General features: G+C 42.5%; 5 protein-coding genes across 5 annotated transcripts in view; 3 read left to right on the top strand and 2 right to left on the bottom strand.

Annotated features, from left to right (window-relative positions):
* Positions 1 to 31,867: 31,867 nt before the first annotated feature.
* On the top strand, positions 31,868 to 33,628 carry LOC123481377 (NLR family CARD domain-containing protein 3-like; the record flags this gene model as incomplete). The annotated part of the gene is made up of 1 exon (XM_045205114.1): positions 31,868 to 33,628. A coding segment is annotated over one exon (1,761 nt), but the record flags the coding sequence as incomplete, so codon positions are not given.
* Positions 33,629 to 36,734: 3,106 nt separating this feature from the next.
* LOC123481370 (stonustoxin subunit beta-like) lies at positions 36,735 to 39,460 on the top strand (the record flags this gene model as incomplete). Its single annotated transcript, XM_045205057.1, has 4 exons — positions 36,735 to 36,886; positions 37,713 to 37,886; positions 38,168 to 38,214; positions 38,671 to 39,460. Coding segments are annotated over 4 exons (927 nt in total), but the record flags the coding sequence as incomplete, so codon positions are not given.
* Positions 39,461 to 65,608: 26,148 nt separating this feature from the next.
* Positions 65,609 to 81,305, top strand: LOC121551623 (NLR family CARD domain-containing protein 3). The gene is made up of 6 exons (XM_041864328.2): positions 65,609 to 65,796; positions 65,962 to 67,783; positions 68,005 to 68,178; positions 78,592 to 78,765; positions 79,465 to 79,511; positions 80,283 to 81,305. Coding segments are annotated over exons 1-6 (2,796 nt in total). The 5' UTR covers positions 65,609 to 65,795; the 3' UTR covers positions 80,861 to 81,305.
* Positions 81,306 to 95,060: 13,755 nt separating this feature from the next.
* LOC121551579 (NLR family CARD domain-containing protein 3-like) lies at positions 95,061 to 112,510 on the bottom strand. Its single transcript, XM_045205054.1, has 5 exons — positions 110,523 to 112,510; positions 97,966 to 98,139; positions 96,373 to 96,546; positions 96,158 to 96,204; positions 95,061 to 95,687 (listed from the first exon to the last, which is right to left on the bottom strand). Exons 1-5 carry the CDS (start codon positions 112,337 to 112,339, stop codon positions 95,134 to 95,136), a joined length of 2,766 nt encoding a protein of 921 aa, XP_045060989.1. The 5' UTR covers positions 112,340 to 112,510; the 3' UTR covers positions 95,061 to 95,133.
* Positions 112,511 to 124,593: 12,083 nt separating this feature from the next.
* eps8l1a (eps8 like 1a) overlaps positions 124,594 to 144,179 on the bottom strand; it is a 28,626-nt gene continuing 9,040 nt past the window's right edge. The window contains exons 6-15 of the mRNA XM_041864281.2: positions 143,964 to 144,038; positions 142,570 to 142,718; positions 140,943 to 141,081; positions 140,769 to 140,824; positions 139,177 to 139,285; positions 138,674 to 138,814; positions 137,427 to 137,559; positions 128,350 to 128,515; positions 127,057 to 127,189; positions 124,594 to 124,861 (exon numbers count right to left, since the gene is read on the bottom strand). Of these exons, the coding sequence (XP_041720215.2) occupies positions 124,775 to 124,861; positions 127,057 to 127,189; positions 128,350 to 128,515; positions 137,427 to 137,559; positions 138,674 to 138,814; positions 139,177 to 139,285; positions 140,769 to 140,824; positions 140,943 to 141,081; positions 142,570 to 142,718; positions 143,964 to 144,038 (1,188 nt within the window). The 3' untranslated portion in view covers positions 124,594 to 124,774. The remainder of the gene's footprint in view (positions 124,862 to 127,056; positions 127,190 to 128,349; positions 128,516 to 137,426; positions 137,560 to 138,673; positions 138,815 to 139,176; positions 139,286 to 140,768; positions 140,825 to 140,942; positions 141,082 to 142,569; positions 142,719 to 143,963; positions 144,039 to 144,179) is intronic.

Below are 144,179 nucleotides of genomic sequence, written 5' to 3' on the forward strand. Positions count from 1 at the left end.
TCTTGTAGCCCATTCCAGCCTTGTGTAGGTCTACAATATTGTCCCTGACATCCTTGGAGAGAGTTTGGAATCTGATTGATTGCTTCTGTGGACAGGTGTCTTTTATACAGGTAACAAGCTGAGATTAGGAGCACTCCCTTTAAGAGTGTGCTCCTAATCTCAGCTCGTTACCTGTATAAAAGACACCTGGGAGCCAGAAATCTTTCTGATTGAGAGGGGGTCAAATACTTATTTTCCTCATTAAAATGCAAATCAATTTATAACATTTTTGACATGCGTTTTTCTGGATTTCTTTTGTTGTTATTCTGTCTCTCACTGTTCAAATAGACCTACCATTAAAATTATAGACTGATCATTTCTTTGTCAGTGGGCAAACGTACAAAATCAGCAGGGGATCAAATGCTTTTTTCCCTCACTGTACATAGTGGCAGTAGTAGTGGCTAGTACTGATAGAGAGATAAGACCTGGGTTCTATCAGATGGGATCTATATAGTGGTAGTAGTAGTGTCTAGTCCTGATAGAGAGATAAGACCTGGGTTCTATCAGATGGGATCTATATAGTGGTAGTAGTAGTGTCTAGTCCTGATAGAGAGATAAGACCTGGGTTCTATCAGATGGGATCTATATAGTGGTAGTAGTAGTGTCTAGTCCTGATAGAGAGATAAGACCTGGGTTCTATCAGGTGGTCTATATATAGTGTGTCAGTAGTAGTAGTGTCTAGTCCTGATAGAGAGATAAGACCTGGGTTCTATCAGGTGGTCTATATATATAGTGTCAGTAGTAGTAGTGTCTAGTCCTGATAGAGAGATAAGACCTGGGTTCTATCAGGTGGTCTATATACAGTTAGCTCCATAATTCATTGGACAGTGACAATTTTTTTGTTATTTTGGTTCTGTACTCTAGCACTTTGAGTTTGAAAGGATACAATGAAAATGAGGGTGAAGTGCAGACTGTCAGCTTTAATTATTTGAGGGTATTTTCATACATATCGGATGAACCGTTTAGAAATTATAGAAGCTTATGTACATGGTCCCCCCCATTTTCAGGCATAAAAAAACATTGGACAGCTTAACATAATGTAGAATATTTGGTTGCATATCCTTTGCATGCAATGACTGCTTGAAGTCTGCGATGCATCGACATCACCAGACGATGGGTATCTTCCCTGGTGATGCTCTGCCAGGCCTGTACTGCAGCCATCTTCAGTTCCTGCTTGTTTCTGGGACTTATTTCCTTCAGTCTCCTCTTCAGCATGTTAAATTGGATTCAGATCCGGTGATTGACTTGGCCAGTCAAGGATTTTCCACTTTTTGGCCATCAAAAACCCCTTCATTGCTCTAGCAATATGTTTAGGGTCATTGTCTTATTGCATGATGAAGTGCCGTCCAATGAGTTTGGAGGCATTTGGTTTTATCTGAGCAGATAAAATATTTCTGTAGACTTCAGAATTCATTGTTCTACTTCTGTCTGCAGTCACATCATCGATGAAGACAAGTGAGCCTGTTCCATTGGCAGCCATACAGGCCCAAGCCATAACACCCCCTCCACCATGTTTCACGGATGAGGTGGTATGCTTTGGATCAGCTGGTAGAGCACAGTGCTTGTAATGCCAAGGTAGTGGGTTCGATCCCCGGGACCACCCATACCCCCCAAAAAAATGTATGCACGCATGACTGTGAGTCGCTTTGGATAAAAGCGTCTGCTAAATGGCATATTATATTATATTATCATAGGCATTTCTTTTTTTTCTCCACACTCCTCTTTCCATCACTCTGGTACATGTTAATCTTTGTCTCATCTGTCCACAATACTTTTTTCCAGAACTCTTGGGGCTCTTTTAGGTGCTTTTTAGCAAACTGTAATCTCGCCTTTCTGTTCTTCAGGCTTATTAGTGGTTTGCATCTTGTAGTGTACCCTCTGTAGTCCTGCTGGTGTAGTCTTCTATGTATGGTAGACTTTGACACATCTACACCTGCATCCAGGAGAGTGTTTTTGATCTGTTGGGCTGTTGTCAGGGGGGTTTTCTTCACCATAGAGAGTATTCTCCGGTCATCCACTACATTGGTCTTGTAACGATCCCGGCAGTCTGAGTCGGGTCCTGTCAGTGGACTAGTTTTTCTGCTCGTGATCTCCAGTTTCCCGAGGGTTCTGGAACGCTCCGGGGAGCTCTCTTGATTTCCGCACCTGCATCCCATCAGCAATCTGCACACCTGGTCCTGATCATCACCCTTCTTAGGCTCTGGCCTAACATCCATTCCCTGCCGGATCGTTAGCCATGAACAGTAGGTTTACCAGAGTATCAGTCTTAGAGCTTCTAGCGTTAGTTTTGTTGTTTTGCACCTTGTTGGTTTGTTGTTTACTTACCTCCGTTTTGTTCCATCTGCAGTCACTCATCCGGGACCTTCATCCAACCTCTGCCTGGTGGTCGGCGGCTGCCGAGCCATGATTGGATCAACCACTGCACCCCCAACAACTAATCAACGCCGCCCGCTCTGTTCCCTGGATTATTTCAGCATCACTCTTGAATTTGTAAATAAACACTCACCTTCGTTTCAACTTACCTTGTCCTGGTCTGCTTCTGGGTTCTGGCTTTGTAACTCGTGACAGAACGATCCGGCCAGTAATGAACCCAGCGGACCTGGACTCTGTTCGCCATGCCATTTCCCATCAGGAGAAGATGTTGGGACAACATAGCACGGCACTACAGGAGATAGCGTTGTCAGTTCGGAACCTTTCTACCGGTCTGACGGAGGTCCAGAACCAGCGCAAGTTTCCGGTGGAGGATCCACTACCGGTTTCACCCATCTCGCCTGCCGCGTCTGGAGCTGTGTCCTTCCGTGAGCCCAAGGTTCCGACGCCGGATAAATATGAGGGGGAGCTGGGAAGATGCCGTTCTTTCCTTATGCAGTGTGGGTTAGTGTTCGATCTACAGCCCTACTCTTATGCCACAGACAAGGCTAGGATAGCCTTTGTGATTGAGTTGCTGCGTGGTCGAGCGCTGGAGTGGGCTTCAGCCGTTTGAGAACGACAAGACCCCTGCATGGCTTCATACCAGGGGTTCACGGCCGAGATGAGGAAGCTCTTCGACCATTCCGTCTGAGGGAGGGACGCAGCTAGGCGCCTGTTTTCGCTTCACCAAGGAACTCGCAGCGTGGCCGACTTCGTGATCGAGTTCAAGACGTTGGCTGTGGAGAGTGGGTGGAATGAGGAGTCTCTGCAAGCGGCCTTTTACCAGGGTCTGTCGGAGCAGCTCAAGGATGAGTTGATCTCCTATCCGGAGCCTAGTGACCTGGACAGCTTGGTAGCCTTGTCTATTCGGGTGGATAATCGAGTCCGAGAGCGAAGGAGGGAGAAGCAATGGGGTCCGTCCAATCGATCAGCTTCTCAGTTCCCAGTCGGGTCGGGTGGTGGACCAGAACACGTCGATCATTCTCCACCACAAAGGATTAGTGGAGAGGTCCTCTCTCCCGATTCTGAACCCATGCAAGTGGGGCGGCACGGGTTAACCAAGGAGGAGCGTCAACATAGACGTAAGACCAACTGCTGCCTCTACTGTGGTAGCTCGGGACATTACATCTCCACTTGTTCCCGGCGGTCGTCAAACTGCCCGGCTCGCTAAAGTTGGGAGGACTTTTAGCGAGCCAGTTTCAACCTCTCAGTACCTCTGTCAGACCCCGTTTCCCGGCTACCCTTGTGAACAGGAATCAGAGCTTAGCGATTAACGCTTTTATCGATTCAGGTGCCGATGGAAGCTTTCTTGATGCCGAGTTGGTGGAACAGCTGGGGCTTTCCAAGGAGCAATTGCCGGAAGCCATTAAGCGACCACTCTGAACGGCAGTAGTCTGGCACGTATCACGATGAGGACTGAACCGGTTAAGATGCTGTTGTCGGGGAATCATTCGGAGATGATTTCATTCTTCATTCTGCCGTCTTCCCATGTTCCTCTGGTCCTTGGATACCCCTGGCTGAAGGAACACAATCCCACGTTCGATTGGGTGACGGGCAAGGTAACGAGTTGGAGCCTTGATTGTCATGCTAACTGTCTCAAGACTGCCTGTCCCCATTCGGTTCCCAGTCAGGTGATTGAGGCTAAACCCCCAGATTTGTCCCTGGTTCCCGAGACATATCACGATTTGGGGGAAGTGTTCAGTAAGCAGAAGGCTCTGTCACTCCCTCCCCACCGACCATATGATTGTGCCATCAACCTGTTCCCTGGAGCTGTCTACCCCAAGGGAAGGTTATACAGTATCTCCGCCCTGAACGTGAGGCTTTGGAGACCTACATCAAGGAGTCCCTAGCTGCTGGTCTCGTTCGTCCCTCGTCATCACCCCTGGGGGCAGGATTCTTCTTTGTGGGTAAGAAGGATGGCTCTCTTCGACCGTGTATTGATTATCGGGGGTTTGAATGACATCACGGTCAAGAACAAGTATCCCCTGCCCTTGATGAGTGCTGCCTTCGACTCCTTACAGGGTGCTACGGTGTTCACCAAGCTAGACCTACGCAATGCGTATCACATGGTCCGGATCAGAGAGGGAGACGAGTGGTTGACGGGTTTCAATACACCCGATGGGTCACTCGAGTATCAGGTGATGCCGTTTGGACTGACCAATGCTCCAGCGGTATTCCAGAGTATGGTGAACGACGTCCTGAGAGATATGATCGGTCTCTTTGTGTTTGTTTACCTGGATGACATTCTGATCTTCTCGAAGGAACCTTCCGACCACGTCCAGCATGTCCGGCAGGTTCTGCAGCGATTGTTGGAGAATCGCCTGTTCGTGAAGGCCGAGAAGTGCGAGTTCCACGCCCACACGACATCCTTTCTCGGGTACATCATCTCCAGGGGAGAGATTAGGATGGACCAGGAGAAGGTTAGAGCGGTTCTGGAATGGGCCCAGCCCGGTACGAGATTGCAGCTCCAGAGATTTTTGGGGTTTGCGAATTTCTACCGCAGATTCATCCGGGATTACAGCCGTGTGGCCGCTCCGTTAACGGCCTTGACTTCCAGTATCAGGAGCTTCAAGTGGAATCCGGAGGCGGATCGAGCGTTTCTGGATTTGAAGAGGCGATTCACCAACGCACCGATTCTCTCTCAACCGGACACGGCCCGTCAGTTCGTCGTTGAAGTGGGACGCGTCTGATGTGGGAGTTGGCGCCATCCTGTCGCAGCGATGCTCCACGGACAGTAAACTCCATCCCTGCGCCTACTACTCTCGTCGCCTTTCGCCTGCGGAGAGGAATTACGATGTGGGTAACCGGGAGCTTCTCGCGGTGAAACTTGCCTTGGAGGAGTGGCGCCACTGGTTGGAGGGGGCGGAGCAGCCGTTTATTGTCTGGACTGACCACAAGAACCTTGCTTACGTGCAATCGGCTAGACGTCTCAACTCCCGTCAGGCCAGGTGGTCGTTGTTTTTCGGACGTTGTTTTTCGGACGATTCAATTTTTCCCTGACGTTCCGACCTGGATCTAAGAACGGCAAGGCGGACGCCTTGTCTCGGATGTTCTCCAAGACGGAGGAGAGTGGGTCCAAGACCGAGACAATTCTCCCCCGGAACTGCGTTGTGGGAGCTGTTAGGTGGAAGATTGAGGAGGAGGTGATGGCGGCTCTTCGGACGCAGCCCGGTCCCGGTAACGGTCCACCCGGTCGGTTGTTTGTGCCTGAGTCGGTTCGTCCTGCGGTCCTCAAATGGTCCCACGCCAGCAAGATGGCTTGTCACCCTGGCGTGGCTCGGACGATGGCGTTTCTTCGCAGACGTTTTTGGTGGCCTGCCATGGCCGAGGATACTCGGGGTTATGTTGCTGCCTGTCCAGTGTGTGCGCAGAATAAGAGTACCAATCGGCCCAGCTCTGGACTACTTCACCCCCTTCCTATTCCCCGGCGACCATGGTCGCATCTGGCCCTGGACTTTGTCACTGGGTTGCCCGCTTCTGAGGGGAACACGGTCGTTCTGACTATCGTGGACAGATTCAGCAAGTTCGCCCACTTTGTGCCAATTGCCAAGCTTCCCTCTGCCTCGGAGACGTCCGAGATCCTGGTTAGGGAGGTTTTCAGGGTCCACGGGTTGCCCAGTGATATCGTTTCCGACCGTGGCCCTCAGTTTACCTCTGCTGTCTGGAAGTCCTTCTGTTTGGCCATTGGAGCTACAGTCAGTCTCACATCTGGTTTTCACCCCCAATCTAATGGTCAGGCGGAGAGAGCCAACCAGAAGATGGAATCCACGCTACGCTGCCTGGCCTCTTCCAACCCCACCTCCTGGGTCTCTCAGTTGCCTTGGGTTGAGTATGCCCACAATACTCTCCCTACATCTGCCACTGGGATGTCTCCCTTCCAGTGCCTGTATGGCTACCAACCTCCCTTGTTCCCTTCTCAGGAGAAGGAGCTCTCAGTGCCTTCTGTTCAGGCCCATATTCGTCGTTGCCACCGGACCTGGCATCGGGCCAGAAAGGCACTCCTTAGAGTTTCGGACCGGTATCAGCTCCAGGCGAATCGTCGTCGGATCCCCGCTCCCACCTACACCATCGGAGATAGGGTCTGGTTGGCTACACGGGATCTTCCTTTACGGACTGAGTCTAGGAAGTTGTTACCGAAGTTCATTGGTCCGTTTGTGGTGGAGAAGGTGATCAATCCGGTGGCAGTTCGACTCAAACTCCCGAGGACGCTCAGAGTCCATCCCACCTTTCATGTCTCCTGCCTCAAGCCTGTTTTCCTCAGTCCTCTGTTGCCTCCTCCGCCTCCTCCTCCTCCTCCTCGGATGATCGGAGGTGGTCCTGCCTACACGGTGCGACGCATCATGGATTCCAGACGGCGGGGCCGGGGTTTCCAGTATCTCGTGGACTGGGAGGGGTATGGTCCTGAAGAGAGGAGTTGGATTCCGCGGCGACAGATCCTAGATGCTGACCTCATCCGTGACTTCTACCGCCTCCATCCTGGCGCTCCGGGAGTCCGCCCGGTGGCGTTCGTCGGAGGGGGTACTGTAACGATCCCGGCAGTCTGAGTCGGGTCCTGTCAGTGGACTAGTTTTTCTGCTCGTGATCTCCAGTTTCCCGAGGGTTCTGGAACGCTCCGGGGAGCTCTCTTGATTTCCGCACCTGCATCCCATCAGCAATCTGCACACCTGGTCCTGATCATCACCCTTCTTAGGCTCTGGCCTAACATCCATTCCCTGCCGGATCGTTAGCCATGAACAGTAGGTTTACCAGAGTATCAGTCTTAGAGCTTCTAGCGTTAGTTTTGTTGTTTTGCACCTTGTTGGTTTGTTGTTTACTTACCTCCGTTTTGTTCCATCTGCAGTCACTCATCCGGGACCTTCATCCAACCTCTGCCTGGTGGTCGGCGGCTGCCGAGCCATGATTGGATCAACCACTGCACCCCCAACAACTAATCAACGCCGCCCGCTCTGTTCCCTGGATTATTTCAGCATCACTCTTGAATTTGTAAATAAACACTCACCTTCGTTTCAACTTACCTTGTCCTGGTCTGCTTCTGGGTTCTGGCTTTGTAACTCGTGACAGGTCTTCCTCGGTCTACCTGGTCTTTTGACATAATTGAGTTCACCTGTTGTTTTTTTCTTGTTAATGATGAACCAAACTGTTGACTTGGGCATGGCCAGGGTTTTTGCAATGTTCCTGATTGATTGATTTTCCTTTCTGAGCCTTATGACGGCCAGCTTCATTTGCATCGACACTGCTGTCTTCCTCATGTTGTCACACCCCAACAACAACCTCCAAAGGCAATAGCAAAGTCTAGAATCAATACTATTCATCAACAGCTCTCCTGCATTCACTAATGACACAAATTAATACACCTGCCTAACGACACACATCTGTGAAGCCAATTTAACAAATACTTGTAGTACCTTAAAATGGGGGGACCATGTACAAAAGGTGCTGTCATTTCTAAACGGTTCATCCAATATGTATGAAAATACCCACAAATGAAAGCTGACAGTCTGCACTTCACCCTCATTGTCATTGTATCCTTTCAAACTCAAAGTGCTAGAGTACAGAACCAAAATAACAAAAACAAAATCACTGTCCAATGAATTATGGAGCTCACTGTATATAGTGGCAGTAGTAGTGGCTAGTACTGATAGAGAGATAAGACCTGGGTTCTATCAGGTGGTCTATATACAGTGGGGGAAAAAAGTATTTAGTCAGCCACCAATTGTGCAAGTTCTCCCACTTAAAAAGATGAGAGAGGCCTGTAATTTTCATCATAGGTACACGTCAACTATGACAGACAAAAGGAGGAAAAAAAATCCAGAAAATCACATTGTAGGATTTTTAATGAATTTATTTGCAAATTATGGTGGAAAATAAGTATTTGGTCAATAACAAAAGTTTCTCAATACTTTGTTATATACCCTTTGTTGGCAATGACACAGGTCAAACGTTTTCTGTAAGTCTTCACAAGGTTTTCACACACTGTTGCTGGTATTTTGGCCCATTCCTCCATGCAGATCTCCTCTAGAGCAGTGATGTTTTGGGGCTGTCGCTGGGCAACATGGACTTTCAACTCCCTCCAAAGATTTTCTATGGGGTTGAGATCTGGAGACTGGCTAGGCCACTACAGGACCTTGAAATGCTTCTTACGAAGCCACTCCTTCGTTGCCCGGGCGGTGTGTTTGGGATCATTGTCATGCTGAAAGACCCAGCCACGTTTCATCTTCAATGCCCTTGCTGATGGAAGGAGGTTTTCACTCAAAATCTCACGATACATGGCCCCATTCATTCTTTCCCTTTACACGGATCAGTCGTCCTGGTCCCTTTGCAGAAAAACAGCCCCAAAGCATGATGTTTCCACCCCCATGCTTCACAGTAGGTATGGTGTTCTTTGGATGCAACTCAGCATTCTTTGTCCTCCAAACACGACGAGTTGAGTTTTTACCAAAAAGTTCTATTTTGGTTTCATCTGACCATATGACATTCTCCCAATCCTCTTCTGCATTATCCAAATGCACTCTAGCGAACTTCAGACGGGCCTGGACATGTACTGGCTTAAGCAGGGGGACACGTCTGGCACTGCAGGATTTGAGTCCCTGGCGGCGTAGTGTGTTACTGATGGTAGGCTTTGTTACTTTGGTCCCAGCTCTCTGCAGGTCATTCACTAGGTGGTGTGGTTCTGGGATTTTTGCTCACCATTCTTGTGATCATTTTGACCCCACGGGGTGAGATCTTGCGTGGAGCCCCAGATCGAGGGAGATTATCAGTGGTCTTGTATGTCTTCCATTTCCTAATAATTGCTCCCACAGTTGATTTCTTCAAACCAAGCTGCTTACCTATTGCAGATTCAGTCTTCCCAGCCTGGTGCAGGTCTACAATTTTGTTTCTGGTGTCCTTTGACAGCTCTTTAGTCTTGGCCATAGTGGAGTTTGGAGTGTGACTGTTTGAGGTTGTGGACAGGTGTCTTTTATACTGATAACAAGTTCAAACAGGTGCCATTAATACAGGTAACGAGTGGAGGACAGAGGAGCCTCTTAAAGAAGAAGTTACAGGTCTGTGAGAGCCAGAAATCTTGCTTGTTTGTAGTTGACCAAATACTTATTTTCCACCATAATTTGCAAATAAATTCATTAAAAATCCTACAATGTGATTTTCTGGATAAAAATATTCTCAATTTTTCTGTCATAGTTGACGTGTACCTATGATGAAAATTACAGGCCTCTCTCATCTTTTTAAGTGGGAGAACTTGCACAATTGGTGGCTGACTAAATACTTTTTTTCCCCACTGTAAGTATTTGATCACCTACCAACCAGTAAGAATTCCGGCTCTCACAGACCTGTTAGTTTTTCTTTAAGAAGCCCTCCTGTTCTCCACTCCTTACCTGTATTAACTGCACCTGTTTGAACTCATTACCTGTATAAAAGACACCTGTTCACACACTCAATCAAACAGACTCCAACCTCTCCACAATGGCCAAGACCAGAGAGCTGTGTAAGGACATCAGGGATAAAATTGTAGACCTGCACAAGGCTGGGATGGGCTACAGGACAATAGGCAAGCAGCTTGGTGAGAAGGCAACAACTGTTGGCGCAATTATTAGAAAATTGAAGAAGTTCAAGATGACGGTCAATCACCCTCGGTCTGGGGCTCCATGCAAGATCTCACCTCGTGGGGCATCAATGATCATGAGGAAGGTGAGAGATCTGCCCAGAACTACACGGCAGGACCTGGTCAATGACCTAAAGAGAGCTGGGACCACAGTCTCAAAGAAAACCATTAGTAACACACTACGCCATCATGGATTAAAATCCTGCAGCGCACGCAAGGTCCCCCTGCTCAAGCCAGCGCATGTCCAGGCCCGTCTGAAGTTTGCCAATGACCATCTGGATGATCCAGAGGAGGAATGGGAGAAGGTCATGTGGTCTGATGAGACAAAAATAGAGCTTTTTGGTCTAAACTCCACTCGCCGTGTTTGGAGGAAGACGAAGGATGAGTACAACCCCAAGAAGGATGGATGGGGCCATGTATCGTGAGATCTTGGCCAACAACGTCCTTCCCTCAGTAAGAGCATTGAAGATGGGTCGTGGCTGGGTCTTCCAGCATGACAACGACCCGAAACACACAGCCAGGGCAACTAAGGAGTGGCTCCGTAAGAAGCATCTCAAGGTCCTGGAGTGGCCTAGCCAGTCTCCAGACCTGAACCCAATAGAACATCTTTGGAGGGAGCTGAAAGTCTGTATTGCCCAGCGACAGCCGCGAAACCTGAAGGATCTGGAGAAGGTCTGTATGGAGGAGTGGGCCAAAATCCCTGCTGCAGTGTGTGCAAACCTGGTCAAGACCTACAGGAAACGTATGATCTCTGTAATTGCAAACAAAGGTTTCTGTACCAAATATTAAGTTTTGCTTTTCTGATGTATCAAATACTTATGTCATGCAATAAAATGCAAATTAATTACTTAAAAATCTTACAATGTGATTTTCTGGATTTTTGTTTTAGATTCCGTGTCTCACAGTTGAAGTGTACCTATGATAAAAAATTACAGACCTCTACATGCTTTGTAAGTAGGAAAACCTGCAAAATCGGCAGTGTATCAAATACTTGTTCTCCCCACTGTATCTGGTATACAGTGCCTTGCAAAAGTATTCATCCCCCTTGGCATTTTTTCTATTTTGTTCCATTACAACCTGTAATTTAATTGGATTTGTATTTGTATTTCATTTAATGGACATACACAAAAAATAAATAACGGAAAAGTGGTTTCGTGCATATGTATTCAAGCCCCTAAATAAGATCTGGTGCAACTAATTACCTTCAGAAGTCACATAATTAGTTAACCCTCCCGTTGTCCTAGGGTCAAAATGACCTGCCACTGTGTTGAACCAACTTTATTTAATTTTTATATTTTTTGGATCATTTGTGAGAAGGAGGCAGTGATACTTTGTTTAAAGTCTCACTGCCTCCTTCTCACAAATGATCCCAAAAATATAAAAATGTAATAAAGTTGGTTCAACACAGTGGCGGGTCATTTTTACCCTAGGACAACGGGAGGGTTAAATAAAGTCCACCTGTGTGCAATCTAAGTGTCACATGATCTCAGTATATATACACCTGTTCTGAAAGGCCCCAGAGTCTGCAACACCACTAACCAAGGGGCACCACCAAACAAGCGGAACCGTGAAGACCAAGGAGCTCTCCAAACAGGTCAGGGACAAAGTTGTGGAGAAGTACAGATCAGGGTTGGATTATAAAAAAATATCAGAAACTTTGAACATCCCACGGGGCACCATTAAATCCATTATTTAAAAAATTGAAAGAATATGGCACCACAACAAACCTGCCAAGAGAGGGCCACCCACCAAAACTCACGGACCAGGCAAGGAGGGCATTAATCAGCGAGGCAACAAAGAGACCAAAGATAACCCTGAAGGAGCTGCAAAGCTCCACAGCGGAGATTGGAGTATCTGTCCATAGGACCACTTTAAGCCGTACACTCCACAGAGCTGGGCTTTACGGACGGGTAACCAGAAAAAAAATAAGCAAACACGTTTGGTGTTTGCCAACAGGCATGTGGGAGACTCCCCAAACATATGGAAGAAGGTACTCTGGTCAGATGAGACAAAAATTGAGCTTTTGTCTGGCGCAAACCCAACACCTCTCATCACCCCGAGAACACCATCCAAGCACGGTGGTGGCAGCATCATTCTGTTGGGATGTTTTTCATCGGCAGGGACTGGGAAACTGGTCAGAATTGAAGGAATAATGGATGGCGTTAAATACAGGGAAATTCTTGAGGGAAACCTGTTTCAGTCTTCCAGAGATTTGAGACTGGGACGGAGGTTCACCTTCCAGCAGGACAATGACCCTAAGCATACTGCTAAAGCAACACTTGAGTGGTTTAAGGGGAAACATTTAAATGTTTTGAGAATCTGTGGTATGACTTAAAGATTGCTGTACACCAGCGGAACCCAACCAACCTGAAGGAGCTGGAGCAGTTTTGCATTGAAGAATGGGCAGAAATCCCAGTGGCTAGATGTGCCAAGCTTGTAGAGACATACCCCAAGAGACTTGCAGCTGTAATTGCTGCAAAAGGTGGCTATGCAACGTATTGACTTTGGGGGGGGTGAATAGTTATGCACGCTCAAGTTTTCTGTTTTTTTTTTGTCTTATTTCTTGTTTGATTCACAAGGAAAAATACTTTGCATCTTCAAAGTGGTAGGCATGTTGTGTAAATCAAGTGATACAAACCCCCAAATAATCCATATTAATTCCAGGTTGTAAGGCAACAAAATAGGAAAAATGCAAAGGGGAATGGACTAATGTCATTCCTTTTAACTCACCAGATCAGAGATGATGAAATCCTTTGGGACCATCTGGTGTTGTTTTACAAGATGGACAAAAGGCACCCAATCAGGATGGCACCAAAGCTGACGGACAAACACATTAATCTGACACCCTTCACAAACATGCCAGTGAAGCTGGCAACACAGGTGTTTAGCCACACTGTCTCCACAGGTAAAGAAGCACATCAACATAAATATCGACAATAATTTACACATACACTTTATACGTTCAAGACACTACACTAACCTGTTATTGATTGAAAAACCTGTACTACCACATAACTATACAAATATTAATAAATGTTGGCATGAAAAGATGGAACATCATAAAACATGATGTAGTAGTACTAATGAATGATTTACTTACTCAAGGAGGACAAACTATGATGCAGCTAGGCTAACTGCCTAAGGAGGTGGACTGAACAGCCCAGTTCCTGGAAAAAATGAACAAGTTGTTTGGCGTTCTGAACTCAAGGTATGTTAAATCAAATGGAAATGCAATCAGTACAGGGTGTATTACACAGTTGAAAACCTGGCACATAGAAATCATTATCAAAACCAACACAAGCTTTTTCCTTCTAGATCTTGCTGGGATAGAAATCCATGGAGGAGGGCTCTCAGACAAGAGAACAGCTTCAAGCTGGATTTCCTTTGGGAAGCAATACGATGGATTGACACATGGACATTTAAGTACGTTTATTTAAAACGAATACATTAAATATGCCATGCTTCTTCCACCTCCAACTAGACTAGGACCCACTCACTGACACGCTTTGCAGAAACCAATAATATATTACTCCTGTAATGCAGGACTATCTGGACTCCCATTCTGACCACTAGACACTATCTGGACTCCCATTTTGACCACTAGACACTATCTGGACTCCCATTCTGACCACTAGACACTATCTGGACTCCCATTCTGACCACTAGACACTATCTGGACTCCCATTCTGACCACTAGACACTATCTGGACTCCCATTCTGACCACTAGACACTATCTGGACTCCCATTCTGACCACTAGACACTATCTGGACTCCCATTCTGACCACTAGACACTATCTGGACTCCCATTCTAACCACTAGACAAACTATTTGACCAGTGGAGGCTGCTGAGGGGAGGACAGCTCAAAATAATGGCTGGAACGGAGCATATGGAATGGCATCGAACACATGGAAACCACGTGTTTAATGTATTTGATACCATTTCACTTATTTTTCTCCAACCATTACCACGAGCCCGGCCTCCCCAATTAAGGTGCCCCAACCTCCTATGTATTTGACCCAGTATAATACATCCAAAACAGGATGGTGGCGAATCGCATCTCTGCATGTCTGGCAGACATATCAGTGTGGATGTCGGATCACCACCTCAAGCTGAACCTCGGCAAGACGGAGCTGCTCTTCCTCCCGGGGAAGGACTGCCCGCTCCATGATCTCGCCATCACGGTTGACAACTCTGTTGTGTCCTCCTCCCAGAGTGCAAAGAACCTTGGCGTGACCCTGGACAACACCCTGTCGTTCTCCGCTAACATCAAAACGGTGACCCGATCCTGTAGGTTCATGCTCTACAACATTCGCAGAGTACGACCCTACCTTACACAGGAAGCGGCACAGGTCCTAATCCAGGCACTTGTCATCTCCTTCTGGATTACTGCAACTTGCTGTTGGCTGGGCTCCCTGCCTGTGCCATTAAACCCCTAACAATCATCCAGAACGCTGCAGCCCGTCTGGTGTTCAACCTTCCCAAGTTCTCTCACGTCACCCCGCTCATCCGCACACTCCACTGGCTTCCAGTTGAAGCTCGCATCTGCTACAAGACCATGGTGCTTGCCTACGGAGCTGTGAGGGGAACGGCACCTCCTTACCTTCAGGCTCTGATCAGTCCCTACACCCAAACGAAGGCATTGCGTTCTTCCACCTCTGGCCTGCTGGTCCCCCTACCTCTGCGGAAGCACAGTTCCCGCTCAGCCCAGTCAAAACTGTTCGCTACTCTGGCACCCCAATGGTGGAACAAGCTCCCTCAAGACGCCAGGACAGCGGAGTCACTGACCACCTTCCGGAGACACTTGAAACCCTATCTCTTTAAGGAATACCTGGGATAGAATAAAGGTAATCTTTCTACCCCCCCACAAATAATTAAATATATATATAAAAATAAATAAATAAATAAAATATATTTAACAAAAAAAAAAATAGGTGTGTATATATATATATAAAACAAATTAAAATTAAAAATATACTCACAAACATCTTTTGGAAAAAGAGTTATAAAAAAATAAATAATAAAAATTGTAAAGTGGTCGTCCCACTGGCTATCATAAGGTGAATGCACCAATTTGTAAGTCGCTAAATGACATAAATGTAAATGTAAATGTAATACCAAGGATTCCATTATGTCAAGGGAGCTACTGAGGTTTATCTTAGAATGATTGATGGACATGATTTACTGACTTGGGGTATAAGGTAATAACATCAAAGAAGGGAGTGCCCACTGATGGTTAACAGATGTTGTAGAAGAAACGTGTAACATAAGGTATGTAAACTGAGATATTTTCTTTGTTCAGTAGTTCGAATGGCAGGAGGTGAAGCACGTGCCTTTTGTTAGACAAACCCGGTACCGTGTCTATTAAACATTTGTATTAACTTTCCACATAGTTGTTTAAGTATATTCATGCATCTTTAATTACTTGATACCCGAGAAACTCATCATAACAGTCAGGAACTACTCCACCATGCCAGAGAGGCTTCAAACTAACCCTACGGAGTGCCCTAAAAATTATGAATGAAGCAGAGGAAAATGCTTTAAAATGTCTGTGCACAACCAAACTTAATCAGGACAGCTTAGAGGTAAATTCTGAGTTGTAATGTAATATCATGTTTGTTTATGTAGGGTAATCATGAGTCTTACATTGAATTAGAGGTCCCAAACCCACCCGCAGTCCAATACATGTAGTCCTAGGCTAACGCATACAAAGCAGAAAGACGACCGTTTCCAAATAATACATGGGACAAAAAATTTAATCATCCCAAAGTAGCCTGTCCCACCCGCTCACTCCCTGAAAGATGCTGACCAAGCCGCAATGATCTCTGTCGGGACCCGCAGCCCTCTACATTGAATCACTCACCCATTGTGCTAGTTGTTGTTGGTGGTCAGTATCCAATGTTCTCTGTTGGGACCAGCAGCCCTCTACATTGAATCACTCACCCACTGTGCTAGTTGTTGTTGGTGGTCAGTCTCCAATGTTCTCTGCCATGTTTTCTTGGGCCTTCCTCTTCTGCCTTCATCTCCTGCATTCACCTTCAGATGACATCATAATAGGAGATAAGGAGATGAAAGATCAGAGGGTATTTCAAATGTTTATCCTTATGTTTCAGCTGTATTTTTTTATAGAATCTGTTCTCAGTTATTAGGGGGAAAGGTGGGCACAGATTCAACCCCTCTGCCAAAGAGATTTCTGCTGCACTTAAAAGTGCTTCAATTGCGAACATCCTCACCTGTGCAAGTAACACAAACTGCCAGACCGATCTAGATGATGACCTACTACTCCACGGCAAAGACACCACTTCTCCTCCCCTCTTGCTTCCGGCTCTAGTCCCGATGATGCGGGCCAACTCAGAGAATCCTCCACCGGTCATCGCCAGTTGCATCTTCCCACTGCTTCAGACAGTGACCCTACAGCAATTACAACAGTAAACAACTTCAATATGACACAAACAACTTTAAAAAGAGGTGTTTGTTTTACTCGCAAATATTATTTCCCCAATTTACAGATCAACACTGCCGAAGGGGATGCAGATGGTGATTGTCTGAAGGATGAGATCCTGAGCTATATAAGTGGATGGCTTGTACATGAGGTGCAGAAAGAGACAATCCTCCATGACTGCAAGGCAAGCGAGAGGCTGCTGGTCCACATCGGTTCTGAGCATAACTATGCTAAAGGATCTTCTGATGCAACAACCTTTATCAAAAGGAAGCGCTACACTGAGGAGGTTAGACTGGTGGAGCCATCTCAACTGCTGAGGGCAAAAACTGGCATTGTGTCAGGACTAAGAGTCGTCTTACTTAGATCTAGTGCCTTTGACTGCATCCTGGAAGGCCATGTCCAGCATGCCTACTCCCTGGAAGGCCATGTCCAGCATGCCTACTCCCTGGAAGGCCATGTCCAGCATGCCTACTCCCTGGAAGGCCATGTCCAGCATGCCTACTCCCTGGAAGGCCATGTCCAGCATGCCTACTCCCTGGAAGGCCATGTCCAGCATGCCTACTCCCTCACAGAAATAAATGATAAATAAATACACCATGTGTAGAATGAGACCACAGCTTAGAACAATACATGGTGAAGTTAATGAACCAAAAACCACAGCACAGTAAACTGAATTGTTTCACCGGAGAATACTTTTTTGGGGTGCTTGGACTATTATTGTGTGTTCTGTGTAATTCCTTCATCTTTTCCAAAACTAACTGAAAGGTGAATGAATGTATTTACAGTCAATCAATCAATCAATACAGTGTGATTATTGTGTGTTCTGTGTAATTCCTTCATCTTTTCCAATACTAACTGAATGGTGAATGAATGTATTTACAGTGAATCAATCAATACAGTGTGATTATAGTGTGTTCTGTGTAATTCCTTCATCTTTTCCAATACTAACTGAATGGTGAATGAATGTATTTACAGTCAATCAATCAATACAGTGTGATTATAGTGTGTTCTGTGTAATTCCTTCATCTTTTCCAATACTAACTGAATGGTGAATGAATGTATTTACAGTCAATCAATCAATCAATACAGTGTGATTATTGTGTGTTCTGTGTAATTCCTTCATCTTTTCCAATACTAACTGAATGGTGAATGAATGTATTCATAGTGAATCAATCAATCAATACAGTGTGATTATAGTGTGTTCTGTGTAATTCCTTCATCTTTTCCAATACTAACTGAATGGTGAATGAATGTATTTACAGTGAATCAATCAATACAGTGTGATTATAGTGTGTTCTGTGTAATTCCTTCATCTTTTCCAATACTAACTTAATGGTGAATGAATGTATTTACAGTCAATCAATCAATCAATACAGTGTGATTTATTGTGTGTTCTGTGTAATTCCTTTGTCTTTTCCAATACTAACTGAATGGTGAATGAATGTATTTACAGTGAATCAATCAATCAATACAGTGTGATTATAGTGTGTTCTGTGTAATTCCTTCATCTTTTCCAATACTAACTGAATGGTGAATGAATGTATTTACAGTCAATCAATCAATCAATACAGTGTGATTATAGTGTGTTCTGTGTAATTCCTTCATCTTTTCCAATACTAACTGAATGGTGAATCAATGTATTTACAGTGAATCAATCAATCAGTACAGTGTGATTATTGTGTGTTCTGTGTAATTCCTTTGTCTTTTCCAATATTAACTGAATGGTGAATGAATGTATTTACAGTCAATCAATCAATCAATCAATACAGTGTGATTATTGTGTGTTCTGTGTAATTCCTTCATCTTTTCCAATACTAACTGAATGGTGAATGAATGTATTTACAGTGAATCAATTAATACAGTGTGATTATAGTGTGTTCTGTGTAATTCCTTCATCTTTTCCAATACTAACTGAATGGTGAATGAATGTATTCATAGTGAATCAATCAATCAATACAGTGTGATTATAGTGTGTTCTGTGTAATTCCTTCATCTTTTCAAATACTAACTGAATGGTGAATGAATGTATTTACAGTCAATCAATCAATACAGTGTGATTATTGTGTGTTCTGTGTAATTCCTTCATCTTTTCCAATACTAACTGAAAGGTGAATGAATGTATTTACAGTCAATCAATCAATCAATACAGTGTGATTATTGTGTGTTCTGTGTAATTCCTTCATCTTTTCCAATACTAACTGAATGGTGAATGAATGTATTTACAGTGAATCAATCAATACAGTGTGATTATAGTGTGTTCTGTGTAATTCCTTCATCTTTTCCAATACTAACTGAATGGTGAATGAATGTATTTACAGTCAATCAATCAATCAATACAGTGTGATTATTGTGTGTTCTGTGTAATTCCTTCATCTTTTCCAATACTAACTGAATGGTGAATGAATGTATTCATAGTGAATCAATCAATCAATACAGTGTGATTATAGTGTGTTCTGTGTAATTCCTTCATCTTTTCCAATACTAACTGAATGGTGAATGAATGTATTTACAGTGAATCAGTCAATACAGTGTGATTATAGTGTGTTCTGTGTAATTCCTTCATCTTTTCCAATACTAACTTAATGGTGAATGAATGTATTTAGAGTCAATCAATCAATCAATACAGTGTGATTTATTGTGTGTTCTGTGTAATTCCTTTGTCTTTTCCAATACTAACTGAATGGTGAATGAATGTATTTACAGTCAATCAATCAATCAATACAGTGTGATTATTGTGTGTTCTGTGTAATTCCTTCATCTTTTCCAATACTCACTGAATGGTGAATGTCTGTCATTTTGTCATCTTGTTGTATGTGAGAATATAAGTTGTTTCTTCGGGGAAGGGAAATGTTTATTTTCCATTCTGTATATTTGAACAAAATTCAACTCCAGATGAAGAACTGGGATAAGCTACTAATCTCATTGTGGGGTTGGCCACATGTTATAAAGATGGTTAAAGCTCCTAAACTGAATTACGTCATCAGCATGTTTCCACTGTCCAGACCTGTCTACACCTTTAACACCATAGACAAAATGATTAATTTGGACTTTTAAAAGGGCCAGGATGAACCAAGCTAGATTACAGGCAAATACTTAGAAGGGAGAATTAAAGCTTCCTAACATGTAATTATAGCAAGAAGCCTTTATAACTGCCCAAATAGGCTCTCTTTATTGAGAACTCTAATAGGCCAATTTGGGTTGACATAGAAGAAGAACTTAATGCCCCATAGAATTCGTGACATGGGGTTGCTTCTCAGCCAAGGGAGTGGGCTCACTCACAATTTTGCCTAAGAACACAGCCATGAATAAATAATGGTACCAACACATCCTCCGAGAGCAACTTCTCCCAACCATCCAAGAACAGATTGATGACGAACAATGCTTTTTCAAGCATGATGGAGCACCTTGCCATAAGGCAAAAGTGATAACTAAGTGGCTCGGGGAACAAAACATCGAAATTGCCAGGAAACTCCCCAAGACCTTAATCCCATTGAGAACTTGTGGTCAATCCTCAAGAGGCGGGTGGACAAACAAAAACCCACAAATTCTGACAAACTCCAATCATTGATTATGCAAGAATGGGCTGCCATCAGTCAGGATGTGGCCCAGAAGTTAATTGACAGCATGCCAGAGCGGATTGCAGAGGTCTTGAAAAAGAAGGGTCAACACTGCAAATATTGACTCTTTGCATAAACTTAATGTAATTGTCAATTAAAGTCTTTGACACTTATGGAATGCTTGTAATTATACTTCAGTATACCATAGTAACATCTGACAAAAATATCTAAAAACACTGAAGCAGCAAACTTTGTGAAGACCAATACTTGTGTCATTCTCAAAACTTTTGACCACGACTGTACATTATCAATGGCAATACTACTTTCTATGCTTGATTTTACTTAATATTTTCGGGTATTATTGCGCTCATTGCAGTCATTGTTGTCCGACGAAAACCTGTGGTGTTGCCCATATAGTAACTTATCTAGGATCAGCTTTCTCTCCCCAAGCCATACCAGAAAATACAGTGGCGTTCACGAAAGTATTCATCCCCTTTGCATTTTACCTATTTTGTTGCCTTACAACCTGGAATTAAAATGGATTTTTGGGGGGTTTGTATCATTTGATTTACACAACATGCCTACCACTTTGAAGATGCAAAATATTTTTTGGGGTGAAACAAACAAGAAATAAGACAAAAAAATGAAAACTTGAGCGTGCATAGCTAACTAGCAACCTTTTGCAGCAATTACAGCTGCAAGTCTCTTGGGGTATGTCACTATAAGCTCGGCACATCTAGCCACTGGGATTTTTGCCCACTCTTCAAGGCAAAACTGCTCCAGCTCCTTCAAGTTGGATGGGTTCCGCTGGTGTACAGCAATCTTTAAGTCATACCACAGATTCTCAATTGGATTGAGGTCTGGGCTTTGATTAGGCCATTCCAAGACATTTAAATGCTTCCCATTAAACCACTCAAGTGTTGCTTTAGCAGTATGCTTTGGGTCATTGTCCTGCTGGAAGGTGAACCTCCGTCCTGGTCTCAAATCTCTGGAAGACTGAAACAAGTTTCCCTCAAGAATTTCCCTGTATTTAGCGCCATCTATCATTCCTTCAATTCTGACCAGTTTCCCTGTCCCTGCCAATGAAAAACATCCCCACAGAATGATGCTGCCACCACCATGCTTCACTGTGGGGATGGTGTTCTCAGGGTGATGAGAGGTGTTGGGTTTGCGCCAGACATAGCGTTTTCCTTGATGGCCAAAACACTCAATTTTAGTCTCATCTGACCAGAGTACCTTCTTCCATATGTTTGGGGAGTCTCCCACATGCCTTTTGGCGAACACCAAACATGTTTGCTTATTTTTTTCTTCAAGCATTGGCTTTTTTCTAGCCACTCTTCCGTAAAGCCCAACCCTGATGTGTACTTCTCCACAACTTTGTCCCTGACCTGTTTCGAGAGCTCCTTGGTCTTCATGGTGCCGCTTGCTTGGTGGTGCCCCTTGCTTAGTGGTGTTGCAGACTCTGGGGCCTTTCAGAACTGAGATCATGTGACTTCTGAAGGTAATTGGTTGCACCAGATCTTATTTAGGGGCTTCATAGCAAAGGGGGTGAATACATATCCACGCACCACTTTTCTGTTATTTATTGTTTTGAATTCTTTGAAACAAGTTATTTTTTTCATTTCACTTCACCAATTTGGACTATTTTGTGTATGTCCACTACATGAAATCCAAATAAAAATCCATTTAAATTACAGGTTGTAATGCAACAAAATAGGAAAAACGCCAAGGGGGATGAATACTTTTGCAAGGCACTGTAAGGGAAACTGACCCAAGATCAGTACTGTACATAGGCAACTTCAACCCAATATAATGCGGTGCGCGTTCCAGCTCGTCAACACAATCGGCTGCAGGGGAGGTTATTTTATGCATTGTTCTGCGCATAAAAGAATATCAAAGTAAATGAATCGAAAAAATGCTTTTCCAGGCAGTCTGAATGTATATTCTTCTTCTGTGCAGAATCTGTGTATGATGACCTACCACTCAGATGCGTACCCGCTCTACCCATGCGATCATCCTCTTTCCGGGGAAGTGAAGTAAGCATCAGAACAATGTGGATGTAATCGCTGGTAAGTAATGTTATGGAGATTGATTTATAGCTTTTTACGACATTTCTCAATAAATCACTATGCATTTTAATTGATCTGTCAAGGTTTTCAATGAAAATCTTAGCTATAGCTAGCTAGGCTACAGTCTATGGAGGCTCACTGTGGGCACAAGGTTTTTTTCTGGCCAACATCTACACACCTGATTCAACTAGTTTGAGTGGTTAATTACTTTAGTCCACGTGTCAAACTCATTCCACGGAAGGTCCAAGTGTCTGCAGGTTTTCGCTCCACACTTGTAGGTCACAATCAATTTTAGATACTTTTGCATGATTTGGACATGCTGCACGAAATTTTTTTATATCCGTCCCATGACTTGAATGGGATTTGTGCCACAAATGAAACAAATTGTGTTATGTACACGAAAAAGTGGAGCCTTGTATTAAATGCATTATGAAGAAAATCATGTACTGCTGCCTGCAGCAAAGCACCCCCACAGCATGATGCTGCCACCCCCGTCCTTCACGGTTGGGATGGTGTTCTTCGGCTTGCAAGATCCCCCTTTGTCCTCCAAACATAACAATGGTCGTTATGGCCAAACAGTTCTATTTTTGTTTCGTCAGACCAGAGGACATTTCTCAAAAAAGTACAATCTTTGTCCCCATGTGCAGTTGCAAACCGTAGTCTGCCTTTTTTATAGCGGTTTTGGAGCAGTGGCTTCTTCCTTGCTGAGCGGCCTTTCAGGTTATATCGATATAGGACTCGTTTTACTGTGATATAGATACTTTTGTACCTGTTTCCTCCAGCATCTTCACAGGGTCCTTTGCTGTTGTTCTGGGATTGATTTGCACTTTTCGCACCAAAGTACGTTCATCTCTAGGAGACAGAACACGTCTCCTTCCTGAGCGGTATGACAGCTGCGTGGTCCCATGGTGTTTATACTTGCATACTATTGTTTGTACAGATGAACGTGGTACCTTCAGGCATTTGGAAATTGCTCCCAAGGATGAACCAGACTTGTGGAGGTCTACAATTATTCTTCTGAGGTCTTGGCTGATTTCTTTTGATTTTCCCATGATGTCAAGTAAAAGAGGCACTGAGTTTGAAGGTAGGCCTTGAAATTCATCCACAGGTACACCTCCAATTGACTCAAATTATGTCAATTAGCCTATCAGAAGCTTCTAAAGCCATGACATCATTTTCTGGAATTTTCCAAGCTGTTTAAAGGCACAGTCAACTTAGTGTATGTAAACTTCTGACCCACTGGAATTGTGAAACAGTGAATTATAAGAGAAATAATCTGTCTGTAAAGTATTGTTGGAAAAATTACTTGTGTCATGCACAAAGTAGATGTCCTAACCGACTTGCCAGAACGATAGTTTGTTAAAATGAAATTTGTGGAGTGTTTGAAAAACGAGTTTTAATGACTCCAACCTATTTGTATGTAAACTTCCGACTTCAACTGTTATATATATATATATATATATATATATATATATATATATATATATATATACATACATATATATATATATATATATATATATATATATATACACATACATACATATATATATATACATACATACATATCCTTTAAAAATATATATATTTCCCTTTATTACTTTCCAACCCCACCACCCCCTCCCTAATTGGAGTAAACTAGTGAACAACAATGCTTAGGCCTCTACTTCATGCTTAGACATACTATATACATTTTATGGACACAGTCAATAATTATATTTTGTTTGTTTTTACTCCTGAACTTCCTCCGATCATTTTCATGATGTCCATCTGGTATGCTTCTATATGCCATATCTTTCTAACTGTGCTCTTTCACAAAAGCTCACAATATATAACCTATATACTTATTATGGACACAGCATGTCTTACACTAGTTATCTTGTTGTTATTAGTTATTGTTATTAGTCCCATCCTTCAGCTCCATTCAACACCTCCCATCTATCTCTTAACACCATCCATATTGGATTTCTATTTGCCATATATTTTTCAACTGTACTGTGATGTTTTACAAAGGTTCTGAAGCTTTCTATTCTCATTGTTTCTACAGTTTGTGAATTGAAAATAAAAATCTTTGCTAAAAGTATTATTATATTATTGATCGATTGACTATGACTTTTCAAATCACCCAGTAGTGCTATCTGCAGGGTCAGCTCCATGCAAATATTGCAATCCTTCAGCCATTCCTGGACCTGTGTCCAGAAACAAGCTACAAATGGACAGTACCAAAACAAATGATCTAATGATTCTGTCTATTGTTTAGTGTTGTGTTGTGTAGTGGCTTTGCTGGCATGCATCTAAAAAATATATTGAGTTTGCCCCACCAAGATTTACATTTACATTACATTTTCATCATTTAGCAGAAGCTCTTATCCAGAGCGACTTACAAATTGGTGCATTCACCTTATGATAGCCAGTGGGACAACCACTTTACAATAGTTTTTTTGGGGTAAGGGGGGATAGAAGGATTACTTTATCCTACCCCAGGTATTCCTTAAAGAGGTGGGGTTTCAAGTGTCTCCGGAAGGTGGTGAGTGACTCCGCTGTCCTGGCGTCGTGAGGGAGCTTGTTCCACCATTGGGGTGCCAGAGCAGTGAACAGTTTTGACTGGGCTGAGCAGGAACTGTGCTTCCGCAGAGGTAGGGGGGCCAGCAGGCCAGAGGTGGATGAACGTAGTGCCCTCGTTTGGGTGTAGGGACGGATCAGAGCCTGAAGGTACGGAGGTGCCGTTCCCCTCACAGCTCCGTAGGCAAGCACCATGGTCTTGTAGCAGATGCGATCTTCAACTGGAAGCCAGTGGAGTGTGCTATAATCGCCACGGATGTTGTCCTCTACCCAGACAAAGTGCTGAACCCCTGCTTTTAGTTAAGAATTAATTTGTATTAATACATTTTAGCTGAAACCCTATACCTGGGACTTAGCGAGTGCATTGTCAGTTGTCTTGAAAGCACCATCAATCCAGAGAATGCCAGATTGCCCGCAAGAAGAACCGCTGCGCCACCTTCCTGTTCAAGTGAGCACAGCACAACAAAGGTGAGTCCAAAAATATGTCTTGTATGTTGCTTCATAAATATGTAATATGCCAGGATATGTATACTATAGCTAAGTAATACAAAGTGTATGTTGTGTAGTAAGCTGTTAGTAGCCCATGTGCCTCAACCTAATAATTTGGTCCCTTCCCCCTCATAAATTAGCCTACTGTTCTGACTTGGTGGTGTACATGGTACAATGATTCTCTACACTGGACTTGCTTGTTTTGTAACATAAACTGAAATTGGGATAACTATTAACATTTTAGCAACCAGGAAATGGCAGAATGATTTCTGAATAGTGCATCTTTAACTGAAGCTGTGTGGTCTTTCCTTGAGTGTGTTTCAGCAGGGTGAGGTCAGAGAGATCTTTCAAGTCAGTATTTTTCTGAACTCATAAAATCCTTTACACAATCTGATGGGATGGATGTTCAACCCCATTAAAATGACAATAAGGTCTATATAGTACCTTTAAGTTAAGACCTCACAGATATGTTGATGGAAAAGCAGTTCATTTAATGATATTAATTGATTCTTAAAGAATATAACTTATAAATCATGAGCCTCATCTTGAGGAGTCACCTGTGACAGTATTCATAAAGAGTAGGAGTACTGATCTGGGATCAGTTTAGCCTTTTAGATCATAATGAAACAGATTAAATGGACAGGGGGGACCTGATCCTAGATCAGCACTCCTCCTCTGAGACACTGCCTTTATGAATAAGGGCCCAGGAGTCACCAGGACCAAGAAACCGAAAACGTACTGTTGTGAAGTCTAGTTACAGCAGGTGTTTACTGCCATCTAGTGGAAGATACCAATAAAACACCATTATCAGTGTGGGGAGACGGCTGAGCTGAAACAGAAAGTAAATTTGTTATTTTGTACAGGATCCATTTTGAGACGACAGAGCAGAAAGCACTATATGGAGAGAAGTATAAAATAAAGTAAGTATTTCTGAACAATAATCTATTCTAAAGGACAGAGTAAGAGAATGAATACCTGTAATGACATATTACTAGTTAGTAGAACTGCTACTTGAGCTTAGTTGCTGACAGACAGCAGTTTTCAAAGTGGAAACTAATCAGTAGGCCTACATGTTATCAGTCAAACGTCTGGTAAAGATGGTGGAGGAGCTTTTAAATGATATGGTTTGATGTTTATCTTAGGGTTTCTCAATCCTTTTGTTCTTGCCCAGCATTTACACACCTGATTCAACTAATCATCAAATATTTTTAGACAGTTTAATATCTGAGGCATACAGATGAAAATTTTCAAATTAAAACATTTTGGGTTTGTAGGCCTGTTTACAATTATTATAGGCCTACAGAAATTCACATTTGAGAAAAAAACACAACTAAACCTGGTTTCAAGTAAATGATTGGTTTAGCTAAAATAATGTAAGAGAAAAAAAATGAAGCAAGATTCGGTACAATGTCATGAGTTACTGCTGTTGCAGACAACTGACTGTTAGCGCCACCCTCTGGTTACTGTTACTGAGACGACAAAGGAGAAGACTATATTGAGAGAAGTAAAAAATAAAGTATTTCTGAACAATAATATATTATAAAGGACAGAGTAAGAGAATAAATACCTTGAATGACATTATTACTACTTATTAGAAGGATCACAAACTCACAGGGTTCTGTCATATTATTATCCCGTACACCAGTGATGCCAGAAGTTATGTGATTTCCTCATATTAAAGTGAAAGTAAGTGTGTAGCTTACGCAGTTACAATATGCCTATTGAAACTGGCGCACATTTCTCGTCCACATTAGAAGTCAGATAAATGTGTTGATTTGAAGGAAAGATGGGCAGACTCTGGTAAATCTAGGCTACATAGAACTATTATAAAGTTAGGTCGTCAGTCAGACATTCAATAGACAGAGTAGGCTTGAGATATGATTTTGTATCATGCTGACCAACCTGGGCCTGGTTTCCGCGATGGAAGTTAGGTTTAACACTGGGAACGAGTAATAAGTGGGTTAACGATCATTAACAAAATACAGAGTTGAGTAAACGCTATTTTACAAATAAAAAGGTGTATAAGTGCGTTTACGTGGGTTAACCTTCCACTACATCCCTGTTGATGCGGTGTGCAGCATAGAGCGCATAGTCCTTTAGTCTCTATGGGCCAGATGGCCAGTTGGTGAGGTCCACAGCATGGGGAAAGAAACTGTTCAGATGGGGGTCTATAACATCCAATCACATAGGTTTACAGCAGCTGACAGTTGCAATTTCATTGCTAGTAACTCAAACTGCCTTGGTTTAGATAAAGACAATATCAGTAAAGATTAAAAAGGATATCACTTATAAATCATGAGCCTCACCTTGAGGTGTCACCTGTGACAGCATTCATAGAGTGCTGATCTAGGATCAGTTTTTCCTTTTAGATCATAATGAAACAGATTAGATGGACAGGGGGGACCTGATCCCAGATCAGCACTCCTCCTCTGGGACACTGCCTTTATGAATAAGGGCCCAGGAGTCACCAGGACCAAGAACCTGAACACATACTGTTGTGAAGTCTATTCTAAAGGACAGAGTACGTGAATGAATACCTGGAATTAGATATTACTAGTTAATAGAACTTCTACTTGAGCTTAGTTGCTGACAGACAGCAGTTTTCAAAGTGTTATAAGGTAGGCTATTTAGATTGTCGTTATGGAGACACCTATATTACAAACCTTTTTCCATAAAACATATGAACGCTCTAGAACTGATGCGCATCAAGAAATAAGCTCAGGAAAACTACTTGAGGCGCTCCAGAGCACGTTAGATAAATTCACTCGGGGGTGGTTTAAACTGCATTCTAATGTCGACTTTTCTTATGGAAAAACATATCATGCGAAGGTTTTTTTTGCATGCTGAGTTCTTGGTTCTCGCGAGTGGAAATTTGAAATGAAAGTTATGGAACTCCCTCATGTGCTTCTGTTATGAGAAAAACTCCATAATGAAACTGATGTTAAATGTGGAGAATGATACATCTGTTGGCCATTAAATAGCCTATTAATTTGTATGCCTGTGTAGGCTACTGTAGCCTACCATTTTATACTATAAATATGTTGAAATGACTGGAGTCATTGCAAATCATTTTGAGCCACTTGTGTAGCCTACCTGGAGCTGGCAAACATATTTAATAAATAGCCTATAACTTCAATTTATTGTTAATGTAGCCTTGTGTTATTATATAATTTTTAATGTTTAGTTAATTCAATTGGAAGTTATGAAGTGTGATCATGGTCACAGTTCTATCGCAATTGCTGATCAGCATTTAGAATGCATTAGATTGAAGGTAACAGTCAGTCAGATTAGGCTACAGGTTTAAAAACAACCTGGCTGTTGTTGACAAGCATGGGCCTATTCAGTTCATATCCATATTATTCATATTTGATTCAGTGATTGAAATTACGACCCCATCCTCAGTAGCCTATTCCAGCAGGCTACTGAGCAACAGAAGCACTTCTTACCTCAAAATCGCCTTGCTGTTCATGTTAAATAAATGAATCTGTAAATTTGAACTCATCAAACTGCTAAATATTTCAGCTTACATCTTGCCAGGTTACTGTAGGCTATCTGAAATAAGATGTAGGCCTATCAGGGGCTATGTTTTTGTGATAGTTTTCAGGCCTTGTGGGCGGGTTTTGAGTAATCATTGGGCTAGAAAAATGTATTGCATTAAATCACCTGACTGTTTGGATGTGTATGTTAGTAAATGTTTTATTTCTAAGAGATAATGACTAAAAGATAACAATTGACATTCAATAATTAGTTGTCACTGTGTTAACCACAACCAACATGCTGGATCTCTGTTTAAGGGTCATTGCTCAAATGAGTCTCTCTGGGGAGAGAGAGGAGGGGGGCCCTGCCTCTAAGATGAGTCTCTCTGGGGAGAGAGAGGAGGGGGGCCCTGCCTCTAAGATGAGTCTCTCTGGGGAGAGAGAGGAGGGGGGCCCTGCCTCTAAAATGAGTCTCTCTGGGGAGAGAGAGGAGGGGGGCCCTGCCTCTAAAATGAGTCTCTCTGGGGAGAGAGAGGAGGGGGGCCCTGCCTCTAAGATGAGTCTCTCTGGGGAGAGAGAGGAGGGGGGCCCTGCCTCTAAGATGAGTCTCTCTGGGGAGAGAGAGGAGGGGGGCCCTGCCTCTAAAATGAGTCTCTCTGGGGAACATGACACCAAAGCTAAGAGGTGAGATGACAATATTGTTTAAGAATATACTGTTTACTGACATCTAGTGGAAGATACCAATAAAACGTTTGAGTTTTTTCATCAGAAATGATTGCTTATGGGTACATTCAATATAACTGTTCTAGATTTTAGATGAGTACGAAAATGTGTTTTTATGCAAAACGCTATATCCATTGTTTAGCTGGATTGGAATGTTTGTATCCTGTATATTTGACTGTGATATGTGGTTGTCTCATCTAGCTACCATAAAATTAATGCATTTACAGATTACATTTGAATTTGACCTAGTTTCTCACAGTTGGAAAATAATACTGCAGCAACAGCAAATGTGCATTATTATGTGGGTAATGGGGATATTTTTTGTAGGTGTTGATCCATTTCTCATTAGGGCAAATCAAGTCTGACATTTTTAAGTGGAAATTACACACTTTAGAAGCATTTATAAGGTATTGTAGTGGTTTAATAATTTCATTAAACAATAAAAGCTAATTTACCAACATTTCTGAAAATGAATATATAGTGTTTTGGAATGAAACTCTTCTTATGTTTCCCCATCTGAGCTCAAAGTAGATGAGAGATGTAATGTTTGTCTCTGTTGTGTTGAAGTCCAATCAAGCAGGAGAGACCAGCCTCCCCTGTACCCAGCTGTGTGTCCATGAAGAGTGACTGGTCTATGAAACAACCTGAACAGTTTAGAGCGGGAGACTTTTCTACTGAACAAAGGTAAGAAAAACTCATGGGTCATGTGGTCAGTGAGTTAAACAACACTGTCTCTAGTCATTTCTCCTCCCATTTTCCCATTTATTTTTGTTGTTTTCATAATCCATAGGTTAACCCTTTTTTCCATTTAATATAGTCCTAAAACAATATTAAACAAACACAACATTCCCTCCCTGTGTGTGTGTGTGTGTGTGTGTGCACTCCCTGGATGAGGAGATGTAATCTCTATCCTGATTGCCTAGTCACTTTTACCCCTACCTACACCTCAGTTACCTCAACTACCTGGTACCCCTGCACATTGACTCAGTACTGGTACTCCTTGTAGCCACATTATTACCTCAACTACATAGGCAAATCCTTTTTTCAATTTTCATAGTCCTAAAACAATATTAAACAAACACAACATTCCCTCTGTGTGTGTGTGTGTGTGTGTGTGTGTGTGTGTGTGTGTGTGTGTGTGTGTGTGTGTGTGTGTGTGTGTGTGTGTGTGTGTGTGTGTGTGTGTGTGTGTGTGTGTGTGTGTGTGTGTGTGTGTGTGCGTGCGTGTGCGTGCGTGTGTGTGCGTGTGTGTGCGTGTGTGTGTGTGTGTGTGTGTGTGCGAATGTGTGCGTGTATGTGTGTGTGAAGGTCTGGTACTCATGCCAGGGAGTGCTGCCCAGTCAGATTCCTGCACAGTGATAAAAGGGATCAGGTTATTTCTACAGCATGTTGCTGCATGGAATGGGTTCTATCTGGCTTCTACATCTCTGGTCTCTCAGTAGAGGAATATTCTGCCAGTAGAATAACCTTAGTGCAGTCAAACGGGCTATATTGTGCTTGCAAATTACCTTAAAAGCTTTGACCAAAATGTTTTGTTATTGTTGTAATCACTGGACATTCAATTACAGTAAACACTTTTCTGTGATAAATCATCATAAGATAGTTTGTAATCCTTTGGTCTTAATACATGATGGAGGCTGACAACATGTTTCCCCTCCACCTGCTATTAGAACTCCCTGGATGAGGAAATGTAATCTCATGTTTTGTCCACAGACACCAACAGGAGAGATCGGAGTCAGAGATTCTCAGTGGTCAGTCTTCCCAGAGTCATCAAACAGACCTGGCCTCCATATTCAGTGTATGTGGTCCTGTTATGTACATTTGTTTTTGTTTACCTCAAGTAAAGTTGATCTGTCAATCATTCATTAATGTGTTAATGAGAAAGCATTTAGTCTCTTGCTTAACTTATTTACTTTATTTATTTCAGTTACTTGAAGAGAATATTATGACATTTGTGAAGAACGAGCTGAAAAGGTTCAAGAGGATTCTTAGTCCAGATCTCCCACAAGGCTTTGAGTGTCAGAAGCAGGATAAGGAAGTGGTGGATGCTGAAGATGAGAAGCAGGAGAGCAGTGCCAGAGAGGGGGCTCTGAAGATCACACTGCACGTCCTGAGGAAAATGAACCAGAAGGAGCTTGCTGACACACTGGAGAAAAGTAAGAGCTGTTTGCCTCATGTTGAATGGTGTTTTATAACAAACATTTAAACGCTGTAGCTAAAGTACATGTTGATTAATTTAGACAGATAAAAGAGAGAGAGAGAGATAGGAGAGACAGGGAGACAACATTAATAATACAAATAATAATATAATCAGTCAAACCAGTGTGTAATGCATTATGAAAACATTTAAACATTTATACAGTCAGTTAAGAGAATACATTATTAATATGTACAACATTATAACACAGTCCTACAATACTGTAGGCATTAAAACAGACGTAATATTAATATCCTCTGTGTTATGTCTAGATTCAGATGAGCTTGATGTCATTTGCCAACGTGAACTCAAATCTCATCTAAAGAAGAAATTTCAATGTGTATTTGAGGGGATCGCTAAACAAGGAAACCCAACACTTCTCAATAAGATCTACACAGAGCTCTACATCACAGAGGGTGGAAATGGAGAGGTCAATAATGAACATGAGCTGAGACAGATTGAGACGACAGCCAGGAAACAAGCAAGACCAGAGATGGCAATCAAATGTAACGACATCTTCAAACCCTTAACTGGACAAGACAAACTTATCAGATCTGTGCTGACAAAGGGAGTCGCTGGCATTGGAAAAACAGTCTCTGTGCAGAAGTTCATTCTGGACTGGGCTGAAGGGAAAGCAAATCAGGATGTCCAATTTGTATTTTCATTCCCTTTTCGGGAGCTGAATTTGATGAAAGGGGAAAAACACACTTTGATTGAACTTCTCAATCACTTCTCAATGGAAACCAAAGAATCAAGAATCTCCAACTACGACAAGTACAAAGTTCTGTTCATCTTTGATGGTCTGGATGAGTGCCAACTGCCCCTAGACTTCCAGAAGAACAAGATCTGTTATGACGTCACAAAGTCAACCTCAGTGGATGTTCTGCTGACAAATCTCATCAAAGGAAATCTGCTTCCCTCTGCTCTCCTCTGGATAACTACCCGACCTGCAGCAGCCAATAAGATCCCTTCAGGGTGTGTTGACCAGGTGACAGAGGTACGAGGGTTCAATGACCCACAGAAGGAGGAGTACTTCAGGAAGAGATTCAGTGATCAGGACCTGGCCAGCAGAATCATCTCACACATAAAGACATCAAGGAGCCTCCACATCATGTGCCACATTCCAGTCTTCTGTTGGATTTCTGCAATAGTCCTTGAACACATGCTGAAACATAAGAGAGAAGAGATGCCCAAGACTCTGACTGGGATGTACACACACCTTGTGGTGTTTCATACCATAAAGAAGAATGACAAGTATCTTGGGAAAGAAGAGACAGGTCCACACTGGAATAAAGAGAGCATTCTGTCACTGGGAAAACTGGCTTTTCAACAGCTTGTGAAAGGCAATCTGATTTTCTATGAAGAAGACCTGAAAGAGGTTGGCATTGATGTCAATGAAGCCCTGGTGTACTCAGGATTGTGCACACAGCTCTTTAAAGAGGAATCTGGGCTGTACCAGGACAAGGTGTACTGCTTCGTGCATCTGAGCATTCAGGAGTTTCTGGCTGCTGTATATGTGTTCCTCTCATTCATCAACAACAATGAGAATCTAATGGCCGAACCGCAATTAACGTCCAGTAACTATTTTGCGCTGAAGCCTGAAGTTACTGTCTACAAGAGTGCTGTGGATAAAGCTTTACAAACTGAGACAGGAAACCTGGACCTTTTCCTCCGCTTCCTTCTGGGCCTCTCAATGGAGTCCAATCAGAAGCACTTACGAGGTCTACTGACAAAGACAAGAAGCAGCTCACAGAGCCATGAAGAAACAGTCAAGTACATCAAGGAGAAGATCAGGGAGAATCCCTCTCCAGAGAGGTGCATCAATCTGTTCCACTGTCTGAATGAACTGAATGACCATTCTCTAGTGGAAGAGATCCAAAGCTACCTGAGCTCAGGAAGTCTCTCAGAAGCCAAACTGTCACCTGCACAGTGGTCAGCTCTGGTCTTTGTGTTGCTGACTTCAGAAAAGGAGCTGGATGTGTTTGACCTGAAGAAATACTCCAGATCAGAGGAAGGTCTTCTGAGGCTGCTGCCAGTGGTCAAAGCCTCCAGAGCTGCTCTGTGAGTACATAAAATGACATTTAAGTACTAATCATCAGGAAGAAATATTCAGTTTAGAGAAAAATATGTGTTATTGAATTATGTATTGAATCAATGTATTGATATTCACATTAGTATAAAGATTAGACCCTACAATTCTAGGAGACAGAAGATGAATCTAAATGTTGTTTGACAGAATAAACCAAATGCCTCTGCCATTGTCCTTCTAAACTATTGCTGTTAAATTAACAGTTTGTTTGTGAAATCATGATGATCTCTCTGTCAGGCTGTCAGGCTGTGGAGTCACAAAGAAAGGCTGTGCTTCTCTGGTCTCAGCTCTGAAGTCAAACCCCTCACATCTGAGAGTTCTGGATCTGTGTAACAATGACCTGAAGGATTCAGGAGTGAAGCTTCTCTCTGCTGGACTTGGGAATCCCCACTGTAAACTGGAGACTCTGAGGTCAGTATTTCTGTAGTTGGTCAACAAGTGATAACTGTTCACTAGATCCACATGTGTTTACCAGGCACACATAGTCCACACCATATGTGATTAGACAGTGAGGCTTAAAGTTTTAAATTTGGTGCTAAGCTCCAGCATTTTGGATTTTAGATATGTTTCATATTAGGTGACAGTACATAATGTCACCTTTAATTTGAAGTTAATGGTGAGAGGTTAGCATGTTTTGTTGTAGCCTCTGTAACTAGCTCACTCATTATTATTCATGATTCATTCATGATTTTTCTTAATCATGGCTTGATGTAGTCATTGCGGTCAAAGAATATGGGACCAAATACTATACTTTTGACTACTTTAATACACTATAAGTGAATTGGTCAGAATACTTATGACTTCTTCAAATAGGGGTCTAGATACATTAAGTGCTTTTATTTTTCTAAACAGTGAAAGAGATATGTATAAAAATACCCTCAAATAAAAGGTGACATAATATACTATCAGCTCATATGAAACATTTGATCTGAAATCACAAATACTGGAGTATAGAGCAACATTTAAAATGTTAGCTTCACTGTCAAAATAGATATGGTGTGGACTGTATACACAATACAATCTAAATCTGAAACCTCACTGTCTGTCTTTTGACTGATTCTACTTTTTAAACTGGTCTGGTCAGTCTACTCAAATATTTGTGCTATATACGTTTCTATCTACAAAAAATACTTCAATAATTTGTCATTTCTAATAATGATGCATTCATTAGTTTATGAATATATATGGTAGGTTTCAGGACACTGATATACAGTGGGGGAAAAACGTATTTAGTCAGCCACCAATTGTGCAAGTTCTCCCACTTAAAAAGATGAGAGAGGCCTGTAAATTTCGTCATAGGTACACGTCAACTATGACAGACAAAATGAGAAAAAAAAATCCAGAAAATCACATTGTAGGATTTTTTATTTATTTATTTGCAAATTATGGTGGAAAATAAGTATTTGGTCAATAACAAAAGTTTCTCCATACTTTGTTATATACCCTTTGTTGGCAATGACACAGGTCAAACGTTTTCTGTAAGTCTTCACAAGGTTTTCACACACTGTTGCTGGTATTTTGGCCCATTCCTCCATGCAGATCTCCTCTAGAGCAGTGATGTTTTGGGGCTGTCGCTGGGCAACACAGACTTTCAACTCCCTCCAAAGATTTTCTATGGGGTTGAGATCTGGAGACTGGCTAGGCCACTCCAGGACCTTGAAATACTTCTTACGAAGCCACTCCTTCGTTGCCCGGGCGGTGTGTTTGGGATCATTGTCATGCTGAAAGACCCAGCCACGTTTCATCTTCAATGCCCTTGCTGATGGAAGGAGGTTTTCACTCAAAATCTCACGATACATGGCCCCATTCATTCTTTCCTTTACACGGATCAGTCGTCCTGGTCCCTTTGCAGAAAAACAGCCCCAAAGCATGATGTTTCCACCCCCATGCTTCACAGTAGGTATGGTGTTCTTTGGATGCAACTCAGCATTCTTTGTCCTCCAAACACAACGAGTTGAGTTTTTACCAAAAAGTTCTATTTTGGTTTCATCTGACCATATGACATTCTCCCAATCCTCTTCTGGATCATCCAAATGCACTCTAGCAAACTTCAGACGGGCCTGGACATGTACTGGCTTAAGCAGGAGGACACATCTGGTACTGCAGGATTTGAGTCCCTGGCGGCGTAGTGTGTTACTGATGGTAGGCTTTGTTACTTTGGTCCCAGCTCTCTGCAGGTCATTCACTAGGTCCCCCCGTGTGGTTCTGGGATTTTTGCTCACCGTTCTTGTGATCATTTTGACCCCATGGGGTGAGATCTTGCGTGGAGCCCCAGATCGAGGGAGATTATCAGTGGTCTTGTATGTCTTCCATTCCCTAATAATTGCTCCCACAGTTGATTTCTTCAAACCAAGCTGCTTACCTATTGCAGATTCAGTCTTCCCAGCCTGGTGCAGGTCTACAATTTTGTTTCTGGTGTCCTTTGACAGCTCTTTGGTCTTGGCCATAGTGGAGTTTGGAGTGTGACTGTTTGAGGTTGTAGACAGGTGTCTTTTATACTGATAACAAGTTCAAACAGGTGCCATTAATACAGATAACGAGTGGAGGACAGAGGAGCCTCTTAAAGAAGAAGTTACAGGTCTGTGAGAGCCAGAAATCTTGCTTGTTTGTAGGTGACCAAATACTTATTTTCCACCATAATTTGCAAATAAATTCATTAAAAATCCTACAATGTGATTTTCTGGAAAAAATGTTCTCAATTTGTCTGTGGGGCGGCAGGTAGCTTAGTGGTTAAGAGCGTTGTGCCAGTAACCGAAAGGTCGCTGGTTCTAATCCCCAAGCCGACTAGGTGAAAAATCTGTCGATGTGCCCTTGAGCAAGGCACTTAACCCTAATTGCTCCTGTAAGTCGCTCTGGATAAGAGCGTCTGCTAAAATGTAAATGTCTGTCATACTTGACATGTACCTATGATGAAAATTACAGGCCTCTCTCATCTTTTTAAGTGGGAGAACTTGCACAATTGGTGGCTGACTAAATACTTTTTTTTCCCAATGTATACTGCCACTATTTTCACCACCAAAGAATAGCAGTGTGGTTTTAATTTCATTTTAATCTTTGCAGGCTGTCACGCTGTCAAGTCACAGAGGAAGGCTGTGCTTCTCTGGTCTCAGCTCTGAGGTCAAACCCCTCACACCTGAGAGAGCTGGATCTGAGTAACAATGACCTGAAGGATTCAGGAGTGAAGCTTCTCTCTGCTGGACTGGGGAATCCCCACTGTAAACTGGAGACTCTGAGGTCAGTATTCCTGTAGTTGGTCAACAAGTGATAAAAAAACAAACAAAAAAAACAAGTGATAACTGTTCACCAGATCCACATGTGTTTACCAGGCACAGATAATCTACACCATATATGTTTGGACAGTGAACCTTTTACATTTGGTGCTACGCTCCAGCATTTTGGATTTGAGATAAAAAGTTTCATATTAGGTGACAGTACAGAATGTCACCTTTTATTTGAGGTTAATGGTATTAGCATGTTTTTTGTAGCCTCTGTAACTCTCTCACTCATTATTATTAGTGATTCATTCATGATCTTTCTCAGTCATGGCAGTCACAGGCTTGATGTAGTCATTGCGTTCAATGAATATGGGACCAAATACTATACTTTTGACTACTTTAATACACTATAAGTGAATTGGTCAGAATACTTATGACTTCTTCAAATCGGGGGACAAGATACATACATTCCTTTTATTTTTCTAAATGGTGAAAAATAATTGTATTAAAATACCCTCAAATAAAAGGTGACATTATATAATCTCACCTCATATGAAACAGTTGTGGACTGTATACTCAATACAATCTAAATCTGATACCTCACTGTCTGTCTTTTGACTGATACTGCTTTTTAAACTGGTCTGGTCAGTCTACTCAAATATTTGTACTTTATATTTTTCTCTCTACAAGCAATACTTTGATCATTTGTTATTTCTAATCATACCTTAATTTATGAATATATTCAGGACAGTGATATATCTGAAAATGTTGGAAAAAATATACTGTCACTATTTTCACCACCGAAAAATAGCATTATGATTTAAAAATGATTTTACTCTTTGCAGGCTGTCACGCTGTCTAGTCACAGAGGAAGGCTGTGCGTTTCTGGTCTCAGCTCTGAGGTCCTTCCCCTGTCACCTGAGAGAGCTGGATCTGAGCTACAATCACCCAGGAGACTCAGGAGTCAGACTGCTCTCTGCTGGACTGGGGGATCCACACTGCAGACTGGAGAAACTCAAGTATGTAGAGGGTTTATATCAATGTTCATATCAGACATGTTGGAGTTATCAGGCTAGTTAAGACAACCATTCTTACCAACACTTGGACAAATATATATGGTTATTGTGTGTGTGTGTGTGTGTGTGTGTGTGTTTGTGTGTTTGTGTGTGTGTGTGTGTGTGTGTGTGTGTGTGTGTGTGTGTGTGTGTGTGTGTGTGTGTGTGTGTGTGTGTGTGTGTGTGAGAGAGAGAGTTCACGTGCATCACTCAATGACTGTCTGTTCTTCTGCTTACCGCTACAGTGTGGAACATGGTGGAGAGTACACAATGAAACCTGGGCATAGAAAATGTGAGTGTTGACTGCTGTGAAGAATATGACTAAGAATAAGTCTTAATTCAAGTGAAGTCAAAGTCAAAGACCACCATCATTACTTACTTGGTCATATTAAATAGAAGCTGTAGTTCTACAGAAGTAGAAATCAGGAACACCAAAGTTTAGAAAGTGTTGCTTTGACAATTTGTTATTCTGTGTATGTGTGTGGCGTGTTCATGTTACATAAGAAATGTGTGTGTGTGTTCATGCATGCATACAGGTGTGTGTGTGTGTATGTGTAATTCATGGGAATAAGTGTGTTTTATATTACCATATAGTATAACATATGATCATTCAACAAGTCTCAAGTTACCTTAACTTCTCCTTTTGATACCTAGAAACATCTACATTAAATGAATTAGTGAAAAGTGAGTTAACATTCTAATGTGAATGATGATGATTTCTAATATTGAGTCTGGTTTTATCCATCAGATGCCTGTGATCTCACACTGGACCTAAACACAGCACACAGACACCTCTCTCTGTCTGAGGAGAACAGAAAGGTGATATGTAGGAGAGTGGAGCAGCCGTATCCTGATCATCCAGAGAGATTTGAGGTCTGGTATCAGGTGCTGTGTAGAGAGGGTCTGACTGGGCGCTGTTACTGGGAGGTAGAGTGGAGTGGGAATGGGGCTGATATAGGAGTGACATATAAAGGAATCAGCAGGAGAGGAGGGGGTAATGACTGTGGGATTGGATACAATGAGAATTCCTGGGGTCTGTTCTGTTCTGACAACAGTTACAGAGCCTTTCACAATAATAAGTTCACTACCATAGACGTCCCCTCCTCCAGCTCCCACAGAGTAGGAGTGTATCTGGACTGGCCAGCCGGCACTCTGTCCTTCTACAGAGTCTCCTTTGACGCACTGACCCACCTGTACACATTCTACACCACATTCACTGAGCCCCTCTATCCAGGGTTTTATGTTTGGTTTGACTCCTCAGTGTCCCTGTGTCAGGTGGTCCCTGTGTCAAACACAACATGATGTTTCACACTAATCATGTGTTTTATGTTTGATCAGAATATGACATTTAAATACATGGAGTAACACACACACACCAGTTTGGGCCAGTTTATTCCTGTAAATAATAACCATGGTAACTCTGTGTCTGTCTCTTTCCGTGATCCTGCGCCCTGTGAGAACGGTTCAGATGCACCACACACACACTGGACACACACACACACACACACATACACACACACACACACACTGGACACACACACACACACACACACACACACACACATGGACACACACACACACACACTAGAAACACACACACACTGGACACACACACACACACACACTGGACACACATACACTGGACACACACTGGACACACACACACTGGACACACACACACACACACACACTGGACACACACACACACTGGACACAAACATACACACACTGGACACACACACACTGGACACATACACACACACTGGACACACACACAATAGACACACACACTGGACACACACACACACACACTGGACACACACACACACACACACAAACACACACACACTGGACACATACACACACACTGGACACACACACAATAGACACACACACTGGACACACACACACACACACTGGACACACACACACACACACACAAACACACACACACTGGACACATACACACACACACACACACACACACACACACACTGGTCACACACACACTGGACACACACACACTGGACACACACACACTGGACACACACACACACTGGACACACACATTGAACACACCAGTTTGGGCCAGTTTATTCCTGTAAATACATTGAACAAAAATATAAAGGCAACATGTAAAATTTTGGTCCCATGTTTCATGAGCTGAAATAAAAGTTCCCAGAAATGTGCCATACGCACAAAATGCTTATACGTTTTACATCCCTGTTAGAGAGCATTTCCCCTTTGCCAAGATAATCCATCCACCTGACAGGAGTGGCATTTCAAGAAGCTGATTAAACAGCATGATCATTACAAAAGGTACACCTTGTGCTGGGGACAATAAAAGGCCAATCTAAAATGTGCAGTTTTGTCACATAACACATTGCCAGAGATGTCTCAAGTTTTGAGGGAGCGTGCAATTGGCATGCTGACTGCAGGAACGTCCAACAGAGCTGTTGCTAGAGAATTTAATGTTAACTTCTCTAAGCCGCCTTGAACGTTGTTTTCGAAAATTTGGCAGTACGTCCAACCGGCCTAAAAACCGCAGACCACAAGAATGGCGTCTGTGGGCAAGCGGTTAACTGATATCAACGTTGTGAACAGAGTGCTCAATGGTGGCGGTGTGGTTATGGTATTGGCAGGCATAAGCTACGAACAACGAACACAAGTGCACTTTATCGATGGCAATTTGAATGCACAGAGATACTGTGATGAGATCCCATTGTCGTGCCATTCATCCACCCCCATCACCTCATGTTTCAGCATGATAATGCAAAGCCCGATGTCTCAAGGATCTGTACACAATTCCTGGAAGCTGGGGAAAAAAACGGTTATTCCATGGCCTGAGTACTCACCAGACATGTCAACCATTGAGCATGTTTGGGATGCTCTGGATAGACGTGTACGACAGCGTGTTCCAGCTCCCGCCAATATCCTGCAACTTTGCACAGCCATTGAAGAGGAGTGGGACAACATTCCACAGGCCACAATCAACAGCCTGATCAACTCTATATGAAGGAGACGTGTCGCGCTGCATGAGGCAAATGGTGGTCACTCCAGATACTGACTGGTTTTCTGATCCACAGTCCTACTTTTTTATTAAGGTATCTGTGACCAACAGATGCATATCTGTATTCCCAGTCATGTGAAATCCGTAGATTAGGGCCTAATGAATTTATTTCAATTGACTGATTTCCTTATATGAACTGTAACTCAGTAAAATCTTTGAAATTGTTGCATGTTGCATTTATATTTTTGTTCAGTATAATAAAGAAGAGCAGTTCTAAATGTTTGATATGATGTTAGTCACACTAAGTCATTTCATCCTTTCACTAAAGCTCTAATGTAACTTTTTATTAAAAGATGCCTCATTTCCATGTTTTGGATTCTGATTAAAGGAAATCCCATATAGCCTACTGGACAGGACTTTGCTATGACATCTTCTGTTTGGGTGTCTCATGTCAGGTCTGAGCCATGATCAGAATGTGTCTCTGTGTCTATTTCCAGCCCTGCCATTTCTACCTGTCCTGATGTAGTGTTTCACCCCTGACCTCTTCACACCATCTCACTGTCCATGTCTGCTTTTAGCTCCCACCTCTACCTCACTGTGTTATATTGGACCGTATGCTTGTTATGTCACCTCTGTAACCAGTTATCAAACATACTGACCTTTCTGACCCTATCCCATGGCCCTACTTTCTAGAACTGAACATTTAAATTCCGTATTAGTTTTGTTTAGTGTCCATTTACTTATTTATTTATGTATTTGTTGTATATTGGGGTTGTGCCACAGAGCATCATGGGGGTTTGTATGTGTTAAGATGATCACGTTCCAGATAAATGGTTGAACTGATTCCTGTCTCCTGTCTCATCATTATTGAATTGTTATACAGAAGTGGTTATGAAACCCACGAGACATAACAACAGATTGGTGATGAGTAAGTCTGAATCTACAGGAACTATTCTGTCTGGAAGAAGTGGGTTTTTACAACTGTTTAAAACTGTTATTTTCTGTGGTACAGTATAGGCTAATGTTAGCACAGTGTTTTGCTAGCAGAAGCAAGTGCATAGTCGAGCTAGCTAAGAAAGAGAGTTAACATCGTCATGGACGGCAGAAAAGGACTCGAGACGGACGTCGGAGCAGGAAAACAGCGTGATTAAAGGAAAGGACATTTATTAATTTATGAAGATGAACTTAGGAATTACAACTGCTAAATGAGCGAACTTAGGAGGAAACGTCAATGAGTGAAGTGAATGAAGATCACGTGACTGGAAAATATTGCTGTTGTTGAGGACAATATTGAAGTGAGTGACAATCAGGAGCTTATTGAGAAATGAACAATTATTGGAATTGATGGAAAAATTTGACAGTTTCATGAAAGTATACAACAAAAGGCAACGAACCATGACATCGAAAGGCTATACACAAACAAGCCAAACACACCGAAACACAAACAAGATCCCACAACCCAGGCAGGAAAACTGGCTGCCTAAGTATGATCCCCAATCAGAGACAACGAGCGACAGCTGCCTCTGATTGGGAACCACACCCGGCCAACATAGAACTACAAACATAGACTTTCACACCCTGACCAAACTACCCAAATAATAACAGTCTCTCCAGGTTAGGGCGTGACAAGATGTCAAATACTTATTTCCCTCATTAAAATGCAAATCAATTTATAACATTTTTGACATGTGTTTTTCTTGATTTTTTTGTTGTTATTCTGTCTCTCACTGTTCAAATAAACCTACCATTAAAATTATAGACTGATCATTTCTTTGTCAGTGGGCAAACGTACAAAATCAGCAGCGGATCAAATACTTTTTTCCCTCACTGTACATAATGTCTGCTGTTTAATGTTGTTGAGCTCAGTTTATTGTTAGAGTGCTTGTTTTTTTAAATATATTTTCTCCTCCGTACCATAGAGCTAAAGCTGTCATATCAGCTTTTAGGGAAAAAGCCAACATTTTAAAAACGTTTTAAATGTTTATTTTGTTTTATTATAGTGTAGTGTCAACTCCTAGCATGTCATTGTCAAGCCAAATATGACAATTCCATAAAGAGTTGGCAAGAAAGCAAGAACAGACTGGCAATCAGGCTAGTCAACTCCTTCAGACAAAGTTAATTCATAAACAACAACAGTTTTCTTGAAGGAAAAACAAATTTTCTTAGGAACCAACAAATTATAATTGTGTTAATGAACCAATAAGCAATACCTGTTTAAATCTGTGTGATATGCCAAATAGCAACTACTGTATTGTCTACTAGGATTCTGAAATGAAAATGGTGTTTTGTCTCTGCCATTATTCTACTGTATAGCCTGGTTGTTAGTGTTGTGTTATTAAATGATTTTAACAATGCTAGTGACTTGGGTCTTGTACGTGTGCCCTTTCTGTACAAAGACGATTTTGCAGCTTTTTGGTCAAAATTCATATAAATAAAACCCTTGAAAGAATATTTCATTCATCCACTCCAAACTGGCCTGATTGACAGAGCTGCAATACTGATGTTAACCACATGGTGGGGCTTTAATGCAGAGGAACTGTTGTGAGACAGTTGTGGTATCACAAACTGTGTGTGTAGACTTGATATTGTTTACAATGCTGACAGATGGGTCTATAAAAAGGTACAGAATACATATCTAGCTGAACCAACCACAGATGGGTCTATAATGAGGTACAGAATACATATCTAGCTGAACCAACCACAGATGGGTCTATAATGAGGTACAGAATACATATCTAGCTGAACCAACCACAGATGGATCTATAATGAGGTACAGAATACATATCTAGCTGAACCAACCATAGATGGGTCTATAAAGAGATACAGAATACATATCTAGCTGAACCAACCATAGATGGGTCTATAAAGAGATACAGAATACATATCTAGCTGAACCAACCACAGATGGGTCTATGATGAGGAACAGAATACATATCTAGCTGAACCAACCACAGATGGATCTATAATGAGGTACATAATACATATCTAGTTGAACCAACCATAGAACCAATGAAAGCTCCTGTGTGTCTGTATCTTCACTAGTTGTTCCTGGCATCAAACCTGTAAACAATCATGTTCAGTTGAACTTCAGATACCCACCTGGATCCCTTCTGCTGGAAACTCGGCAAGAAGATACACACACTAAATGTTTCAACAGAAGTCAAGGTGTACATTTAAATGTGGTAAAGGAAAAACAAGGTCTGAATAGTGGTTTCTAAAAATAAAAAGTAAGGAACAAGTTGTTTTTATCACATTGAATATGAACTTTGTAGTAGAGTGGAGTTGCTTGTTAGAAATCATGCAGATCACTATTCATCCAAACAACTTGGCATGAGTCCTTGCCACAGTGCTATTGCTTGGAGCTAGGGTTTGGTTAGGGTTAAGGATAGAGTTGGGTTAGGATTGAGGATAGGGTTGGGTTGAAGCCAGCATGTGGATGGACATTTTAGTCATTTCGCAGACGCTCTTATCCAGAGCGACTTACAGTTAGTGAGTGCATACATTATTTTATTTTGGGGAATTGAACCCACAACCCTGGCATTGCAAACGCCATGCTCTACCAAATGAGCTACATCCCTGCCGGCCATTCCCTCCCCTACACGACGCAGGGCCAATTATGCGCCGCCCCATGGGTCTCCCGGTCACGGCAGGGCCAATTATGCGCCGCCCCATGGGTCTCCCGGTCGGCTACAACAGCCTGGATCCGAACCAGGATCTCTAGTGGCACAGCCTTAGACCACTGCGCCACTCGGGAGACATGAGTCTAAGGTTTGAGGATATATAATTAATTATCTGGCTGTATTGACCTGATTGAACCCTATTTCTAGTCCTGCAAACAGCGAAAGAACAACAGAAATGGAAATATGTGTTTAATGTATTTTAATGTATTATTATTATTTATTTTTAAATGTTAAATTGTAGCAGATTCTGTATGGCAGATTCCCAGTAGGTTTCCATAGTCCATTAACCTAACAGTCTGGCTGGACTCCTAATGAGAGAGAGAGAGAGAGAGAGAGAGAGAGAGAGAGAGAGAGAGAGAGAGAGAGAGAGAGAGAGAGAGAGAGAGAGAGAGAGAGAGAGTGTGTGTTTGGGTACTGTGGGATTATTTAATGAGTTTGTCTCATTGGACAGGTCAGAGTTTATGTTTGTGAGAGAGAGTGGAGTGTGGAGACTGTAGAGGGGGAGACGGAGAGAGGAGTGAAGAGAGAGAGAGAGACTGGACATATTATCACCACCTACCACTAGAGGGCACAGTTTTATTAGTTTGTCATTCTTACATTCATGGTAACAAAACGAACCCAGTAGAAACCCTGATGTCCTGTTTCTTTCAGGAGTCTATCGAGTCTGTCGTGAGAGGATGTCCTGTGTCTTTCAGGAGTCTATTGAGTCTGTCGTGAGAGGATGTGCTGTGGTGTTCAGGTGTATTTTGAAATGAAGCTTGACTGCATCATTGTGACATCACAGGCAGAGAGAGAGAGAAGACTGGATAACACTCAGGCTGCCTCCTCAAATGGTACCCTATTCCCTATAGTGCACTACACAGCCCAAAGGGTCCTGGTCAAAAGTAGTGCACTATGGAGGGAATAGGGTGCCATTTGGGATGGAGTCTCAGACTTGAATCACTGGTCCTGGAGAATGCAAGTTGTTCATATGGTATTGTTTTTAATGATTAACCTTGTACTGCAGGGGGCTAAATCAGGGTCACACAGAGTGTTTCTTGGTAGTCTTAAACAAACCTACTTTGAAACGAATGTATACACCTCACACACATGGTTATAGGCTTCAAAAAAAGAAGACACCTGTACCATGTCAGATATAGAGTAAAATGTATTCCATTTTGAGATTGCATCCCAATATGACACTTTATCTACATCACAGAAGACTGAAATATAACAAAACCGTTTCACATAGAAACACCTGATTTTTAATTTTTATAATGTTTATTAATGATGAAATGATGAAAGATATAAATGCATTCCATCCATGAGACCTCTAGCAGTAGCTACACAGCCATGTTGTAAACCCATGGCTTTTCTCCTAAACAGGTTCAACTGGTTTTCTGATTATTCTGACATGGGGTCAATGTCACTGTGACTTTACCAGATGTTAAATTAATCAGTAACAAAAATTACACAAAGTCACTTGACATTGGGAAGGTGAATAAACCTTTCCCACCGTTTCTTTCTCAGCACAAAGGAACATCTCAGTGATTTGACATGTTCTGGTTTTGAATTCAGGCTGCAAGAGAAGGATCGTACCAGGGATTATTTATGTGTGATGTTGGTAGAATGTATAAATTGGGATAGTAGTAAGGATCCTACCAGGGATTATTTATGTATGATGTTGGTAGAATGTATAAATTGGGATAGTAGTAAGGATCCTACCAGGGATTAGTTATGTATGATGTTGGTAGAATGTATAAAATGGGATAGTAGTAAGGATCCTACCAGGGATTATTTATGTATGATGTTGGTAGAATGTATACATTGGGATAGTAGTAAGAGGCCGGTGGGTAAATGACTAAGATTCAAGCCTCCTGTCAGTTAGGGAGATTTGTTTCTTTATTGTGTGTTTAGTTGTACCTTTACCTTCCTGTAGTTGGTCATTTGGAAGGATTCTGTATGGAGGAATGGTCTAAGATCACTCATAATGTGTTCTCCAACTCATAAAACATTTTAGAAAAAGGCTCAGTGCCGTTATCTTCGCAAGGGAGGTATTGAAAGGGAGTGTCAAGTTTGACCCCTACCTTTTTGAGAAAAAAAGTATTACTTGTTAAACAAAATCTCATTCTCTTTTTTTTTTGCATACAATATAGCTCAGTATTTGAATTCTTTATTTTATACAGTCATTTCTGCTAATCTTTATTAAGGGTGTATTTAATTTGGGACCCCACTGTATACTTTAAAGTTAGAGATATGTTGAAACTGGATCCATCATAACGATTCAACATTTTATAGTATGCCATGGCCTTTACTGGCCAAAGGTTAAACTACTGTTATGTTTATGCTATACTATGGTGTTTTGCCACTAGACTTTGACCAGATATTATTGCATCCAAAGATCAACTGTACCTAGAACATAGAGACAGAGCCACTTGTCATCAGGAAGGTGCTCTCTCAGCACAACGGAAAATATCTCAATGACTTGACATGTTCTGTTTGTGAATACAGGCTACAAGGTAAGAATCTTCCAAGGGATTATTGTAAAGTGTGTAGGGAAATTAAATATATGGTGTTATTATAGTATAGAGAATGACAGTAAAACACTCAGAACTAACAGTCCATTTCACCTGGGACAGGTACGTGACAGTTCAATCATACAAAATGGCGCTAACTGGGCGTAGGCAAGTCAAATTCAAAAACATATTTTATTATCTCTTATTATAGGATTCGTATATCGTGCTTATTTTACAATTTGTAAAAATGTTAATGTATCATAGTTCTAAATCATCTTTCAGAATATCAGAACATTTGATGTTTTCAAAATTACAATGAGCTCCTGCTTCCTGTGTAATTGGATATGAAACCTGAACGTACTTTTCTTAACATTGATATTATGAATTAAATTCAATAATAGCATAATAATAGCAGAACTGATTAACAAAGCAACACACTAGAATGAGTGAAATTATTACAAGAGAAAGTGAGATATTATTATTATGATATTATTATTGTTATTATTGTTATTATTGTTATTATTATTATCATTATTATTATTATGGAGAAGAGGTGAAAAATGTCAGTCACGACTACATGTTCATGACATTGCATTAAATCACCTGACTGTTAGTAAATGTTTTATTTCTAGGAGATGTAATTAATAAAATAGAACAATAGACATTGAAGAATTAGTTGTCACTGTGTTAACCACAACCAACATGCTGGATCTCTGTTTAGGGCTCAGTGCTCTAAAATGAGTCTCTCTGGAGAGAGAGTGGAGGGGGGCCCTGCCTCTAAAATTAGTCTGATTGGGGAACATGACACCAAAGCTAAGAGGTGAGAGGAGAATTTTCTTTAAGAATGTATTAAGAGTTTATTTCCAAAAACGCTACATCCAAACTTTTTTCACATTTGTGTTTTTTCATCAGAAATTATTTCTTACGGCTACCTTCATGTGTGTATAAAATATTACTGTTCTAAGATTTTTTTATAAAATATTTTATCCACAATTTCTCGTAAACATCCACTGAGCGGCCAGACACCATTCAAATGTGTGCAGACTCGTTACAACTTCAGATGGTTTTTTTTTTTTTTTTTCACCTTTATTTAACCAGGTAAGCCAGTTGAGAACAAGTTCTCATTTACAACTGCGACCTGGCCAAGATAAAGCAAAGCAGTGCGATAAAAACAACACAGAGTTACATATGGGGTAAAAAAACATAAAGTCAAAAATACAACAGAAAATATATATACAGTGTGTGCAAATGTAGCAAGTTATGGAGGTAAGGCAATAAATAGGCTATAGTGCAAAATAATTACAATAGTATTAACACTGGAATGCTAGATGTGCAAGAGATTATGTACAAATAGAGATACTGGGGTACAAAAGAGCAAAATAAATAACAATATAGGGATGAGGTAGTTGGGTGGGCTAATTTCAGATGGGCTGTGTACAGGTGCAGTGATCGGTAAGGTGCTCTGACAACTGATGCTTAAAGTTAGTGAGGGAGATAAGAGTCTCCAGAGGATGAGTTGGACTGCAGAGTGAAGGAAAAGGAGCCAACAAGTGCTCAGCATATGTGGGAACTCCTTCAAGACGGTTGGAAAAGCATTCCTCATGAAGTTGGTTGAGAGAATGCCAAGAGTGTGCAAATCTGTCATCAAGGCTAAGGGTGGCTACTTTGAAGAATCTAAAATCTAAAATATATTTTCATTTGTTTAACACTTTTTTGGTTACTACATGATTATATATGTGTTATTTCATAGTGTTGATGTCTTCACTATTCTACAATGTAGAAAATAGTAAAAAATAAAGAAAAACCCTTGAAAGAGTAGGTGTGTCCAAACTTTTGACTGGGACTGTATATATAGCGTTTTGGAATAAAACTCTTCTTATGTTTCCCCATCTGAGTTTAGAGTAAATGAGAGATGAAATGTTTATCTCTGTTGTGTTGAAGTCCAATCAAGCAGGAGAGACCAGCTTCCCCTGTACCCAGCTGTGTGTCCATGAAGAGTGACCAGTCACTGCGTCAACCTATAGAGTTTAGAGAAGGAGACTTTTCTACTGAACAAAGGTAAGAAGAACCTTGTAGCCTGGCCAAAGAGCTATATTTTCATGTCATCTAACAAATATAAACACCTGGAGTTTGTTAAATGGCATTGGCACTTGGATTGGAACCGGTGCTTGGGTCAGATTACATGAAAATAGAGCTCTTTTTGGCCTCTCATAGCAGTGTTGGCTTTGGTCGAAATGAGAATGCATACTGTATGTAGCTGGTTAGGCTACTTTTCTGAGTTCTGGTGTATTGGTAACGAACAGGACTCTGGACACTAGTTGCCGGTTTCTGGTCTTTTATTTACCTGGATTGGATTAAATAAATGAAATACAATGAATGTTGAGCTTCTCAATGCTGCACAGTGTACACCTCTCCTCAGTCAAATCAGAACAGACTGAGATACTGTACATTCAAGGGATCCACATATTTCTTAGAAATAATACCATTATCCAAAGTAATAATGTTCTCGTTGCGATAAAAGCTCTGCATTATAAAAATAAATACATGTGTGTGTCGAACACTTCACATTACAAAAGACCATCTGGCTATACTATAAACAGTGACAAACTAGCCACATATAAAAGCGGTAGACATAACAATACAACTGAAGAACTACATACCTGGATTGGATTAAATAAATGCAATACAATTAATGGTGAGCTTCTCAATGCTGCACACATTGCACAGCTAACGTGAGGAAAAGTAAAGTGAGTAAGTGCCTGCATGAGGGAACCTACGTTACTGAGAGCCTGCTAGCATGTCCTGTAGCTAGCTAGCCTAACATCGCACCACTCGGTAGAAAACTCTTTCAGCAGAATAATATTTAATCACAAAAGGTTTGCTAGCAACACAACAATGTTGGAATACATTCTATCAAAATTACATGAAGTTTTACTTGTTCTAAAAGTTTATACCAGAGCTAGGTACATTTGTACACACAAATACCTCTCCTCAGTAGAATCAAAGGAGAGGAAAGGTAGTTATAGTTTCTAACAGGCCAATATTCTACATAGTTTAGCGCATAAAATGTGATAATTAACTACAATGACCAAAATCCATTGCGCATCTACTTATCTGGTCTCTGTTTCTTTTACGCCTGCTACGGAAGAGGCAGAAGAATGTACGATCGTGAGGGGCTAGAGAGCAGCTGTTGCTTCGCGACGTACTGTTTGACAACCTGAAATACATGATCTAAGTCAGGGGTGTCAAACTCATTTTAGCTCAGGGGCCACATGGAGGAAAATCTATTCCCAAGTGGGCCGGACCGGTAAAATCATGGTATATATAACTTAAAAACAACAACTTCAGATTGTTTTCTTTGTTTTAATACTATCAACATAAAACATAAAGCTGGAGCCTGAGGACAGTGTGTCCAAAATAGTACAAGCACAACATCACTATTAATCATAAAACACCTGAAGTTTATTTGAAAATTCTAAAGAAAAAGAACACACAAACACACAATGCCTCAGTGATTCACATAACTATTTCACAGATCACAGAACTATATCAGGGTGTCATTTCTCAGGCAGAAATGTAGATACAAATAATGAAATCCTGTTCCCCAAACAAGTGCAAGAACCACAGAGTCAAGAATAGGTTAAATATACAAATAAAATAAAATAAATTAAAAACAATAGCACATCAACATAAAAACATATAAACATAAAGCTGGAGCCTGAGGACAGTGTGTCCAAAAGCACAACATCACTATTAATCATAAAACACCTCAAGTTATTTGAAATTCTGAGGACAAACAACACACAAACACACAATGCCTCAGTGATTCACAGAAGTATATCACAGATCACAGAACTATATCAGGGTGTCTCATGCAGCACTTTAAGTGGGGTTGCATAGTTTATTTGACTCCTGATACCTGGCATCTTTTAGCTTTCACCAGCGCATCAATATCAGGCGTCACATCCTGAGTGGCAGCCAACTTCAGGATGTGATTCAAGTGCTTGTGCGTGAGCCTTGAGCGCAGCTTTGTTTTATTCATGACGTTATCCATCTTTAATGACTTGCAACACAAAGCCTCCTGGTGCAAAATACAGTGAAAAGTCCAAAAATCACGCCCTCCATTTGCAGATTGCACTTTCTCTCTGAACTTTTTTCCCGATAATTGAGGGCGCACCATTTGTAGCCAGGCTGACAGCGCGGGACCAGTCCACTCCGACCCTGTCCAGCGCGCCGACGAGTGCAGTGAAAATATCAGCTGCTGTCGTTGTATCTGTCATCGGCACCAACTCCACGAACTCCTCGGTGACGGTCAATGTGTCATCAACTCCGCGGATGAAAATGGCCAGTTGTGCAACATCTGTAATGTCCGTGCTTTCATCAATTGCAACCGAAAACGCAATAAATTACTTTACTTTTTGCTTCAACTGGCTGTCCAAATCCACTGAAAGATCGGAAATCCTGTCTGCAACTGTGTTTCTTGTCAGGCTGATATTTGCAAAAGCCTGGTGCTTTTCAGGGCACACAATCTCTGCTGCCTTCATCATGCATGTTTTTACAAATTCACCCTCACTAAATGGTTTTGAAGCCACTGCGATTTCATTAGCAATGAGGTAGCTAGCTTTCACTGCAGCGTCACCTGATGTCTCGGCTGTGAGTAAACACAGACTGCTGTTTCTTCAGACCCACCAACAGTTCATTCACCTTCTCTCTTCTCCGCTGTCCTTGAAAGTTGTCATATTTGTCGGCATGAAGACTCACATAGTGGCGACGAAGGTTATATTCTTTCAGCACTGCAACATGCTGTGAACACACCAAACATACAGCTTTCCCATTCAATTCCGTGAATAAATAGAAGGATGACAATTTTTCTTGGAACACTCTGCACTCTGCGTCCACTTTTCTCTTTTTTGACAGAGACATATTGGGGCAGTGAGGGTGCCAAAGCACATAATGTTAAAAGTAGAAGCCGTAATAAATATTGCGGGCAAAACAAAGTAGCTCATCCGGACTGGCTGCACTTGCTTGACCTATTTGCTCTGCCCCGGTATAAACAGTTTGCTTGCTTAACACAATTGCTATTGCGCCATCCAGTGGACACAATTGGAACAGCAGTTTCTTTTATTGAAAAATTGCAGCTCATTTTTATACTTTACAAAATCATCTCGCGGGCCGGATTAAACCCGTTTGCGGGCCTGATCCGGCCCGCGGACCGGACGTTTGACACCCCTGATCTAAGTGATTGATAGTTGGTATTTAGCAGTCATAAAAGTATGCCTTATTTACTTTGAAGAACTACAAAATAGTGATTTTGTCAGACAGCATAGGCAGCAGCTCTATAGAGATGAGATGATGACTTGGAATTAAATAATAAAGTAATAAAATAAAACTAATGTAACATACACACCAACTTAAATATTTTATTAAAGTAAAGTAATGTGAATACATTATGGTTAATAAGTGATTAGCAGTAATGGGCAGTCACTACCATCATGGGACTTGTATTAATTGTTTTATTCTGTGTTGTTACAGCATTCAACCCAAATAGTCGACGACGAAAACCATGACTCATTTTTTAATAATCGATCCAAAACTGAACCGATCTCAAAAAGCACTGTCTCAGCACTACTGTTGAACTAATCAACACACAGAGAATGAGTAAAATTATTAAGACAGAGTACAACATTATAATTATTGTTATTATTATCGTTATTATTATTATTATTATTATTATTATTATTATTAGTAGTAGTAGTAGTATTGTTATTAGCTCCACTACATGGAGAATAAGTGAAAAATATCAGTCATACATGTTCATGTGATTGTGTTAAATCACCTGACTTTTTGGATGTGTCTGTTAGTAAATGTTTTATTTCTCAAAGAGATAATGAATAACTGAGAACAATTGATATCCAAGAATTAGTTGTCACTGTGTTAACCACAACCAACATGCTGGATCTCTGTTTAGGGCTCAGTGCTCTAAAATGAGTCTCTCTGGGGGGAGAGAGGTGGGGGGCCATGCCTCTAAAATGACTGTCTCTGGGGAACATGACACCAAAGCTAAGAGGTGAGATGACAATTTTGTTTAATAATTTATGAAGAGTTTGTGATTTTTTGGATTTTTCATCAGAAATGATTGTTTCTGGGTACCTTCATGAGTGTAAAATAATATTATACTATGAATTTAATTCATAGATTTATGTGTATGAATAATATATTCCTGAGTGGTTCGAATCCAGGCTCTGTCGTAGCCGGCCGCGACCGGGAGACCCATGGGGCGGCGCACAATTGGCCCAGCGTCGTCCAGGGTAGGGGAGGAAATGGCCGGCAGGGATGTAGCTCAGTTGGTAGAGCATGGCGTTTGCAACGCCAGGGTTGTGGGTTCGATTCCCACGGGGGGTATGAAAAATAAAAATATATAATGTATGCACTCACTAACTGTAAGTCACTCTGGATAAGAGCGTCTGCTAAATGACTAAAATGTAAATGTAATATATATTACTTTTTTCGCAAAACTGTATATATCCATTGTTTAGCAGCGGGGGGTATTTTTTGGGGTCCACGCTAATACAGGACTGGTAAAGCCCCAGTGCACTACTTTTGTGAAGAAATATAATTTTCTAAACAAATTGTTTATTTTTATTTTTTTATTATTCCGATTTTTCAGGGGTGCTGCAGTGTCCTCAGCACCCCTACTTCCAGCCGCTATGGACTGTGATATGTGGTTGTCTCACCTAGCTATCTTCAGATGAATGCACTTGCTGTAAGTCGCTCTGAATAAGAGCATCTGCTAAATCAGTGGTTCTCAGTCAGGGGTCCGCGGAGGTACTGCAGGGGGTCCGTGGCCCGCTGACTGTACTTGTTGCAATGTTAAACATTTCATAGAATTTTTGCATGACACGATCACTTTGCCTACTCTTAATTATTGCCTAATATGTTGGCATGCATAAACTTTTTTTTAAATCAATTCTGATGGTTGTTAGAAGCAGACCTGAAGTCGGAAGATTACATAAACCTTAGCCAAATACATTTAAACTCAGTTTTTCACAATTCCTGACATTTAATCCTAGTAAAAATTCCCTGTCTTAGGTCAGTTAGGATCACCACTATATTTTAAGAATGTGAAATGTCAGAATAATAGTAGAGAGAATGATTTATTTCAGCTTTTATTTCTTTCATCACATTCCCAGTGGGTCAGAAGTTTACATACACTCAATTAGTATTTGGTAGCATTGCCTTTAAATTGTTTTGGGTAGCCTTCCACAAGCTTCCCACAATAAGTTGGGTGAATTTTGGCCCATTCCTCCTGACAGAGCTGGTGTAACTGAGTCAGGTTTGTAGGCCTCCTTGCTCGCACACGCTTTTTCAGTTCTGCCCACAAATTTCCTATAGGATTGAGGTCAGGGCTTTGTGATGGCCACTCCAATGCCTTGACTTTGTTGTCCTTAAGCCATTTTTCCACAACTTTGGAAGAATGCTTAGGGTCATTGTCCATTTGGAAGACCCATTTGCGACCAATCTTTAACTTCCTGACTGATATCTTGAGATGTTGCTTCAATATATCCACCTAATTTTCCTTCCTCATGATGCCATCTATTTTGTGAAGTGCACCAGTTCCTCCTGCAGCAAAGCACCCCTACAGCATGATGCTGCCACCCCCTGTGCTTCACGGTTGGGATGGTGTTTTTCGGATTGCAAGCAACCCCCTTTTTCCTCCAAACATAATGATGGTCATTATGGCCAAACAGTTCTATTTTTGTTTCATCAGACCAGAGGACATTTCTCCAAAAAGTATGATCTTTGTCCCCATGTGCAGTTGCAAACTGTAGTCTGGCTTTTTTATGGCGGTTTTGGAGCAGTTGCTTCTTCCTTGCTGAGCGGCCTTTCAGGTTATGTCGATATAGGACTCTTTTTACTGTAGATATAGATACTTTTGTACCTGTTTCCTCCAGCATCTTCACAAGGTCCTTTGCTGTTGTTCTGGGATTGATTTGCACTTTTCGCAACAAAGTATGTTCATCTCTAGGAGACAGAACGCGTCTCCTTCCTGTGCGGTATGATGGCTTCGTCGTCCCATGGTTTTTATACTTGCGTACTATTGTTTGTACAGATGAACATGGTATATTCAGGCATTTGGAAATTGCTCCCAAGGATGAACCAGACTTGTAGAGGTCTACAAAAAAAATTCTGAGGTCTTGGCTATTTCTTTAGATTTTCCCATGATGTCAAGCAAAGAGGCACTGAGTTTGAAGGTAGGCATTGAAATACATCCACAGGTACACCTCCAATTGACTCAAATTATGTCAATTAGCCTATCAGAAGCTTCTAAAGCCATGACATAATTTTCTGGAATTGCTCCAGAGTCCAATGGCGGCAAGCTTTACACCACTCCAGCCGACGTTTGGCATTGAGAATGGTGATCTTAGGACCTCGGTAGTGAGTGTTGCAACAGCCTTATTCTAAATTGTTTTTTCCCTCATCAATCTACACACAATACCCCATAAAGACAGAACCAAAACAGGTTTTTAGAAATGTTTGCAAATGTATTTAAAAAAAACTGAAATATGACATTTACATAAGTATTCAGACCCTTTACTCAGTACTTTGTTGAAGCACCTTTGGCAGCGATTACAGCCTCAAGTCTTCTTGGGTATGACACTACAAGCTTGACACACCTGTATTTGGGGAGTTTCTCCCATTCTTCTCTGCAGATCCTCTCAAGCTCTGTCAAGTTGGATGGGGAGAGTTGGTACACAGCTATTTTCAGGTCTCTCCAGAGATGTTCGATTGGTGGCTGGGCCACTCAAGGACATTCAGAGATTTGTCCCGAAGCCACTCCTGCGTTGTCTTGGCTGTGTGCTCAGGGTCGTTGTGCTGTTGGAAAGTAAACCTTCGCCCCAGTCTGAGGTCCTGAGCGCTCTGGAGCAGGTTTTCATCAAGGATCTCTCTGTACTTCGCTCCGTTCATCTTTGCCTCGATCCTGACTAGTCTTCCAGTCCTTGCCGTTGAAAAACATCCCCACAGCATGATGCTGCACCACCATGCTTCACTGTAGGGATGGTGCCAGGTTTCCTCCAGAGGTGACAATCTCCCGAGTGGCGCAGTGGTCTAAGGCACTGCATCGCAGTGCTAGCTGTGCCACTATAGATCCTGGTTTGAATCCAGGCTCTGTCGTAGCCGGCCGCGACCGGGAGACCCATGGGACGGCGCACAATTGGCCCAGGGTAGGGGAGGGAATGGCCGGCAGAGATGTGGCTCAGTTGGTAGAGCATGGTGTTTGCAACGACAGGGTTGTGGGTTCGTTTCCCACGGGGGTCCAGTATGAATAATAATAAATAAAAATAATAATGTACCACTGACTGTAAGTCGCTCTGGATAAGAGCGTCTGCTAAATGACTAAAATGTAAAAAATGCTTGGCATTCAGGCCAAAGAGTTCAATCTTGGTTTCATCAGACCAGAGAATCTTGTTTTTAGGTGCATTTTGGCAAACTCCAAGTGGGCTTTCATGTGCCTTTTGCTGAGGAGTGGCTTCCATCTGGCCACTCTACCATAAAGGTCTGATTGGTGGAGTGATGGTTGTCCAGAGGAACTCTGGAGCTCTGTCAGAGTGACCATCGGGTTTTTGGTCATCTCCCTGACCAAGGCCCTTCTCCCTTGATTGCTCAGTTTGGCCACACGGCCAGCTCTAGGAAGAGTATTGGTGGTTCCAAACTTCTTCCATATTAGAATGATGGAGGTCACTGTGTTCTTGGGGACCTTCAATGCTGCAGAAATGTTTTTGTACCCTTGTGCCTCGACACAATCCTGTCTCGGAGCTCTACGGACAATTCCTTCGACCTCATGGCTTGGTTATTGCTCTGACATGCACTGTCAACTGTGGAACCTTTTATAGACAGGTGTTTGCCTTTCCAAATCATGTCCATTCAATTGAATTTACCACAGGTGGACTCCAATCAAGTTGTAGAAACATCTCAAGGATGATCAATGGAACTAGGATGCACCTGAGCTCAATTTCGAGTCTCATAGCAAAGGGTCTGAATAATTATGTAAAGAAGGTATTTCAGTTTTTTATTTGTAATACATTTGTAAAAAGTTCTAAAAACCTGTTTTCGCTTTGTCATTATGGGGTATAGTGTGTATATTGCTGAGGATTTTGTATTTTAAATCCATTTTAGAATAAGGCTGTAATGTAACAAAATGTGTAAAAAGTCAAGGGGTCTGAATACTTTCCGAAGGCACTGTATATGTGACCGACCGCCTTGATTCGGTCTTTTGTAGCAAAATTGGAAATTGTGTTTTTTTTCATTTGATAAAAGCAGGGACACAGAGCTACAAAATGGTATACCATACACTACATTTGAAGAACAATGGGAAAGTAATTTTGCTTTGAAAGTTGATAAACTTTTGAGAAAATGGCCCTTAAATGTTTTGGTACACCTACTGGAGAGCTCTTCTTCGTCTACACCCATTCAGCATTGTTCACACCCTCTTAATCCATCTGTCCTGACCTTGACTTTGGTGCAGGGCATGTGATGTCCATAGCCTCTTCGTCGCAAAACTCCCTGATTTTCTCAAAAATATAAGTTTGTCTAGCTGTGTCCAGTCCTAGTGGTGCTTGTCCAGGCAGACCATCTATGGGAGGAAGGATGTCAGCGTTGCGCAGCAGCTGAAACCTGGTCCCAACTGAGTCTGAACGCTCCTTGGTGACAATACCAGGCTCCAGAGCATCGAAGCTGTAAAACAGGAAATAACAAAATAAATTGAGAAGACATTACAACCTTGCATAACATCAATTCACCTTCCAAGTTTAGATAAGACAAATAACCTCATACAATGCAATGAAAATGATATTCACCTGAAGTGCTGCTTGATTTGTGGCAGCGGCCTGAACTACGGAGTCAGGTGCTGTTGCCAGCCATATCTTTCCACCAGCACCGTACCATCTTCCAGTCCAACCAGCTGTGGGATGTTGACCCTTGTCACAGTGCTGTCCTGCACAACACCAGCAATCTCGGACAAAGTGTTCACTCTGGTGTTTCTGAAGTGCTGCTTGATGAGGCCGAAGCACCAGTCGGGGTTAAACTTGGTGTGGCCTGTGATCAGGAAGTGAAGGTCCAGACTGTGGTGGAGCTTGTGCATGGTCCGCCAGGCACGATCTTGTTCTTGTTTTTGCCACTGCAGTTTTCACAATTCAGCTCCACACGTTTCCCCAACCCCGTAGTTGGTGGAGAAATTGTGCATGTAGTTGATGACTGCGCTGCTGCCTTTGCTGGATGACATGCCTTCATCAATCAAGTAGTTGACTTGTTGTGGTATTCCTTCACAGCAGACTCCAAACAAGACACACTTGCATGGAATGAAAAAGTAGATGGGACCTGGCTGCATAGAGTCATAAGGATAGTGCACCTGCAAACAACAACAAAATAACATTAAGATAAATTAAAATGAATTGTCTCACCCAGTCTGTCTTTACACAGCTCAGTGAAAGGTGTTCACCTGCTTCCCATATATATATAGACAGTACCAGTCCAAAGTTTGGACACCTACTCATTCAAGGGTTTTTCTTCATTTTTACTATTTTTTACATTGTAGAATAATAGTGAAGAAATCAAAACTATGAAATAACACATATGGAATCACGTAGTCACCATAAAAGTGTTTAAAAAGATCAAACTATATTTTAGATTCTTCAAAGTAGCCACCCTTTTCCTTGATGACAGCTTTACACACTCTTGGCATTCTCTCAATCGGCTTCACCTGGAATGCATTTTCCAACAGTCTTGAAGGAGTTCCCACATATGCTGAGCACTTGTTGGCTGGTTTTCCTTCACTCTGCAGTCCAACTCATCCCAAACCATCTCAATTGGGTTGAGGTCGGGTGATTGTGGAGGCCAGGTCATCTGATGCAGTACTCCCATCACTCTCTTTCTTGGTAAAATAGCCCTTACACAGCCTGGAGGTGGGTCGGGTCATTGTCCTGTTAAAAAACAAATGATAGTCCCACTAAGCGCAAACCAGATGGGATGGCGTATCGCTGCAGAATGCTGTGGTAGCCATGCTGGTTAAGTGTGCCTTGAATTCTAAATAAATCACAGACAGTGTCACCAGCAAAGCACCCCCACACCATCACACCTCCTCCTCCATGATTCACGGTGGGAACCACACATGCAGAGATAATCCGTTCACCTACTCTGAGTCTCACAAAGACACGGCGGTTGGAACCAAAAATCTCACATTTTGACTCATGAGACCAAAGGACAGATTTCCACCGGTCTAATGTCCATTGCTCGTGTTTCTTGGCCCAAGCAAGTCTTATTGGTGTCCTTTTGTAGTGGTTTATTTGCAGCAATTCAACCATGAAGGCCTGATTCTTGCAGTCTCCTCTGAACAGTTGATGTTGAGATGTATCTGTTACTTGAACTCTGTGAAGCATTTATTTGGGCTGCAATTTCTGAGGTGCAGTTAACTCTAATGAACTTATCCTCTGCAGCAGAGGTAACTCTGGGTCTTCCTTTCCTGTGGCGGTCCTCATGAAAGCCAGTTTAATCATAGCGCTTGATGGTTTTTGCCACTGCACTTGAAGAAACGTTCAAAGTTCTTGAAATTTTCCGGATCGACTGACCTTTATATCTTAAAGTAATGATGGACTGTCGTTTCTCTTTGCTTATTTGAGCTGTTCTTGCCATAATATGGACTTGGTCTTTTACCAAATAGGGCTATCTTCTGTATACCACCCCTACTTTGTCACAACACAACTGATTGGCACAAACACATTAAGAAGGAAAGAAATTCCACAAATTAACTTTTAACAAGGCACACCTGTTAATTGAAATGCATTCCAGGTGACTATCTCATGAAGCTGGTTGAGAGAATGCCAAGAGTGTTTAAAGCTGTCATCAAGGCAAAGGGTGGCTAAAATATATTTGATTTGTTTAACACTTTTTGGGTTACTACATGATTCCATATGTGTTATTTCATAGTTTTGATGTCTTCACTATTATTAAAATAGTAAAAATTAAGAAAAACTCTTGAATGAGTAGGTGTCCAAACTTTTGACTGGTACTGTATGTATCTATCTATCTCCTTAATCAGTATAAAGGAGGAAATGTTGCTTACTTGTTGAGCAAAATCAAAGCTGTAATGCATCCTTATGTCTTTGCTTTCTGGTTCAGTAGGGCCTCCCAGAGAAAACTGCAGGTCTTGACAGGTGGTCTTGCAGTCAGCAACCATCTTCTGGTAGACAGACAATCACTCTGAACAAGCAGGAGATGCTGCTCCTGCTTCTTCAGTTTGGCTGACTTAACAGCTTCTGGCAGATTGGCAGATCTGAAGACCTGATAGTTATTCCTCTGGCGCTGCCAGCACAGGTCTGTCCGTGGCTTAGTGCTTGAGATATGGGGCAGCAATTTTCTCCACAGATTCCTGAAGGAAGACAGCCCGACTACATGTACCTCTGGAAAATACAGAAATAATGTGAGATCAATAAAATTAGTGCCAATCATGTTGGAGGTAAATTAAACAATCAAAACATGTTATTTATGTTTTACATGCTAAGTGTTGTCATTGATTCCTTGTAGAGACACCACACTGCTGCTTTTGTCACCTGAGATGGCAGCAGCTTTCCATCAAAGTGTTTGTGTCCTGGGTGGCGTCCTGGTAATACTATTGCATTATCCTCTGCGTAGTTGTTGATGAAGTTAACCACTCACTGCAAGTCCTCATGCTTCAGGTGTAACCTGCTTGGGCCAGCTCTCTTTTTGATGGGAGGCATTAGACCATTCTCCTTGTATGACTGGTGGAGGAGAGTCAGGCGTGTTCTACTGATGCTGAAAGACAAATTCCAGATACAAATATTGTAGCAATATTATACAATAGATTGCCGTAATCACCGTCAGACACACCTGGCTAACCTGATGTGTCATGTAATCATCTGGCAAAGTGGAGTCTTTGTTTAGACATGTAGCTAGCTAGATAGTTTAAGAATGGACCATAATCCCAATCCATAGAGTACTAGCAATACAAAAACCGATTGTCATAGCTAGCTAAAGTTAACCAAATAGGTTCAATGTTAGCTAGTTAACATTAGGCTATAACTAGCAATGCAAATGGCTTTCTGAGATAATATTACTACACAGGTCATACACGTAATGTTAGCTAGCGAGCCAGTCATCTAACATTAGCTAGCTAGCTAACAGTAAGCTTTAACTTGCAATGAAAACAACTTTCTGACAAAATTAGGAACATATAATATCTGAAACTGTAGCTAGACTCTTACCCCTATACATGGATGAACACTTCACGGCAGACTGCAACCCCTTTCATTAAATAAGACGTCCTGTGTTGTTTCCGTTTTGTTTGTACAGCTTGCTTGACCCATTGTGTCAAGTCACTCTAATTCACACTGACCGTGTGCAATGCCATAAAAATCATCAGATCTTTCTCCCTCTCTGTCACGGATGCCACGGTTGCCTTAAAAAAAAATCTGCAGTAGAAAGGATTATCTACACATAACGAGCAGCTCATTTTATAGATAGAAGATGCTACACGGCAGACCAATCTGAAACTCATCTCTCGGCATGTCCAGCCCATTCATTATCAGCCAATCATGGCTAGCGGGAAGGTTCCTGTCTTTTTCTGTGGCTAAACCAACTAGGCTCGTGATTGAACAACTTTATTCGTATTTACAGATGGCATACACGTTTGTTATTAAGGCACATGAACGTTCAAATGTTCCAGAAGGTATTTCTGCCCAAAAACAGCATTTTGAAATATATATATACGTTAAAATGCCTCTCCTGTGAAGTCGTGACCTGCAACATATGCCTAGTTTCCTGAAACGAGTCATATATAGCCTTGTTATTGTTATTTTATTGTGTTACTATTTCCTTGTATTTATTAGCACATTTTTTGTACTTTTTTGTAAATATTCTTTACATCCCATGTGTAAAATTGCAGGAAATTAACTCTAAAACTTTTTTATCTTCGCTGTCAAGATGGGAGGCGCTAAAATGTTTTGCTCGCAAGGTGTGAGGATGGATGTGGGTAAGCAGACCCACGAGCCACTGCGGCCCTCCATGATGAGTTCAGAGTGTTTGTGGCCCCCACCCCCATCAAAGTTGCCCATCCCTGGTATACACATTTTACAGAAAAACAGCGTCCCTTGCCGAACTGTATTCCAGCCAATAAATCCTGGCCGTACCACTTCCATGAGAAACACTGCGATTTTCAATTGATCACTGTAGTGGGGAACCTTCACATTTTTGGTCTGGTGATGACATGCTCATCATGACGGGGCGGGGCTGGGCAATGGTGAGCTAGCTGAGCTGTGGAAGTTGAAGCAGTATCCATGCTAGCCTCCACATGGGCTGACAAACGACTCTGAAAGATTGGGCTTGGACAATGGAGGTAGTGGAGCAGGTGTTGTGTCTTTACTCTCCATCTGTGGCTTTTTGAAAAAGATACATGAGTGAACTTTATTTTGCCATAACTTGTGACTAGCTAGCTAGCTAGCACTAGTTTCACATTAACAAATAATTGCAGAGTGTCAAAACAATTTGCCCACAGTTAGCTAGCTAGTAGGTACGTGTGTGGTGGCTTGGGTAGTGGTACCTCATTGCTGGAACCTCCTAATGCATTTCAAATTAATTTATTTCCATCACCCTTCCCAAAGAACCCTTGAGGAACCCTCTTCTCTAATGTGGACATTATATACTTTTGAAGATATCTACAACTGTCACGCCCTGGCTCTGGGGACTCTTATATGTTGAGCCAGGGTGTTAGAGTATATGTGGAGTTTCTATGTGTTATTTTCTATGTTGTGTTCTAGTTCGTGTTTTCTATGTTGGCCAGGGTGGTTCCCAATCAGGGCAGCTGATTCTCGTTGTCTCTGATTGGGAACCATACTTAGGCAGCCTGTTGTGCACTTGTCATTTGTGGGATCTTGTTCCGTTTAGGTTTGTGTTGTATGACCGAGGACTTCACGTTTCGTTTTGTTGTTTTGTTGTATTGTGCAAAGTACGCATTAAAATATGTACGCATATCACGCTGCGCCTTGGTCCGTTGCTTATAACGACCGTGACAGAAGATCCCACCATAACAGGACCAAGCAGCGTGGCCAGGAGCAGACAGCCTGGACTTGGGAGGAGATCTTGGACGGGCAGGGATCCTGGACTTGGGAGGAAATCCAGGCCGGAATGGATAGCCGTCCGTGGGAGGAGACGGTGGAGGCGCGCCATAGAGAGGAGCAGCGGCGCCAACCGGGCCGTCGTCGGACAAGCGAGAGGCAACCCCAATAATTTTTTTGGGGGGGCACACGGCATGGACGACGGGGCTGCTGGAGGCAGCTACAGGCTGGTTTGTGGATTAGGAGAGGAGGCCACCGGGTTTGGGGGGCTGGAAGGGAGGTTGGCGGAGCCTAGAGGCAGAGCAGAGCCAACTCCCCGTACTCAGGCTAGGCAGCGTGAGACTGGGCAGGTTCCGAGGTATGCGGAGCTGCGTACTGTGCCACGAGTGGTCCGGCACAGTCCTGTACGTCCTGTGCTAGCACCACGCACGTGTCGTGCTAAGGTGGGCATGCAGCCAGGACGGAGTGTGCCGGCTCAACGCTCGTGGCCTCCAGTACCCTTCCTCGGTCCCGGATATCCTGCGCCAGTGCCACGTGCTGTAGTGCCAGTACGAGTACACAGCCCTGTACGTCCTGTGCTGATGCCTCACACAGAGTGTGTAAAAATAGGCATTCAGCCAGGACGGGTTGTGTCAGCTCTTCACTCCAGACCTCCAGTCCGTCTCCACAGCCCGGTCCGGCCTGTTCCTGCCCCTCGCACCAAGCCTGTGGTGCGCGTCGCCAGCCCGGCCCGGCCTGTTCCTGCTCCCCGCACCAAGCCTGTGGTGCGCGTCGCCAGCCCGGCCCGGCCTGTTCCTGCTCCCCGCACCAAGCCTGTGGTGCGCGTCGCCAGCCCGGCCCGGCCTGTTCCTGCCCCTCGCACCAAGCATGTGGTGCGCGTCGCCAGCCCGGCCCGGCCTGTTCCTGCACCTCGCACCAAGCCTGTGGTGCGCGTCGCCAGCCCGGCCCGGCCTGTTCCTGCTCCCCGCACCAAGCCTGTGGTGTGCGTCGCCAGCCCGGCCTGGCCTGTTCCTGCCCCTCGCACCAAGCCTGTGGTGCGCGTCGCCAGCCCGGCCCGGCCTGTTCCTGCTCCCCGCACCAAGCCTGTGGTGCGCGTCGCCAGCCCGTCCCGGCCTGTTCCTGCTCCCCGCACCAAGCCTGTGGTGCGCGTCGTCAGCCCGGTCCGGCCTGTTCCTGCTCCCCGCACCAAGCCAGTGGTGCGCGTCGTCAGCCCGGTCCGGCCTGTTCCTGCTCCCCGCACCAAGCCAGTGGTGCGCGTCGTCAGCCCGGTCCGGCCCGTTCCTGCTCCCCGCACCAAGCCACAGCCCGTGCCTGTTTCACCGGTGCCTGGTCAGGTACCGGTCAGCTGCTCCACACCGGAGCCTAAGCAATCCGCTCCACCGATGTCCAGTCCAGCTCCAGCCAGCTGGGCCAGACCAGACCAGGGGCGCTACGGGGGGGTAGTTAGAGGGTGGTGGTCACGCCCGGAGCCGGATCCGCCTCCGAGGCGGAATGCCCACCCGGCCCCTCCCCTGTTGGGTTTAGTTGGCGCGGTCGCAGTCCGCGCCTTTGGGGGGGGGGTACTGTCACACCCTGGCTCTGGGGACTCTTATATGTTGAGCCAGGGTGTTAGTTTATATGTGTTTATATGTGTTCGTGTTTTCTATGTTGGCCAGGGTGGTTCCCAATCAGAGGCAGCTGATTCTCGTTGTCTCTGATTGGGAACCATACTTAGGCAGCCTGTTGTGCACTTGTCATTTGTGGGATCTTGTTCCGTTTAGGTTTGTGTTGTATGACCGAGGACTTCACGTTTCGTTTTGTTGTTTTGTTGTATTGTGCAAAGTACGCATTAAAATATGTACGCATATCACGCTGCGCCTTGGTCCGTTGCTTATAACGACCGTGACAACAACCTTCTGAGTTCATATTGTTGAGTAATTGCACTGTGGACATGTTATTCATTCCAGAGGCTACTACCACACTCAGAGAGCAGAGTATTCGTTCCCAGCTGTCTATCTATGAAGAGTGACTTCTCCATGGATCGTCCTGTCAATTCCAGTGGTTTTGTAATGTGTCATTTGTTGTAACTAAGTCTATTAGAGCAATTACTGCACCCTCTTTTATCTCTGTAGTAGATGGTTTACTCTGTTAGAGGATCAGTATTAACATCTACAAGTCTCTCTCTCCCTCCTTTATCTCTGTAGTAGATGGTCTACTCTGTTAGATGATCAGTATTAACATCTACAAGTCTCTCTCTCTAATTTACCTCTGTAGTGGATGGTTTACTCTGTTAGAGGATCAGTATTAACATCTACAAGTCTCTCGCTCTCTCTCTCCTTTATCTCTGTAGTGGATGGTCTACTCTGCCAGAGGATCAGTCCAGGTGTGCAGTGTGTCAGCAGGTGCTGAGGGATCCAGTCTCTATCACCTGTGGACACAGGTTCTGCAGACAGTGCATCACCAGATACTGGGAGAAACCTGCTCCTTCAGGAGACTATGACTGTCCTCAGTGTAGAAAGAGATCCAGAACACATCCTGTTCTACAGCACCTGAGTGAACCCAATGATGCAAGAGGCTCTGAAATCAGTAAGACTACTTGTACACGTGTGCTAAGTCAATACCTCAATATGATTTAAAGTAGTTAACTACAATAAGATGAGATAGTATAAGTTACTGTAGTTGTGGAAGGCCCACTTTTCATCCTGTCAATGAATGTGTCTGATAGACATCCTTTTGACTCTTCCCTTGTAGTGGATGACAGCCTGCAGAGAGCTATAGTAAACCATAAAGACAGCCTGAAAAGGAGGTATGAATGTGTGATAGAAGGCATTAAAAAAGCAGGAAATCAAACTCCCCTCAATAGGATTTACACAGAGCTCTACATCACAGAAGGAAAGAGCGAAGGGGTTAACAATGAACATGAGGTTTGGCAGCTAGAGACAGCACCCAGGACACCAACCTCACATGACACAGCAATCCACTGCAATGACATCTTTAAACCCTTACCTGGCCAAGAGAGAAGCATCAGAACTGTGCTGACGAAGGGCATCGCTGGCATCGGAAAAACAGTCTCTGTCCAGAAGTTCATCCTTGACTGGGCTGAAGGGAAGGCAAACCAAGATGTGGAAATCATATTTGTGCTTCCTTTCCGGGAGCTGAACTTGATCAAAGATCTCCAGTACAGTCTTCTCAGACTTTTAATTGACTTCCACACGAAACTAAACATAGGCAATGCAAAGAAACTCACTGCCTGTAAAGCTATGTTCATCTTTGATGGTTTGGATGAAAGCAGACTTCCATTGGATTTCCAGTGCAACAAAATGGTGTCTGATGTCACACAGACATCATCTGTAGATGTTCTGCTGACAAACCTCATCAAGGGGAATCTGCTTCCCTCTGCTCTCCTTTGGATAACCTCCCGACCAGCAGCAACTAATCAGATCCCCCTTCAGTGTGTTGACCAGGTGACAGAGGTACGAGGGTTCAATGACCCACAGAAGGAGGACTACTTCAGGAAGAGATTCAGTGATGAGGACCTGGCCAGCAAAATCATCTCACACATAAAGACATCAAGGAGCCTCCACATCATGTGCCACATGCCAGTTTTCTGTTGGATTTCTGCAATAGTCCTTGAACACATGTTGAGCACAGACAAGAGGAGAGAGATGCCCACGACTCTGACTGAGATGTTCACACACTTCGTGCTCATTCAGACCAACCTGAAGAACCAGAAGTATCATGGAAGAGATGAGATGGATCAAGAGGAGCTCATGGAGTCGCATAAGGAAGTTCTTCTGAAGCTGGGGAAGCTGGCATTTGAAAATCTGGAGAAGGGTAATCTCATGTTCTATGAAGAAGACCTGAGAGAGTACGGCATTGATGTCAAAGAAGCGTCAGTGTACTCAGGAGTGTGCACACAAATCTTTAAAGAAGAGTCTGTGTTACTTCAGAGAGAGTCTGTGTTTTTTCAGAGAGTGGTGTACTGCTTTGTGCATCTGAGCATTCAGGAGTTTCTCTCAGCTGTCTACATGTACCATTGTTACACAACCAAGAACATGGATGCACTGAAGCCCTTCCTCAAGAGAAAGTCTAGAGCTGCGTCTGAAGAGCTAACCTTGCATGAGCTGCTGAAGAGTACCGTGGATAAAGCCTTAGAGAGCAAGAACGGACACCTGGACCTCTTTGTCCGCTTCCTTCATGGCATGTCACTGGAGTCCAATCAGAAACTCCTACGAGGTCTGGTGACACAGACAGAAAGCAGTCCAGAGAGCATCCAGAAAACAATCCGATCCCTTAAGGTGATGCAGAGGAAGAACATCTCCCCTGAGAGGTGGATCAATCTCTTCCACTGTCTGATAGAGATGAAAGACCATTCAGTACAGGAGGAAATCCAAGAGTACTTGAGGTCAGAGAAAAGATCTGTAAACCTCACACTTGCTCAGTGTTCAGCGCTGGCCTACATGCTGCAGATATCAGAGGAGGTTCTGGATGTGTTTGACCTGAAAGAATACAAGACAACACAGGAGGGTCGTAGGAGACTGCTCCCAGCTGTGAGGTGCCGCAGAAAGGCTCTGTAAGTACTCCAACTTTACTGTATGTAGGAACAGCAGTATTTTCATTAGCTGACTAAAGTTGTATCATCTGAAACTCTTGAACATATTGTAATACAAACTGATCAGAAAGTAATGCACTGCGTACATATTAGTCGGGCAGGGGTAACAGTGTAAGCAGGGGAAGCTAAGCGTAACGTTATAATACAACCTGTCTCTCAAGGTATTTACTCTGTGTTGACAGACTCACTGGCTGTAAACTCACAGACACATCCTGTGAAGTGTTGGCCTCAGTTCTCAGCTCAAACTCCTCATATCTGAGAGAGCTGGATCTGAGTAACAATGACCTGAAGGATTCAGGAGTGAAGCTTCTCTATGCTGGACTGGGAAATCCCCACTGTAAACTGGAGACTCTGAGGTCAGTATTCCTGTAGTTGATGAGAAAATCCATGTGTTTCCAATAAGAGTGTGGGACCTTAATTGAGTGTCTTTTATTTTGATAGCGGGTGCTGTGGTTCTGGGTTGAAACAGCATGGGTTGCTGGGATAGCTCTTCGGTTTAGAGTTTGTTACCATTGCAGTAGGGAATAATATTTTCTTTAGAATCTAGCAGACCAATTTTCTTTCCCTAGAAAATTGCACCTTGTGGTATAACTTTTCATTTACCAAATAAAAAACTGAAGTTATTTTAGTTTCCATCAAATGTTTTATTCTGTCGATGGTTTTGCCACAAAGTCTAGCGATAACATAACATTTTCCCACTGGTCTTGGCACATGCACTCTAGCCAACAGCTCACAGATACAGTGCAGAGGGTTCATGATGAGATTAGAGCAATATCATTTATATTTGTCAATTGGCAGCCAAGCATCGATCATTGTGTCATCAGTTTAAGTGTTAGGATTTTTATATATAAATATATTAACATCAAGCTCATCACTGTGCACTTTCACAAACCTGTGAAGTTATTCATAATTTATTTAATCTGTAGCCTAATAAACTGCATGATTTTCCAAGTCCTAGTGGGATTTCATGTGGCTGTAGTTTATTTTCGACCTCATGGTTATTCTAGCCAGGGGCGCAACTATGGTTTTAGAAGTGGGGGGGGACATAATAATACACTGCTCAAAAAAATTAAGGGAACACTTAAACAACACAATGTAACTCCAAGTCAATCACACTTCTGTGAAATCAAACTGTCCACTTAGGAAGCAACACTGATTGACAATACATTTCACATGCTGTTGTGCAAATGGAATAGACAACAGGTGGAAATTATAGGCAATTAGCAAGACACCCCCAATAAAGGACTGGTTTTGCAGGTGGTGACCACAGACCACTTCTCAGTTCCTATGCTTCCTGGCTGATGTTTTGGTCACTTTTGAATGCTGGTGGTGCTTTCACTCTAGTGGTAGCATGAGACGGAGTCTACAACCCACACAAGTGGCTCAGGTAGTGCAGCTCATCCAGGATGGCACATCAATGCGAGCTGTGGCAAGAAGGTTTGCTGTGTCTGTCAGCGTAGTGTCCAGAGCATGGAGGCGCTACCAGGAGACAGGCCAGTACATCAGGAGACGTGGAGGAGGCCGTAGGAGGGCAACAACCCAGCAGCAGGACTGCTACCTCCGCCTTTGTGCAAGGAGGAGCAGGAGGAGCACTGCCAGAGCCCTGCAAAATGACCTCCAGCAGGCCACAAATGTGCATGTGTCTGCTCAAACGGTCAGAAACAGACTCCATGAGGGTGGTATGAGGGCCCGACGTCCACAGGTGGGGGGTTGTGCTTACAGCCCAACACCGTGCAGGACGTTTGGCATTTGCCAGAGAACACCAAGATTGGCAAATTCGCCACTGGCGCCCTGTGCTCTTCACAGATGAAAGCAGGTTCACACTGAGCACATGTGACAGACGTGACAGAGTCTGGAGACGCCGTGGAGAACGTTCTGCTGCCTGCAACATCCTCCAGCATGACCGGTTTGGCGGTGGGTCAGTCATGGTGTGGGGTGGCATTTCTTTGGGGGGCCGCACAGCCCTCCATGTGCTCGCCAGAGGTAGCCTGACTGCCATTAGGTACCGAGATGAGATCCTCAGACCCCTTGTGAGACCATATGCTGGTGCGGTTGGCCCTGTGTTCCTCCTAATGCAAGACAATGCTAGACCTCATGTGGCTGGAGTGTGTCAGCAGTTCCTGCAAGAGGAAGCCATTGATGCTATGGACTGGCCCGCCCGTTCCCCAGACCTGAATCCAATTGAGCACATCTGGGACATCATGTCTCGCTCCATCCACCAACGCCACGTTGCACCACAGACTGTCCAGGAGTTGGCGGATGCTTTAGTCCAGGTCTGGGTGGAGATCCCTCAGGAGACCATCCGCCACCTCATCAGGAGCATGCCCAGGCGTTGTAGGGAGGTCATACAGGCACGTGGAGGCCACACACACTACTGAGCCTCATTTTGACTTGTTTTAAGGACATTACATCAAAGTTGGATCAGCCTGTAGTGTGGTTTTCCACTTTAATTTTGAGGGTGACTCCAAATCCAGACCTCCATGGGTTGATAAATTTGATTTCCATTGATAATTTTTGTGTGATTTTGTTGTCAGCACATTCAACTATGTAAAGAAAAAAGTATTTCATAAGATTATTTCATTCATTCAGATCTAGGATGTGTTGTTTAAGTGTTCCCTTTATTTTTTTGAGCAGTGTATATATATATTTTTTTATCTGGTCGGATAAACACTCCAAACAGCCTACCCGACCACTCGGAGGCGTCTGCATGGTAGTTTTATATCATGTTCCAATGCTAAAACTGGGGGGGACAAAAATGCAATTTCAGAATGTGTTGTGCCCCTGATTCTAGAAACAATTGCACATCAAAGCGTTTCCACTGAAAGCCATTTGAACGTAAACTTTTAAAACAAATACAAATGCATTTTTTGGCAGAAATGCATTCGGGAACATATGATCTTTCATGTGCCTTAATAACAAACGTGTATGCCATCTGTAAATACTAATATAATTGTTAAATTCTGAGTGGCGCAGTGGTCTAAGGCAATGCATCGCAGTGCTAACTGTGCCACTAGAGATCCTGGTTCGAATCCAGGCTCTGTCGCAGCCGGCCGCGACCGGGAGACTCATGGGCGGCGCACAATTGGCCCAGCGTTGTGTAGGGGAGGGAATGGCCGGCAGGGATGTAGCTCATTTGATAGAGCATGGTGTTTGCAACGCCAGGGTTGTGGCTTCGATTCCCACGGGGGGCCAGTATAAAAAATATATATGTATTCACTAACTGTAAGTCGCTCTGGATAAGAGCGTCTGCTAAATGACTAAAATGTAAATGTTAAATTACAAGCCTAGTTGGTTTAGCCATGGAAAAAGACAGCAACCTTCCCCCTAGCCATGATTGGCTGAGATAATGAGTGGGCTGGACATGCCGAGAGATGAGTTCGGATTGGTCTGCCATGTAGCACGCTTCTGTCTATAATATGAGCTGGTCAGTATGTGTAGGTAATCGGCTTTTTTGAAATATATCACGTAGTAGAACTGCATAAGTGTTGCTCTCCACTTTCTGGGGGACCGAGTTTTCAAATCAGTGGAATTAGAGTATGATAGCCAAGGAGACAGAGAATATTCTGGCGTTTGATTGCAAATATGCAGACGGAGTCGAAAAGAGAACACACAGAAGGCTATTGTATAAAACACCTGTCTCTGGATTACATCTTAAAACTAAGGGAAACCATGGCATCTGTGACAGAGAGGGAGAAGCGTCCATCCATGTATAAGGGTAAGATAGTCTAGCTAGCTACATTTTCAGATATTACATGTTTCTAATTTTGTCAGAAAGTTGTTTTCATTTCAAGTGAAAGTGTTCTGTTAGCTAATTAGCAAACATTAGCTGGCTGGCTAGCTAACGTTACGTGTATGATCTGTGTAGTAATAATATTGGTATCTCAGAGCCATTTGCATTGCTAGTTATAGCCTAATGTTAGCTAGCTACCATTGAACCTGGTTGGTTAGCTACCTGCAGATTCATGCAGGGTAGTAAAGTTATGAGTTGGGATTATGGTTCATTGTTTAGCTAGCTAGCTACATGTCTAAACAAAAGACTCCACTATGCAAGTAACTATTTCAAAATAATGTTTATGATGTCACTGCGACAACTATCGATATGTACACTACCAGTCAAAAGTTTGACCTACTCATTCAAGGGTTTTTCTTTATTTATGACTATTTTCTACATTGTAGAATAATAGTGAACACATCAAAACTATGAAATAACACATATGGAATCATGTAGTAACCAAAAAAGTGTTAAACAACAAAATATATTTTATATTTGAGATTATTCAAATAGCCACCCTTTGCCTTGATGACAGCTTTGCACACTCCTGACATTCTCTCAACCAGCTTCATGAGGTAGTCACCTGGAATGCATTTCAATTAACAGGTGTGCCTTCTTAAACGTTCATTTGTGGAATTTCTTCCCTTCTTAATGCGTTTGAGGGGGGGTATACAGAAGATAGCCCTATTTGGTAAAAGACCAAGTCCATATTATGGCAAGAACAGCTCAAATAAGCAAAGAGAAATGACAGTCCATCATTACTTTAAGACATGAAGGTCAGTCAATACGGAAAATGTCAAGAACTTTGAAAGTTTCTTCAAGGCAGTCGCAAAAACCATCAAGCGCTATGAAGAAACTGACTCTCATGAGGACCACCACAGGAATGGAAGACCCAGAGTTACCTCTGCTGCAGAGGATAAGTTCATTAGAGTTACCAGCCTCAGAAATTGCATCCCAAAAAAATGCTTCACTGAGTTTAAGTAACAGACACATCTCAACATCAACTGTTCAGAGGAGACTGTGTGAATCAGGCCTTCATGGTCGAATTGCTGCCAAGAAACCACTACTAAAGGACACCAAGAAAAAGAAGAGACTTCCTTGGGCCAAGAAACACGAGCAATGGACATTAGACCGGTGGAAATCTGTCCTTTGGTCTGAATTCCAAATTGGAGATTTTTGGTTCCAACCACTGTGTCTTTGTGAGACGCGGTGTGGGTGAATGGATGATCTCCGCATGTGTATTTCTCACCGTGAAGCATGGAGGAGGAAGTGTTATGGTGTGGGGGTGCTTTGCTGGTGACACTGTCTGTGATTTATTTAGAATTCAAGGCACACTTAACCAGCATGCTACCACAGCATAATGCAGCGATACGCCATCCCATCTGGTTTGGGCTTAGTGGGACAATCATTTGTTTTTCAACAGGACAATGACCCAACACACCTCCAGGCTGGAAGGAGAGTGATGGAGTGCTGCATCAGATGACCTGGCCTCCACAATCCCCCGACCTCAACCCAATTGAGATGGTTTGGGATGAGTCAGACCGCAGAGTGAAGGAAAAGCAGCCAACAAGTGCTCAGTATATGTGGGAACTCCTTCAAGACTGTTGGTAAAGCATTCTAGGTGAAGCTGATTGAGACAATGCCAAGAGTGTGCAAAGCTGTTATCAAGGCAAATGGTGGCTATTTGAAGAATCTGAAATATAAAATCTATTTAGATTTGTTTAACACTTTTTTGGTTACTACATGATTCCATATGTGTTATTTCATAGTTTTCATGTCTTCACTATTATTCTACAATGTAGAAAATAGTAAAAATAAAGAAAAACCTTTGAATGAGTAGGTGTTCTAAAACTTTTGACTGGTAGTGTACTGGTAAATTCGCTCCTTCTATCTACTCCGATTTCAGAGCACTCTCGTCTGAGTGTGCCAGAGCGCAGAATAAATGACGAATTTACGAATGCTCAACACCTGTTGAATATGGGCGGTGTCAGTAAACTTTGGCAAAAAAGCGTAATTAAATTGTTGCCAGCAGCACAGTTGCAGTTAACAACGCATGAAAACAGCCTAACCAGCTCTGCTAGGGCGAGTAAAATGAACTGTTCTCTCATTTGTGTCTGGAAGTAGCTAGCAAGCTAGCCAACGTTAGCCAGTTAGCTTTCGTGCTTTTCTGCTGTTGTTTGGTCAGAACACTCGGATCAACCCTACTTTTCGTCCAGGGCGTCCAGTGTGCGCTCTGATCGCTCCGAGAGCAAAACGCTCTGAATTTACGAATGCCCGGAGCACGCTCTGGTACTCCAGATTAAATTTACGAACACACCCGTAGTATAAACCAGCCATAGTGTGAAATCTTTGGTTGTTTAGTACATAGCCTCACACTTGAATCCTTAAAGAGATGGGTGTGGCTAAAGCTTAAAAGGGTGTGAACGATGCTGAATGGGTGTAGACAAAGAAAAGCTCTCCAGTAGGTACCAAAACATTGAAGGTCCATTTTCTCAAAAGTGAGGTTACAAGTTTATCAACTTTCAAAACAGAATTACTTTCCAATTGTTCCTCAACTGTAGTGTGTGATATACCATGTTCTTGCTCTGAGTCTCTACTTTTATCCAATGTAAAAAACAGCACTTCAAATTTTGCTACATAAGACCGAATCGAGCCGGTCGGTCACATTTGGTTGACTGTGGAATTTAACGTGAAATGAATAACAAATGTCACCATGTCTTTGGATTTAGGTGAAATGTTGGGTTCAAAAATACAAAATGCCCTTACTTTGATGACTTTTTGCGAATGTCACCCCTTTGAATCAATCAGTTTTTGCCCGGCGTGGCATGACTGTTTTATCAGAAATGTACTTTACTTGAATAAAAATAGTTGGATGGAAACAAGGTTATTGGCTGACTAGATTTTCTATCAGCTGAAAACTCTTGAAGAAATTTTAATACGAACCGATTAGAAAATGCATTGAGCCATGTATGCACTTTAGTTGTGTCTGGGTAATAGTGTAAGCTAAGCATTATAAAGCATGTAAATGCGGTTTACGCATCTTTTTCATTTTGTGTGAGCATGTATGCATCTTTTGTCTGAAAATGCATTGAAGTATATGGGGAGCTTTACTTTATTTTCTGTTAACAGCAATCAGCATTTACCCAACACCCACCATTTTTTTTACCACTACATCACGGATTACAATACAACCTGTCTCTCATGGTATTTACTCTGTGTTGACAGACTCACTGGCTGTAAACTCACAGACACATCCTGTGAAGTGTTGGCCTCAGCTCTCAGTTCAAACTCCTCACATCTGAGAGAGCTGGATCTGAGTAACAATGACCTGAAGGATTCAGGAGTGAAGGTGCTCTCTGCTGGACTGGGGAATCCACAATGTCAACTGGAGACTCTGAGGTCAGTGTTCCTGTGTTTTGTCATTAAGGGATAACTATTCACCAGATCTGAGTGTTAACAAACTCAGCATTATACTCAATACAATGTAAATCTGACACCTCAGTATATGTAGACTTTGCTTAAACTCTACAGTTTTAAATGTCCAATGCAGCCATTTTTATCTCAATATCAAATCATCTCCGGTTAAGTACCTTACAGTGATTGTTTTCAATTAAAATTGTAAAAAGAAACAAAAAAATGGCTTTAGTATAGAATTATCTAATTTGTAAAAAATAAATATGTAGCGTACAATATACTCTATATATACAAAAGTATGTGGACACCCCTTCAAATTAGTGGATTTGGCTATTTAAGCCACACCTGTTGCTGACAGGTGTATTAAATCGAGCACACAGCCAATCTCCACAGACAAACATTGGCAGTAGAATGGCCTTACTGAATAGCTCAGTGACTTTCAACGTGGCACCGTCATAGGATGCCAAAAAGTCAGTTCATCAAATTTCGGCCCTGCTAGAGCTGCCCCGGTCAACTGTAAGTGCTGTTATTGTGAAGTGGAAACGTCTAGAAGTAACGACGACTCAACCGCGAAGTGGTAGGCCAAACAAGCTCACAGAACGGGACTGACGAATGCTGAAGCGCGTAACGTGTAAAAATGGTCTGTCCTCAGTTGCAACACTCACTACCGAGTTCCAAACTGCCTCTGTAAGGAACGTCAGCACAAGAACTGTCCGTCGGGAGCTTCATGAATTGGGTTTCCATGGCCGAGTAGCCTAAGATCACCATGCGCAATGCCAAGTGTCGGCTGGAGTGGTGTAAAGCTTGCCACCATTGGACTCTGGAGCAGTGGAAACTCGTTCTCTGGAGTGATGAATCACGCTTCATCATCTGGCAGTCTGACTGACGAATCTGGGTTTGGCGTAAGTCAGGAGAACGCTACCAGCCTGAATGCACAGTGCCAACTGTAAAGTTTGGTGGAGGAGGAATAATGGTCTGGGGCTGTTTTCATGGTTCAGGCCCCTTAGTTCCAGTGAAGGGAAATATTAATGCTGATGCATACAACGACATTTTAGACGATTCTGTGCTTCCAACTTTGTGGCAACAGTTTGGGGAAGGCCCTTTCCTGTTTCAATATGACAATGCCCCCGTGTACAAAGCGAGGTCAAAACAGAAATGGTTTGTCAAGATCGGTGTGGAAGAACTTGACTGACCTGCACAGAACCCTGACATCAACCCCATCGAATACCTTTAGGAGGAATTGGAACGCAGACTGCGAGCCATGCCTAACTGCCCAACATCAGTGCCCGACCTCACTAATGCTCTTGTGGCTGAATGGAAAGATCCCCACAGCATTGTTCCAACATCTAGTGGAAAGCCTTCCCAGAAGAGTAGAGGCTGTTATAGGAGCAAAGGGGGGCCCACTCCATATTAATGCCCATGATTTTGGAATTAGATGTTCGATGAGCAGGTGTCCACATATTTTTGGTCATGTGTAGTGTAGCTCAGTATTTGTATTATTTATTTTATAGTATTTTTTGCTCATCTTTATCAATAATTCAGGACCCCACTGAATATAAATATATACAGCTGCCACTCTCTCTTTTCACCGCCAAAGAATTGCGGTGTGATTTTGAAATCATGTTAAACTCTCTGCAGGTTGTCACTCTGTGAAGTCACAGAGGAAGGCTGTGCTTCTCTTGGCTCAGCTCTGAGGTCAAACCCCTCACACCTGAGAGAGCTGGATCTGAGTAACAATGACCTGAAGGATTCAGGAGTGAAGCTGCTCTCTGCTGGACTGGGGAATCCCCACTGTAAACTGGAGACTCTGAGGTCAGTATTTCTGTAGTTGGTCAACAAGTGATAACTTTTCACCAGATCTACATGTTAACAAAGGGCCAAAATACACAATACAATGCCAATCTGATACCTCACCATCTGACCTACATACATTATGCAGTATAGTATATGGAGCCATACATTATGCAGTATAGTATATAGAGACATACATTATATAGTATATGAAGCCATACATTATACAGTATAGTATATAGAGCCATACATTATATAGTATATGAAGCCATACATTATACAGTATAGTATATGGAGCCATACATTATGCAGTTTAGTATATAGAGCCATACATTATACATTACATTTACATTTTAGTCATTTAGCAGACGCTCTTATCCAGAGCGACTTACAGTTAGTGAATACATATTTTTTTATACTGGCCCCCCGTGGGAATCGAACCCACAACCCTGGCGTTGCAAACGCCATGCTCTACCAACTGAGCTACATCCCTGCCGGCCATTCCCTCCCCTACCCTGGACGACGCTAGGCCAATTGTGCGCCGCCCATGAGTCTCCCGGTCACGGCCGGCTGCGACAGAGCCTGGATTCGAACCAGGATCTCTAGTGGCACAGTTAGCACTGCGATGCAGTGCCTTAGACCACTGCGCCACTCAGGAGACTGCACATTACACAGTATAGTATATAGAGCCATACATTATATAGTATATGAAGCCATACATTATGCTGTATAGTATATGGAGCCATACATTATACAGTATAGTATATAGAGCCATACATTATACATTATACAGTATAGTATATGGAGCCATACATTACGCATTATAGTATATGAAGCCATACATTTTCCTGTATAGTATATGGAGCCTTACATTATCAGTATAGTATATGGAGTCATAAATTATGCAGTATAGTATATGGAGCCATACATTATACATTATACAGTATAGTATATGAAGCCATACATTATACGGTATAGTATATGGAGCCATACATTATACAGTATAGTATATGGAGCCATACATTACGCATTATAGTATATGAAGCCATACATTTTCCTGTATAGTATATGGAGCCTTACATTATCAGTATAGTATATGGAGTCATACATTATGCAGTATAGTATATGGAGCCATACATTATACATTATACAGTATAGTATATGAAGCCATACATTATACGTTATAGTATATGGAGCCATACATTATACAGTATAGTATATGGAGCCATACATTATACAGTATAGTATATGGAGCTATACATTACATAGTATATGGAGCCATACATTATATAGTATATGGAGCCATACATTATACAGTATAGTATATGGAGCCATACATTATATAGTATATGAAGCCATACATTATACAGTATAGTATATGAAGCCATACATTATATAGTATATGAAGCCATACACTATACAGTATAGTATATGGAGCCATACATTACATAGTATATGGAGCCATACATTATATAGTATATGGAGCCATACATTATACAGTATAGTATATGGAGCCATACATTACATAGTATATGGAGCCATACATTATACGGTATAGTATATGGAGCCATACATTATACAGTATAGTATATGGAGCCATATATTATATAGTATATGAAGCCATTTACTTTTTGAAAATGTGTAAAATGTTCTCAATCTCTACATAAGATATTGTAAAGATAAATCAGTTTATGGATGGATTTGGCAGGGGACAGAACTATTTCTGAAAGTTGCAAAATATACAGTATACAGCTGCCACTCTTTCTTTTCAAAATTATTTTTCTCTTTGCAGGCTGTCAGGCTGTCTAGTCACAGAGGAAGGCTGTGCTTCTCTGGTGTCAGCTCTGAGGTCAAACCCCTCACACCTGAGAGAGCTGGACCTGAGCTACAATCACCCAGGAGTCTCAGGAGTCAGAATGCTCTCTGCTGGACTGGAGGATCCACTCTGCAGACTGGAGAAACTCAAGTATGTACATGTGTCAATCTGTTGATGAGTGACATACTGTAAGACATTTTTCTGCGTTTGGGTTAGTTATGATAATTTATACTTATCAGGTTAGTTATGATAATTTATGGTTATCAGGTTAGTTATGATAATTGATAGTTATCAGGTTAGTTATGATAATTGATAGTTGTCAGGCTAGTTATGATAATTGATAGTTATCAGGTTAGTTATGATACTTGATAGTTATCATGTTAGTTATGATAACGATAGTTATCAGGTTAGGTATGATGATTGATAGTTATCAGGTTAGGTATGATAATTGATAGTTATCAGGGCAGTTATGATAATTGGTAGTTATCAGATTAGTTATGATAATTGATAGTTATCAAGTTAGTTATCATAATTGATAGTTAACAAGTTAGTTATCATAATTGATAGTTATCAGGTTAGTTATGATAACTGATAGATATCAGGTTAGTTATGATAACTGATAGTTATCAGGTTAGTTATGATAACTGATAGTTATCAGGTTAGGTATGTTAATTTAAATTGACTGTAAACCAGACACACCATTGACTGTGTGTGTGTGTGTGTGTGTGTGTGTGTGTGTGTGTGTGTGTGAGAGAGAGAGAGAGAGAGAGAGAGAGAGAGAGAGAGAGAGAGAGAGAGAGAGAGAACCAGTGTGTACATTTACTGTCTGTTCTCCTGCTCCTCTTACAGCGTTAAACCTGGAGGAGTGAACACAATCAAACCATGGCTTAGAGAATGTGAGTTTTGACTACTGTTCAGAATTAGCCTGTTATTACTCAGTCTAAATTCAAGTTGACTCAAAGAAGAGCTTGCTTGATAAGTGAGCTATCTATGTGTGGTTACACTAATAGGACTTCACTCTGTGGTTATATTTTGCTGTGTGTGTTTTATATTACCATTCAGTAGAATATATGATCATTCAGCAAGTCTTATATAACCTTTCCTTGGTCCTTTAATGCCTACAAACATTAACATTCTGATGTGGCCCTTTAATAACTAGAAACATTAACATTCTGATGTGGCCCTTTAATACCTAGAAACATTAACATTCTGATGTGGTCCTTTAATACCTAGAAACATTAACATTCTGATGTGGTCCTTTAATAACTAGAAACATTAACATTCTGATGTGGTCCTTTAATAACTAGAAACATTAAATGTAATGTAAATGGTCCTTTAATAACTAGAAACATTAACATTCTGATGTGGTCCTTTAATAACTAGAAACATTAACATTCTGATGTGGTCCTTTAATAACTAGAAACATTAACATTCTGATGTGGTCCTTTAATAACTAGAAACATTAACATTCTGATGTGGTCCTTTAATAACTAGAAACATTAACATTCTGATGTGGTCCTTTAATAACTAGAAACATTAACATTCTGATGTGGTCCTTTAATAACTAGAAACATTAACATTCTGATGTGGTCATTTAATAACTAGAAACATTAACATTCTGATGTGATATGAAGATGATTTGTAATATACCTGGTCTTCCCCATCAGATGCCTGTGATCTCACAATGGACCCAAACACAGTAAACAGATACCTCTCTCTGTCTGAGGAGAACAGAAAGGTGACATGTAGGAGAGAGAAGCAGCCGTATCCTGATCACACAGAGAGATTTGAGGACTGTAAACAGGTGCTGTGTAGAGAGGGTCTGACTGGGCGCTGTTACTGGGAGGTAGAGTGGAGTGGAATAGGGGCTTACATAGGAGTGACATATACAGGAATCAGCAGGAGAGGAAGGAGTAATGACTTTGTGATTGGATACAATGACAAGTCCTGGACTCTGGACTGCTCTGATAACAGTTACATGGTTTGGCACAATGGTAATCCCACTCCCATAGACGTCTCCTCCTCCAGCTCCCACAGAGTAGGAGTGTATCTGGACTGGCCAGCCGGCACTCTGTCCTTCTACAGAGTCTCCTCTGACACACTGACCCACCTGTACACATTCCACACCACATTCACTGAGCCCCTCTATCCAGGGTTCAGGCTTTGGTTTGACAGCTCAGTGTCCCTGTGTCAGGTGGTCTCTGTGTCAAACACACTGGAGCAACAATCTAGAATAGCTCTCTAGTGTGTAAACATATGATTGTAAATATTCATGAATACACACCATTGAAGTTGACAGTCATTGTCAACTAGAGTCATTCATTAATAGAATGAATCACCACACTGTGTTGTAAAAACTGTTTTCATTTACAAATCATTGATCTGGTTGTTATTGGGCTTCTTGGTGTTTGTAAATATTGTTGTCTGTAGAATGTTTATTTGTCAAATTCTTGACACAACCATCTTGTTTCTGTATGAACTCAATTCCACTGAATGAAATGTACATGTGTCAGATTTGATGCCTATAATTTAATGCCTATAACATGCCATGTAAAGTGTTACCATGCGATTTCTGTGAAAAAAGCTTGAAATGATGGGAGGTCAAAGATCATGAGTATTTTATGTCTGTGTTTCTCTCAGTCTCTGTCTGTCTCTAACCCTAGTTGTCAGTAAAGAAAACTGTTATCTGATGTCTGTGTCTCTCTCAGTCTCTGTCTGTCTCTAACCCCAGTTGTCAGTAAAGAAAACGTTTAGCTCCACCGTTAATGGTTCATCCTCATGGTGTGGAGAAAGCATACCTGAAACTGAAAGTATATTTGTTCTTTTCCAGACAGGATGCATTTTGAGAGGACAGAGCAGGATATCCTATAAACTCTTAACTGGAGAGATGACAGAGCAGGATATCCTATAAACTCTAAACTGGAGAGAGGACAGAGCAGGATATCCTATAAACTCTAAACTGGAGAGAGGACAGAGCAGGATATCCTATAAACTCTCAACTGGAGAGAGGACAGAGAAGGATTTTCTATAAACTCTAAACTGGAGAGAGGACAGAGCAGGATATCCTATAAACTCGAAACTGGAGAGAGGACAGAGCAGGATATCCTATAAACTCTAAACTGGAGAGAGGACAGAGCAGGATATCCTATAAACTCTTAACTGGAGAGATGACAGAGCAGGATATCATATAAACTCTAAACTGGAGAGAGGACAGAGTAGGATATCCTATCAACTCTAAACTGGAGAGAGGACAGAGCAGGATATTCTATCAACTCTAAACTGGAGAGAGGACAGAGCAGGATATCCTATAAACTCTCAACTGGAGAGAGGACAGAGCAGGATATCCTATAAACTCTCAACTGGAGAGAGGACAGAGCAGGATATTCTATAAACTCGAAACTGGAGAGAGGACAGAGCAGGATATCCTATAAACTCTAAACTGGAGAGAGGACAGAGCAGGATATCCTATCAACTCTAAACTGGAGAGAGGACAGAGCAGGATATTCTATAAACTCTAAACTGGAGAGAGGACAGAGCAGGATATCCTATAAACTCTAAACTGGAGAGAGGACAGAGCAGGATATCATATAAACTCTAAACTGGCGAGGGTACAGAGCAGGATATCCTATAAACTCTAAACGGAAGACGATAGAGCAGGATATCCTATAAACTCTAAACTGGAGAGAGGACAGAGCAGGATATTCTATAAACTCTAAACTGGGGAGAAGACAGTAAAGTATTGTATTTCAGAACAATAATGTAACAGACAGAGCAGAGAGAGTCTGAAGTAAGGGACAACTTGTGTTATTGTTTGATGGGTGTTTGATGGAGTTATGATGTGTCAGTCTGTGTAGTAGTGCATATCTTTATATAGACTATTAAACACTAGTAAGTATATGATTGATCAAGGAAGTGTTTGCCCCCCAAATAATGTGTGTGACTCTTTCTAGCGATGTAATTCTGGAGGTTACAACATACCCCTAAGATGAGTGTCTCTGAGGAGAGAGAGGAGGGGGGCACTGCCAACCCCCAGACCCAGAGAGCAGTCTCCAGTACCCAGCTGTCTGTCTATGACTGGTCCATGGACAATCCTCTCCTCTCATTTACATTTACATCATTTAGCAGACGCTCTTATCCAGAGTGACTTACAAATTGGTACATTCAACTTATGATAGCCAGTGGGACAGCCACCTTTTTTCTTTTTTTTCTTTTTTTTTATGGGGGGTGGGGGAAGAAGGATTACTTTATACTATTCCAGGTATTCCTTAAAGAGGTAGGGTTTCAAGTGTCTCCGGAAGGTGGTCAGTGACTCCGCTGTCCTGGCGTCGTAGGGGAGCTTGTTCCACCATTGGGGTGCCAGAGCAGCGAATAGCTTTGACTGGGCTGAGCGGGAACTGTGCTTCTGTAGAGGTAGGGGAGCTAGCAGGCCAGAGGTGGATGAACGTAGTGCCCTCGTTTGGGTGTAGGGTCTGATCAGAGCCTGAAGGTAAGGAGGTGCCGTTCCCCTCACAGCTCCGTAGGCAAGCACCATGGTCTTGTAGTAGATGCAAGCCTCAACTGGAAGCCAGTGGAGTGTGCGGAGGAGCGGGGTGACATGAGAGAACTTGGGAAGGTTGAACACCAGACGGGCTGCAGCGTTCTGGATAAGTTGAAGGGGTTTAATGGCACAGGCAGGGAGCCCAGCCAACAGCGAGTTGCAGTAATCCAGAAGGAGATGACAAGTGCCTGGATTAGGACCTGTGCCGCTTTCTGTGTAAGGTAGGGTCGTACTCTGCGAATGTTGTAGAGCATGATCCTGCAGGATCGGGTCACCGCTTTGATGTTAGCGGAGAACGACAGGGTATTGTCCAGGGTCACGCCAAGGTTCTTTGCACTCTGGGAGGAGGACACAATGGAGTTGTCAACCGTGATGGCGAGATCATGGAGCGGGCAGTCCTTCCCCGGAAGGAAGAGCAGCTCCGTCTTGCCGAGGTTCAGCTTGAGGTGGTGATCCGACATCCACACTGATATGTCTGCCAGACATGCAGAGATGCGATTCGCCACCTGGTTATCAGAAGGGGGAAAGGAGAAAATGAATTGTGTGTCGTCTGCGTAGCAATGATAGGAGAGACCATGTGAGGATATGACAGAGCCAAGTGACTTGGTGTATAGAGAGAATAGGAGAGGGCCTAGAACTGAGCCCTGGGGGACACCAGTGGTGAGAGCACGTGGTGCGGAGACAGATTATCGCCACGCCAACTGGTAGGAGCGACCTGTCAGGTAGGACGCAATCCAAGAGTGAGCAGCGCCGGAGATGCCCAACTCGGAGAGGGTGGAGAGGAGGATCTGATGGTTCACAGTATCAAAGGCAGCGGATAGGTCTAGAAGGATAAGAGCAGAGGAGAGAGAGTTAGCTTTAGCAGTCCAGAGAGCCTCCGTGACACAGAGAAGAGCAGTCTCAGTTGAATGACCAGTCTTGAAACCTGACTGGTTTGGATCAAGAAGGTCATTCTGAGAGAGATAGCAGGAGAGTTGGCTAGAGACGGCATGCTCAAGAGTTTTGGAGAGAAAAGAAAGAAGGGATACTGGTCTGTAGTTGTTGACATCGGAGGGATCGAGTGTAGGTTTTTTGAGGAGGGGTGCAACTCTCGCTCTCTTGAAGACGGAAGGGACATGGCCAGCGGTCAGGGATGAGTTGGTGAGCGAGGTGATGTAAGGGAGAAGGTCTCTGGAAATGGTCTGAAGAAGAGAGGAGGGGATAGGGTCAAGCGGGCATGTTGTTGGGCGGCCGGCTGTCACAAGTCGCAAGATTTCATTTGGAGAGAGAGGGGAGAAAGAAGTCAAAGCATAGGGTAGGGCAGTGTGAGCAGGACCAGCGGTGTCATTTGACTTAATAAATAAAAAAACTTATTTTCAAAATGGTTGACGAAGACATCCACAGAGAGGGATGAGGGAGGGGGAGGAGGAGGGGGATTCAGCAGGGAGGAGAAGGTGGCAAAGAGCTTCCTAGGGTTAGAGGCAGAGGCTTGAAATTTAGAGTGGTAGAAAGTGGCTTTAGCAGCGGAAACAGAGGAAGAGAATGTAGAGAGGAGGGAGTGAAAAGATAACAGGTCCGCAGGGAGTCTAGTTTTCCTCCATTTCCGCTCGGCTGCCCGGAGCCCTCTTCTGTGAGCTCGCAATGAGTCGTCAAGCCACGGAGCTGGAGGGGAGGACCGAGCCTGCCGGGAGGATAGGGGACATAGAGAGTCAAAAGATGCAGAAAGGGAGGAGAGGAGGGTTGAGGAGGCAGAATCAGGAGATCGGAGGGAGAAGGATTTAGCAGAGGGAAGAGATGATAGGATGGAAGAGGAGAGAGTAGCGGGAGAGAGAGAGCGAAGGTTGCGACGGCACATTACCATCGGAGTAGGGGCAGAGTGAGTAGTGTTGGAGGAGAGCGAGAGAGAAAAGGATACAAAGTAGTGGTCGGAGACTTGGAGGGGAGTTGCAGTGAGATTAGTAGAAGAACAGCATCTAGTAAAGATGAGGTCAAGCGTATTGCCTGCCTTTTGAGTAGGGGGGTCAAAAGAGGAAAGGAGTGGAAAGAAGGAGGCAGAGAGAAATGAGTCAAAGGCAGACGTAGGGAGGTTAAAGTCACTCAGAACTGTGAGAGGTGAGCCATCCTCAGGAAAGGACCTTATCAAGGCGTCAAGCTCATTGATGAACTCTCTAAGGGAACCTGGAGGGCGATAAATGACAAGGATGTTAAGCTTGAATGGGCTAGTGACTGTGACAGCATGGAATTCAAATGAGGAGATAGACAGATGGATCAGGGGAAAAAGAGAGAATGTCCACTTGGGAGAGATGAGGATTCCTGTGCCACCGTCGCGCTGACCAGATGCTCTCGGGGTATGCGAGAACACATGGTCAGACGAGGAAAGAGCAGTAGGAGTAGCAGTGTTTTCTGTGGTAATCCATGTTTCCGTCAGCGCCAAGAAGTCGAGGGACTGGAGGGTAGCATAGGCTGAGATTAACTCTGCCTTGTTGGCTGCAGAACGGCAGTTCCAGAGGCTGCCAGAGACCTGGAACTCCACGTGGGTCGTGCGCGCAGGGACCACCAGGTTAGAGTGGCAGCAGCCACACGGTGTGAGGCGTTTGTATGGCCTGTGCAGAGAGGAGAGAACAGGGATAGACAGACACATAGTTGACAGGCTACAGAAAAAGGCTACAATAATGAAAAGGAGATCGGAATGAAATGAACTAAACATCTGGGAAACCAAGAGAGCGGGGCCTCCCTCACGTTTCACTAAAACACTCAAATATAACTCTCCCAAATTATAATTGTTGTAAACTACAGCGGTTCAATGTTTTCTAGGAATAGACTCTAACTTAGTTTATTCAGCTAGCTAACTTGGTACAGTATTCTTCCGTGAAAACCGTCCAGGGCACCGAATCCTATGACGCCATAGCCATAGTTTAGCACCAATACTCGGTTACAACAAACCAGTGTGTTAACACGCTGTCACGATCGTCGTATACAGAGGACCAAGGCACAGCGTGGAATGCGAACATGCTTTTTATTAATGTTACACGAACAAAACAACAAACGATACGTGAAGTCCTACGGTACAAACACAAACCAAAAGGAACAAGATCCCACACCATACTGTGGGAAACAGGCTGACTAAGTATGGTGCCCAATCAGAGACAACAAGCAACAGCTGATTCACGTTGCCTCTGATTGAGAACCACACTGGCCAACATAGAAACACAATACTAGAACGAACACAAATGAAAACTCACACCCTGGCTCAACATACTAGAGTCCCCAGAGCCAGGGCGTGACAGTACCCCCCCCCAAAGGCGCGGACTCTGGCCGCGCCAACCAAACACCACAGGGGAGGGACCGGGTGGGCACTCCGCCTTGGCGGCGGATCCGGCTCCGGGCCTGATCCCCACTCCCTCTCCAACCCCCCAAAGTACCCCTGGTCCGGTCTGGCCCCGCTGGCCGGAGCTGGACTGCACACTGGTGGAGCGGATTGCTCTAGCTCCGGCGTGAAGCAGCTGACCGGTGCCTGCCGGACTGACGACGCACACCACTGGCTTGGTGTGGGGAGCAGGAACGGGCCGGACCGAGCTGGCGACGCTCACCATAGGCTTGGTGCGGGGAGCAGGAGCGGGCCGGACCGGGCTGGCGACGTGCACCATTGGCTTGGTGTGGGGAGCAGGAGCGGGCCGGACCGGACTTGCGATGCGCACCATTGGCCTGGTGCGGGGAGCAGGAACAGGCCGGGCCGGGCTGGCGACGCGCACCATAGGCTTGGTGCGGGGAGCAGGAACAGGCCGGGCCGGGCAGGCGACGCGCACCATTGGCTTGGTGCGGGGAGCAGGAACAGGCCGGGCCCGGGCCGGCGACGCGCACCATAGGCTTGGTGCGGGGAGCAGGAACAGGCCGGGCTGGCAACGCGCACCATTGGCTTGGTGCGGGGAGCAGGAACAGGCCGGGCCGGGCTGGCGACGCGCACCATTGGCTTGGTGCGGGGAGCAGGAGCGGGCCGGACCGGGCTGACGAAGCGCACCACTGACTTGGTGCGGAGAGCAGGAATGGACCTCTCTTGCTCACACGGCTTGACCCAGTCGAGGAGGCACTGGATATCTGCTAGAGATTTCCCTGGCGATGGCTCCTGGACCCGCTGCTTGGTCCAGTTCTGGTGGGATCTTCTGTCACGATCGTCGTATACAGAGGACCAAGGCGCAGCGTGGAATGCGAACATGCTTTTTATTAATGTTACAAGAACAAAACAACAAACGATATGTGAAGTCCTACGGTACAAACACAAACCAAAAGGAACAAGATCCCACACCATACTGTGGGAAACAGGCTGACTAAGTATGGTTCCCAATCAGAGACAACAAGCAACAGCTGATTCACGTTGCCTCTGATTGAGAACCACACTGGCCAACATAGAAACACAATACTAGAACGAACACAAATGAAAACTCACACCCTGGCTCAACATACTAGAGTCCCCAGAGCCAGGGCGTGACACACGCCAAACAGATCATTCGTGTCCGTGTCTAACGTTGTGTAAAGTTTTGGGTTAGTATTGACAGTTTGAGTGAGTACGTCGTCAACTTATTCAACCAGTTAGTTAGCTAGAATAGTTAGCATACTAGCTAGCCATTGCTCTCTGCCAATGAACCACCCCTCCTCCGACGGCATGAAACACACAGAGAGAGCCAAGCTAATGTTGACTAGTCACCCATGTCCCGAATTCCCTTGAACGACTCTTGTTACCAGTATGTAAAAACAAAACAAAAATAAATGTAGGTTATAACTTACCCTTAGTAGCTACTGTTAGCCAGTTAAGTGCAAAGCTAGCCACTGAATCGATTCAGCCAGTTCGCGTCTGTCCCAATGGAGAGAAAGCGTCTCCAAATATTGCAGCTAGGTTGTTCCAGCTATTGTTTAGTTAGCTATCCAGGTAGCAACAAGCTAGCTATATTTCGAGTACAGTAGCTACTAACTACCTAACGTTAACGCTTCAGATAATGAGGTTAGAAAAACAGCTGAATGGTAGGTAGCTAGCTGGCATAATTACAGGTACTCTTAAGCGTGAAATAACATTGGAAACAACTATCCACAGTTGCTAATAGTTACCAGTAGCTACCCGCTAGCTAGCTAGCTTTATTGGTCCAGGTGGGTTAGCTAGCCTCGTGCTTCACCGGGCTCAGCCGAATACAATACTTACCTACAATAATTACCTACAATAACCTACAATAACTACCTAGATAAACTACCTACAATACCTAACTACAATACCTACCTACAATCTAAATACATGGTTTAAGCTTTACTCGACACATCTCACCCGACCAGAGCTCCTGTAAGCATGTTATCAGTGGACCAATGCCCTTTGACCCAAAGTAAGGCTACTGCTATACATGATACATTATAAAATGGGAAATCCTCAAAGATTTGTGGAGAATGTGAGAATGTAACAGACTGCAGCCTGGTTGGGAGTTCAACGTTATATCAATCATTTATTTATAAAGCCCTTTTACATCAGCAGTTCCATGTGGGGAGAAATAGAGGGAAATGTCTGACATGATCGAATGATCCAGGGTGCTTTCTCATACTACTGATCATCATGACTGTATGAAATACTATGGTGTTTAATAATGATCCAGGGTGCTTTCTCATACTACTGATCATCATTACTGTATGAAATACTATGGGGTTTAATAACTAAACATGCATTGTGGAAATCCACTTGATAATTCCTGATGCTCCAACCAGACTCAGAGATCAGTCTCCAGTACCCAGCTGTCTGTCTATGAACAGTGACTGGTCCATGGATCTTCCTGAAAATGTAAAAAGTGGATCAATGCCCTCTAATCCAGGAACATAAAGAGACTGTTCCTATACTTTTATTCAAGGTGGGATGATGATTATGGTATTGGTGATGGTGATGGTGATGGTGATGGTGGGGATGGTGATGGTGATGGTGATGGTGATGGTGATGATGATGATGGTGATGGTGATGATGGTGATGTAGGCTTGGCACTAATTTCTCTGCTCTCTGACACCTGGAGCTGCAAATGGTCCAGGAACACAATGAAAGGACAAATGCACAATACTCGATTGCACATGGTTTAACTATAGTGTCCTTGCATATTGCTATTGATCTTATGCAGTCATATAAAGATAATTAATGTAAAATGCTAATTGCTATTGAATAGGCTAATTGCTTAGTCTTATTATGAGTCGCCTGTGATGTATATATAATATACAGTATATAAGGTACCAGTCAAAAGTTTGGACACACCTACTCATTCAAGGGTTTTACTTTATTTTTACTATTCTTTACATTGTATAATAATAGTGAAGACATCATAACTATGAAATAACACATATGGAATCATGTAGTAACCCAAAAGTGTTAAACAAATCAAAATGTGAGATTCTTCAAATAGCCACCCTTTGCCTTGATGACAGCTTGGCACGCTCTTGGCATTCTCTCAACCAGCTTCACCTGGAATGCTTTTCCAACAGTCTTGAAGGAGTTCCCACATATGCTGAGCACTTGTTGGCTGCTTTTCCTTCACTATGCCGTTCGACTCATCCCAAACCATCTCAATCGGGTTGAGGTCGGGGGATTGTGGAGACCAGGTCATCTAATGCAGCACTCCATCACTCTCCTTCTTGGTCAAATAGCCCTTACACAACCTGGAGGTGTGTTGGGTCATTGTTCTGTTGAAAAACGAATGATAGTCCCACTAAGCCCAAACCAGATGGGATGGCGTATCGCTGCAGAATGCTGTGGTAGCTATGCTGGTTAAGTGTGCCTTGAATTCCAAATAAATCACAGACAGTGTCACCAGCAAAGCACCCCCACACCATAACACCACCTCCTCCATGCTTTACAGTGGATAATACACATGCAGAGATCATCCATTCACCCACACCGCGTCTCACAAAGACATGGCGGTTGGAACCAAAAATCTTCAATTTGGACTCCAGACCAAAGATCAAATTTCCACCGGTCTAATGGCCATTGCTCGTGTTTCTTGACCCAAGCATGTCTCATCTTCTTATTGGTATCCTTTAATAGTGGTTTCTTTGCAGCAATACGACCATTAAGGCCTGATTCACACAGTCCCCTCTGAACAGTTGATGTTGAGATGTGTCTGTTACTTGAACTCTGTGAAGCATTTATTTGGGCTGCAATTTCTGAGGCTGGTAACTCTAATGAACTTATTCTTGTCATGTTGTATAAGGATTTGAAGACAGGCGCAGGAATACGTAATAGGGGTTTTATTTTCTCCACCCAACACAAGGTATGTCATGAACAACGACGAGGACGAAGCCTAAAATAAACACGTATACAGTTGAAGTCAGAAGTTTACATACACTTAGGTTGGAGTCATTAAAACTTGTTTTTCAAACACTCCACACATTTCTTGTTAACAAACTATAGTTTTGGCAAGTCGGTTAGGACATCTACTTTGTGCATCAGTAATTTTTCCAACAATTGTTTACAGACAGATTATTTGATTTATATTTCACTGTATCACAATTCCAGTTGGTCACTAAGTTCACTGTGCCTTTAAACAGCTTGGTAAATTCCAGAAAATTATGTCATGGCTTTAAAAACTTTTGATAGGCTAATTTACATCATTTGAGTCAATTGGAGGTGTACCTGTGGATGTATTTCAAGGCCTACCTTCAAACTCAGTGCCTCTTTGCTTGACATCATGGGAAAATCAAAAGAAATCAGCCAAGACCTCAGAAAAATTGTCTGGTTCATCCTTGGGAGCAATTTCCAAACGCCTGAAGGTACCACGTTCATCTGTACAAACAATAGTACGCAAGTATAAACACCATGGGACCACTTAGCCGTCATACCGCTCAGGAAGGAGACGCATTCTGTCTCCTAGAGATGAACGTACTTTGGTGCGAAAAGTGCAAATCAATCCCAGAACAACAGCAAAGGACCTTGTCAAGATGCTGAAGGAAACAGGTACAAAATATCTATATCCATAGTAAAACGAGTCCTATATCGACACAACCTGAAAGGCCGCTCAGCAAGGAAGAAGCCACTGCTCCAAAACCGCCATAAAAAAGCCAGGCTACGGTTTGCAATGCACATGGGGACAAAGATCGTACTTTTTGGAGAAATGTCCTCTGGTCTAATTAAACAAAAATATAACTGTTTGGCCATAATGATCATCGTTATGTTTGGAGGTAAAAGGGGTAAACTTGCAAGCCAAAGAACACCATCCCAACCGTGAAGCACGGGGGTGGCAGCATCATGCTGTGGGGGTGCTTTGCTGCAGGAGGGACTGGTGCACTTCACAAAATAGATGGCATCATGAGGAAGAAAAATTATGTGGAACTACTGAAGCAACATCTCAAGATATCAGTCAGGAAGTTAAAGCTTGGTCGCAAATGGGTCTTCCAAATGGACAATGACCCCAAGCATACTTCCAAAGTTGTGGCAAAATGGCTTAAGGACAACAAAGTAAAGGTATTTGAGTGGCCATCACAAAGCCCAGACCACAAACCTGACTCACTTACACCAGCTCTGTCAGGAGGAATGGGCCAAAATTCTCCCAACTTATTGTGGGAAGCTTGTGGAAGGCTACCCGAAACGTTTGACCCAAGTTAAACAATTTAAAGGCAATGCTACCAAATACTAATTGAGTGTAAACTTCTGACCCACTGGGGAATGTGATGAAAGAAAGAAATGCAGAAAATAAATAATTCTCTCTACTATTATTCTGACATTTCACATTCTTAAAATAAAGTGGTGATCCTAACTGACCTAAGAAAGGGAATTTTTACTAGGATTAAATGTCAGGAATTGTGAAAAACTGAGTTTAAATGTATTTGGCTAACGAGTATGTAAACCTCCGACTTAAACTGTACATACATACACATAAGGTGAGGGAAAAAAGTATTTGATCCCCTGCTGATTTTGTACGTTTGCCCACTGACAAAGACATGATCAGTCTATAATTTTAATGGTAGGTTTATTTGAACAGTGAGAGACAGAATAACAACAAAAAAATCCAGAAAAACGCATGTCAAAAATGTTATAAATTGATTTGCATTTTAATGAGGGAAATAAGTATTTAGACCTTGAGATGCTTCTTACGGAGCCACTCCTTAGTTGCCCTGGCTGTGTGTTTCGGGTCGTTGTCATGCTGGAAGACCCAGCTACGACCCATCTTCAATGCTCTTACTGAGGGAAGGAGGTTGTTGGCCAAGATCTCGCGATACATGGCCCCATCCATCCTTCCCTCAATACGGTACAGTCGTCCTGTCCCCTTTGCAGAAAAGCATCCCCAAAGAATGATGTTTCCACCTCCATGCTTCACGGTTGGGATGGTGTTCTTGGGGTTGAGTTTAGACCAAAAAGCTCTATTTTTGTCTTATCAGACCACATGACCTTCTCCCATTCCTCCTCTGGATCATCCAGATGGTCATTGGCAAACTTCAGACGGGCCTGGACATGCGCTGGCTTGAGCAGGGGGACCTTGCGTGCGCTGCAGGATTTTAATCCATAACGGTGTAGTGTGTTACTAATGGTTTTCTTTGAGACTGTGGTCCCAGCTCTCTTCAGGTCATTGACCAGGTCCTGCCGTGTAGTTCTGGGCTGATCCCTCACCTTCCTCATGATCATTGATGCCCCACGAGGTGAGATCTTGCATGGAGCCCCAGACCGAGGGTGATTGACCGTCATCTTGAACTTCTTCCATTTTCTAATAATTGCGCCAACAGTTGTTGCCTTCTCACCAAGCTGCGTGCCTATTGTCCTGTAGCCCATCCCAGCCTTGTGCAGGTCTACAATTTTATCCCTGATGTCCTTACACAGCTCTCTGGTCTTGGCCATTGTGGAGAGGTTGGAGTCTGTTTGATTGAGTGTGTGGACAGGTATCTTTTATACAGGTAACGAGTTCAAACAGGTGCAGTTAATACAGGTAATGAATGGAGAACAGGAGGGCTTCTTAAAGAAAAACTAACAGGTCTGTGAGAGCCGGAATTCTTACTGGTTGGTAGGTGATCAAATACTTATGTCATGCAATAAAATGCCAATTAATTACTTAAAAATCATACAATGTGATTTTATGGATTTTTGTTTTAGATTCCGTCTCTCGCAGTTGAAGTGTACCTATGATAAAATTACAGACCTCTACATGCTTTGTAAGTAGGAAAACCTGCAAAATCAGCAGTGTATCAGATACTTGTTCTCCCCACTGTATGTATATGCATAAAGGAGCCAAACGGCACCTTGATTACATAGATCACACAGAGGAGAGGTTATGATTTGTATTAAATGATGTTTTCTAGGTGGAAGGTATATCCTGTGTATGAGATTCAAATGTATCAACTGGTGATTAGGATTGTTAGATGAACCCACTAAGTTCCTGATGAACTCAACTGGTGAGCCTCTTTAGCAGCTAGTTCCATGGACACACTGATTTCAATGTCCTTTACCAAGGTCAGATTACTTTCAGTCAACAGTCTCTTTTGTGTAGCTTCACTCCGTAGCCAACATACTAGTCTGTCTCTAATGATGTCATTTAGAACAGCATTAAACTCAGTGTTCTGATAGTTTCTTTAATGCAGCAGCAAACATTGTAACAGATTCTCCCTCTTCTCCTGTGTAACCTGAACCTTTCAGCATTAACTAGTGGTTCAGGTGAAAAATGTCCTTTAAGTATCTCCACAATATCCACATACGTCTTATTACCTGTTCTGTCTGACTTCTTCCAGACAGAATAGTTCCTGTAGATTCAGACTTACTGTTCACAACGTTGACACCAGCAATCCCCCGCCCACATGACACCATACACGTGGTCTGCGGTTTTTGTCTGGTTGGATGTACTGCCAAATTCTTTAAAACAACGTTCAAGGCGGCTTAGAGAAATGAACATTCAATTCTCTGGCAACAGCTCTGTTGGACATTCATATGGCCACCCAGACTATTTACATTGACCCCCCCCCCCCCCCCCATTTGTTTTTACACTGTTGCTACTCGCTGTTTATTATCTATGCATAGTCACTTTACCCCTATCTACATGTACGTTACCTCGACTAACCTGTACCCCCGGACATTGACTCGGTACCGGTACCCCCTGTATATAGCCTCATTATTGTTATTTTATTGTGTTACTATTTATTATTTGGTAAATATTTTCTTAACTCTGTCTTGAACTGCATTGTTGGTTAAGGGCTTGTAAGTAAGCATTTCACGGTAAGGTCTACACCTGTTGTATTTGGCGCACGTGACAAATAACATTTGATTTCATTTCATTTGACACACACACACACACACACACTGGACACACACACACTGGACACACAGACACACTGGACACACAGACACACACACACACACACACACACACACACTGGACACACAAACACACTAGACACACACACACTGGAGAGTGTGTGTTTGTGTGTGTGTCCAGTGTGTGTGAATGTGTGTGTGTGTGTGTGTGTGTGTGTGTGTGTGTGTGTGTGTGTGTGTGTGTGTGTGTGTGTGTGTCTGTGTGTCCAGTATGTGTGAATCTGTCTCCAGTGTGTGTGTGTGTGTCCAGTGTGTGTGTGTGTGTGTGTGTGTGTGTCTGTGTGTGTGTGTGTGTGTGTGTTTGTGTGTTTCCAGTGTGTGTGTGAGTGTGTGTCCTGTGTGTGTGTGTGTGTCCAGTGTGTGTTTGTGTGTGTCCAGTGTGTGTGTGTGTGTGTGTGTCCAGTGTGTGTATGTTTCCAGTGTGTGTGTGTGTGTGTCCAGTGTGTGTGTGTGTGTGTGTGTGTGTGTGTGTGAGTGTGTGTCCAGTGTGTGTGTCCAGTGTGTGTGTCCAGTGTGTGTGTGTGTGGTGCATCTGAACCGTTCTCACAGGGTGCAGGATCACGGAAGGAGACATACACAGAGTTACCATGGTTATTATTTACAGGAATAAACTGGCCCAAACTGGTGTGTCTGTGTGTTACTCCATGTATTTAAATATCATATTCTGATCAAACATAAAACACATGATTAGAGTGAAACATCATGTTGTGTTTGACACAGGGACCACCTGACACAGGGACACTGAGGGGTCATCATACCAAAACCTAAACCCTGGATAGAGGGGCTCAGTGAATGTGGTGTGGAATGTGTACAGGTGGGTCAGTGTGTCAGAGGAGACTCTGTAGAAGGACAGAGTGCCGGCTGGCCAGTCCAGATACACTCCTACTCTGTGGGAGCTGGAGGAGGAGACGTCTATGGTAGTGACATTTTTATTGTGCCTGGCATAGTAACTTTTGTCAGAGCAGAACAGACTCCAGGACTTGTCATTGTATCCAAGCCCACAGTCCTTACCCTTTCCTCTCCTCCTGATTCCATTATATGTCACTCCTACAACAGCCTCTCCATTCCACTCTACCTCCCAGTAACAGCGCCCAGTCAGACCCTCTCTACACAGCACCTGCTCCCAGACTTTAAATCTCTCTGGTTGATCAGGATATGGCTGCTCCTCTGTCCTACGTGTCACCTTTCTCTTCTCCTGAGACAGAGAGAGGTGTCTGTTTGCTGTGTTTGGGTCCAGTGTGAGATCACAGGCATCTGATGGAGGAAACCAGACACAATATTAAAAATCATCATCATTCACATTAGAATGTTAACTCACTTTTCACTAATTCATTTAATGAAGATGTTTCTAGGTATCTAAAGGAGAAGTTAAGGTAACTTGAAACTTGTTGAATTATCATATGTGATACTGTATGGTAATATAAAACACACTTATTCCCATTAATTACACACACACACACACACACACACACACACTCACACCTGTATGCATGAACACACACACTCACATTTCTTATGTAACACGAACATGCCACACACATACACAGACACACACATTGTCAAAGCAACTCGTTCTAAACTTTGATGTCCCTGATTTCTCCTTCTGTAAAACTACAGCTTATATTTAATATGACCAAGTAAGTAATGATAGTGGTCTTTGACTTTGACTTCACTTGAATTAAGACTTATTCTCAGTCATATTCTTCACAGCAGTCAACACTCACATTTTCTAAGTCCAGGTTTCATTGTGTACTCTCCACCATGTTCCACACTGTAGCGGTAAGCAGAAGAACAGACAGTCATTGAGTGATACACGTGAACTCACACACGCACACACACACATATAACTTTGTCTAAGGGGTGATAAGAATGTTTGTCAAAACTAGCCTGATAACTCAAACATGTCTGATATGAACATTGACGTAAACCCTCTACATACTTGAGTTTCTCCAGTCTGCAGTGTGGATCATCCAGTCCAGCAGAGAGCAGTCTGACTCCTGAGTCTCCTGGGTGATTGTAGCTCAGGTCCAGCTCTCTCAGGTGTGATGGGTTTGACCTCAGAGCTGAGACCAGAGAAGCACAGCCTTCCTCTTTGACTAGACACCATGACAGCCTGCAAAGAGTAAAATCATATTAAAATCACACTGCTATTCTTTGGTGGTGAAAATAGTGGCAATATTTTTTAAACACATTTTCAGTTATATCAGTGTCCTGAAACCTGCCATATCTATTCATAAATGTATGTATCATTATTAAAAATGACAAATTATCAAAGTACTGCTTGTAGAGAGAAAAATATATAGTACAAATATTTGAGTAGACTGACCAGACCAGTTCAAAAAGCAGTATCAGTCAAAAGACAGACAGTGGGGTATCAGATTTCGATTGTATTGAGTATACAGTCCACACCATATCTATTTTGACAGTGAAGCTAACATTTTAAATGTGGCTCTATATTCCAGCATTTTGGATTTGAGATCATATGAGGTGACAGAATATAATGTCACCTTTTATTTTAGGGTATTTTCATACATATCTGTTTCACCGTTTAAAACAATTAAAGCACTTCATGTATGTAGTCTGTATTCTGACCAATTCACTTATTATGCATTAAAATAGTCAACTTTTAGTATTTGGTCCCATGTTGCTCATAATGACTACATCAACCTTGTTTTGGTTGTGTTTTGGGTTATGTTTTGCCCAATAGTAACTGAATGGTGGATGATGACTGGATTCATCTTCTGTCTAAGTGAGCAGATAACATGTTTCTAAAAAACATTAAATGAATCCTAATGATGCAACGATTAATAAAAAATCATGAATGAATCATGAATAATAATGAGTGAGAAAGTTAGAGGCTACAACAAAACATGCTAACCTCTCACCATTACCAATAACAGAGGGGGTATGATCCTTGTGCCTCTGTAACGTTCTCATTCATCATCATTCACGATTCATTCATGATTATTCATAATCATGGTAGCATCCAAATGAATGTAGAAGTGTTCAGAAACATATTCTATTCTTACTTACAATACAAGTAAAGCGACTCCAAAATGAAGCAGGACATTATTCACCATTCAGTTACTATTGGGAAAAACTTCATCTAAAACACAACCAAAACAAACTGCAAATGCAAACAACAAGTTTGTAGATTCACAAGCTTGATGTAATCACTATAGGCAAGGAATATGGGACCAAATACTAAACTTTTGACTACTTTAATACACTATAAGTGAATTTGTCCTAATAAGTATGAGCTCTTCAAATGGGAGAACTAGATATATGAAGTACTTTCATTTCTAAACGGTAAAACAGATATGTATGAAAATACCCTCAAATAATAGGTGACATTATGTACTGTAGCCTAATATGAAACAATCTCCAATCAAAAATGCTGGAGCATAGCGCCAAATTTAAAACTGTAAGCTTCATTGTCCAAACACATATGGTGTGGACTATGTGTGCCTGGTAAACACATGTGGATCTGGTGAACAGTTATCACTTGTTGACCAACTACAGGAATACTGACCTCAGAGTCTCCAGTTTACAGTGAGGATTCCCCAGTCCATCAGAGAGCAGCTTCACTCCTGAATCCTTCAGGTCATTGTTACTCAGATCCAGCTCTCTCAGGTGTGAGGGGTTTGACCTCAGAGCTGAGACCAGAGAAGCACAGCCTTCCTCTGTGACTAGACAGCCTGACAGCCTGCAAAAAGTAAGATCATTTTAAAACCACACTGCTATTCTTTGGTGGTGAAAATAGTGGCACATTTTCAGATATATCAGTGTGCTGAAACCTGCCATATATATATTCATAAATGGATTTATCATATGATTAAAAATGACAAATTATCAAAGTATTGCTTGTAGAGAGAAAAATATATAGTACAAATATTTGAGTAGACTGACCAGACCAGTTTAAAAAGCAGTATCAGTGCTTTTCAAAAGACAGACAGTGAGGTATCAGATTTAGATTGTATTGAGTATACAGTCCACACCATAACTATTTTGACAGTGAAGCCAACATTTTAAATGTGGCTCTATAATCCAATATTTTCAACTTGAGATCAAATGTTTCATATGAGGTGAAATTGATGCATTTGCAGTTTGTTTTGGTTGTGTTTTGGGTTATGTTTTGCACAATACTAACTGAACGGTGGATGATGACTGGAGTCATTTTCTTTCTAAGTGAGTAGATAACATGTTTCTAAACACAACTAAATTAATCCTGATGGTGCCATGATTGAGAAAGATCAAGAATGAATCATGAATAATAATGAGTGAGAAAGTTACAGAGGCTACAACAAAACATGCTAACCTCTCACCATTACCCTCAAATAAAAGGTGACATTCTGAACTGTCGCCTAATATGAAACAATCTCAAATCTCTCAAATCTCAAAACTGTAAGCTTCACTGTTCAAACACATGCTGTGGACTATGTGTGCCTGGTAAACACATGTGGATCTGGTGAACAGTTATCACTTGTTGACCAACTACAAGAATACTGGCCTCAGAGTCTCCAGTTTACAGTGGGGATTCCCCAGTCCAGCAGAGAGCAGCTTCACTCCTGAATCCTTCAGGTCATTGTTACTCAGATCCAGCTCTCTCAGGTGTGAGGGGTTTGACCTCAGAGCTGAGACCAGAGAAGCACAGCCTTCCTCTGTGACTAGACAGCCTGACAGCCTGCAAAGAGTAAAATAATTTCAAATTACACCCGCAGTATATTTTTTCCGCATTTTCAGATATATCAGTGTGCTGAAACCTGCCATATATATTCATAAATGGACTTATCATTATTAAAAAGGACAAATTATAAAAGTATTGCTTGTAGAGAGAAAAATGTAAAGCACAAATATTTGAGTAGACTGACCAGACCAGTTTAACCTCTTAAGTATCGGACCCTTTTTTTTCCAATTTTGGCCTAAAATGACATACCCAAATCTAACTGCCTGTAGCTCAGGACCTGAAGCAAGGATATGCATATTCTTTATACCATTTGAAAGGAAACACTTTGAATTTTGTGGAAATGTGAAATTAATGTAGGACAATATAACACATTAGACATGCGTTTTTTTATATATTTTTTTGTAATCCATCATCTTTGAAATGCAAGAGAAAGGCCACAACATAATATTGCAGTTTAGGCACAATTTAGATTCTGGCCACTAGAGGGCAGCAGTGTGTAACATTTCAGATTTATCCAGTGAAGCATTGCAATACTGGACTACATTTACCTTACATTTTAGTCATTTAGCAGACACTCTTATCCAGAGCGACTTACAGTTAGTGAGTGCATACATTATTTTACTTTTTTCATACTGGCCCCCCGTGGGAATTGAACCCACAACCCTGGCGTTGCAAACGCCATGCTCTACCAACTGAGCTACATCACTGCCGGCCATTCCCTCCCCTACACGGGTCTCCCGGTGGCGGACGGCTACGACAGAGCCTGGATTTGAACCAGGATCTCTAGTGGCACAGCTAGCACAGCTAGCGCTATTTTGTATCAAGTCTGCCCAAATGTGCCGAATTGGTCAATTGATACATTTTCAAGTACATAACTATAGAGAACATACATAAATGATAAGGTAATACAAAATGTAAGTTTACACACTCCCAGGAATGTCATACATGATGGATCATTAGCTTATACACTAACTTTCACACATCTGGCGCCGACGAAGATGGCAGCCTCGCGACTAGCTCTTAGGAAACTTTGCAGTATTTTGTTTTTTTATGTATTATTTTTTACATTATTAGCTCAGAAAGTGTTTTGTATCATTACATACAGCCGGGGAAAACTATTGGATATCAGAGCGGCAGTAACTCACCAGCATTACAACCAGGAATACGACTTTCCCAAAGCAGATCCTTTGTTTGCTCTCCCCAGGGCAACATAACTCATTCCAGCGGCTGACCCAAAACATCGCCGGAGGAGGAGAGGCACTCGGAGCGGCCTGCTGGTTCGACTTAGGAGGCGGGTACACCACCCACCGCTTCCAAGTATACTACTTGCTAATGTTCAGTCTTTGGTTAACAAGATCGACGAACTCCGGGCAAGGATTTCTTTCCAGAGAGACATCAAGGCCTGTAACATACTTTGTTTAACGGAAACATGGCTCTCTTGGGATATTCTGTCAAAATCGGTGCAGCCAGAGGAGTTCTCAATTCATCGCGCATACAGGAATAAATATCTCTCCGGGAAGCAGAAGGGCGGAGGTGTGTGTTTCATGATTAATGACTCATGGTGTAATTGTAGTAACATACAGGAACTTGAGTCCTTTTGTTCACCCGACCTAGAATATCTCACAATCAAATGCCGACCGTATTATCTCCCAAGATAATTTTATTCGGTTAAAGTCACAGCCGTGTATATCCCCCCTCAAGCCGATACCACGACGGCCCTCAAAGAACTTCACTGGACTTTATGCAAACTGGAAACCACATATCCGGAGGCTGCATTTATTGTAGCCGGGGATTTTAACAAAGCAAATTTGAGGACTAGGCTGCCGAAGTTCTATCAAAATATTGACTGTTGTACTCGCGCTGCCAAAATCCTTGACCATTGCTATTCGAACTTCCGGGATGGTTATAAGGCCCTCCCACGCCCTCCATCCGGCAAATCTGACCACCACTTTGCTCCTCCCTTCCTATAGGCAGAAACTCAAACAGGAAATACCCATGCTAAGGACTATTCAACGCTTGTCTGACCAATCGGAATCCACGCTTCAAGATTGTTTTGATCACGCGGACTGGGATATGTTCCGGGTAGCTTCCGAAAATAATTTAGACGAATACACTGAACCGGTGACTGAGTTTATCAGGAAGTGTATAGGTGATGTTGTGCCCACTGTGACTATTCAAACCTACCCTAACCAGAAACCGTGGATAGATGGCAGCATTCGCACCAATCTGAAAGCGCGAACCACCACATTCAACCATGGCAAGGTGACTGGGAATATGGCAGAATACAAACAGTGTAGCTACTCACTCCGCAAGGCAATTCAACTGGCAAAACATCAGTATAGAGACAAAGTGGAGTCGCAATTCAACGGCTCAGACACGAGACGTATGTGGCAGGGTCTACAGACAATCACGGACTACAAAAGGAAAACCAGCCACATCGCCGACACCGACGTCTCGGTCCAGACAAGCTAAACACCTTCTTCGCCCGCTTTGAGGATAACACAGTGCCACTGACGAGGCCCACTACCAAGGACTGTGGCCTCTCCTTCTCCGTGGCCGAAGTGATTAAGACATTTAAGCATGTTAACCCCCGCAAGGCTGCCGGCCCAGACGTCATCCCTAGCCGTGTCCTCAGAGCATGCGCAGACCAGCTGGCTGGTGTGTTTATGGACATATTCAATCTCTCCCTTTCCCAGTCTGCTGTTCCCACATGCTTCAAGATGGCCACCATTGTTCCTTTACCCAAGAAAGCAAAGGTAACTGAACTAAATGACTATCGCCCTGTAGCACTCACCTCTGTCATCATGAAGTGCTTTGAGAGACTAGTCAAGGATCATATCACCTTACCTGTCACCCTAGACCCACTTCAATTTGCTTACCGCCCTAATAGATCCACAGACGATGCAATCGCCATCACACTGCACACTGCCCTATCCCATCTGGACAAGAGGATTACCTTCAGTGGGGAAAAAAGTATTTAGTCAGCCACCAATTGTGCAAGTTCTCCCACTTAAAAAGATGAGAGAGGCCTGTAATTTTCATCATAGGTACACGTCAACTATGACAGACAAAAGGAGGAAAGAAAATCCAGAAAATCACATTGTAGGATTTTTAATGAATTTATTTGCAAATTATGGTGGAAAATAAGTATTTGGTCAATAACAAAAGTGTCTCAATACTTTGTTATATACCCTTTAATGGCAATGACACAGGTCAAACGTTTTCTGTAAGTCTTCACAAGGTTTTCACACACTGTTGCTGGTATTTTGGCCCATTCCTCCATGCAGATCTCCTCTAGAGGGGCGGCAGGTAGCTTAGTGGTTAAGAGCGTAGTGCCAGTAACCGAAAGGTCGCTGGTTCTAATCCCCGAGCCGACTAGGTGAAAAATCTGTTGATGTGCCCTTGAGCAAGGCACTTAACCCTAATTGCTCCTGTAAGTCGCTCTGGATAAGAGCGTCTGCTAAATGACTAAAATGTAAATGTAAATGTAGAGCAGTGATGTTTTGGGGCTGTCGCTGGGCAACACAGACTTTCAACTCCCTCCAAAGATTTTCTATGGGGTTGAGATCTGGAGACTGGCTAGGCCACTCCAGGACCTTGAAATGCTTCTTACGAAGCCACTCCTTCGTTGCCCGGGCGGTGTGTTTGGGATCATTGTCATGCTGAAAGACCCAGCCACGTTTCATCTTCAATGCCCTTGCTGATGGAAGGAGGTTTTCACTCAATCTCACGATACATGGCCCCATTCATTCTTTCCTTTACATGGATCAGTCGTCCTGGTCCCTTTGCAGAAAAACAGCCCCAAAGCATGATGTTTCCACCCCCATGCTTCACAGTAGGTATGGTGTTCTTTGGATGCAACTCAGCATTCTTTGTCCTCCAAACACGACGAGTTGAGTCTTTACCAAAAAGTTATATTTTGGTTTCATCTGACCATATGACATTCTCCCAATCCTCTTCTGGATCATCCAAATGCACTATAGCAAACTTCAGACGGGCCTGGACATGTACTGGCTTAAGCAGGGGGACACGTCTGGCACTGCAAGATTTGAGTCCCTGGCGGCGTAGTGTGTTACTGATGGTAGGCTTTGTTACTTTGGTCCCAGCTCTCTGCAGGTCATTCACTAGGTCCCCCGTGTGGTTCTGGGATTTTGCTCACCGTTCTTGTGATCATTTTGACCCCACGGGGTGAGATCTTGCGTGGAGCCCCAGATCGAGGGAGATTATCAGTGGTCTTGTATGTCTTCCATTTCCTAATAATTGCTCCCATAGTTGATTTCTTCAAACCAAGCTGCTTACCTATTGCAGATTCAGTCTTCCCAGCCTGGTGCAGGTCTACAATTTTGTTTCTGGTGTCCTTTGACAGCTCTTTGGTCTTGGCCATAGTGGAGTTTGGAGTGTGACTGTTTGGGGTTGTGGACAGGTGTCTTTTATACTGATAACAAGTTCAAACAGGTGCCATTAATACAGGTAACGAGTGGAGGACAGAGGAGCCTCTTAAAGAAGAAGTTACAGGTCTGTGAGAGACAGAAATCTTGCTTGTTTGTAGGTGACCAAATACTTATTTTCCACCATAATTTGCTAATAAATTCATTAAAAATCCTACAATGTGATTTTCTGGATTTTTTTTCTCAATTTGTCTGTCATAGTTGACGTGTACCTATGATGAAAATTACAGGCCTCTCTCATCTTTTTAAGTGGGAGAACTTGCACAATTGGTGGCTGACTAAATACTTTTTTCCCCACTGTATGTAAGAATGCTGTTCATTGACTATAGCTCAGCATTCAACACCATAGTACCCTCCAAGCTCATCATCAAGCTTGAGGCCCTGGGTCTGAACCCCGCCCTGTGCAACTGGGTCCTGGACTTCCTGACGGGCTGCCCCCAGTTGGTGAAGGTAGGAAACAACATCTCCACTTCGCTGATCCTCAACACTGGGGCCCCACAAGGGTGCGTGCTCAGCTCCCTCCTGTACTCCCTGTTCACCCATGACTACGTGGCCAAGCATGCCTCCAACTCAATCATCAAGTTTGCAGACGACACAACAGTAGTAGGCTTGATTACCAACAATGACGAGACCGCCTACAGGGAGGAGGTGAGGGCTCTGGGAGTGTGTTGCCAGGAAAATAACCTCTCACTCAACGTCAACAAAACAAAGGAGATGATCGTGGACTTCAGGAAACAGCAGAGGGTGCACCCCCCTATCCACATCGACGGGACCGCAGTGGAGAAGGTGGAAAGCTTCAAGTTCCTTTGCGTACACATCACCGACAAACTGAAATGGTCCACCCACGCAGACAGTGTGGTGAAGAAGGCGCAACAGAGCCTCTTCAACCTCAGGAGTCTGAAGAAATTTGGCTTGGCACCTAAAACCCTCACAAGCTTTTACAGATGCACAATTGAGAGCATCCTGTCGGGCTGTATCATCACCTGGTACGGCAACTGCACCGCCCACAACCGCAGGGCTCTCCAGAGGGTGGTGTGGTCTGCCGAACGCATTATCGGGGGCAAACCACCCGCCCTCCAAGACACATACAGCACCCAATGTCACAGGAAGGCCAAAAAGATCATCAAGGACATCAACCACCCAAACCACTGCCTGTTCACCCCGCTATCATCCAGAAGGCAAGGTCAGTACAGGTGCATCAAAGCTGGGACCGAGAGAATGAAAAACAGCTTCTATCTCAAGGACATCAGACTGTTAAATAGCCATCACTAGCACAGAGAGGCTGCTGCCCACATACAGACACATTAGAGGCTGCTGCTGCCTATTGAAATCACTGGCCACTTTAAGAAATGGAACACTAGTCACTTTAATAATGTTTACATATCTTGCACTACTCATCTCATATGTATATACTGCATCTTATTCTATAATATTCTACTGTATTTTAGTCCATGCCGCTCTGTCATTGCTTGTCCCTATATGTATATTTTCTTAAATTCCATTCCTTACTAGTTTTGTGTGTATTAGGTATATGTTGTGAAATTGTTAGATTTTACTTGTTAGATATTACTGCACTGTCGGAGCTAGAAGCACAAGCATTTCAACACACCCGCTATAACATCTGCTAAACACGTGTATGTGACAAATACAATTTGATTTGATTTGATTTGATCTAGATGGCCGGTCGGGGTGGGTGTGGAGCCAGAGACAGCAGGGGTTCAAACTGTAGAACCCAGTTCCTACATTTGAATATAAAATGGATTTTATCAAACAAGACTATGCTACATTTTATCTCTGGGACCCTTAGGATGACAAATCAGAGCAAGATTACTAAATGTAAGTACATTATTTACCTTCAGGAGTGAATGTATCAAACCACTTTCCGTGATAAATGTTTTGTTGTTGTGCACTCTCCTCAAACAATAGCATGGTATTTTTTCACTGTAATAGCTACTGTAAATTGGACAGTGCAGTTAGATTAACAAGAATTTAAGCTTTCTGCCCATATAAGATATGCCTATGTCCTGGAAAGTTTGCTGTTACTTACAACAGTCATGATAATCACTTTAGTGCACGTTATCTCAACCGTCCCGTATATGGGACACTGATCCCGTAGAGGTTAAAAAGCAGTATCAGTCAAAAAACAGACAGTGAGGTATTTGATTTAGATTGTAATTAGTCTACAGTTCACAATATCTATTTTGACAGTGAAGCCAACATGTTAAATTTGGCTCTATACTCCAGCATTTTAGATTTGAGATCAAATGTTTCATATGAGTTGACATTGATGCATTTGCAGTTTGTTTGGTTGTGTTTTAGGTTATGTTTTGCCCAATAATAACTGAATGGTGGATGATGACTGGAGTAATTTTCCTTCTAAATGAGTAGATATCATGTTTCTAAACACTACTGAATATATCCTGATGATGCCATGATTAAGAAAATCATGAATGAATGATGAATAATAATGAGTGAGAAAGTTACAGAGGCTACAACAAAACATGTTACTATTACCAATAACAGGAGAGGTTGGCATTTTAGGGGTATGATCTTTATTTCTTTTTAACTTTTTCAATCATCATTATTCAGAATTCACAATTTATTTATAAATGGTGAAACAGATATGTATGAATACCCTCAAATAAAAGGTGAGATTCTGTACTGTCGCCTAATATGAAACATTCTATATTAAATCCAAAATGCTGGAGCATAGCGCCAAATTTAAAACTGTTCACTGTCCAAACACACATGGTGTGGACTATGTGTGCCTGGTAAACACATGTGGATCTGGTGAACAGTTATCACTTGTTGACCAACTACAGGAATACTGACCTCAGAGTCTCCAGTTTACAGTGGGGATCCCCCAGTCCAGCAGGGAGAAGCTTCACTCCTGAATCCTTCAGGTCATTGTTACTCAGATCACCTCTCTCAGGTGTGAGGGGTTTGAACTGAAAACTGAGGCTAACACTTCACAGGATGTGTCTGTGAGTTTACAGCCAGTAAGTCTGCCAACACATAAGAAATACAATGACAGACAGGTTGTATTAAAATGTTACGCTTAGCTTTCCCTGTTTACACTGTTCCCGTGCACAAATAATGTGTGGGGTTGGACCTCAGAGCTGAGACCAGAGAAGCACAGTCTTCCTCTAAAATCATTTCAAATTACACTGTTATTCGTTGGTGGTGAAAATACAGTTCCAGTATATTTTTTCCACATTGTCAGATACAGTTGAAGTTGGAAGTTTACACACACTTAGGTTGGAGTCATTAAAACTTGTTTTTCAACCACTCCACAAATTTCTTGTTAACAAACTATAGTTTTGGCAAGTCGGTTAGGACATCTACTTTGTGCATGACACAAGTAATTCTTCCAACAATTGTTTACAGACAGATTATTTCACTTATAATTCACTGTATCACAATTCCAGTGGGTCAGAAGTTTACATACACTAAGTTGACTGTGCCTTTAAACAGCTTGGAAAATTCCAGAAAATGATGTCATGGCTTTAGAAGAAAAATGTACATTTTTGAGTCAATTGGAGGTGTACCTGTGGATGTATTTCAAGGCCTACCTTCAAATTCAGTGCCTCTTTGCTTGACATCATGGGAAAATCAAAAGAAATCAGCCAAGACCTCAGAAAAAAATGGTAGACCTCCACAAGTCTGGTTCATCTTTGGGAGCAATTTCCAAATGCCTGAAGGTACCACGTTCATCTGTACAAACAATAGTACGCAAGTATAAACACCATGGGACCACGCAGCCGTCATACCGCTCAGGAAGGAGACGTGTTCTGTCTCCTCGAGATGAACATACTTTGGTGCGAAAAGTGCAAATCAATCCCAGAACAACCGCAAAGGACCTTGTGAAGATGCTGGAGGAAACAGGTACAAAAGGATCTATATCCACAGTAAAGCGAGTCCTATATCGACATAACCTGAAAGGCCGCTCAGCAAGGAAGAAGCCACTGCTCCAAAACCGCCATAAAAAAGCCAGACTACGGTTTGCAACTGCACATGGGGACAAAGATCGTACATTTTGGAGAAATGTCCTCTGGTCTGATGAAACAGAAATAGAACTGTTTGGCCATAATGACCATCGTTATGTTTGGAGGAAAAAGGGGGATGCTTGCAAGCCAAAGAACACCATCCCAACAGTGAAGTGTCACGGTTTCGGCCGAGGCTGCTCCTCCTCCTTGTTCGGGCAGGCTTCGGCGGTCGTCGTCCCCGGAGTACTAGCTGCCACCGTTCCATGTTTCATGTTTGTTTGGTTTTGTCTGTTTGTACACCTGTCCCTTGTTAGTGTTTGATTTGGTTGCCTATTTAGTTTTCGTGTGTGGGGCCAGGTGTTATGTGGTATTGTTTATTGTCAAGCTGTTGCTCTCCGTATTACTCTCGTGTTTTGTTGTTTTTCGACAGTCCGCACTGTGTGCGCTATCGTCATTTTACACACTGTGTTTATTGTGCGTAATTTGTATTTTGCCTCCCGGTTGGGTTGGCTGTTCGCCTGTTTGGTGCTGCTTTTGTTTACTAAAGTCTGTTCACGAACGCCCGTGTTTCCTGCGCTTGATTTCCACACCGCATCTACACTCAGCTACTGACATGAAGCACATCAGCATGCAGCATCATGCTGTGGGGGTGCTTTGCTGCAGGAGGGTCTGGTGCACTTCAAAAAATAGATGGCATCATGAGGAAGGAAAATTATGTGGATATATTGAAGCAACATCTCAAGACATCAGTCAGGAAGTTAAAGCTTGGTCGCAAATGGGTCTTCCAAATGGACAATGACCCCAAGCATACTTCAAAGTTGTGGCAAAATGGCTTAAGGACAACAAAGTAAAGGTATTTGAGTGGCCATCACAAAGCCCTGACCTCAATCATACAGAAAATGTGTGGGCAGAACTGAAAACGCGTGTGCGAGCAAGGAGGCCTACAAACCTGACTCAGTTACATCCAAAATGCTGGAGCATAGCGCCAAATTTAAAACTGTAAGCTTCACTGTCCAAACACATATGGTTTGGACTATGTGTGCCTGGTAAACACGTGGATCTAGTGAACAGTTCTCACTTGTTGACCAACTACATGAATACTGACCTCAGAGTCTCCAGTTTACAGTGGGGATTCCCCAGTACAGCAGAGAGCAGCTTCACTCCTGAATCCTTCAGGTCATTGTTACTCAAGTCCAGCTCTCTCAGGTGTGAGGGGTTTGAACTGAGAGCTGAGGCGAACACTTCACAGGATGTGTCTGTGAGTTCACAGCCAGTTAGTCTGCCAACACAGAAGAAATACAATGACAGACAGGTTGTATTAAAATGTTACGCTTTCCCTGTTTACACTGTTACCGTGCACAAATAAAGTGTGGGGTTTGACCTCAGAGCTGAGACCAGAGAATGTCCTCTGTATGTTTGGATCAGCTGGTAGAGCACAGCGCTTGTAATGCCAAGGTAGTGGGTTCAATCCCCGGGACCACCCATTCACACAAAAAAAAAAGAATGTATGCACGCATGACTGTAAGTCGCTTTGGATAAAAGCGTCTGCTAAATGGCAAATTATATTATAAGCACAGCCTTCCTCTGTGACTAGACACCATGACAGGCTGCAAAGGGTAAAATCATTTCAAATTACACTGCTATTCTTTGGTGGTAAAAATACAATGGTAATATTTTCAGATATACCAATGACATGAAACCCACTGTATCTATTCATAAATTGATGTATCATTTTTAAAAATGACAAATTATCGAAGTACTGCTTGTAGAGACAAAAACATATAGTACAAATATTTGAGTAGACTGACCAGACCAGTTTAAAAACCAGTATCAGTCAAAAGACAGACAGTGGGGTATCCGATTTAGATTGTATTGAGTATACAGTCCACACCATATCTATTTTGGCTGTGAAGCCAACATTTTAAATGTGGCTCTATAATCCAGCATTTTAGATTTGAGATCAAATGTTTTATATGATGTGACATTGATGCATTTGCAGTATATTTTGGTTGTGTTTTGGGTTATGTTTTGCCCAATAATAACTGAATGGTGGATGATGACTGGAATAATTGTATTTCTAAGTGAGTAGATAACATGTTTCTAAACACAACTAAATTAATAAATATGCCAAGATTAAGAAAATCATGAATGAATGATGAATAATAATTAGTGAGAAAGTTACAGAGGCTACAACAAAACATGTTACCATTACCAATAACAGGAGAGGTTGGCATTTTGGGGGTATGATCTTTATTTCTTTTTAACTTTTTCAATCATCATTATTCACAATTCAGAATGTATTTATAAATGGTGAAACAGATATGTATGAATACCCTCAAATAAAAGGTGAGATTCTGTACTGTCGCCTAATATGAAACATTCTATATTAAATCCAAAATGCTGGAGCATAGCGCCAAATTTAAAACTGTTAGCTTCACTGTCCAAACACATATGGTGTGGACTATGTGTGCCTGGTAAACACATGTGGATCTGGTGAACAGTTATCACTTGTTGACCAACTACAGAAATAATGACCTCAGAGTCTCCAGTTTACAGTGGGGATTCCCCAGTCCAGCAGAGAGCAGCTTCACTCCTGAATCCTTCAGGTTATTGTTACTCAGATCCAGCTCTCTCAGATGTGAGGGGTTTGACTTCAGAGTTGAGACTAGAGAAGCATAGCCTTTCTCTGTGACTCCACAGTCTGACAGCCTGACAGAGAGATCATCATGATGTCACAAACACACTGTTAATTTAACACCAGTAGTGTAGAAGGACAATGGCAGATGCATTTGGTTTATTCTCCTAAACAACATATAGACTCATCTTCCGTCTCCTAGAATTGTATGGTCATATTGTAATTCTAAATCACATGCATTGATTCAATATGTTTTTCAATAATATATATTTTTCTCCAAACTGAATATTTCTTCCTGATGATTAGTACTTCAATTTCATTGTATGTACTCACAGAGCAGCTCTAGAGGATTTGACCACTGGCAGCAGCCTCAGACGACCTTCCTCTGATCTGGAGTATTTCTTCAGGTCAAACACATCCAGCTCATTTTCTGAAGTCAGCAACACAAAGACCAGAGCTGACCACTGCGCAGGTGACAGTTTGGCTTCTGAGAGACTTCCTGAGCTCAGGTAGCTTTGGATCTCCTCCACTAGAGAATGGTCATTCAGTTCATTCAGACAGTGGAACAGATTGATACACCTCTCTGGAGAGGGATTCTCCCTGATTTTCTTCTTGATGTACTTGACTGTTTCTTCATGGCTCTGTGAGCTGCCTGTCTTTGTCAGTAGACCTCGTAAGTGCTTCTGATTGGACTCCAGTGAGAGGCCCAGAAGGAAGCGGAGGAAAAGGTCCAAGTTTCCTGTCTCACTTTGTAAGGCTTTATCCACAGCTCTCTTGTAGAAAGTAACTTCAGGCTTGCCTCTGAACAGCGCATAAAAGTTTCTGGACATTGATTGAGGATTGGCAACTAGATTCTCATTGTTGTTGATGAATGAAAGGAACACATATACAGCAGCCAGAAACTCCTGAATGCTCAGATGCACGAAGCAGTACACCTTGTCCTGGTACAGCCCACATTCCTCTTTAAAGAGCTGTGTGCACAATCCTGAGTACAATGAGGCTTCATTGACATCAATGCCAGCCTCTTTCAGGTCTTCTTCATAGAAAATCAGATTGCCTTTCACAAGCTGTTGAAAAGCCAGTTTTCCCAGTGACAGAATGCTCTCTTTATTCCAGTGTGGACCTGTCTCTTCTTTCCCAAGATACTTTTCATTCTTCTGTTTGGTATGAAACTCCACAAGGTGTGTGTACATCTCAGTCAGAGTCTTGGGCATCTCTTCTCTCTTATGTTTCAGCATGTGTTCTAGGACTATTGCAGAAATCAAACAGAAGACTGGAATGTGGCACATGATGTGGAGGCTCCTTGATGTCTTTATATGTGAGATGATTCTGCTGGCCATGTCCTCATCACTGAATCTCTTCCTGAAATACTCTTCCTTCTGTGGGTCATTGAACCCTCGTACCTCTGTCACCTGGTCAACACACACTGAAGGGATCTTATTGGCTGCTGCAGGTCGGGTAGTTATCCAGAAGAGAGCAGAGGGAAGCAGATTTCCCTTGATGAGATTTGTCAGCAGAACATCCACTGAGGTTGACTTTGTGACGTCACAACATATCTTGTTCTTCTGGAAGTCTAGGGGCAGTCGGCACTCATCCAGACCATCAAAGATGAACAGAACTTTGTACTTGTCGTAGTTGGAGATTCTTGATTCTTTGGTTTCCATTGAGAAGTGATTGAGAAGTTCAATCAAAGTGTGTTTTTCCCCTTTCATCAAATTCAGCTCCCGAAAAGGGAATGAAAATACAAATTGGACATCCTGATTTGCTTTTCCTTCAGCCCAGTCCAGAATGAACTTCTGCACAGAGACTGTTTTTCCAATGCCAGCGACTCCCTTTGTCAGCACAGTTCTGATAAGTTTGTCTTGTCCAGTTAAGGGTTTGAAGATGTCGTTACATTTGATTGCAGTCTCTGGTCTTGCTTGTTTCCTGGTTGTTGTCTCAATCTGTCTCAGCTCATGTTCATTATTGACCTCTCCTGTTCCACCCTCTGTGATGTAGAGCTCCGTGTAGATGTTATTGAGAAGTGTTGGGTTTCCTTGTTTAGCGATCCCCTCAAATACACATTGAAAATTCTTCTTTAGATTAGATTTGAGTTTAAGTTGGCAAATCACAGCAAGCTCATCTGAATGAAGGATATTGAGGATATTCATATTAGGTCTGTTTTAATGCCTGCAGTATTGTAGGACAGTGTTATAAGGTTTTACATTATAATAATTTATTCTCTTAACTGACTGTATAAATGTATAAATTGTTCGATAATGCATTGGTGTGACTGATTATATTATTATTGGTATTATTGATGGTATTATTAATGTTTTGTCTCTCTCTCTCTCTCTCTCTCTCTCTCACTAACACAACCCTGCTGCTACTTGACGAGGTCACTAGGTGTTGTGTTAAGGCTGCTACCATATCATTGAGTTACACAGCTACTTTAGCTACAGCTATTAAATGTTTGTTATAAAACAGCATTCAATATGATGCAGACAGCTCTTACTTTTCTCCAGTGTGTCAGCAAGCTCCTTCTGGTTCATTTTCCTCAGGACGTCCATGTTCATAACAGGATCACTGAACATGGAGAGTACACACACACACACACACACACACACACACACACACACACACAGACAGAGACAGACAGAGACAGACAGAGACAGACAGACAGACAGACAGACAGACAGACAGACAGACAGACAGACAGACAGACACACACACACACACACACACACACAGACAGACACACACACACAGACACACAAACACACACACACAGACACACGCACACGCACACACACACGCACACACACACAGACACATGCACACACACAAAAACACAGATACACACACACACACACACCCACACGCACACACACACACAAACACGCACAAACACACACACACACACACAGACACACACAGACACACACACACACACACACACACAGACACACACGCACACACAGGGAATGTTGTGTTTGTTTAATATTGTTTTAGGACTATGAAAATGGAAAAAAGGATTAGCCTATGGATTATGAATATAAATGGGAAAATGGGAGAGGAGAAATGACTAGAGACAGTGTTGTTTACAGTTTTTTACAATCACTTTGGCACTAATTTCAGAACCTTGACGTAATTTTTCAAAACTCTAGACACAAAACTCAAAACGGTCATCACTTGTAACACAGGCTGTCCAATGTTCAAAACATTGCATTGTGCATTCATTTCTTTAAAGAAATCTTGCACTTGCACCAGTGGCGGCTCCTGAAAAAATTCTCAGGGGGGGCAATTTTTCTGATGATTTAGGTGACCTACACACATTTTAAAAAAGATATGTCCAGCAACAACATGAAGACAGGGGCAGCATATAAGTCAATACTGATATACACATTACTTGCTTCAAAAAGGCCTCATGGTTGAATTGGAAATATGTGCACCTGAGCATAATTCACAACAAGCAAGCAGGAGCTTTTGATAGAGGCTACTGAAAACATTGATGCAAGTTATTGGTAATAAGAAATTTTTATAGACTTCCATATTCTGCCCTCTTGTATAGATTTGTGAAAATGAACAGTGATAGACATTTTGCCTGAAAACTGAATTTGAATTTTTTTTCTAGAAAAGGTAAACACAGCTATCTGTATGGCTTTGTAAAAATGAACAACCATATTCTGGCCAATTGTATAGATTTGTAAATATGAACAACCATATTCTGGCCAATTGTATAGATTTGTAAAAATGAACATGAACAGATTTTTTATTTATTTTTTACTTTTTTTTAAATGAAAAATAACTATTTTAAACAACATCAACTGTGAACTGATTTGGGCGTGTGTGTGTTAAAGAGACAGGGAGGGAGGGACAAAGAGAGAGAGAGGCTACATTACTTGTACTGAAACTGTTCTAGCTAGCTTGCTGCATGATCAAATTCAGCTGATGCGCATAGCAATGCACGTAATGGGCATTCTTGAAATGATCACGCACCTTTTGCTGCACACCAGCCTTCTCTCACCTCATCACACTGGCTCCATCGTAAGCTTGCGCAATGAGTTTGACTTTCTTGTCGTCGGCAAAAAGACCGTTCAGTCTCTCCAAAAGCACACTGGCGATTGAGACTGAGGTTGATTCCGAGATGGGAAGGAACTCAAAAAAGCGCTCCTGCACTTTGTGGTTGCTATCTATGTACCTCAGCACAAGCACCAGCTGTGTCTGTGTAGAAACGTCCGTGGTCTCGTCAGCTTGGATAGCTACGAAGTTCGCCGACTTCACCTCCTCCACAATATGTTCCCTCATGACCGCTAGCATACACTCCAGTAGCTCGTTTTGAATGGTCTTTGATGTGCCCTTGAAAACTTTAGCATTTTTAAGATGGTCATCAAACACCTCATCTAATTGTGCCACAAAGTTGACAAGTCCAAGAAAAATACCAGGGTTGGTGGAGCCCTCAGTTTCATCTTTGCCTCGCAAAGCTAGCCATCTTGACAGTTGTACGTGAATTGATTGACGCTGCTACCCGCTCTTTTCTTAGTTATGTTCATGGTTACTTATGTTACGTATGACGAAAGCGCGTAATTGCAAGCCCTCCCGGAACCCATAGAGATTGTATTGAAAGCTCTGATATTTGAAAAAATATATATTTTACATGATAGTCTATGAGAGACTCCTGGGCGATTTTCAACCTGACTGAAATCGCCCCAAAAGGGGCGGGGCCATTTGAAGCACGACTTTAGCCTGATTGGACATTTAGTGGCAGATCAGACGTCTATATTAGAACACTGAAAACTACTGTTGCCGTGATATAATTGATTAGAAAAAAAATCCCTTCCTTTTCCCGTTTGGCAGTGCGTCGCCCATATCGCCCTAATGAACACACCGCCCCTGACTTGCACAATCATTGGTTCAAAAAAACAAATGTATTGTGAAATACCAATGAAACGTTAATTTAGATCACCCACACACAAGCAACCGATAGTTTCACTGTGTCATTGTTCGTACAATCATTAGATATTGTAGTACAAAATAGGTGATACATGTTTCATTATGGTACTACATGTAAATACATCCCTGTAAAAGTACTGCTGTAGTAGAGAGAATACTACAGACACAGTGGAATCATTTAACAAAATCTGAAATATGTTGATGAAAAACGATACAGTACTGTAAAACATCAAATGCAGTGTTCCTCAACTTTCTTGCTTGTACTGTAAAAAGCAAAACATAGGAGTGATTACTGTACTTCTACATTTTCATAAACTCTGTCTTGTGGATTTGGCCACAGGTTCTCATCTACATCACAATGGATGTTTTCATTAGCCAATGTCACGATCGTCAAATGAAGCGGACCAATGCGCAGCGTGGAATGGGAACATACTTTATTTAAATATTAACCACACTAACAAAAACAACAAAACGATACGTGAAGTCCTTGGTAACAGCCACAAACCAACACGGAACAAGATCCCACAAAACACAAGTGCCAAACGGCTGCCTAAGTATGGTCCCCAATCAGAGACAACAAGCAACAGCTGATTCACGTTGCCTCTGATTGAGAAACACCCCGGCCAACATAGAAACACATGAACTAGATCTTAAACACAGAACACAAACACATAGAATCTACACACCCTGGCTCAACATATAAGAGTCCCAGAGCCAGGGCGTGACAGTACCCCCAAAGGTGCGGACTGCGACCGCGCCAAACATAAACCGAACAGGGGAGGGCCGGGTGGGCATTCCTCCTCGGAGGCGGATCCGGCTCCGGGCGTGACCACCACCCTCTAATAACCCCCCCGTAGTGCCCCTGGTCTGGTCTGGCCCCGCTGGCTGGAGCTGGTCTGGACATCGGTGGAGCGGATTGCTTAGGCTCCGGTGCGGAGCAGCTGACCGGTACCTGACCAGGCACCGGTGAAACGGGCACGGGCTGTGCCAGACTGACGACGCGCACCACAGGCTTGGTGCGCGGAGCAGGAACGGGCCGGACCGGGCTGACGATGCGCACCACAGGCTTGGTGCGGGGAGCAGGAATGGGCCGGACCGGGCTGACGACGCGCACCCCTGGCTTGGTGCGGGGAGCAGGAACGGGCCGGACCGGGCTGACGATGCGCACCACAGGCTTGGTGCGGGGAGCAGGAACAGGCCGGGCCGGGCTGGCGACGCGCACCATTGGCTTGGTGCGGGGAGCAGGAACAGGCCGGGCCGGGCTGGCGACGCGCACCATTGGCTTGGTGCGGTGAGCAGGAACAGGCCGGGCCCGGGCTGGCGACGCGCACCATTGGCTTGGTGCGAGGGGCAGGAACAGGCCGGACCGGGCTGGCGACGCGCATCACAGGCTTGGTGCGAGGGACAGGAACAGGCCGGACCGCACTGGGAACACAAACCACTGGCCTTATACGGGGATCAGGAACAGGCCGGACCGGACTGGCAACACACTTCAGTACCTCTCGCCGTGCCTCTACACTTTCCCTCCCTCTAATCACCAATGGCTTCCGTAACCCGGTGGCCTTCTCTCCTCGTCCACAAACTCGCCCCTTATCTGCCTCCAGCAGCCCCGTCGTCCATGCCATGTGCCCCCCCCCTAAAAATGTATTGGGGTTGCCTCTCGCCTGTCCGACGACGACACTGTTGGCGCCGTACCTCCTCTCTCGCCAAGGCTTTAACCTTTGCCCATGATCCTCTGCCCTCAAACATGTCCTCCCAGGACCACCATTGGCCCACCTGGGCCATCGCCAACTTCTCCATCTCCTTACCCGGCGTTAGCTCCGAAACACGCTGCTTGGTCCAGTATAGGTGGGATCTTCTGTCACGATCGTCAAATGAAGCGGACCAATGCGCAGCGTGGAATGCGAACATACTTTATTTAAATATTAACCACACTAACAAAAACAACAAAACGATACGTGAAGTCCTTGGTAACAAAACACAAGTGCCAAACAGCTGCCTAAGTATGGTTCCCAATCAGAGACAACAAGCAACAGCTGATTCACGTTGCCTCTGATTGAGAACCACCCCGGCCAACATAGAAACACATGAACTAGATCTTAAACACAGAACACAAACACATAGAATCTACACACCCTGGCTCAACATATAAGAGTCCCAAAGCCAGGGCGTGACAGCCAAACATCTTGGAAAAAACCTTCGGGCATGGCGAATCCAGGCCTGACACTGGTCTGCCGTGATGTCATTGCATGTGTCATCCATGGCCTGGAGAAAAGTGACTTGTTCATGAGGGCGCCTATCATAAACCTTCCATCTCCATGTGGAGAAAAATTCCTCAATCGGGTTAAGGAAAGGAGAGTATGGGGGTAAATACAGGGTGGTAAATTGTGCATGGGCCTGAAACCATGCTTGCTCTGATTTCATTGGACACTCTTTGCTGTTGCTGCCGCTGTCTTGGTCCGTGGCCTTGTCCTCTACCACGTTCCCCCACACCTCTCAAACGAGGCCCACGACCACCTCTCAGAAGGGATGCTTGTCCCCTGCCATTCCTTTGACCAACACGTCTTCCTCGTCTTCCTCCCACCACTGCATGACCTCTATTGTGACCTGGATCACCTGCCGGCTCCATGTTACAGTACGTATCGCTATATTGTTGCAAGTGGATCCCAATCAATTCTTTATATACTCGTTCCATAATGTGAACTCAATCATCAGTAACAAGTTGGCAGAATTGGACAAGCAATTACAAGGGCCTTCATCCATACAGTGCAGTACTGTCAATACTGTAAATAGTCTGAAAAGGTGGTACATGGGACCATAGAAACGGTGTCTGATAAAGAATGATGATAGATATAATATTACATCCATAGATAATGTAGTCTAATTGGTTCATGCTCCACGCTAATTGGTGACAATGAATCTCGTTATCTTGAAACTTTCATGATCATGGAATATTGTTTGTCTGTTTCCATACAACTATGCATTAAGAGTAATGCAACAGTTACTTATCATTTTGAGAAGTTGTATCAATTGATAGTTGGATAATTGTAATGAAATGAATAGACACTCATCTGAAATGTAATGTGTGAATTGCCTTTTGAAATAGTAGTACTTTGATGTTAAGTTGTGTCATATTGAACAGGTGATTTTTGTTAAATGAACAAATGATCTTAGTTTTATGTGTATTGTATCCAAGCAATTGAAAAAAGTGTTAGAGTTTTGAAAAATGTGCATTTTGATCATTGGTTGTGAGTTTTGTGTCTAGAGTTTTGAAAAATGACGTCAAGGTTCTGAAATTAGTGCCAAAGTGATTGTAAAAAACTGTAACTCACTGACCATGACCCATGAGTTCTTCTTACCTCTGTTCACTAGAAAAGTCTCCCTCTCTAAACACTATAGGATGATGCATCGACTTGTCACTCTTCATGGACACACAGCTGGGTACAGGAGAGGCTGGTCTCTCCTGCTTGATTGAGCTTCAACACAACAGAGACAAACATTCGATTGCTCATTTACTCTGAGCTCAGATTGGGAAACATAAGAAGAGTTTCATTCCAAAACACTATATATCCATTTTCAGAAATGATTGGTAAATTAGCTTTTATTTGTTAAATAAATTATTAAACCACTACAAGGCTTTATGAAGGCTTCTAAGGTGGGTAATTTACACTTAGAAATGTTGCCCTGATGAAAAATGGATCAACCCCTACAAAAAATGTCCCTTAATTATGATCCACATAATAATTGCTGTTGCTGCAGGATTATTTTCCTGCTGTGAGAAACTGGGTCAAATTAAGATGTAATCTGTAAATGCATTCATTTTAAGGTAGCCAGGTGAGACAACCACATATCACAGTCAAATATACAGGATACGAACATTCCATTCCAACTAAACAATGGATATATAGCGTTGTGCAACAACAACAACAAAAATGTTCATACACATCTAAAATCCAGAACAGTTATATTAAGCAATAATTTCTGATGAAAAAACACAAATGTGAAAAAAAAGAGTATATAGCGTTTTAGAGGCAGGGCCCCCCTCCACATACACACACCCACACAGACACAAACACGCACAAACACACACACACAGACACACACACACACACACACACAGACACACACAGGGAATGTTGTGTTTGTTTAATATTGTTTTAGGACTATGAAAATTGAAAAAAGGATTAGCCTATGGATTATGAATATAAATGGGAAAATGGGAGAGGAGAAATGACTAGAGACAGTGTAGTTTAACTCACTGATCATGACCCATGAGTTCTTCTTACCTTTGTTCACTAGAAAAGTCTCCCTCTCTAAACACTATAGGTTGATCCATAGACCAGTCACTCTTCATGGACACACAGCTGGGTACAGGAGAGGCTGGTCTCTCCTGCTTGATTGAGCTTCAACACAACAGAGACAAACATTCGATTGCTCATTTACTCTGAGCTCAGATTGGGAAACATAAGAAGAGTTTCATTCCAAAACACTATATATCCATTTTCAGAAATGATTGGTAAATTAGCTTTTATTTGTTAAATAAATTATTAAACCACTACAAGGCTTTATGAAGGCTTCTAAAGTGGGTAATTTACACTTAGAAATGTTGCCCTGATGAAAAATGGATCAACCCCTACAAAAAATGTCCCTTAATTATAATCCACATAATAATTGCTGTTGCTGCAGGATTATTTTCCTGCTGTGAGAAACTGGGTCAAATTAAGATGTAATCTGTAAATGCATTCATCTTAAGGTAGCCAGGTGAGACAACCACATATCACAGTCAAATATACAGGATACGAACATTCCATTCCAACTAAACAATGGATATATAGCGTTGTGCAACAACAACAACAAAAATGTTCATACACATCTAAAATCCAGAACAGTTATATTAAGCAATAATTTCTGATGAAAAAACACAAATGTGAAAAAAAAGAGTATATAGCGTTTTAGAGGCAGGGCCCCCCTCCACATACACACACCCACACAGACACAAACACGCACAAACACACACACACAGACACACACACACACACACACACACACACACAGACACACACGCACACACAGGGAATGTTGTGTTTGTTTAATATTGTTTTAGGACTATGAAAATGGAAAAAAAGGATTAGCCTATGGATTATGAATATAAATGGGAAAATGGGAGAGGAGAAATGACTAGAGACAGTGTAGTTTAACTCACTGATCATGACCCATGAGTTCTTCTTACCTCTGTTCACTAGAAAAGTATCCCTCTTTAAACGCTATAGGATGATGCATCGACTTGTCACTCTTCATGGACACACAGCTGGGTACAGGAGAGGCTGGTCTCTCCTGCTTGATTGAGCTTCAACACAACAGAGACAAACGTTCGATTGCTCATTTACTCTGAGCTCAGATTGGGAAACATAAGAAGAGTTTCATTCCAAAACACTATATATCCATTTTCAGAAATGATTGGTAAATTAGCTTTTATTTGTTAAATAAATTATTAAACCACTACAAGGCTTTATGAAGGCTTCTAAAGTGGGTAATTTACACTTAGAAATGTTGCCCTGATGAAAAATGGATCAACCCCTACAAAAAATGTCCCTTAATTATAATCCACATAATAATTGCTGTTGCTGCAGGATTATTTTCCTGCTGTGAGAAACTGGGTCAAATTAAGATGTAATCTGTAAATGCATTCATCTTAAGGTAGCCAGGTGAGACAACCACATATCACAGTCAAATATACAGGATACGAACATTCCATTCCAACTAAACAATGGATATATAGCGTTGTGCAACAACAACAACAAAAATTTCATACACATCTAAAATCCAGAACAGTTATATTAAGCAATAATTTCTGATGAAAAAACACAAATGTGAAAAAAAAGAGTATATAGCGTTTTGGAATATAAATTCTTAAACAATATTGTCATCTCACCTCTTAGCTTTGGTGTCATGTTCCCCAGAGAGACTCATTTTAGAGGCAGGGCCTCCCCCCTCTCTCTCACCAGAGAGACTCATTTTAGAGGCAGGGCCCCCCCCTCTCTCTCCCCAGAAAGACCCATTTTAGAGCACTGACCCCTAAACAGAGATGTAGCATGTTGGTTGTGGTTAACACAGTGTTAACTAATTATTGAATGTCTATTGTTGTATTTTATTCATTATCTCTTAGAAATAAAACGTTTACTAACAGCCACATCCAAACAGTCCGGTGATTTAATGCAATGACTTTTTGTAGCCCAAGGCTACTCAAAACTCGCCCACAAGGCCTGAAAACGAGCCCAAAAAAATAGCCCCTGATAGCCCTGATAGGCCTACATCTAATTTCAGATAGCCTACAGCAGCCTAGACAAGATGTAGGCTAGATGTAAACTGAACGATTTAGCAGCTGGTTTAGTTCAAATTGTCAGATTAATTTATTTAACATGAATAGCAAGGCGATTTCAAGGTAAAAAGTGCTTCTGTTGCCCAGTAGCCTGCTGAGGATGGGCGTCGTAATTTCAATCACCTGAATCAAATATTAATAATATGGATATGAACTGAATAGGCCTATGCTAGCCTAATCTGACTGACTGTTACCGTCTGCCTAATGCATTCTAACATCTGATCAGCAATTGCGATAGAATTGTGACCATGGTCACGCTTGATAACTTGTTCAGAAATACTTAGAAATACTTACTTCATTTTTTACTTTTCTCCATATAGTGTTTTCTGCTCTGTCGTCTCAAAATGGATCCTGTACAAAATAACAATTCTACAGTTTCAGCTCAGCCTTCTCCCCACCCTGATAAAGTGTTTTATTGATATATTCCACTAGATGGCAGTAAACACCTGCTGTAACTAGACTTTACAACAGTGACCATGTTTACATGCACACCGCAATATCCCATTATCATTCCGATACTCAAGTATTCCGTTTTTGAGTTGAACCATATAAACATCATATCCCGTTTACAATAACCCAAAAAAGCTTGTATCCTGGTTATGAGAAACCAGGATAAAATGCCTGGAAAATGCTGATCTTAGACGGGATACTGTGGCATGTAAACATCTTATCCGTTTACTGTTGTTTTTCGAAGTGTACGCAGGCTGTTTCATTTATCTGTTGTGTGATGATGCTTTAATCTGATTGTCAAACAAATCACTTCAAAAAGTAGGCTACCTGTGCAGTTTGATCCACCATAATAATTCCGTAACTTATATATACCCTATGGTCATTTTAATGGGGTTGAACATCCATCCCATCAGATTGTGTAAAGGATTTTATGAGTTCAGAAAAACACTGACTTGGAAGCATCTGTCTGACCTCACCCTGCTGAAACACACTCAAGTAAAGACCACATAGCTACAGTTATATGCTTGTCTGTTCTTTCCCACTTTTACAGCCAATGTATGGACTGGTATCCTGGGTGAAGAGGTAGATTTAATGTTGAACAACAACACTGTAATGATGAGTTTGTGTTATGCCTATTACCAGCGTTGGTGCTCATGTTAATAATTTGACCGTGATACCATTCCCTTTTACGTTTTACTTTGTAAAAAGCTGTTACAGGACTGTTTTATTTACTATAACTCTGTTACTAATCGCATGTATTGTAAGGTAAACTAAAACATGTTATGTGTTGCAGTAGGCCTTTAGAATAATGCAAAACATATCCTTGACTCTATCAAAGTCGATGAGCAAGGGGAAACAAACTATGACCTGCACAGCCGGCCAATCAAACTACACCTAAACCTAAACTAATTTCACACATAATAAGAGTTAGCCTATAGACAAGATTACATTGACAATAGTCTGATGAGTGACAATTTATCAGTTGTCAAACTGTACATGAAGAGATGGCTGCATCTTGTAATTGACAGATGCAGGGAAAGGAGCATCACTTTATCAAATCCTTCTTCAGAGTCACATGCAGGTAAAACTTTTTGATTTATATATAGTATCAGAAGGAACATATTTTGCAGATCCAAGAATAGCTGTGCTGTCCATATGTTCAGCACATGACCACTCCTGCGGCAGCATTGCTCTGGATACTAAGCAAAGACTAGTAACATAATACATGTAAAACTTGCTATTCTGTTTCCTTTTAAATACATTTTCTTATTTCCTAAATGTTTCTTTAGACCTGCCTAAACTAAATTATAATGGACTTCATTTTAATGGACTTGAACTAGTGGTTTTTCGTTTTTACTTATAGCCTAGAGTAACATAAACTAATGAACATGTCTTACTTATAGCCTAGAGTAACATAAACTAATGAACCCAACTTACTAATAGCCTAGAGTAACATAAACTGATGAAAATGCTATTATGTTCTTTGAAATACAAGTTTTTTAGTTTTCTAATGTTACCTAAGACCTTTATAAACACAACCAAAGTATTATTCTTCCGAAAGCATATATTAAATGTATTTATTAGACTGTTAAAATGTTGATGCATTATTGGCTGGAAGTGTTGAAAATTGGCTTTAGGCCTTCGTTTTTCACTAGGACTTTGTAGAATTATACAAAACATATCCTTTACTCTATCTAAACAAATAACTATCGTTGTTATATTTTTTCATGGATATATTTCCACAAATATTTCTTCATGCAATTAATCCTTTTACAATAGTTTATGCACTATTTATCAAGCCTTGGTTCTTATGTTTGACCACCTTGAGGGTTGATTTGCATCTGATACATATGCTAAATGGACTCCAGGAAACGTTCTCCATGTTCTCTAGTGGGTTCTTATAGGCTGAAAGGACAGGCGCTTCTAGTGTTAAGGAGCATGATATGTAACAAAATCAAATAAATATTATTTTAAAGGAGCAATAGTGTCTTGCAGCTTATGTGAGACAGAATAATAAGGCAAATCTAAATGGATAGTTTCCCCATGAAACACATAAAATGCTAATATTTGGGGATATTGACTTGGTTTTGACTATTGCCATCCTGTTTCTTTGATAAAAATGCTAAGAAGTTAGCATTTAGAGACTATGGCCAAGTAAACAAAACCAAAGCATGGATAGCTGTCTTGCCTTGTTCATAGACTGCTTACAGGGTAAAGGTGTCAGCATGCTTCAGTTTTCTGAACTCGTCTAGCCGCACTGAACGAGTGTGCATACTCCATTAAAAGACATTCACTTGAAAAACTAGACAAAAGCGGCAATAGTACTGTTTGTCCACTTTGAGACGCCGTAGCCAGTATACACTTCCTCAAAATAGTCAGAATTAATCTAAGATACTGTAACTCAAGAAATCTGTCATTAATTTTGAGATTTTTTCAGAGGAGATCTTAGTTGCGCAATTTTACATCTAACTAAGATTTTTGGTGCAGTATTTCTCAATGAATATTTTCCCGAACAGGCGAAGAAAACCTCACCGAAGTCCAAAACTAACAAAAATGTCACAAAATGTAATCATAATATATGCACAAGCTCTTCTGAACTGTTTCAGCTGGGAAGCATGTGGACGCCTTAAGGAAACCAAGTCATTTTGTAGTTTGGGTGAACTATCCCTTTAAAAGGTAAATCTCTGTATCAGAGTATCCATACAGACAATGTTAGTGAGTTTGTGTGTCCTCTTAATCAGTGACAGTGAAGTTATTGTGTTGGCGTCCATCAACTAGTGATATCTGTGTATCAGTGTTATACATGTGTATAGCTTGTTGTTGTTCACAGCCTCCTGCTCTCCAGCTGGAAGTCCACCTTCTGCTTCTGTTTCTCCATCATTGCCTCCAGCTCTGTGGATTTGCGGACATCCTAATAGAAATGGAGAAAGAAAGGAGGAAATACAGTCTGTTATGGAGCTAGTAGAGTTACTTTGCTAACGTTAGGGAGCTAGTAGAGTTACTTTGCTAACGTTAGGGAGCTGGTAGAGTTACTTTGCTAACGTTAGGGAGCTAGTAGAGTTACTTTGCTAATGTTAGGGAGCTAGTAGAGTTACTTTGCTAATGTTAGGGAGCTAGTAGAGTTACTTTGCTAATGTTAGGGAGCTAGTAGAGTTACTTTGCTAACGTTAGGGAGCTGGTAGAGTTACTTTGCTAACGTTAGGGAGCTAGTAGAGTTACTTTGCTAACGTTAGGGAGCTAGTAGAGTTACTTTGCTAATGTTAGGGAGCTGGTAGAGTTACTTTGCTAACGTTAGGGAGCTAGTAGAGTTACTTTGCTAATGTTATGGAGCTAGTAGAGTTACTTTGCTAACGTTAGGGAGCTAGTAGAGTTACTTTGCTAATGTTAGGGAGCTGGTAGAGTTACTTTGCTAACGTTAGGGAGCTAGTAGAGTTACTTTGCTAATGTTAGGGAGCTAGTAGAGTTACTTTGCTAACGTTAGGGAGCTAGTAGAGTTACTTTGCTAACGTTAGGGAGCTAGTAGAGTTACTTTGCTAACGTTAGGGAGCTAGTAGAGTTACTTTGCTAACGTTAGGGAGCTAGTAGAGTTACTTTGCTAACGTTAGGGAGCTAGTAGAGTTACTTTGCTAACGTTAGGGAGCTAGTAGAGTTACTTTGCTAACGTTAGGGAGCTAGTAGAGTTACTTTGCTAATGTTAGGGAGCTGGTAGAGTTACTTTGCTAACGTTAGCCTATGTTGTCTGTAGCAAAGTACAAGTCACTACTGGTTGGTGAAATTATGAAATGTGAGTGAACTACTCTGACTTTCAGTGAGACAGTATGTGATGTGATATTGTAGTGAACTCAGGGGGTAGTCCAGACTGGGACTCCAACCCAAGTCCAGCGACTGTCAAGCCAACACCTAGCGACCTCGTCAAGAGGTTTCGGACCTCTTGGTGTAACGGTCATTACCCCCTTCCTTCTGGAGAGTGTGTCCCCACGCTTCTCTTTACCAAGTCCCTCATGAGTACACGCGTCTCTGATGGAGACGCCTTCCTTGCGCCATCCCCCTGCTGACATGTAGTCCCAGCCCCAGTGGTAGCCCTAACCGGGACTCAAACCCTGGTCCAGCAACTGTCAAGCCAACGCCCTAACCATTACACCAAGAGTTCCGAACCTCTTGACCAAGTTTTCTAGGTGTTGGGTTAAGGTCCCTACAATATATTGGTTAGATTCAGAACTGGAACATTACTCCCTTCACTCCCTTCATTCAATAAAACAGAAAGTCATTTTAACATAACTAACGTTTTAAACAACCTTGTCCATCCAACAATATATTGTATGAGATTCATGTGTCACTCACCACCTTCCGGAGACACTTGAAACCCCACCTCTTTAAGGAATGCCTGGGATAGGATAAAAGTAATCCTTCTACCCTCCCCCTACCCCCCGACGAAAATGTAAATGTAATGTGTGCACACATCTAACACAAGTCCATCATTAGAAGTATTGCTGCATCTGCACCCAGAAACTCCCAGAGACTCCCTGTAGTCACACAGAATAGGGAAGAGGAGAGAGAGGGAGAGAAGGAGAGAGGGAGAGAAGGAGAGAGGGAAGAGGAGAGAGAGGGAAGAGGAGAGAGAGGGAGAGAAGGAGAGAGAGAAGAGGAGAGAGAGGGAGAGAAGGAGAGAGGGAAGAGGATGGGAACCAAGGATCTATCTATAATGTGAGAGTTGTGTCAACCAGAAGAGAAGGAAGACAGAGGGAGAGGAGAAATAAGAGTACTGAGGAAGTGATGTGTTTTGATACAACACTATAAGTCAGGAGATGTGATGAGAATAGGGTTGAATCGGGGAAAGAATGGGGTGAGAATGGGGTGAGAATGGTGCGTAAATCAGGTGAGAATGGGGTTGCCAGTCAATAGGGTTGCCAGTAAATGGGGTTGCCAGTCAATGGGGTTACCAGTCAATGGGGTTACCAGTCAATGGGGTTGCCAGTGTATGGGGTTACCAGTCAATGGGGCTTCAAGTCAATGGGGTTGCCAGTCAATGGGGTTGTCAGTCAATGTGGTTGCTAGTTAATGGGGTTGCCAATCAATAGGGTGACCAGTCAATGGGGTTGCTTGTACCTCCAGTAAAGCCTTCTGCACCATCATCTGGCTGTACACTCTGGCACCCTCCTCTGGTGAAAACATACGCAGGTCCTCTTTACTCAGGGCAAAGAGCTCAGCACCAGTGAGTCTCCCCAGCAGTGTAACTGTCCTGAATGGAGAGAGAGATAGGGCAGAGTAAGGTGGTTAGAAGTGTTACTGTCCTGAATAGAGAGAGAGAGAGATATGGCAGAGTAAGGTGGTCAGAAGTGTTACTGTCCTGAATAGAGAGAGAGAGATAGGGCAGAGTAAGGTGGTCAGAAGTGTTACTGTCCTGAATAGAGAGAGAGAGATAGGGCAGAGTAAGGTGGTCAGAAGTGTTACTGTCCTGAATAGAGAGAGAGAGATAGGGCAGAGTAAGGTGGTCAGAAGTGTTACTTTCCTGAATAGAGAGAGAGAGATAGGGCAGAGTAAGGTGGTCAGAAGTGTTACTGTCCTGAATAGAGAGAGAGAGATAGGGCAGAGTAAGGTGGTCAGAAGTGTTACTGTCCTGAATAGAGAGAGAGATAGGGCAGAGTAAGGTGGTCAGAAGTGTTACTGTCCTGAATAGAGAGAGAGAGATAGGGCAGAGTAAGGTGGTCAGAAGTGTTACTGTCCTGAATAGAGAGAGAGAGATAGGGCAGAGTAAGGTGGTCAGAAGTGTTACTGTCCTGAATAGAGAGAGAGAGATAGGGCAGAGTAAGGTGGTCAGAAGTGTTACTTTCCTGAATAGAGAGAGAGAGATAGGGCAGAGTAAGGTGGTCAGAAGTGTTACTGTCCTGAATAGAGAGAGAGAGATAGGGCAGAGTAAGGTGGTCAGAAGTGTTACTGTCCTGAATAGAGAGAGAGATAGGGCAGAGTAAGGTGGTCAGAAGTGTTACTGTCCTGAATAGAGAGAGAGAGAGATAGGGCAGAGTAAGGTGGTCAGAAGTGTTACTGTCCTGAATAGAGAGGGAGAGATAGGGCAGAGTAAGGTGGTCAGAAGTGTTACTGTCCTGAATAGAGAGAGAGAGATAGGGCAGAGTAAGGTGGTCAGAAGTGTTACTGTCCTGAATAGAGAGAGAGAGATAGGGCAGAGTAAGGTGGTCAGAAGTGTTACTGTCCTGAATAGAGAGAGAGAGATAGGGCCGAGTAAGGTGGTCAGAAGTGTTACTGTCCTGAATAGAGAGAGAGAGATAGGGCAGAGTAAGGCAAGGTGGTCTTCATAATGGCCATGCTAGAAAGGATAGACATAAGTATAGTGTATATGAAGTATACTGTAGTTGACTGAACTAGCTCCACTACACCACTCACGGCTCAGTGAAGCCCTTCCCTCTCAGCCAGCCCTCTACCTCAGCAGGAGGGGACTGGTAGTCCAGGGGGGCCGAGGTGTCTGTGGTGCGGGGGATCACCAGGGGACGGATGGACCCCGCCCTGCTGTTGGCCAGCTGCTGGAGGAGCTCATCATTCACCATGAAGCCTGGGGTCACACAGGGGTCACACACACACACACACACACACACACATTGACTACACAGCTTTAGGTTTAGGCATCACATTGACTACATTGACTTGGATTACACAGCTTTAGGGTTAGGCATTACATTGCCTTTACATTGTAGTCATTGAAGCCCTTTTATCCAGAGGGATCTAGAGTGGGTATATATTATCAGGATACAGTACATGCAGGTATAACACAACCACTAAACCTTTAGAAGTACCCAGACAGTCTGCAGTGCTATGAACAGAAAACACAGAGAGTGCCTGATAAGAGGAGTGCTAGTGTGGATCACAAATGGCACCCTATTCCCTTTATAGTGCACTATTTTTGGTATTGAATGGTAATAAAATGAGTAGTACACTATATAGGGAATAGGGTGCCATTGTGGACTATCCTGGTATGATTGTTAAAACGGCCACACATTCAGATTTAGTATTTCCCTATCCAACCCTAGTTTGTCCCTTTAGAATGTCTGACAGCTCATCATTCAATCACCCCTACGTTTCTACCCAATCAGAGATATTCTCTTCCACCTGCTAGTTGTAAGTCCCGCCTCCAGCCAGCGAGTTGTAGTGATGGAAAGTTTGGCTCTTTTTACTGACTCTGATCTTTTAGACTCATTCAGTCAAAAGAACAAATCTTTCAACTAATTTCGTTCATTTGAGTCAGTAATGCCCAAAGCATGCAGGAACCCCCTACCAGCGAACGATGAACTGAAAACTCAAAAGAGTAATGATTCTACAAGCCTCTCTCGTTCACATGTCATTCACCATAAGGGGCTCATTGGAGCTGTGTGACTGAGACATGTCAAAGGTTTAAACCATCTACATTTATTGACTGCCAGGCATACAAATAAAAACATGATTGATCCATTTGAAACAAGGTCTAGTTGTGGCTGCAACCAGACTAGATTGTGAACAACTCTTGGACTAGATTGTGAACTACTCTTGGCGGAATGCATTGCTTGACTGTCTTGAGGGTGATAAGCACAATGTGGTTCATAAACTGCAGCCCCCCAAAAGTTTTGGTTTGTTGAGCAGAGGCTGTATATGTTTTGGTTCTACAAAGCTGTGTCCATCATACCATTCAATAATCAATTATTTACCTTCATTCTTGCACCATGAGATCAATGATCAGTTCTAAACATGTATTTTTCTTCTCTATACTCATGATCTATTTCCCTGCGACATATGCCAGACAGTTGGTGGTCGGAGTACGTCTCTGGAGCCGCTGAGCACTCATTGTGGTCAGCACTAGCAGGCCAAACGAAATAGATCAGCTTAATATTGCAGATAGATTGTAACTTCCATCAATGTAATTTTCTGCATCACTTCCAATCCCCCATGTTTTTTATATATATACTCCCCTTTATTACTTTTCAACCCCGCCATCCTTTCCCTACTTGGGGTAAATTAGTGAACAACAATGCTTAGGCCTCTACTTCCAGCTTATACTTACTATCTACATTTTATGGACACAGTCAATTTTACAATAATTCTATTTTATTTGTTTTTGCTCCTGAACTTCTTCTACTCTCAACCTCTCCGATCATTTTCATGATGTCCATCCGGTTTGCTTCTATATGCCATATCTTTCTAACTGTGCTCTTTCCCAAAAGCTCCCAACATACAACCTATATACTTATTATGGACACAGTATGCTTACATTATTAGTTATCTTGTTAATATTTGTTGTTATTTGTTATTAGTCCCATCCTTCAACTCCATTCAACACCTCCCATCTATCTCTTAACACCATCCATATAGGATTTCTATTTGCCATATATATTTCAACTGTACTGTGATGTTTTACAAAAGTTCTGAATCTTTCTATTCTCATTGCTTCTACAGATTGTGAATTAAAAATAAATAATTTTGCTAAAAGTATTATTATATTATTGATCGATTGACTATGACTTTTCAGATCACCCAGTAATGCTATCTGCAAGGTTAGCTCCAGGTAAATTTTGCAATCCTTTAGCCATTCCTGGACTTTTGTCCAAAAACAAGCTAGAAATGGACAGAACCAAAACAAATGATCTAATGATTCTGTCTCTTCACAGCAAAATCTGCAGAGCTGGGAAGATTGTATCCCCCATATAAATAACATTCTATTGTTAAAATAACTAATTGTTAGTGAACTGCACATCAATACTGAGTTGTGGTGGAGACAGAGAACAGTTTGTTATATCAGTTACATTATGTCTAGAAGACAGAGAACAGACAGTTTGTTATATCAGTTACATTATGTCTAGAAGACAGAGAACAGACAGTTTGTTATATCAGTTACATTATGTCTAGAAGACAGAGAACAGACAGTTTGTTATATCAGTTACATTATGTCTAGAAGACAGAGAACAGACAGTTTGTTATATCAGTTACATTATGTCTAGAAGACAGAGAACAGACAGTTTGTTATATCAGTTACATTATGTCTAGAAGACAGAGAACAGACAGTTTGTTATATCAGTTACATTATGTCTAGAAGACAGAGAACAGACAGTTTGTTATATCAGTTACATTATGTCTAGAAGACAGAGAACAGACAGTTTGTTATAGCAGTTACATTATGTCTAGAAGACAGAGAACAGACAGTTTGTTATAGCAGTTACATTATGTCTAGAAGACAGAGAACAGACAGTTTGTTATAGCAGTTACATTATGTCTAGAAGACAGTCATATCTTTGTTATAGCAGTTACATTATGAAAAACAGCTTCTATCTCAAGGCCATCAGACTGTTAAATAGCCATCACTAGCACATTAGAGGCTGCTGCCTACTGAAATCACTGGCCACTTTAAGAAATGGAACACTAGTTACTTTAATAATGTTTACAGTCACTTTAATCATGTTTACATATCTTGCACTACTCATCTCATATGTACAGGTAAAAGTCAGTAAATTAGAATATTTTGAAAAACTTGATTTATTTCAGTAATTGCATTCAAAAGGTGTAACTTGTACATTATATTTATTCATTGCACACAGACTGATGCATTCAAATGTTTATTTCATTTAATTTTGATGATTTGAAGTGGCAACAAATGAAAATCCAAAATTCCGTGTGTCACAAAATTAGAATATTGTGTAAGGGTTACATTTTGAAGACACCTGGTGCCACAAACTAATCAGCTGATTAACTCAAAACACCTGCAAAGGGCTTTAAATGGTCTCTCAGTCCAGTTCTGAAGCCTACACAAACATGGGGGAAGACTTCAGATTTGACAGCTGTCCAAAAGGCGACCATCGACACATTGCACAAGGAGGGAAAGACACAAAAGGTTATTGCAGAAGAGGCTGGCTGTTCTCAGAGCTCTGTGTCCAAACACATTAATAGAGAGGCAAAGGGAAGGAAAAACTGTGGTCAGAAAAAAGTGTACAAGCGATAGGGATCACCGCGCCCTAGTCAAGATTGTGAAAAAAACCCATTCAAAAATGTGGGGGAGATTCACAAGGAGTGGACAGCTGCTGGAGTCAGGGCTTCAAGATCCACCACCAAGAGACGCTTGAAAGACATGGGTTTCAACTGCCGCATACCTCGTGTCAAGCCACTGTTGACCAAGAAACAGCGCGAAAAGCGTCTCACCTGGGCTAAGGAAAAAAAGAGCTGGACTGCTGCTGAGTGGTCTAAAGTCATGTTTTCTGACGAAAGCAAATTTTGCATTTCCTTTGGAAATCGAGGTCCCAGAGTCTGGAGGAAGACAGGAGAGGCACAGGATCCACGTTGCCTGAAGTCTAGTGTAAAGTTTCCACCATCAGTGATGGTTTGGGGTGCCATGTCATCTGCTGGTGTCGGTCCACTCTGTTTCCTGAGATCCAGGGTCAACGCAGCCGTCTACCAGCAAGTTTTAGAGCACTTCATGCTTCCTGCTGCTGACCTGCTCTATGGAGATGGAGATTTCAGGTTCCAACAGGACTTGGCGCCTGCACACAGCGCAAAATCTACCCGTGCCTGGTTTACGGACCATGGTATTTCTGTTCTAAATTGGCCAGCCAACTCCCCTGACCTTAGCCCCATAGAAAATCTGTGGGGTATTGTGAAAAGGAAGATGCAGAATGCCAGACCCAACAACGCAGAAGAGTTGAAGGCCACTATCAGAGCAACCTGGGCTCTCATAACACCTGAGCAGTGCCAGAAACTCATCGACTCCATGCCACGCCGCATTAATGCAGTAATTGAGGCAAAAGGAGCTCCAACCAAGTATTGAGTATTGTACATGCTCATATTTTTCATTTTCATACTTTTCAGTTGGCCAACATTTCTAAAAAATCCCTTTTTTGTATTAGCCTTAAGTAATATTCTAATTTTGTGACACACGGAATTTTGGATTTTCATTTGTTGCCACTTCAAATCATCAAAATTAAATGAAATAAACATTTGAATGCATCAGTCTGTGTGCAATGAATAAATATAATGTACAAGTTACACCTTTTGAATGCAATTACTGAAATAAATCAAGTTTTTCAAAATATTCTAATTTACTGACTTTTACCTGTATATACTGCATTCTATTCTATAATATTCTACTGTATCTTAGTCCATGCCGCTCTGTCATTGCTTGTCCATGTATATTTTCTTAAATTCCATTCCTTACTAGTTTTGTGTGTATTAGGTACAGTGAGGGAAAAAAGTATTTGATCCCCTGCTGATTTTGTACGTTTGCCCACCTACAAAGACATGATCAGTCTATAATTGTAATGGCATTTTAATGAGGGAAATAAGTATTTGACCCCTCTGCAAAACATGACTTAGTACTTGGTGGCAAAACCCTTGTTGGCAATCACAGAGGTCAGATGTTTCTTGTAGTTGGCCACCAGGTTTGCACACATCTCAGGAGGGATTTTGTCCCACTCCTCTTTGCAGATCTTCTCCAAGTCATTAAGGTTTCGAGGCTGACGTTCGGCAACTCGAACCTTCAGCTCCCTCCACAGATTTTCTATGGGATTAAGGTCTGGAGACTGGCTAGGACACTCCAGGACCTTAATGTGCTTCTTCTTGAGCCACTCCTTCATTGCCTTGGCCGTGTGTTTTGGGTCATTGTCATGCTGGAATACCCATCCACGACCCATTTTCAATGCCCTGGCTGAGGGAAGGAGGTTCTCACCCAAGATTTGACGGTACATGGCCCCGTCCATCATCCCTTTGGTGCGGTGAAGTTGTCCTGTCCCCTTAGCAGAAAAACACCCCCAAAGCATAATGTTTCCACCTACATGTTTGACGGTGGGGATGGTGTTCTTGGGGTCATAGGCAGCATTCCTCCTCCTCCAAACACGGCGAGTTGAGTTGATGCCAAAGAGCTCGATTTTGGTCTCATCTGACCACAACACTTTCACCCAGTTCTCCTCTGAATCATTCAGATGTTCATTGGTAAACTTCAGATGGCCCTGTATATGTGCTTTCTTGAGCAGGGGGACCTTGTGGGCGCTGCAGGATTTCAGTCCTTCACGGCCTAGTGAGTTACCAATTGTTTTCTTGGTGACTATGGTCCCAGCTGCCTTGAGATCGTTGACAAGATCCTCCAGTGTAGTTCTGGGCTGATTCCTCACCGTTCTCATGATCATTGCAACTCTACGAGGTGAGATCTTGCATGGAGCCCCAGGCCGAGGGAGATTGACTGTTCTTTTGTGTTTCTTCCAACTGTTGTCACCTTCTCACCAAGCTGCTTGGCGATGGTCTTGTAGCCCATTCCAGGCTTGTGTAGGTCTACAATCTTGTCCGTGACATCCTTGGAGAGCTCTTTGGTCTTGACCATGGTGGAGAGTTTGGAATCTGATTGATTGATTGCTTCTGTGGACAGGTATCTTTTATACAGGTAACAAACTGAGATTAGGAGCACTCCCTTTAAGAGTGTGCTCCTAATCTCAGCTCGTTACCTGTATAAAAGACACCTGGGAGCCAGAAACTTTTCTGATTGAGAGGGGGTCAAATACTTATTTCCCTCATTAAAATGCAAATCAATTTATAAAATTTTTGACATGCGTTTTTCTGGATATTTTTGTTGTTATTCTGTCTCTCACTGTTCAAATAAACCTACCATTAAAATTATAGACTGATCATTTCTTTGTCAGTGGGCAAACGTACAAAATCAGCAGGGGATCAAATACTTTTTTCCCTCACTGTATATGTTGTGAAATTGTTAGATATTATTTGTTAGATATTACTGCACTGTCGGAGCTAGAAGCACAAGCATTTCGCTACACCCGCTATAACATCTGCTAAACATGTGTATGTGACAAATACAATTTGATTTGATTTGATTTACATTATGCCTATAAGACAGTCATATCTTTGTTATAGCAGTTACATTCTATACAGAGTTAGTATTATACTGTACAGCCTCCTCACTACTGCAGTAGCTTATTAGTCACGTATAGCATGTTGAGTTGGGTTAGTGAGTGCTCTACTCTAAAGCTTATTAGTCACGTATAGCATGTTGAGTTGGGTTAGTGAGGGCTCTACTCTAAAGCTTATTAGTCATGTATAGCATGTTGAGATGGGTTAGTGAGTGCTCTACTCTAAAGCTTATTAGTCATGTATAGCATGTTGAGTTGGGTTAGTGAGGGCTCTACTCTGTAGCTTATTAGTCATGTATAGCATGTTGAGTTGGGTTAGTGAGGGCTCTACTCTAAAGCTTATTAGTCATGTATAGCATGTTGAGATGGGTTAGTGAGTGCTCTACTCTAAAGCTTATTAGTCATGTATAGCATGTTGAGATGGGTTAGTGAGTGCTCTACTCTAAAGCTTATTAGTCATGTATAGCATGTTGAGTTGGGTTAGTGAGGGCTCTACTCTAAAGCTTATTAGTCATGTATAGCATGTTGAGTTGGGTTAGTGAGGGCTCTACTCTGTAGCTTATTAGTCATGTATAGCATGTTGAGTTGGGTTAGTGAGGGCTCTACTCTAAAGCTTATTAGTCATGTATAGCATGTTGAGATGGGTTAGTGAGTGCTCTACTCTAAAGCTTATTAGTCATGTATAGCATGTTGAGTTGGGTTAGTGAGGGCTCTACTCTGTAGCTTATTAGTCATGTGTAGCATGTTGAGTTGGGTTAGTGAGGGCTCTCACTCTGTCCACAATTACGGGGTTTGGTGAGGAAGTTTCTCTCTGTGCGGTGGTCACCTGTACTTGCGGGCCACATTATAGTTTACAGTCTATGTGAGCACGCTAGAGTTGTTTTATTGTAGCAGTGTATACACTACAGCTTTATTCTGTGTTATTGTAACAGTGAATAGACTACAGCTTTATTCTGTATTATTGTAACAGTGAATAGACTACAACGTTATTCTGTGTTATTGTAATAGTGTATAGACTACAGCTTTATTCTGTATTATTGTAATAGTGAATAGACTACAACTTTATTCTGTATTATTGTAACAGTGTATAGACTACATCTTTATTCTGCTGTTATTTATGTTATTCTATATAGCTTACTGTTCATCATTCAGTTAAGTCAAAGTCATCTTAGTATTGCATACTGTATAGTAATATATCTTAGTTGGATTATATTGTATGGATATTTCAGGTCTATCTGTGTATAGCCATACTCATTTTACATAGTATTGTGTTCTATAATATGTTCTCTATTTTCTACCCTTGTAGAACCACTACCTACAGTTATTCATTAAAGAACCATAACATATCTCCAGTGTGTTGGTTGATGGTGATGTGTGGACAAGTCAGTCAAGACAGTATCCACACTGCTCTAGTCAAGACAGCATCCATACTGCTTTAGTCAAGACAGCATCCATACTGCTCTAGCACGCAGCCTTGTGGCGATTCGGAACTCTGAAATAAATGGATTGATTGATTGATTTTGTTTTTTAAAAGCCTAAAGGCTTATTTCCATTGTGGTCCTCGGTGGAGCATTAACTAGATTCAGAGTGGTCCTAAACCAGGGAGCATAAACTAGGTTCAGAGTGGTCCTAAACCAGGGAGCATCAACTAGATTCAGAGTGGTCCTAAACCAGGGAACATCAACTAGATTCAGAGTTGTCCTAAACCAGGGAGCATTAACTAGGTTCAGAATGGTCCTAAACCAGGGAGCATTAACTAGATTCAGAGTGGTCCTAAACCAGGGAGCCTCAACTAGATTCAGAGTGGTCCTAAACCAGGGAGCCTCAACTAGATTCAGAGTGATCCTAAACCAGGGAGCATCAACTAGATTCAGAGTGGTCCTAAACCAGGGAGCATTAACTAGGTTCAGAATGGTCCTAAACCAGGGAGCATTAACTAGATTCAGAGTGGTCCTAAACCAGGGAGCATTAACTAGGTTCAGAATGGTCCTAAACCAGGGAGCATTAACTAGATTCAGAGTGGTCCTAAACCAGGGAGAATTAACTAGGTTCAGAATGGTCCTAAACCAGGGAGCATTAACTAGATTAAGAGTGGTCCTAAACCAGGGAGCATCAACTAGATTGTATTTTATGTCAAACAATAAAACATTAAATAATGTAAAAAAATTGAAGAAAACTTGGAGTGACAAATTGGGCCGTCAGCTGGGAAACCCTGTCATAATCTATTTACTTTTTATTCAACAGAGTGAGAGAGAGATGAAACGGACAGCGGAGGAGACCAGAGCTATGTATTTAGAGTGTCTGGGCAACTTTTTGAATTTTCAATATTGTTCTGATTCAAGACATTCAGTAAATATTCCTCATGTAATGTTAATGGGGAGCTAAAATGGCTGTCATAGAATGTTCTAGTGTCATGTAAATGCATCATAATGCAGAAACCTCAATGTCTTAACTCTCTAAATACATGGCTCTGGGAGGAGAGTGTGTCAAAGGGCAGAGGGAGGAATGTGTACCTATGCCGACAGCAGTAAATATGCATGTGACCTGGAGGTGGGTGGTGACGCTAACCACTACAGACCACCCAAACGACAGGCTTACCTTTGTCTCTGTCGCCCCCTGTCATGGTGGAGGGGAACATGCTTTGAGGACGGCGGGGCATGGCGGGGGGGTTTGCCCCTTCTGGGCTGAAAGGGGTGTAGGAGAAGTGCTTGGGAGGGGTGAAGGGCACCTTCTATCAAACAGAGACATGAACACACAGGGTAACTCGGATGAGTCGGTGAGTATGTGTCTATTATGCCCTGTTCAGATACAACAGCCGAGACAAGACAGTTTTATGCTGTTAGATTCTAAATAAACAGAGTAAAAACTCACGGATGACTGGTAAAGCTCAAACCAAGTTTATTGACCCACTGGGTCAACCAGCTGAAAGACAAAGACATGTTCCCACCAGCACAAGTATATATACCCCACTTTAGATGGAGTCTCCTCCTTTTCTCTAAACATTACATCTTTGTTGCTAGGCAGGAAGTTATGTGATGTGGGTAATAAACTATTCCTTCTCCCTTTATGTGACCTGACCTGACCTCGGCCCCCATTCCTCACTAATCCACAGCTATCCACCCTTATCAGTGACCACAACCATGTGATTCCCTTTTCCCTTACTTAGTAACTGTCCAAGCCCCTGGCTCTTATCCAACCTCCATTGACCCCACCATATACATTCCTCCTACATATAACCATTCACTTCTAGTGTATCAAGTATTTCAAATTACAACCCAACAACTGAAACCAGACTGTGGCCCTTCTCCTCTCTATAGGACACCTAATATCTAACAATAACATGTTCTGACAGCATGTAAACCTTCTGCCTTCTCCTCTCTCCCTCAGTAACATGAATAAGGATATTTCATATTTCAAGTTTAGAACCCATCAATGCCATTTTAGAACGAAATCAGCTTAAATCTACACATCCTAGTTTTAGAACGTCTCATGTCGGCTGCTGGAGTTTCCAAGATTCAACACATCAAATATTAGCTGAAGACGAAACGGATCCGTTTAGCCAATCAGAAAACAGTGTGCTGACATTCTGTGTTTAGCCAAGCAGCTAGCCAAGCAGACCACTAGCTAGCTAGCTGATATTTATCTGACAAGTGTGCCCTGTTGTGGGTGCATGTATTTCATGATACTTGTTTACTACAACAAGTGGGGACTTCATATCAAAGTTGTATCACATCATTGTAAAGAGGCACCGTTACTGTGGAAACAGTGTCAACCGTGTGTGTGTGTGTGTGTGTGTGTGTGTGTGTGTGTGTGTGTGTGTGTGTGTGTGTGTGTGTGTATATTACCTTAGACTGTCTGAGTACCACTGGGCTATCCCTATGGTTGTTGTTGAGGGCAGACAGAGGCTCCAGAATGTTGAAGGGAACAAACCCAACCTGGTCAAAGCGATTGCGGCACTTCCACCAACGCTTTGATGACTCAATCACCTAAACAAGAGAGGATTTGAATTAGGATGTTTATTTATGACATGGAATTTTGATTAACTTGTTGTTATAAATAATGTGTTCCCTCTGTGTGTTCTTGCCAATGTAAGATATACTGAATCAAGCAAATAAAGCTCACTGAATGGAATTGATTTGTGAGATCTTTTAAGTAAGCAGGACAATTCAATACATGTGAACTTCTGTCAATTATAGTTGAGAGACACAAGTAGACCCTATGGGCTCTGGTCAAAGGTAGTGCACTATATAGGGAGTAGGGTCCCGTTTGGGACTCAGACAGTATTTAACATGCAGTTCACACAGTATTATAGTGTTGTCATGTAATACAAATGTTCTAGAATAAAAACCTCCAGAGTTTCTCCCTGCAGTACGGAGAGTTCACTGCTGTTCCTGGCAACAAAGTCGTAGCTGCAGCTGAACATTCTCTCACCCTCAGGTGGAAGCTCACTGCCATCTCTGGAGGACAAACAGACAGTCCTAGGGTCAATCTCAATTATATCAGACAGTCCTAGGGTCAATCTCAATTATATCAGACAGTCCTAGGGTCAATCTCAATTATATCAGACAGTCCTAGGGTCAATCTCAATTATATCAGACAGTCCTAGGGTCAATCTCAATTATATCAGACAGTCCTAGGGTCAATCTCAATTATATCAGACAGTCCTAGGGTCAATCTCAGTTGTATCAGACAGTCCTAGGGTCAATCTCAATTGTATCAGACAGTCCTAGGGTCAATCTCAGTTTTATCAGACAGTCTTAGGGTCAATCTCAGTTGTATCAGACAGTCCTAGGGTCAGTCTCAGCTGTATCAGACAGTCCTAGGGTCAATCTCAGTTGTATCAGACAGTCTTAGGGTCAATCTCAGCTGTATCAGACAGTCCTAGGGTCTATCTCAGTTGTATCAGACAGTCTTAGGGTCAATCTCAGCTGTATCAGACAGTCTTAGGGTCAATCTCAGCTGTATCAGACAGTCCTAGGGTCTATCTCAGTTGTATCAGACAGTCTTAGGGTCAATCTCAGCTGTATCAGACAGTCCTAGGGTCTATCTCAGCTGTATCAGACAGTCCTAGGGTCAATCTCAGTTGTATCAGACAGTCTTAGGGTCAATCTCAGTTGTATCAGACAGTCCTAGGGTCAATCTCAGTTGTATCAGACAGTCCTAGGGTCAATCTCAGTTGTATCAGACAGTCCTAGGGTCAATCTCAGTTGTATCACACAGTCCTAGGGTCAATCTCAATTGTATCAAACAGTGCTATGGTCAATCTCAGTTGTATCAGACAGTCCTAGGGTCAATCTCAGTTGTATCACACAGTCCTAGGCTCAATCTCAATTGTATTTCCTCGATTCTTCATATCCAATCTCCTCGCCAACTTCTCAGGCGTTTTGGAGGAGAAGGCTGACAGTCACTCCTCATAATGGATTTAAGCATTGGATTGGTCTAAGCATTGGCTGGAGGGAGTTTCCAACATTGGTAAATCCATGATGGGGAATGTGCACATGAAGAGAAGGGTGGAGATTAACGAAACCCCCATTTAACTGTGATCAGTTGGTGTTGCCTGTAATCTCTCACACACAGATGTTGTTTCTTTGTAATATTGATGGTGTTTTGAAAAACAGTAGGACTGTTCATTACAGCATGGAATAAAGAGTTAATAACATGGTAGTAATGGAAACTAGTTTTAAAGACTTACTGTTTTACTAAATTAATGATGTATTATTAATAATTATATATATATTATATATTAAATATATTAATAATATACAGGTAACAACTTTTAAAAAACACACTGTTTTATGTGCACAGGAAGTTCTTGGATTCAAGCTCAAAAGGTGAAAGGTGCCATAATCAGTGGGGAAACTGTGTTTGCCCATGTTGTGAACTGTATGAATCAGTAAACAAAAAGTATCACAGCAGTTATTGGGGATCTCAGAAACATACGATTCGTCAGCGTGCTGGACTGAGCTGGGGCCTTCCTCTGCCTGATCAGGATGGTCCTAAATTAGGGAAGGAATAAGAAGGAATAATCAAATCAATTAAAATCAAATCCATTAAAAATCGAATTAGGGTGACACACAGTTCCACTGGCCAACGTTCCAGTAAGTATACCCCTACACTGTCTTGAAGAGCGTCCTGTTTGTGCTGTGACTTGATTGGGTCCTCCCAAAGTTGACCTTCTGGGTCAAAGGCCTCAGGCTGCCATCCATCCAGAAAGACAGGTGAGTATGGAGGAACAGACTCAACAAGCTGGGAGCTGGGAGAGAGAGAGAGGCAAAAGGTCAATTCCTGCCTTGAGCCTTGTCTATGGATGACAATGTGCAAATGAAATACACACGAACATACAGATGCCGTATCTTCATTTGATAATCCTGTTGTTGTACGAATTTTCCTGCACGGCAGGAAATGCAAACTTGTAGCGTATTCAAAGTTTCAAAAGGCTTCTAAAGTTTGTATTTAACTTTAACATTTTAGACTTGATTTGCCCTTACGAAAAATATATCAACCTCTACAAAGAATGTCCATTAATTATAATCCACATAACAATTCACATTTCCTGTTGCTGCAGGATTCTTTTTCTACTGTGTGAAACCGGCTCAAATTAAGATACGGCACCTGTACAGCAATAAGCACAGACATACTAAAATGCAGTTCATACACATACACAAACACACACACGCGCATGGCATGCATACACACACACAGACACACGCATGCACACACACACGCACACGCACACACACACACACACACACACACACACACACACACACACACACACACACACACACACACACACACACACACACACACACACACACACACACACACACACACACACATACACCAGTTTCCCCTGTAGTTCAGTTGGTAGAGCATGGTGCTTGTCACACCATGATAGTGGGTTCGATTCCCAGGACCACCCATACGTATGATGTATGCACGCATGACTGTAAGTCGATTTTGATAAAAGTGTCTGCTAAATGGCATATATTATATAACATGATTCTATTACCAGTGTAAGGTCCAGTTAGGCTCTAGCGAGGTCCAGAACATATATGATTCTATTACCAGTGTAAGGTCCAGTTAGGCCCTAGGGAGGTCCAGAACATATATGATTCTATTACCAGTGTAAGGTCCAGTTAGGCTCTAGCGAGGTCCAGAACATATATGATTCTATTACCAGTGTAAGGTCCAGTTAGGCCCTAGGGAGGTCCAGAACATATATGATTCTATTACCAGTGTAAGGTCCAGTTAGGCCCTAGGGAGGTCCAGAACATATATGATTCTATTACCAGTGTAAGGTCCAGTTAGGCCCTAGGGAGGTCCAGAACATATATGATTCTATTACCAGTGTAAGGTCCAGTTAGGCCCTAGGGAGGTCCAGAACATATATGATTCTATTACCAGTGTAAGGTCCAGTTAGGCCCTAGGGGAGATCCAGAACATATATGATTCTATTACCAGTGTAAGGTCCAGTTAGGCCCTAGGGAGGTCCAGAACATATATGATTCTATTACCAGTGTAAGGTCCAGTTAGGCCCTAGGGAGGTCCAGAACATATATGATTCTATTACCAGTGTAAGGTCCAGTTAGGCCCTAGGGAGATCCAGAACATATATGATTCTATTACCAGTGTAAGGTCCAGTTAGGCCCTAGGGAGGTCCAGAACATATATGATTCTATTACCAGTGTAAGGTCCAGTTAGGCCCTAGCGAGGTCCAGAACATATATGATTCTATTACCAGTGTAAGGTCCAGTTAGGCCCTAGGGAGGTCCAGTACTCCTTCTCTTCATCAGTCAGGTGCTTCTGCAGTAGAGACACAGCACCACTGGTCAGGGCTGGACTGACCACAGTCGCCCCCAACTCTGGCCCACCAGTAGTCTTCACCATCTGAGACGAGAGAGAGAGAGACATGGATCGACATCATACTTAATACTGATGCATCCATCCCTCCTTCTGTCCACCTGTGACAGACAGAGAGAGACAGACAGAGAGAGACAGACAGACAGACAGACAGAGACAGACACAGACAGACACAGACAGACAGAGACAGAGAGAGACAGACAGACAGATAATCATACAGTACCACAGATAGAACAATGAGCCAGATATTTCACCGGATGTATAAATGTGAAGCATCCACTTGGCGTTTCCACTCACTGAGGAAGTCCAGTGGCCGGCAGTGGGAGAAGATGGAGCAAGATGGATTTTGGCCGACATTTCTGCACATTTTCTCATCACAGAAACATTTGATCTCAATACAGTTTCTGTTCCCAAAACTATAATTTGTTACGAACAGAGTGGACTAAGTTTTGTAGACTTTACCATTTGCCAAAGTTTCTAAAATATGCGTTGTTTAGAAGGAGTCCAAAGGTGGATTGAGTTATTACACATGCGCACTTCACAGAGTAGGCATTCTCTAATGGAATTATGCAAATACATGCTAGAATGCGCCGATAGGATCTCGCTAGCTCGTGCTAGGCTCTGCCACCTCCTTGCTTGTTCTGCCCACTATGATTAATTGGCTCCCATTGGAAATTACAGGCTGTGGTCTATCTTGGGTTCGTTATAAAAATCTTTAGTATCAGTGCCCTTGTCCAGATAGTCTTGCTGGTTTGGTAGCCTGTGGCTGTGCTGATGAGGCGTGAACATCTAGCCTGATCCCAAGTCTGTTGGTACTGCATTGTCAGCGAAAAATAGAGTTGGCTATACAGAACACACAGATCTGGGACGAGGTTAGGAAATTCCTACCAGGCCCAGTGGACAGATCTGGGACCAGGCTAGTAAATTCCTACCTGGCCCAGTGGACAGATCTGGGATCAGTCTAGTAAATTCCTACCAGGCCCAGTGGACAGATCTGGGACCAGAGGACAAGTCTGGGACCAGGCTAGTAAATAACTACCAGGCCCAGTGGACAGGTCTGGGACCAGTGGACAGGTCTGGGATCAGTCTAGTAAATACCTACCAGGCCCAGTAGACAGATCTGGGATCAGTCTAGTAAATACCTACCAGGCCCAGTGGACAGGTCTGGGACCAGTGGACAGGTCTAGGACCAGGCTAGTAAATACCTACCAGGCCCAGTGGACAGGTCTGGGACCAGTGGACAGGTCTAGGACCAGGCTAGTAAATACCTACCAGGCCCAGTGGAATAAAGACGTGATGCAGCAGCTCCCCAGAAGAAGGCTCTGTGATGGATGACTTCAGGCGGTCCTGAAAGCAAAATAATATAATTATAATATATGCTATTTAGCAGATGCTTTTCTCCAAAGCAGCTTACAGTCATGCGTACATAGATCCGATGTACAGGTGGTCCTGGGAATGGAAGCCTGCCGTTGCCAGCACCATGCTCTA

The sequence above is a fragment of the Coregonus clupeaformis genome, chromosome 19 (genome assembly GCF_020615455.1).
Source record: "Coregonus clupeaformis isolate EN_2021a chromosome 19, ASM2061545v1, whole genome shotgun sequence".
NCBI lineage: Eukaryota > Metazoa > Chordata > Actinopteri > Salmoniformes > Salmonidae > Coregonus > Coregonus clupeaformis.

Bases quoted from the DNA above. Each gene is read 5' to 3' on its own strand.
- LOC121551623 (XM_041864328.2), top strand. The intron at 67,784-68,004 runs GTAAGTACTCCA...CTGTGTTGACAG, and splicing joins AGGTGCCGCAGAAAGGCTCT to ACTCACTGGCTGTAAACTCA. The intron at 68,179-78,591 runs GTCAGTATTCCT...TTCTCTTTGCAG, and splicing joins TGTAAACTGGAGACTCTGAG to GCTGTCAGGCTGTCTAGTCA.
- LOC121551579 (XM_045205054.1), bottom strand. From the start codon at position 112,339: ATGAATATCCTCAATATCCTTCATTCAGATGAGCTTGCTGTGATTTGC. The intron at 98,140-110,522 runs GTGAGTACATAC...TACTTTTTGCAG, and splicing joins AAATCCTCTAGAGCTGCTCT to GCTGTCAGGCTGTCTAGTCA. The intron at 95,688-96,157 runs GTGAGTGTTGAC...TTCCTCCATCAG, and splicing joins GAAACCTGGACTTAGAAAAT to ATGCCTGTGATCTCACACTG.